General features: G+C 40.4%; 2 protein-coding genes across 2 annotated transcripts; one reads left to right on the forward strand and one right to left on the reverse strand.

Annotated features, from left to right (window-relative positions):
* The first annotated feature begins 4,590 nt into the window (after positions 1-4,590).
* On the forward strand, positions 4,591-89,468 carry LOC128698117 (monocarboxylate transporter 12). Its single transcript, XM_070097656.1, has 8 exons — positions 4,591-4,711; positions 5,661-6,067; positions 7,386-7,763; positions 9,301-9,582; positions 35,718-35,988; positions 40,417-41,073; positions 88,380-88,571; positions 88,762-89,468. The coding sequence occupies exons 1-8, from the start codon at positions 4,591-4,593 to the stop codon at positions 88,905-88,907; spliced, it is 2,454 nt and encodes an 817-aa protein (XP_069953757.1). The 3' UTR covers positions 88,908-89,468.
* An 18,611-nt stretch (positions 89,469-108,079) lies between these two features.
* LOC128698116 (zinc finger protein 271) lies at positions 108,080-110,522 on the reverse strand. Its single transcript, XM_070097639.1, has one exon. The coding sequence runs from the start codon at positions 110,183-110,185 to the stop codon at positions 109,250-109,252; it is 936 nt and encodes a 311-aa protein (XP_069953740.1). The 5' UTR covers positions 110,186-110,522; the 3' UTR covers positions 108,080-109,249.
* Between the last annotated feature and the right edge of the window lie 33,657 nt (positions 110,523-144,179).

Here is a 144,179-nt window from a genome sequence, read left to right on the forward strand (position 1 = left end):
GAGCGGGGAAAGAATACTCGGACAATTTTATGCTCAGGAATTAATAGAAACATCTCTACCTGAATTTTTCCTCACTAAAATATTGAGACGGAGAAGAAAAACTGACGGCAGTAGAGAATATCTGGTGAGCTGGGTGGATTATCCCCGAAGTGCAGATAGCTGGGTGCACGAGAAGGACATGCAAAATGTCAGACCGGGGTAAGCCCCTAGCAGTGCAACACAGAGAGTTATTAATTTTATTAAACAAACTTCCAGCTAAAGCTCGCAATCGTATTATTAAGGAATTAAAAAAAAAAAGAAATTAATTGCATATCTGAGATATTTACTAATTTTCTTAAGAAAAATCTAACAGTAGAACCGACTATTTTGAGCAAATTAAAGAAGTTTAGAGGAGACATTCTCACCGTTGCCCGTAAACGAACTCCACTTTATAAAAAAAAAATATTCTTCTTTCGAAGCATGGAGGAGCCATCTTAACTACACTCTTACCTCTGGTCAGCGTGGAGAAGCCATCTTAACTACACTCTTACCTCTGGTCAGCGTGGAGGAGCCATCTTAACTACACTCTTACCTCTGGTCAGCGTGGAGGAGCCATCTTAACTACACTCTTACCTCTGGTCAGCGTGGAGGAGCCATCTTAACTACACTCTTACCTCTGGTCAGCGTGGAGGAGCCATCTTAACTACACTCTTACCTCTGGTCAGCGTGGAGGAGCCATCTTAACTACACTCTTACCTCTAGTCATCTCGCTGATTAGTAGTTTTATAAAGTAAAAAATAATCGAAATGGTGGTAAAGGAATTTTGTCTCATCCCTCGGCTAACTGCCGAAAAATATATTTTTAAAAATGGAACAAATATCTTACCCACTCCTAAGCGCGAATCTCCTTTTCCCCGCCTTCACAGAAGCACCGCTCCCACCACTATGGTGCGTAGGAAGGAATCTTCCAGCCTCTCGAGAGTGAAAGTGAAGCCAGCCCAAAGCAAGGATGAGAAGGTCAGGACCGGCCCCGGCGTAGCAACTCGCCCTCATAAGGGTAATTGCCGCTTCGAGCCACCACCTCCCACGAGCGGGCACCCGTCCAACCTCTTTGTTCAGACGGGTAAGTCCCCCATAAAAAAAACAAATAAGCTCTCTCGCTGTAATGGCGGCCGTGGCGGTGGCGACTGTGGCGGTGGCGGCCGTGCCGGTGGCGGCGGGGGCGGCTGCGGCTGCAGTGGCGGGTGCGCTCACGGCAGCTGCTGCGACGAGTCTAAGAGTAAAAATAAAATCCGAAACAGAAAATAACAATAGGCAATAATAAACTCCCGCCGGAAATACTTTTATCTTTAATATCAAGAAAAAACAATAGTCTTTCTCTCTCGCCTGAGGACTCTTCCCCAAATTTAAATGAAATAATTGATCTGTATTTCACGAGAGAAGAATTGCCATACGTGAAATCCATGCTGAATCTTTTCAAGAATAATCCTTTTATTCGCTGGGATAAGAGAGGTATTTTATTCCCTCCATACCATAATTTAAACATCTTACAAATCATTAAATCTTTGACAAGCAGTCGAGCGTACATCGATAAAAAACTTTTGCCCGTTGTAAGGGAATTAGTAACCCTTATTAGATTAGAGACAAGATTTGTAAAAAATCACAAGGCGAGAAAACAATTATTAAACGGTTTTTATGTTAAAAAGAGCGTGGAAAAAAAGCCGCTCTGGCTAGCCTATTGAAATTTAAGCTTTCATAGAGTCGAGAGAAGAGCTTTGCCTGCTTTAGTAAATACCGGGACAGGATAGAGGCAAGAAGTTCCTTCTCGAAGTGCTATTCTTAAAAAAAAAAATGTACCAGCCATCAGTTGATTATCCCGAGAGAATTAATCTCCCGTTGAATGAAGAAGGAGAAAAGGACCCCAGTTTGTCGATATTATTACATCAATAAACGTCAAGACGAAAGATTTATCAGCAAGTGTGTTACAAGGCTCGTGTGATACAAAGTTTATGGCAAACCTACGAATCCTTCAAAGTCAATTGCCCCATGACCAGATTTACTAAGACTTTTGATGAAATTGAAAAATTATATGACAATTTTAATCAGAAAGAACTGACGGCTGAAATCAGACGCTTAGAATATGCTATGCATGATTTCCGGGATATGATAGAAGCTTTTGAAGGGGCCCAAACCTTGTATAACCACCTTAGACGAATGTCGACCTAGAGCAGCCCCCAAACCCCTACCAACCCACCCGCAGGAGTGGGAGGCTACAGCGGCACGGTATTTAAACCCCGCTGCCGACATACCGATAAACATTATCCATCTCTCTCCCTCAGCGAAGACTCTAAGGAACCCAACTGTTGAGAAGAATGGAATATAAATTGCCAGTAATTGTCGGGGGAATAACGGACGAAGAATTCCTGGAATATGGGGATTGTATCGTGTATCCCCACAACGCTACTTCTGCTCGTCCCTACAAGCCAGCTCTTTCACTCTGGGGAAAATATCCATTTTCCCAAATTGAGCGAAAATCGCTAATCCTCGTGAACCGTGCCATAGCTGCAGATCGGGGCACACCTGGGGAAATTGTCCAAAAATCACCCCCACCATGCACCAACACCCTCGATGACAGGCCGGAGGATTTTTTAAGACCGCACCTTGCAGTGCTAATATGCCAGTTCTCTGCGGGTCCTTGTCTTGAACAGAATGAAATTGCACAACAGCAATTAGAGCGTAGTCTCGACACGCATTATGTACGCGGTTTGAGCAAGGACACGCAACAGAATCGACGAATTTGGTTTAAATTATGTCTGGTGTCCCTGGGACGGGCGGTGATAGCCAATGGCAACATCAAACAGGTAATTTTACCCCAGTACATTGGCATGAGCAGAAAACAGGCTGATGAATGGCACACTGAATATCTCCCTCTCATTAACATATTTCAAGACATATTACTGAAACGGGAAATTCAGACATGCTTGCTCGTACCGTCAGTGACCCCATATTTGACAGTACCTAAAATCATCCTAGATGAGGTGGAAATTGAACGCGGTGCCTCCCCCGAAACTCTAGAACGGGAAATACTACAGCAGTCTGTGGAGAAGCAAGGCACTAGCAGCAACAGCGGCGGCAGCGGCGGCGGTGGCGGCGGTGGCGGCGGTGGCGGCAGCAGCAGCAGCAGCAGCGGCGGTGCCAATGGTGCTGACATCACTCCAGCCGGTGGGATTGGAACTAAACGAGACAGTGGCATGCGTGAAATGGACATGCCTGATGGGGTCGAGGTCCCTTCACGCGGAAAACGCAAACGACAGCACGATAATGTGGATATTTAATTCCTAAATGCTGTAACTAATAAAAAAATAAAAATGTAAAGTCTTCAAACTAAAGTTTTTTTAACCCTTTAAAAAAATATATATAATGGTCTATATTTTGTATTTGCTTCATACTGTCTCTGTCCCTCAACATGGACAGAGGGGGTCTGGGGAAATATATCTATTTGAGCAGTTTAGAAAATATTGACATTTTCGACAATACCGCTTCAGCCTTTCAAAATATAATTACTGCGATGCCTTTAAATCCATCCTTGAACTACGAAATAGCCTTGCTTAATGTTTTGTATCCCAAAAAATTCAATGTTCTAACAAGAGACGATGCCGAATGCGGCATTGACATTATACAAAATCACATTACTGAAACAGGAATAAGTACAGAAGCAGTAGTCCACCACTTTCTATCAAAAAATGATGTTTTATCGACGGATACCAGCCATATTATTGAAGAAATTAATCGACAGCTAACAGCTGATTTAAAAAAAGCCTTTAGAGATAATTTTTCGGTACATTTCCTAAAAGGTAAAATACTCATTTATGATGCCGGAATTGGGAGGGTTTTAGTTTCGACCAGATCGCGATCCTTTATGGGAAAAAACCATGCTGCCACTTTATTTAGAGCTCAATTTAAACCAAGAATAGCTCGGGTGCTTGGGCTTAGCAGCGCTGAAAAATATTATTTATTTCGTAGTGATGTGCCCGAGGGGGGCTCCCTCCCCAAGCAGATTGCCCCATTCAAACCTGATCCCACAGCCGGAGTTGATTATGTTTTAATATATAGTGATATTGTGGAACCGCAAATATACGGCAGTCAGTTAGTCAATATTCTGGATGCTTTCGCCTTTCAGGAGAGTTATTCAAAAGGCGCTCATCCCATGATGTACAAACCTCTATGCATAACTAAATTAGATAAAATAGCCATCAAAGTGACAGATCAGTTTGGTCGTAATCTGTCTTTTGAAAGCGGTCATTCCACTACCGTAGTGTTACATGTAAGACCGATAAATAAATAGAATCAACTCAGCATAAAATGGTTATTGTTTCTCTAACAGCCAAACATGCGTGTACCCTTTCAAGTGCCCTCTGAGCAGGAATTTCTGAGTTTATTCTCCCTGAAACCCTCCCATGTGGGGGCTGGTCTGGGGGATATACAAACTTTTCACGCGCCATACAGAGTCCGAGGTGGGGGATTTTTTTCGGCTTTAGCGGGTCTAGCTAAAAGAGCTTTACCTTTTCTTTTCAGAGTGGCTGTGCCAAGTGCAGTAGAATTTGGAACTAAAATGCTCGATGATTATCAGTCTGGAAAAACAGACATGAAAGCTGCTCTTAAATCTCACGGGATAGATGCTTTGAAAGGAGTTGCAAAGAAAGTTATTACAGGTGGCAGAGTAAAAAGGGTGGGTAAGCGACGGGTGAATAATAAATGCAGGTTAAATAAACGCCGACGAAGTCAAGTTGGTTACAAAACCGATGTATTCTCTCTCGTATAAACAGTTGCTTATTAGCCATGGCGGGTGTCGGGGCTGAAAACAGTGGACTCAAAGTCCCATTAAATGATTATTCTTCAAGCGTCATTAATCAATTCCCGCGACCGCATAGACTGAGACAAGTTGAGAGTTCCATAGCTCGCACTCAAAGTTTTGATACTCTACCAGTAAACCTTCCTCTCTCTCAGAAACTAGAGTTCCCGGAGCATTTCTAGATTTAGGCAAAATAGTTATAGAATTTAGAGTGACTCTAACAGAGGCTGATGGGCAAAGCCCACTAGGAGACACAAACAACGTCGGTCTGATAAATGGACTGTCCAACACGTTATTTAAAGGTGTCCAGTGTTTTCTGGGCGAGCAAATAACGGAAACAAATTCTAGTTTTAATTACTGGTCATTTATTAAACTCTGCAGCTCAGTAAAATGAAGCCAGTTGTTGAGTATCGCCCGACTGGGGTATCTCTTGCCCGACTTTAAAGGAGGAGAAGGTATAACTTAATTGTTCGATACAGCCTATTTCGCCTGCACATCAGCAAAAGAACCACAGATACTGACAAAGAATGATAAAGAACAGGGCATAACTCTGTGTTTTCCCTTGGCTCTGGACATATCCACTCTGGACCAATATCTGCTTGACAATATCGATTTAAAAATTAGGCTGGAATTATCCCCTCAAGCGTGAACTCTGAAAACAGACGATGATGCCAGCACATACCAGCTCCATATTAATTATGCTAAGCTATGGCTTAATAGGGTATACCCATATACATCAGCTTATATGGCCTTGAACAAGTCTCTAGCCTTAGACGCAAAGCCGATAATGTATACTTTTAATTGCACTCTAAGTAAAAATTATGTGCTAGGTCACAATCAAACGAGCCTCCTAATAGATCAGCCAAGGGGTCATGTAATTCCCGCCAAAATTTTCATGGTAATTTTGCCCATGACAGCCTATGCAGGAAAACATAAGGAGAATGGTCTATATTTTGAGCATGGGGATCTAGCCAGTTTATCCGTATGTATTAATAATAATACAGTTTATCGCATAAGCAGTGATTTCCCCCATCATTATAGTAAATTATATTATGAAGCCATTAACTCTCTGGGCATTGAGGAAGAAAATTTAATTCTCTATGAATCATTTGCCTCTGGGCGAACCATCAATATTTTCAATTTAACAGACAGCCAAGTGGAAGACGCTCTCCCGATTGAAAAATCTGGTAACTTGAGAATTGAATTACAGTTCTCTAAGCCTGCCCCTCATAATAAGGTAGTTTTATTATTTGCTCAGACCACTGGTGTTTTATCCATCGACCAGAATAGATCTGTTCATTGTGATGTGCGTGCATAAATAAAAAAAAAATGAATTGCACAGAAATAAATAATAGTTTAATTCCAGCCCTAGGAAATAAAGTCACATATATTGGCTGTTTCACTATAGATGCTCTAAAGCAAATAAGATTAGATGGCTATCCCTCAGACAGGTCCATAGTGCTTGTAAGCAATATTCTTCCTTTGTACAGTTCAAAAGTAATGGGTCATTTTTTTTCTCTTCTCTTGGACAAGAAAAATAGTCTATCCTTCTTCTTTGACAGTTATGGGAAAAAACCAGAGAATTATGGCATAAATTTAAAAAAATTTCTTAAACTAAATAAAATTAAATATTTATATCGTTTATCCGGCAGAACACAAAGTGATTTTTCACTCACTTGCGGTCTATATGTTATGATGTTTATTCATAAAACAAGCCTTGTGGGATTAGAAAGAGCTTTATATTTTTTTTTTTTAAATTTTCTTGGAAAAAATCGCTTTTTATCAATGACAGATTAGTGATAGCATATGCTAGAGAGAATTTTAAAATGTTGCCTCCCTGTGAAATTACATTTTGCCTAAGTAGTCAAGGTTACATTTGTGCTTCCCTCTCTGAGGAAGGTCACCTCTGATGAGAGTATCCCCCAAATACCCCTCCTGGCTGGTAAGGTCCTCTCTGAGCTGTATATAAGAGCCCGCTGAAGCTGTCTTCCCCACAAAAGATAGAGGCTGACCTCTCCATAGCATTTACTCTCATCATGGTGAAGGAAGCAGATATTCTCGATTCCGGTAAGCGAGAAATTTATTTTGCTAAAACTTCTCCTTGAATATTAACAAAACAAACGAGCGCAAGAGACTTATAATAATTTTTAAAGTTGAGTCTCTTTTTTCAACAGTTTTCATTGGACCAGTCAGAATTTGTAAAGTTTTGATTTTATCGGCTGGTAGATTGGATACTTCTCTTTGAATATTAACGAAGCAAACGAGCGCAAGAGACTTATAATAATTTTAAAGTTGAGTCTCCTTTTTCTTCAACAGTTTTCACTGGGCCAGTCAGAATTTGTAAAGTTTTGATTTTATCGGCTGGTAGATTGGAAGGGAAGGAACACGTCGGCATCAAACTCCTAAACCGGTGTCATTGTGATGATAGCAGGAAACGCAAAAATAGACTTCCTCAGGAAAGGGTATGTCTTCTGTTTCCCTCCTTTGGTAGATTAGAGACGAGTTCCCACTCCTTTATTTGAAAGTGATAAATATGTTCTCTTTATGACTTACAGCCTGTGGAAGATGGGAACAGTTCATCTGATATAGAGGAGCCTATGAAGAAAGAACCAGATCTCGACAACGATGAAACGCAGAGCCTTCCCTCATGTCAGTCTGATGACCCCGTTGTGGACCTCTCTACGCTTGCTACTGCTCAATCTGATGACTCTGTTGAGGTCACTGCCGCAGCAGGTGCTGAACAAACTGGCGACCTTGAAGCAGACCCTGACAAGCAGTCGGAGAAGGAAGGGAAAACAGCCGACGTGGGAGTAAAGGCTGGAGATGGAGTAAAGGCGGGAGATGGAGTAAAGGCGGGAGATGGAGTAAAGGCGGGAGATGGAGTAAAAACGGGAGATGACATACCTGAAAAGGAAATCATTTTCGAGCGGGAGGTTATCAATCTTACAGAAAGTGAACAGGAGGAGCGCAGTCATTCAGTCTAACCACTAAAACTTGCACAGTTTCGCCCCTTTGCTTGCACTAAAAAACTTTGCACAGCTTTTGCCCTTTTGTATGTGAATTAATAAAAATATTGCCAAACTCTGATTTTTATTTTTTCTTTACATATAACTATATATTACTATCTTCTCTAGTCTAAACAAATATACTATATAGATATAGATATATATATATATATATATATATATATATATATATATATATATATATATATATTTAAACAATATCACACCACTTAAGCCTCTCCCCATCTGAGAGCAGATAAGAGGAAAATATATGTCAAAGTACCTATAAGAGCTCTATCAGCACAAAGGTCTTCCCTAGATGACCTTTCTCACTGCTTTAAGCCTCCCCACCTGGAAAGATCTAGCAGCCGCGAGAATAAACGGTACCGTAGTACCCGGAAGAACCTTTTTTGCCGAGGTACGGGCGGACGAGCAACATTCCCTCGGAGACCAGCTGTCCTCCATTACCGCATTCTTTGAACCCAGCAGTGTTGTGAAGTAGCAACAGTTGCGTCAGTGAGTTGCAGACCGGGGGAACTCCCTCGGAGATGGCAAGCTTGTACCCAGTCACCTGAATCCTTTGTACTGCCTCTCCCATCTATCAGGGGAGCAGAGTTTGGGGAGTCAGAAGTGATCATTATCTACCTTTTTCTGCTTAGTAATACACAGAAATAATTCTCTCTATCCCCTTGCGGGATGATTAAACATATTAAACTTGTACCCTGAGAGCCCTGAGGTTATGCTGACCCCCGATTATCACATTCTTTTTCCATGGTCATTATCCTGGAATCCACCACCCAGTCACCTGAATCCTTTGTACTGCTTCTGTTTCTACTTAGTAACACACAGGAATAAGTCTCTCTATCCCCTTGGGGGATGATTAAACATATTAAACTTGTACCCTGACACCCCTGAGGTTATGCCGACCCCCCATTATCACATTCTTTTCCATGGTCATTATCCTGGAATTCGCCAGTGTTTCTAGATCGACAAGAACATACTACTCATATGTACTTCGGGTATACGCAAAATCCTGTCTTGCTGGGTTCTTCTCATTTTCTTTCTTGTCGTGCCTATAACATGCTCCTATAAAAGCTTTCCCTAACTACCATCATGACATTTACGAAATATTTCTGAATGTATATTATTGTTTTCTCGTTGCTGGTGTCTATTTTAACACACTGTTTCCTCGGTTAGGTGTGTCACCTACGTATGTTCATAGGTGATATATGTACGTTTGTCCTGATAGGTGGTCAATTCTTTCTATCAGAACTGAGGAACTATCACCTCAAAATTACCTATCCACTGCTATTGTTTCAAGTGTTATAATTAAATATTCGCCTAAAGAAACAAGCGGTGCAGGCGAAGCTGTTCTATATTAAGGATAACTAAGTGATGCACTTGTCAGTATTGTAGATATTGTTCATTATTTCGAAAATACAGTTTTTTCAATTTTCCATTTCAGGAAATGTCATATGACAGCACCGAGTCACATGGAGTGAAAGATCAAGCACAACAATTTATTAGCATTTGTGTTTCATCTAATTCAGAAATAAATGAGGATGGTCAAACTTTACAAGAGACAGAATCAAAGTTGCAAGACGTCAGTGAGTGTCAAGTTTCAGATGAAGACATAATCAGAAAGAAAACAGAGTTAAGAAGTGATGAGGACGCAGTGAAAAAGAAGAAAGTTGCGCCAGACGGTGGATGGGGATGGATCGTTGTATTCGGCGCCTCATTCATTCTGGTACAGTTTACTTTTCTCTTAGATTTTATTTCAAAATAACGGCTGTGGCGTAAGTCACTCTACTAATAATATTTTTCTCCTCATCCCACAGCTTGGTAATACGGAAAAATTGGTTAAAACTGCAGAGAATGGATTTTTTTTTCTAATCTTTGCTGCAAAAATCAATATACTGAATATACTGAATATACTCAATATACTGAACAACAAACTAATCAACTCACTACTATACCCAGCATATTAAACCACAAACTAGTGAACTCACTGTGGCATTAAATGACAAACCATACCACGGGCGGGGATAGAATCCCCGATCAGACAGTTATGACTCTCTGATCGCGAGTTCTAACCCCGCTCGTGGTATGGTTTGTTTGCAATCATGTCATTACGATTTCGTGAGTCATTAAATGACAAACTAGTTAGCTCGCTACTTTACTTAGCACATTAAACCACAAGTTAGTCAATTTACTGCTGCACTCAACATATTAACCACAAGTTAGTCAATGCACTGCTACACTCAAGATATGAAGGTTGATGAGTCAGCGCAGATATGTACAAAATCAAGATGTAAACCGGTCACTGAATGATCCAAGAAAGATATCCCCATATTGTTTACCCCAAGTCCCTCGTACCTCAATACATACTACTGCAGAGGGAAGGAAGCATAAGTTGGAAATGCAGTTAAGTATCAGAATTAAAGATTTAAAGCGAGTCAGAACAGTCATTTGCAAAGTTCAATATAGAAATAAATATCACAAATCCTCTAATAAAAGTGAAAAAAAATTAGGATATATGCAGCCCAAACCTAATTCAAATTTATAATTAAGAACTAACAGGGAGACCAAGATACTGAAAATAGGATTTCAGTTCTCATGAAATTTAAAAACTCTTTAGGTTTTTTTCATTTATATTCAATTACAAATTTTCTAAGTGTTATAAGAAAAATATTTGATATGTTTTAAAGAAAACCCAGTTTGATGAGATTTGATTTAAAGAAATGGCAGATTGGCGCCCACCCAACTCAAAAATAATACAAAAATACTTCCAAATTGGATACAGTAGAGCCATTCCATGTCAAGTGAACCAGAGCTCCCCACCTCACTATCATGTCAAGTGGACCAGGGCTCCCCACCTCACTATCATGTCAAGTGGACCAGGGCTCCCCACCTCACTATCATGTCAAGTGGACCAGGGCTCCCCACCTCACTATCATGTCAAGTGGACCAGGGCTCCCCACCTCACTATCATGTCAAGTGGACCAGGGCTCCCCACCTCACTATCATGTCAAGTGGACCAGGGCTCCCCACCTCACTATCATGTCAAGTGGACCAGGGCTCCCCACCTCACTATCATGTCAAGTGGACCAGGGCTCCCCACCTACGATATTTTGGCAGTTTCGAATCAAAATAATTGCTCACTGTTCTACTAAAATAAATGAAACCTTGTTATCTTACACAACTTCTAACATTTAATCCAATGGATCTATTACGGATTTTACATTTTTTAAAACTGACATAAAGATTGACCCTAAAAGTGGGGAAAAAAATCAATGCATCAAAAAAATTTAGCCTTCTTTGGTACGTGTAATAATTAAGATATCAAAATGAAAATTCGTTTCCTATTTTGTGGCATAACCTTATTTACAAATATATAGTTTCTACTTGCAATACTAGCTCCTTTTAAATTTAAATGTTCGCATTAAAAAAAAAACTAGAAAAAGGGTAATTTCAATGTGCTTTTGCAAAAAGTGTCATCTTGAAACATTTTCAAACTGCGTCCATTAGAAAGAACATGTTTTAAACAACATAAAAAAAATCAACAGGTTACTGTATGCTGATGTCATATATTGTGTGCTGAGAAATGAAGTTCTTATAACACGTTTCATTATTCGTTTTCTAAAAGGCTTTAGACGACGGTAAATTAAATATATAGACAGTTTGATAGCAAATTTATAGTATAGAAACTATGGAATGGTGGTCCCACAACATGTATCGTTGGAAGAGGAAAACCCTCATTAGCATGAAAATTGCATTTAAATCGGTACAAGACTTATCCACAGACAACAAAGCACTGCTTATTCGACGTTCAAAAGTAAATCTATGGACGATGACCAAATTTGTTTACATCATGAAGCAATGTACCTCGAAAAATATTAAAACAATGCAAAGACATGTTGCAATCCATTTAGATAGCAAAATCATCACACCAAAACAGGACTTTTGAGAGTCGATGTTCAAACGATGTAAGAATTTGAATTAACTGACAAAGAGCAAAATCAAACTCGGATAAAAAAAATTTGTTCTAAATGTAAAGCTGATGCTCGAGTAGCGGAGACTTCAGTTGCCTAGTCTTCATTTTCGGATAATTTTGATATGGGCAAGTCTGTCACAATTAATAGAAGCTTGATCGCCTTGGATGAATCACCCTTGAAATTTTCGAGAGTAGTAGAGATAAAGAGGGCTAAACAAAACGAAAATATGAGCAAGTGCAGAATACTGGGAGAAATTTTTTCATGGGTAGAGGCGTGAATAACAAATAGGCAGCAGAGAGTTTGCATATATGTGGAGAAATCAGACTGGGGGCACATCACAAGCAGTGTTCCACAGGGATCAGTGTTAGGCCCCATGTTGTTCAAAACCTACATAAACGACATAGATAAGGAATAAATAGCGATATAATCAAATTTGCTGATGATACCAAAAGGGCCGTCCAATTCATTCTAATGAGGTCAATAGAGCACTCCAGGATGATTTGAATAGACTGATGCAGTGGTCGGAGAAGTGGCAGATGCAGTTTAATATAGACAAATGCAAAGTTCTAAATGTTGGACAGGAAAATAACCATGTCACATATAAACTAAATAATGTAGATCTTAATATTACGCACTGCGAAAAGAATCTAGGAGTTCTGGTTAGCAGTAATCTGAAACCATGACAACAGTGCATAAGTGTTCGCAATAAAGCTAACAGAATCCATGCTTCATAGAAAGAAGCATAAATAATAGAAGTCCTATGGTTGTTCTTCAACTCTATAAATCTTTGTTTAGGCCTTATTTAGAATATGCTGCAGAGTTTTGGTCACAGTATTACAGAATGGATATAAATGCACTGGGAAACGTACAAAGGAGGAAGACAAACTTGATCCCATGTATCAGACAGCTTCCCTACGAGGATAGACTGAGGGCCCTGAATCTGCACTCTCTAGAAATGCGTAGAATTTGGGGGGACATGATTGAGGTGTATAAATGGAAAACAGGAATTAATAAAGGGAATGTAAATAGCGTGCTAAAAATATCTAACATATACAGGACTCGCAGCAATGGTTTTAAATTGGAAAAAAATAGATTCAGGAAGGGTATAGGAAAACACTGGTTTGGCAATAGAGTCGTGGATGAGTGGAACAAACTCCTGACCACCGTCATAGAAGCTAAGACATTGTGTAGTTTTAAAAATAGATTAGATAAATACATGAGTGGGTGTGGGTGGATGTGAGTGGGTGTGAGTATTACCTGACGAGCTTGTGCTACTAGGTTTGATGCCGTGCTCCTCCCTTAAGTGACGCGCCTGACCTCACTAGATCAAGGCATTGGCTTAAGCCGGTGGGAGAAATGGACCTGCCTCGCATAGGCCAGTAGGCCTGTTTTGCAGTGTTTATTCTTTTTTATGTTCTTAATGATGCATAAAATCACTGCCACTGCCGGACTTGATGTTCAGAACATTTGATCATCTAGTCAGGTGATGAAATGCAGCTTATGTGAAGACTTAATTTCTCTGTTTGGAGTAATGAAGAAGGAAATCGAAATAACCCACAGATCAAAAAAAAAAAAGTGTAAATATTGGCCTTACCTTCAAAAATTTGGTCTATTGAAATTTGGAGTTTCAGAGCATATGGTGAAGGCGGCCAGAAAAATTATGAATGAACAACGTATTTTGGCTTTGCCAGAACCAAAAGTTGGGAAGCAGTTGTCGAAAGAGTTTGTCAATAGAATACAAGAATTTTACGAAGACTGTATTCAGCAGAATGTGTCCTGGCAAGAAAAATTGTGTTCTAGTTCTAATTGAAGGAGAAAAGATACACAATCGCAAGCGGTTTGTGTATCTTTTATATAGGATATGGTATATCATGAAAGGAATGTTGCTGAAATCGAGTTTTCAGAATTTTGTGAGCTCAGGAAAAAGTGGTGCATAACAGATATATTGGATCACTTTTTAGTTGTAGCTACAGTGAGAGTAAAAGGTAGACGGGATACGAGGAAAATGGAAACAGCAAGAAAGAGAGAGGTGAAGGTTTATAAACTACAGGAGGAGGCAGTTTGGGTAAAATATAAAGAACTGTTGGAGGACAGATGGGCTAGTGTGAGTATAGGCAATGGGGTAGAAGATGTATGGAGTAAGTTTAAGAATATAGTGTTAGAGCGTTCAGCAGAAGTTAGTGGTTACAGGAAAGTGGGTGCGGGAGGAAGAAGAGCAGTTGTTGGAATGATGATGTAAAGAGAGTAATAAGAGAGAAAAAGTTAACATATGAGAGGTTTTTACAAAGTAGAAGTGATACAAGGAGGGAGAAGTATATGGAGAGAAAAAGAGAGTTTCAGAGGTTGGTGAAGCAAAGTAAAAAGAGAGCAAATGTGAGAGTGTGTGAGATGCTATCAACGAATTTTGTTGAAAACAAGAAAAAGTTTTGGAGCGAGATTAAAAAGTTGAGAAACCTAAGGAACGAATAAATTTGTTAGTAAAAATAGGAGAGGAAAGCTATTAAATGGAGAGTTAGAGGTATTGGTAAGATGGAGGGAATGTTTTGAGGAATTGTTAAATGTTGATGAAGATAGGGAACCTGTGACTTCGTGTATAGAAGAAGGAGGAATAACATCTTATAGGAGTGAGGAAGGACCAGTTGTGAGTGTGGGGAAAGTGCGTGGGGCAGTGGGTAGAATGAAAGGGGGTAAAGAAGCTGGAGTTGATGGGATAAAGACAGAAATGTTAAAAGCATGTGGGGGTATAGCTTTGGAGTAGTTAGTTCTTTTATTTAATAAAGGTATGGAAAAGGGTAGGGTACCTAAGATTGTCAGAGTGCATGCACGGTTCCTTTGTATAAAGGCAAAGGGGATAAAAGAGAGTGCAAAAATTTAGGGAAATAAGTCTGTTGAGTATACCTGGTAAAGTGTATGGTAGAGTTATTATATAAAGAATTAAGAGTAGATGAACAAGGAGGCTTTAGGAAAGGTAGGGGGTGTGTTGACCAAGTGTCTGCAGTGAAACATGTGGGTGAACAGTATTTAGATAAGGGTAAAGAGGTTTTTGTGGCTTTTATGGGGTTGGAAAAGGTGTATGATACGGTGGATATGGGCAATGTGGCAGATGTTGCAAATGTATGGAATTGGAGGTAGGTTATTGAAAGAAGTGAAGAATCATTATGAGGAAAGAGTATGCAAGCGAGTGGGAGATCGCTTCCTAGTAAAAGTAGAACTTAGACAGAGATGTGTGATGTCAACATGGTTGTTCAGATTTTTAAAGATGGAGTTGTAAGAGAAGTGAATGATTGGGAGTTGGCAAGAGGTGTGGGGTTTAAAGACAAAGAATCTAATTCAAAGTGGGAGTTATCACAGTTGCTCTTTGCTGATAACACTGTGCTTTTGGGAGACTCTGAATAGAAGTTGCAGAGGTTGGTTGATAAGTATGGTAGTGTATGTAAAAGAAGGAAATTACAAGTGAATATAGGAAAGAGGAAGGTGATGAGGATAACAAGAAAATTAGGTAACTGAAGATTGTATATCAGATTAAGGGAAAGAATATGGAGGAGGTAAATGTATTCAGATATTTGGGAGTGGACGTTTCAGCAGATAGGTCTTTGAAAGACGAGGTGAATCATAGAACTGACTAAGGAAAAAATGTGAGTGGTGCACTGAGGAGTGTGTGGAGACAATGAACTGTATCCATGAAAGCAAAGTGGGGAATATGTGAGAGCATAGTTATACCAACGCTCTTGTATGGGTGTGAGGCATGAGTTGTGAATGTTGCAACAAGAAGGCTGGTGGCAGTGTAGATGTCATGTCTGAGGGCAATGTGTGACGTAAATATAATGCAGAGAATCCGTAGTTTGGAGATTAGGTGGAGGTGCGGAATTACCAAAACTATTATCCAGAGGGCTGAGGAGGGGTTACTGAGATGATTTGGACATGTAGAGAGGTGGAACAAAATAGAATGACTTCGAGAGTGTATAAGTCTGTATTGGAGAGAAAGCGGGGTAGTGTTCGGTCTAGGAAAGGTTGGAGGGAGGGAGTAAAGGAGGTTTTGTGTGTGAGGCAAGCGTGTGTGAGCGTGTTAGATTGGAGCAAATGGAGACAAATGGTTTTTAGGACTTGACGTGCTGTTGGAGTGTGAACAAGATAACATTTATGAAAGTATTCAGGGAAACTGGCATGTTATACTTTATTCCTGGAGATGTGAAGTACACTGCCGGCACTCTGAAGGAGGGGCGTTCATGTTGTAGTTTTTTAACTGTAGTGGAAGGACGCCTCTGGCAAGTCAGTGATGGAGTGAATGATGATAAAAATTTTATTTTTTTCGGGCCACCTTGCCTTGGTGGGAAACGGCCGATGTGTTAATAAAAAAAGTCAGAACGTCAAACTCATGTTGCAAGGAGCCAATATTAAAGACGACCACAAAATGCTTATAGAAGACACTGTTTGCAGTTTGAACTCTGGATGAACTTACAGTTTATCTCCAAGAAATATTTATAGACTGGGATCTAGATGAACCAATTGAATTGAAACAGTGGATGCATACCGACCATGGAATGCTAGAAGCGTCCAAACTAACGTTGGATGAATTTACCAGGAAGCCTACGAACATAATTTGGAAGCTGACAAGCCACTATTTTGTGTCAAAGTATCAAAGCAAATATCTGAAATCCTTGAAAGTGAATTTTGATAAAAGTGAAATTATTGTTGTGATGGACTTTGCAGACAATTACTCATGTGTTGTACAAGATGCTGCTCAGGACTGTCACTGGGAAATTTTACAAGTTACATTGTACCCGTTTGTTGCATATTACGTCAACGAAACAGGTATCCTACAAGTTACGACTAAATATCTGTTCATTTGTTCTTTTGCAAAGCTGATCCAGTTTTTGAAGATAAGAACCAAAGTTGCTAGAATCCCCTGTTTTAGTGATGGCTCTGGCGCTCAATGTAACATCTTCAAAAATTATGTAAATTTGTGCAATCACAAGATTGATTTCAATGTTGAAGCACAATGGATGTTTTTTTTTTTGGGGGGGGGAACAAGCCAATAGAGATGGTTATCAAAAACCAATGAACGACCAAATACTGACACCAAAATATCTAATCGAATTTGGATACAAGAATATATATGGAATTAAATATACATTTGTTCCCAAAGAAGAAGTTGATGAACACAAATGGTTTCAAGAAGAAAGATGGCAAGAAAGCAACGCAATAGCTGGAACGACGGAGCATCACCAATTTGTGCCACTTTACAGAAACACCATAGGCGTAAGCAAATTTTCGAATGATGCCATCTACTTCGTTTTCATAACTTCCAATATGGGCACTAAAATGCCAGGCCTACAAATATCATAACTGCTACCCGGTAATTACATTGCTTGCATTTACGATAACAAATGGTGGATTGGAAACGTTGTTGAAGTACCAGTGGAAGAAAGTGACACCTTGATAAAGTTTATGCACATACACGGTCTGGCCAGTTCATTTTACTGACCTGAAAGACACGACGACATTTGTTGGGCGTTGTAGCAGAACCTCATTTCCATGCTTCCCATTCCATCAGTTACATCATCTGGGCGACAATATTAGTTTTCATAATTTTGGGGGGCAAACGTGAGCCACCTATTTAAAGCAATGCAGTGAAGAAATCAAGTAGTCAGAACTTGGGAACCTAGATTAAGGAACCTCGTTGGGTTTGGAACCTCAGCAGAGAAACTGAGACTGTAGGCTTGGGAACCTGAACAAGGAAACCCACTTGTGGCTGAGATTGCATAGCTATAGAGCTTGGCCTGTATGGTAACGGGATTGCTGGATCAAATTGATTGAACCAGTAGTGGATATGCCACCAAGGACCAAAACAGTTAAATACTTCTGTGCTTTTCTCATAAAGAGTGCTGAAAAAATGATCACATGACACGTCCAGCTTAAAAGGTCAACCATACTACAGATTTTCACAGATCACTGAAGCTATAGTAACCTGTTGTATTTTTTTGGACGTTGTATGAGTACAGTGAAAACTGAAGCAACTTTTAAAACATGCTCTTTCTAATGGACGCAGTTCAAAAATGTTTCTAAATTACTTTTTTTTGCCAAAGGACATTGAAAAATACCCTCTTTTCTGACTCAACATGAGTCATGTTGACGGCAGTGAAGGGACTTGAGCTAGAGTTCGTCACGGCCACGCTAGCTGGAGATTCGTCTGTAAAAACTTGCATTTGTGGTCACAGTGGTGCCTGTGCTAACCTTCCTATGGTGTAGAAATATACCTAGTTGGATGAATCTTATTGTGGCTAGCTGGTCTAGTGGCTAACGCGACGGGCTGGAGTTTTGAGACTCTATGACCGCGGGTTCAATCCCGGCCGGGGGTATGGTTTGTTTACCCTCTTTTCTACTTTTTTGAAAAAAAAAGTGAAAATTTTAATTTAAATCAGACAGGAATGAAACATTCTCCCAAGCTGAAACTACATATTTGTAAACAATGTTATATCACAAAAAAAGTAAACGATATTTCACTGGAATAACTTTATTATCACACGAGCCAGAGAAGGCTAAACTTTGACATTTTTTGACGCATTGATTTTTTGTCCCACTTTGAGGCTCAATCAGCATGTCACTTTAATAGAAAATAAATCCATATTAGTACCATTGGATTAAGCATAAGAAGTTGTAAAAGACAGCAAAGTTTCATTTACATATTTTCGTTGAAACACTGAGAAATTATTTTAATTATAAAATACCGAAATTTCATAGGGTTATGGTACACGGTCGCATCATAGTGTCAAACAAAGAGTTTTATCTCAACAACCATTTCACTGATATTTTTAAAACTTTCCCAAACTTAGTTTGAGACATGTAAGATTCAGCACACCAAGTTTCATCATAATCCATAATGGTGAAGTGGGCACTTTTCTAAACTCAGACCACTTGATATGGAATGACCCAATAGATTTTAGTATTTGAGGCAGATCAGAAGCTACATTATATAGCCTTTATATGGAAAATTATTTATTTATTTAAACTGACGAATGGTATTTTACACAACTCAAAGAGAACGCCAAGTTTTCTTTTTATAAAACCACCAACGGTAAAATTTTGAAGTCGATCAGGAAAGACATTCTCAAGTAAATGATCTGATATTAACGTTTCAGAGTTTTTCTAACAATTTCAGTAAAATTTAAAATTTGCACTCACACAGATTAAACTTACGGAGTAACATCATTCTTACAGAATGTGTCATCATTAATATTTTGAAGCCGACCAGAAATAAATAGTTTATTGAATAAATATGGAATATCTGGACTAATGCCACCCGACAACAGCATGAACCTTGTGTTCAATAAACCACACCAGTTGTGAAAATTTCAAGTCTATCAGATGAGTAATTCTCCAGTTATGGCACAGATTCCAACGATTTCAATATTTTTAATTAGTTTATAATATTAACAAATTTGCCAGTACACAAAGAAAACTTAATAGAGAGATACATAATAGCAGTGTCCAGACGAGGGATACATAACACCAGTGTCCAGACGAGGGATACGTACTGGCCATAAGATGCATCAATCATTAAATATTGTTGTTCAGAAGAGCTAATCTGAGAGTTATTTAACATGACAAAATAAGAATAAAATTTCACACTAATTTACTCATAAAATGGGAAAATAAGCATCTACACATTTTAATTTTACTCCCTATCGTCTTCGCATTATGAGGCAACTTTTTTTTTAATGTTTGAATCAACGCTGCTGATGGATTTGCAAGTTAATGAATCCATTTTTTGGATAATTGGAATTGGTTAAACAACTTTAGCTATTTGTCACATGTAAATGAGAATTGTTTCAAGAATCTGACCTTAGTTACTATACTCAAGCTTTGAAATTTTTAGATCTACCGTATGAGGCCTTAAGTTATGAACAAAGGAAAATAAAAAAATGAAGGAAAAAACGGATAAAAGTAAAAGAATCTGGCAATCTCTTAAAAGACCCTCTTCAGTAATGCCTAATAACTATTAGGTATCCACGAAGGGCTACAGTTCATTTATCTTGTTTTTCTTTCTTTAAATTTTCTATTTCATTTTTAGCTCATAACTCGAGAACGATTCATCAAGTCGTCTTCAAATTTTAAATGATTTTGCACTATAACGAGGACCAAATTTAAAAAAAAACGGTTAAGTTATGTGCTCTATGACCAAGGTTGATGGACACATTCCCAGGGCGGCATCAAACGTTCACATAACATTCCTCCTAATTCGAAGATGGTGAGAATGAAATTCAAGTATATAGGTACAGATTTGACTATTTTATGTGTAAAATGTGCAGTTTATAACCCCCTGAAATCATATTAATTTAATTTAATGGCTGATGCAATGTATCAAGAGGATAATATTCATTTAAGTTTTGTTTGAAGATTTCTTGAAGTAAAATTATAACAGGAAATCTTTGAAATCTGAAGAATGGTTCATCTAATCAACTTCAAATTTATATTACTGCTGTGTTTTCTGGAGCACAAGACTCATGTGCTGTTACCGGATGGAGTAAGTCCCAATTTGCCGATATCTTTGACTTAAAGAGTATTATCCATTTATATTCAAAAGCTGAAAATGTTTCTTCTGACCGGCTTCAAAATATTAGTGTCAATATATTCTGTAAGACAGATGACACCTCAGACATATAATTTAAGTTGCTGCATATTTTAAATTTTACGGAATTTTTAAAAAATCTTGAAATTGGTGGAATCAGTTCATTACTGGAGAATGTATTTTTTAATCGGCTTCAAACTTTTCTTTCCTTTGCTTGAATCGATTTTGAATGCATCACATTCCACAGGTGTTGAATGATTTCTTTCCTTTTGATATATGACTGGAAAATATCTCTTTGCCAGTATTAAACTTTCATTATTGACGTGTTTTTTTCTCTTTGGAAGTTATACCTTGCTTTGGGTTGTAAAAGTTTTAGTATAAGATAAGATTTCGTTCGGATTTTTAACCCCGGAGGGTTAGCCACCCAGGATAACCCAAGAAAGTCAGTGCGTCATCGAGGACTGTCTAACTTATTTCCATTGGGGTCCTTAATCTTGTCCCCCAGGATGCGACCCACACCAGTCGACTAACACCCAGGTACCTATTTGCTGCTAGGTGAACAGGACAATAGGTGTAAGGAAACGTGTCGGAATTTCCACCCGCCGGGAATCGAACCCGGGCCCTCCGTGTGTGAAGCGGGAGCTTTAGCCACCAGACCACCGGGCCACCCAAATTATAAAAGACTATTGCTTAGAATGAAAGTCGTTGAAGCAATTTTTACCTTTATGAATATATTTACCTGGCATATGAGAGACAATAGAGCATGTGACTGGATGTTTGTTTGTGCTGCAATGTTTGCAAGTTAATGACTTGGCATTCACTTGATAGTGATATACCATTGCAACATACTTCTCTGTCATCAGGCCTTATTGCATGTTGGTACTGCACTAGAGTAGGTATTTACAAGTTAAACCATTCTAGCTCATCAGACTCTGGTTCAGGCTCGTTATTATCAGAAACAGATATATTTTGATATCTTATGCGAGTTAGTTAGTTTAATATCTTTATTATGCACCCCATACCCATCCTGTGGGCGGTAGTCCAAAGATTACAAAGGTACATAATGGATCCAGGGACTGGACCCCAAAGTTATGATAGCTGAACTAGTTACAAAGGTAATGAACTCCAGGTAGATCTACCTGGAGTTTACCTGGAGAGAGTTTCGGGGGTCAACGCCCCCGCGGCCTGGTCTGTGACCAGGCCTCCTGGTGGATCAGTGCCTGATCAACCAGGCTGTTGCTGCTGGCTGCACGCAAACCAACGTACGAGCCACAGCCCGGCTGATCAGGAACTGACTTTAGGTGCTTGTCCAGTGCCTGCTTGAAGACTGCCAGGGGTCTGTTGGTAATCCCCCTTATGTGTGCTGGGAGGCAGTTGAACAGTCTCGGGCCCCTGACACTTATTGTATGGTCTCTTAACGTGCTAGTGACACCCCTGCTTTTCATTGGGGGGATGGTGCATCGTCTGCCAAGTCTTTTGCTTTCGTAGTGAGTGATTTTCGTGTGCAAGTTCGGTACTAGTCCCTCTAGGATTTTCCAGGTGTATATAATCATGTATCTCTCCCTCCTGCGTTCCAGGGAATACAGGTTTAGAAACCTCAAGCGCTCCCAGTAATTGAGGTGTTTTATCTCCGTTATGCGCGCCGTGAAAGTTCTCTGTACATTTTCTAGGTCGGCAATTTCACCTGCCTTGAAAGGTGCTGTTAGAGTGCAGCAATATTCCAGCCTAGATAGAACAAGTGACCTGAAGAGTGTCATCATGGGCTTGGCCTCCCTAGTTTTGAAGGTTCTCATTATCCATCCTGTCATGGCAAGTTACAGAGGTAATGAATCAGCCTCACTCCTATACATGGTTACAGTCATGAACAAATTACAAAGTAATGAACCACTGATACGTCCACACCTGGTCACAACTGTAATGACTTATAAATACAAATATTAAGTGGGTCATACACCCACACGAGCGCGCGCGCACACACATACACACACGAGGGCGCACGCACAGACACATGCACACGAGCGTACAAATGTATGCATACACACGAGGACGCACACCCACACACACACACACGCACACGCACACACACACACACACACACACACACACACACACACACACACACACACACACACACACACACACACACAGAAACACACACAGAAACACACACACACACACACACACACACACACACACACTTGGTAATGCTTTATTTACAGCTAGCAAAGTCAGAGTATTTCTCCAGAATGGTCTGTAATATACCACTGTGGATGAAATACTTTGCCATTTCTTGAACATTTCTGAGTGAGTTGTTTCTAAATTCATTAATTTGATCACACTCCAGTACATAATGACGCAAGGTGTGACAATAGTCCATCTGGCAAAGTTTACATTTCGTTTGGTCTACATCTGGTGGTGGTGATTTAAAACTGCCATAGATATTTGTAACCCAGCCGGAGCCGGGCAGTAGTGACATCCAAGAGTCTGCTTATCTTGTTGGATGCGCGATAGTCATGTGGTTCCTACTGCATGATGAATGATGATAGATGGGCTGACTTGTGTCAATCTCCCTAAGTCTTAAGTCAATAAAGTTCAATTGAAGTTCTTTTCGTATTATTGTTTTCAAACTGCTAACTGACAACCCAAAACTGTAATCTACCCCCTCTTTGAAAGCATGCAGCTTAACACCATGCAACAACTAGAACTCGTCACCCAAAATCTCCTGAAGTTTACAGTTATTGGGCACGCCGTGAAATTTGTTGTCCTTGTTTTGATAAAAATTATTTCACTTGCATGGTACAGTCAGTATAATGCATCACATTAGATATTTATCTAAACATGCCTAACACCTTCATTTTGGCATTATAAATAAAAGAAAATATTTATCAACACAATGAGGATTCATCCAACAGAAAAACAGACATCACAGATTCGTCCACACCTGGTCACTATTGTAATGAGTTAGAAATACTAATATAGAAAGAATGAGCTGTTGATTTAGGAGGCCTTCTTTATGTTGCCTTCTTTACTCTCCATTAACGTCAACGTGCTCTCTTGTTTCCCACAAGTTTTCTGTAACCTTCTCACTGCCATTGTTTAAGACACAGATCGCCTTAATTCGCAGATTCTTTCTGCTAAACTGTATTACAAACTTCAGTGTTTATCTCAGACATCCATTCGTATAAATTCTCCCTTACTGACAGTTTAGCTGATATGTCTTCTGTCACATTCTCCCAACATGAGCTTGAACTTCTTGGTTTGTTTTTTCCTTTGCTACTTCACCTACCCCTCTCGCTGGCAATAACCTGATAAGATCTTTTGATTCCATTCGTCAGTCTCACTTTCGGAATCTTTCCAACCTGTTCATTTTTTGTGGTGTTTTCCTTCCTGCTCTTGATATTCTGTTGTCTAAGAATAACCACTTTCCTCGATGCTATCAACTTGCCCTTTCTTCTTTTAAATCTAATTCCAATATTGTCATCCTCTCTTCTGACAAAAGTATTCTGTAGTTATCCTTGAACGCGAGGATTACTTTCACAAAGCTGAATATATCCTTGCTCTCTGACTCACGTACCTACACCCTCTCGTTTCCATCCCTCTTGATCGCATCAAGAGAATTTTCAACAATAAACTTCGGACACTCCGGACTCTGTCCTATTAAACTTGATATCCCTCTACGTCACATCTAATCCTCCAGATGTGCTGTCATTTAGTGTCTTGCCTCTTGGCTGGTCAAAACTCTCACTCCTTTTGTTAGTACTTTTTCCCCTGCTCACTTCTATGGCTCCCGAGATTTCATCAAACGTGTTCGCCTTCATAATTTTCTCAGAGTGAAGGCCAGTGCAAGAGTACATCTTCTCCCTGTACCTATTGATGCTTTTATTGATCTTATTCGCCTTTGTGTGGACTCTTAACTCTTTTTCCTTTCAGGGTAAATTATATTCTCAAACCTTCGATGACACCATGGGATCTACTCTATTCCCTGTTCTTGCTAACCTAACTTTGAAACCGTTCTTCTTAATGGGTCCCCTATGTAGATAATATTTTTATCTTTCGCAGAATGAATCTAGTTTCTTCCAATCATTTCTCGATGGCCTTAACAATTTAGCTCCTTTCATCAAGTTTAAACTGGATAAGAATCTACCTCTTTGCTTCCTTTCTTTGATGTACATGTCCATTGCTCACCTTTGTGTTCAGTGACATGTACATTCCCTACTTTTTTACCATGCTCCCACTACCAAGAAAAGTGATCTTATTTCTCTCTTTCCCCGTGCCCTCCGCATTGTGACCGTCATTGAAACGGAAATTTCTTCATAATTCGTTTTCTCGTCTTGGCTACCTTTCCGATTTCATTAACTTTGACTTTTCAAGTACCAAATTCACAACTCCTGTGAAATCTGTTCTCTGCCTTTCTTATATTTCCAGTGTTTTTAAACTCATCAACTCTCCATTCCTTAGACATTAAACATAAATTTTACCTTTCGCAGTATCTAGTCCACACTTCTCCTCCTGCTATAGATGTCCCTGGTGTCTACTCTATATCATGCTCCTCTTGTCCTCTTCAATACTTTGGAGAAACTGAAAGACTCAAGGAACACAAAAGAAGTGTTAAGCTTCTCGACACCAGTAATGCTCTTTTCTGTCATGTTAGAGATCACAGTCATCCTATTGACTGGTCCTATGCTAAAACTGTCTATCCTATTACTAGCCTTTACAGTCGCCGCCATGTTGAAACATCCCTTATACTCAACTTCCCTTGTACGAATCTTTGTCCTGGCTTTGTCTCTGTAGATGCCTTCATTTCTCATTATATTGTCAGGTGCCAGACTCAGAACACTCGTAACTTGACCTCGTCGTTTATCCTCCTCTCCCTAAATCTTCTCCATTCCTTTTTTTTGCTTTCTTTTCTTCTGCCTGTGTTCTGTCCTTCAGATCTCTCTCTCACTGTGTTTTTGGTCCTTCATTATGGGCTCTTAGCTCTCCTGCAGTCCTCCTTTTTCTTGTCCTTAGACTGACCCCAACTTCTACTACGACTATCACTCCATCACTACTAATATTGCTACTGTTATTACTGTTGCGTAACTTCACGTTTTTCTCTCCTTTCTTTCTCTTGTACCACTGAAATTACTCTCCTTACTTTTTACTACCACTAATACTACTACTACTTCCACTACCAGCCTTACCACTACCTATGTTTACTACCACTTATACTACTACTACTTCCACTATCAGCCTTACCACTACCTATGTTTACTACCACTTATACTACTACTACTTCCACTATCAGCCTTACCACTACCTATGTTTACTACCACTTATACTACTACTACTTCCACTATCAGCCTTACCACTACCTATGTTTACTACCACTTATACTACTACAACTTCCACTACCAGCCTTACCACTGCCTATGTTTACTACCACTTATACTACTACTACTTCCACTACCAGCCTTACCACTGCCTATGTTTACTACCACTTATACTACTACTACTTCCACTACCAGCCTTACCACTACCTATGTTTACTACCACTTATACTACTACTACTTCCACTATCAGCCTTACCACTACCTATGTTTACTACCACTTATACTACTACAACTTCCACTACCAGCCTTACCACTGCCTATGTTTACTACCACTTATACTACTACTACTTCCACTACCAGCCTTACCACTGCCTATGTTTACTACCACTTATACTACTACTACTTCCACTACCAGCCTTAGAACTACCTATGTTTACTACCACTTATACTACTACTACTTCCACTACCAGCCTTACCACTGCCTATGTTTACTACCACTTATACTACTACTACTTCCACTACCAGCCTTAGAACTACCTATGTTTACTACCACTTATACTACTACTACTTCCACTACCAGCCTTACCACTACCTATGTTTACTACCACTTATACTACTACTACTTCCACTACCAGCCTTACCACTACCTATGTTTACTACCACTTATACTACTTCAACTTCCACTACCAGCCTTACCACTGCCTATGTTTACTACCACTTATACTACTACTACTTCCACTACCAGCCTTACCACTGCCTATGTTTACTACCACTTATACTACTACTACTTCCACTACCAGCCTTACCACTACCTATGTTTACTACCACTTATACTACTACTACTTCCACTACCAGCCTTACCACTACCTATGTTTACTACCACTTATACTACTACAACTTCCACTACCAGCCTTACCACTGCCTATGTTTACTACCACTTATACTACTACTACTTCCACTACCAGCCTTACCACTGCCTATGTTTACTACCACTTATACTACTACTACTTCCACTACCAGCCTTACCACTACCTATGTTTACTACCACTTATACTACTACTACTTCCACTACCAGCCTTACCACTACCTATGTTTACTACCACTTATACTACTACTACTTCCACTACCAGCCTTACCACTACCTATGTTTACTACCACTAATACTACTACTACTTCCACTACCAGCCTTACCACTACCTATGTTTACTACCACTTATACTACTACTACTTCCACTATCAGCCTTACCACTACCTATGTTTACTACCACTAATACCACTAATATTACCACTAATACTACTACCACTAATACTACTACTACTAATACTACTACCACTAATACTACTAATACTACTACTAATACTACTACCACTAGTACTACTACCACTAGTACTACTAATACTACCACTAATATTACTAATACTACCACTAATACTACTACTACTTCCACTACCAGAATTGCCACTACCACTATTTCTTTTTCTTTCCTCTCTTGGTCCCCCCCTCGCTTATGTATTCTGCCTCCATCTCTTTTTGTATTAGTAAATGGTCCATGTTGGACCGAAACGTCGTCGTAAGTTTCTCTCTCTCTCTCTCTCTCTCTCTCTCTCTCTCTCTCTCTCTCTCTCTCTCTCTCTCTCTCTCTCTCTCTCTCTCTCTCTCTCTCTCTCTCTCTCTCTCTCTCTCTCTCCTATTTGCGGGTTATTTGTGAATTGTTCCAGTAATGGTATTGTACCTTGCAATCACTGACATACATTCCATAACTACAGAATGAGTCTTCTGATAAACAGTACTTTATCCCCCTTGGAGTGCTTTGTTCAATACATTGTTTGTTCATTTCAGTGAATAAATAGTTATATTATCTTATAGTATTAGTAACTAAAGAAAACTTTTTTCTGATCGACTTCAAAATATTTTTGATTATGCATTCCATAAGAAATATGATTTTTCATAAAGTTTTAAATTTTGCACTTAGTCTCACAGTTAAAAAAAATTAAGAATCGTTGAAATCAGAAATATTTCTGAAGCGTGTCTTTTCAGATCGGCTTCAAACTCTCACCATTGGCGGCCTTTATCATAATAAGGCTTTGTGACTCACTTTGAACAGTGTAAATTTCAATTTGCTGTTTTGTTTTAATATTTTTTTTCCATATAATTACTAGAAAATGACTCTTGCGATCAGCTACATAAAAATAAACGCTGGTGAATCCTAATTATATGTATTTTGGTGTTGATTTGATCTGTATTGGTTTCTCAACTTTAAAGCAATTTTTAATAAGTGGATTTTCTTAAAAAATAAAAAATATACAATATTTTCTTCTTATAGGTATGTAGAAAAATTTAAATATAATATAAATACGAAAAGACAATTTAGAATAAACTTCATTTTTAAATTAAAAGAGGAAAAACTTTCCAATTTTCAAGATGCTTTTCTGTATGATATAACAAGACGTACATGGACGTGCATGATTTTCAAGGAGGAACAAAAGTACCAGATAATTATTTAGTTGTAGCTAAATTAAGAGTGAGAGGAACAATATCATCAGTGAGTAACAAAGAAGTGAAAGTTTATAAATTATAGGAAAAGATAGTTAGAGTAAGATACAAGCAACTGCCGGCAGGAAGATTTGCTACTGAGAGTACAGATAATGAAGTGGAAGTTGAAGAGATATTATGCAGATTTAAAAATACCGTGGCAGAGAGTGCAGCAAAAGTTTGTGGATTTACGAGGTGGGTGAGGGAGGAAAGAGGAGCAACTGGTGGAATGATGTTAAAAGAATTTATCGGTAGAGAGAAAAAGTTACCATTTGAGAGGTTTTTACAAAGCTGAAAGGATATAAGAACAGTGAAAGAGAGGTTAAGAGAGTGATTAGGTTAGATAAGGTTGGTTAGGACAAGTGTTTCCTGACGCGGGTCTTAGTGGATGGCCCTTCATTTGGGGCTTTTGGTAATCTAAGAGAAGTTTTCTGCTGGCTTATCGGTCCACCGCTTTAAAAATTATGGTCATAGTTATAACCAACATATTAGTGTCAGAGAGTGGTGAGTGAGTGAAAAAGGAGAGGAAATGAGAGAGCAGTTGAGGTTCTGTCAACAAATTTAGCTGAGAATGAGAAAGTTGTGGAGTGAGATTAATAAGATTAATAACCTAAGAAATCCTATGGAATAATGTATTTATAAGTTAAAAACAGAAGAACATAAGAACATAAGAAAGAAGGAACACTGCAACAGGCCTACTGACCTATGCGGAGCAGGTCCATGTCCCCCCCGGATTAGACCAATGACCCCCCCGGATTAGCCCAATGACCCACCCAGTCTGGTCACCTCCACTCAAGGAAGCAGCACAAGCTAGTCAGGTCCAACTCACACCCACCCACACCCACTCATGTATTTATCTAACCTATTTTTAAAACTACACAACGTTTTAGCCTGAATAACTGTACTCGTGAGTTTGTTCCACTCATCCACAACTCTATTATCAAACCAATGCTTTCTTATATCCTTTCTGAATCTGAATTTTTCCAACTTGAAACCATTGCTGCGAGTCCAGTCTTGGCTGGAAATTTTCAGCACGCTATTTACATCCCCTTTATTTATTCCTGTTTTCCATTAATACACCTCGATCATATCCCCCCTAATTCTACGCCTTTCGAGAGAGTGCAGATTCAGGGCCCTCAGTCTATCCTCATAGGGAAGATTTCTGATACATGGGATCATCTTTGTCATCCTCCTCTGTACGTTTTCCAGAGCATTTATATCCATTCTGTAATACGGTGACCAGAACTGAGCAGCATAGTCTAAATGAGGCCTAACCGAGGATATATAGAGTTGAACAACCTGAGGAATTCTATTATTTATACTTATAGATATGAAGCCAAGAATTCTGTTAGCTTTATTGTGAACACTAATGCACTGTTGTCTTGGTTTTAGATTACTGCTAACCAGAACTCCTAAATTCTTTTCGCAATCAGTAGTATTAAGATCTACATTATTTAGTTTATATGTGGCATGGTTATTTAACTGTCCAGCATTTGGAACTTTGCATTTGTCAATATTAAACTGCGTCTGCCACTTCTCCGACCATTGCATCAGTCTATTCAAATCATCCTGTAGTGTTCTAGTGTCCTCATTAGAATGAATTGGACGGCCTATTTTGGTGTCATCAGCAAATTTACTTATGTCGCTATTTATTCCCTCATCTATGTCGTTTATGTAAATTGTGAACAACAACGGGCCCAACACTGACCCCTGAGGAACAGTGTTTACATTGAAACATGTAAGTGAATGATACTTGGATAAAGGTAAAGTTGTCGCTGCATTTATGAATTTAGAGAAGACATGTGATATGGAGGACAGCAAAGCAATGCGACAGATGTTGCAAGTATATAGAATAGACAGTAGATTACTTAAAGCTGATAAGAGTTTCTGTGAGGATAGTGCGGCTAAAGTTAGTGGACGTAGCAGAGAGAGAGAGAGAGTGAGGGAGAGAGAGAGTGAGGGAGAGAGAGAGAGGGAGAGAAAGAGAGAGAGAGAGAGAATAAGAAAGAGAGAGAGAGAGAGAGAGATGTTGATGTTGATGTTACCACCCCTACACATCTTGAAATGATGTTCTTCAAGCTCTGCATAAACACTAGTACCTCTGTACTAGTATGTGCAATGTACAGACCTCAGTGGCAACATGCAGACCCATCAACTTCCTAATGGAAAATATTGACTCCCTTCTGCTACAACACAACTGTCAACATATCATAATTGTTGGTGACCTCAACCAGCACCTTATACCTTATACTTTGATGACCTTCTTGCAGTATTTGACATGAGAAACTTTGTTGATTTCCCTACTCACATCTCTGGCTCCTCCCTTGACCCAGTGGTGAGTGATCTGGCAGAAGGCATAGTCACTTGTCAACCCTTCGGCTACGTTGGATCGTCTGACCACAAGGCTGTTTTTACGACACTTAAGATCCCAACAGAACGAGGTGAGGAGTCCACACTCACAACCTGGCTAAGGGAAAGAGGTAATTGGCCAGCCCTTTGCTCTGAGCTCGCCACCACCGATTGGAATGCTCTTCTCCAAGGGGATGTTGACAACCAAGTGAAAGCCTTCACTGGACACATCCTTAATCTACAACAAGAACACATTCCTCACCGGCAATATGTGACAAAGCCTACAGATCAGCCTTGGTTTGGCTTTCGTTGTAGAGAGGCTGCTAATGCTAAGTACAAAGCATGGCGAAGGTATAAGAGACATCCTACCACCTATAACAGGAACTTGCACAGGCAAGCCTGTAGGTATATGGGTGATGTTCAAAAGTGGGCCATTGCTAAATGGGAGGTGGACACTAAAAGAAAGCTAGCATCAGGTAGGGTATGCTCCAAAACCTGGTGGTCCCTGGTCAAGGACAGATAAGGTTATCTGCCTGATGAACTCATTCCACCTTTAAATCGACAGGATAGGGCCACCTCTACTAGTAGTCAAGAGAAGGCGGACCTCTTTGCTGAACACTTTGCTACCAAAATGCAAGTTCCTGATCCAGCAAGGGACCCTCTTTGGCTAGCTGCAAGAACTGTGTCAAAACTGTCAGTGGTGACAATAAGGCAGGAGGAGGTGCATTTCCTTCTTAAATCGCTTTAACAAGAAAAGGCTGTGGACCCAGACAAGTTGAGCCCAAGATTGCTGAGATGTGCAGACCAGCTAGCAGCACCTCTAACTCGCATCTTTCAGCACTGCCTAGTACATTGTAAATGGCCCTCTCTATGGAAAGAGGCAAAGGTAGTCCCTGTTCACAAAAAAAAGAGCAGAGCAGAAATCAGCAACTACAGACCAGTGATACTCCTGTCAATCACTGGTAAGATCCTTGAGACAATAATCTCAAGGCAAATGACAGCGTTTTTTGACTACCACTCACTACTTTGTGATCGTCATTATGGCTTCAGGAAAGGTTACTCTGCTCCTGATCTGTTGTTAAACCTCTTCACTAAGTGGCACCAGTCACTGGATGAATCCAAAGTCAGCTGTGTGGTAGTACTGGACTTTGCTGGCGCTTTCGACCGGGTGTGGCACCAGGGCCTCTTAGCAAAACTTCAAGCACTGGGAATTGCAGGCTCTACGCTATGTCTCCTCAGTGATTACCTTCATGGTAGATCTCTAAGTGTAGTTCTCAATGGAACGGAATCAGCAAAACATCTTATTGAGGCAAGTGTTCCACAAGGAATCGTACTGGGACCATTGTTATGGAATGTCTACTTCAACGACCTTCTTCATCTCATCCCAGAATCACATGCATATGAAGACGACTGTACACTGACATTCACTTATCCAAGAGAAGAAATGCCAGCTGCTCTAAGCTACATCAATCACCAGCTGAGAGCTATATCAGCTTGGGGAAATAGATGGCAAGTAACATTTGCACCTGAGAAAACGCAAATGACGATCGTCTCTAGGCACCATGATGGTAATGCTGGTGCAGTAGTAAGGATGAATGGGAGGGTGTTGGCACCTGGAGAAGAAGTTGATATCCTTGGGGTGAAATTTGACTCCAAACTAACCATGAAGAACCATGCTGTAAATCTTGCAAATAAGGCAGCCAGGAAGCTTACAGCACTTCGCCGTATCTCGCATCTGCTTGACAGTAGGGGTTGCAAGATTCTGTACGAGGCACCAGTATGCTCACACCTTGAGTATGCTCCACTTTCTTGGCTTGCCTTCCCCCCTCTCATCTGCGACTGCTTGACAGAGTAGAGAACAGAGCAAGACGTCTCATCTCTCGCCTGGACCAATCCTGGATAGATCTGTCATTTCAGCAGAGTCTTCAACGTAGGAGGGATGTGGGTAGCCTTACTGTTATGTATAAGGCCAATATTGTCAATGTACCACACTTGGATCCACTTCGAAGACAGCGTGAAACAAGCTTTTATGCCACAAGACGGGCAGAAAGCAGCCACTTCACTCTGGCTGTACCCTTCTCCAGAACTTCACTCCATCTGAGATCATATATACCCAGGATGACTCGAGTATGGAACACATTCGTACAGCATAATGATGTCAACGAGATAAATTCAGTTGATCAAATGAAAATGCTGGCCCACAGATGGCTCCACCTTCATCCTGTTCCCTACTTGTATATCTCATGACAATACAAATGCTTTCAAATGAGCTGATGTAGGTAACAGCTCTTAGCTTGCCAATAAAGTTAGGAATCCTTAACCTGTAAATAGCTTGTCAATAAAGCTAGGGATCCTTAACCTTGTCAAACCCTGTGTAAAAGAAAAAAAAAGAGGGAGAGAGAGAGAGAGAGAGAGAAAGTGAATGTCTGCAGATACTGAGAATGGACTTGTCATTGGATGGGTCTGTGGTACATAAAGTGAATCATAGTAATAATGAGGGGAAAAAAGTGGTTAGTGTTTTGATGCATAAATGGAGACAAAGAACATTATCCATGGAAACAAAAAGGAAATCTATGAAACATGTCATGAAACATGGATTTTAAACATTGCAGCGAAGAGTGGGCTGGAGGCAGTGGAGATGTGATGTACCATGGTAATGTGTGAAGTGAATTTTATGCAGAAAATTCGTAGTTTAAATATTTGAAAGGGGTGCGTGGTTACTAATAGTAGACTTACTGTTCAGAGTGGTTAGAGGTGGTTTGGAATTTTAGAGAAAATAGAGCGAAACAAGGATGGCCTGCAGAGTGTGTACATTTGTAGTGGAGGTTAGGACGGGAATGGAACCTCCTAGGAAAGGTTTAAGGGAAAGAGTAAAGGAGGAACACTATGCGAGAGGCTTGAACATCCAACAGTGTATGTGAGGGTGCGGAGTGGATCTAGGTGCGACCGTTTCTTCGATGCAGTCGTGCAGAAAGGAAGAACGGTTCTTGAAGCTGTGTGCCCTCAGCAGGAAAGAAAGGTAGTCTCTCCTTCTGAAAGCACACAGCTTCAAGAACCGTTCTTCCTTTCTGCACGACTACATCGAAGAAATGGTCGCACCTAGATCCACTCTACACCATCTCCCGGATACTAAACAGTGTGTGTGAGCGTGATAGAATGGAGAGAATGGAGGCAGTCAGTTTTATGGCTTGATGTGCTGTTGGACTGAGAGCAAAGTAGCATTTATGAAGGGATTCACAGAAACCGATGAGCCAAAAGGATTGATACAGTCCCTGCCTAGATACAGTCCCTACACTCGGAAGGTGGGGTTGGAATCTTGCAGTTTGCAGGGAAATCTGAGTTATAGTGCTTTCACATCTTGTGAAAGGTGAAATTGATTCTTCTTTTCCGGGTCATCCTTCCTCGATGGGAGTAGATTAGAGTGTTAGTAAAACCTCAGAAAGAGAATAAATTATGCATGATCAAAGTCACTAGTGGCTTGTTCGTCCACGAACAACTAGACATATTGTACGCAAACAGTTTACTAGGCCTTAAAAATGTGTTTTCAAGAATTGTAAAGGAATGTAAGAAGGAACCAAACAAACAATTATCAAGCCTCTCTAGAAGATCATTACATATGAGCACCTTGCTGGACGAATAGAAAAAGGTAAAATTGATAACAGTTTAAAAAGTGGAAAATAAGTTCCTAGCTTCAGTTTACAGAATAAGTAGCCTAACATCAGTTGTGGGAAAAGTAATGAAAAAAATAGTTGGTGCATTTTGAAGCCTCTTCGACAGATATAATTTAATCATTGAATATCTGAGCGGTTTTAAAAGGGAGTTTTCTGGTTATTAAGGATTTACTGAAAATTTTGTTAGGTTACAAGAGTCGAAATTTTCCCCTGGGTCGATGCAACACATCAAGGCGGCTCATCTTTGTCAGGTCAGAAAGCTGGACAATAATTTAAATATTGATTCAATTCTAAGCAATATTTCACAAAACAGCGCAACTAATAACTGGAATAGCTTTGTAATTTGGGGCAACAGTGATGTATAATATATGGATACTAAATGGCGGCCTATATTCATACATTTCTTTTTGATGAATCCTGTTTATTTGTTTCCAATGTTTCCTTAAAGAACAGTTTTCAATATTAATGACCACTTGGTTATACCAAAATTTGAAATAATACGATATATTTATCAAATGTTCAGTGTTTAACTGAACATTTGAAAAGAATAAAAAATGATGCAACTTAAAATAACGTTTGATTAACTAAGTGAGAAAAAGTGATCCACCAATGATCTGGCCTCACTTTTGTACTCCCATTAATGCTGTCTTCTGATCCTAGTTGTGACCCTGGGTTCCAGCCAAGAATGGCAATGCCAATCTCAATTTCTTGGATCAAGAGCCCTTCATTGGAATTGAGGAACCTCTCTTGAAATGAGTTTCGTGAGTAACTCACACCTTTTCTGCAGAATAAAACTAAATTTTGTTTTTATTCTGCTCTGTCTCATTCCAGTCCTCATCCTTCACATTTATGTCATCCGGTTTTAATGATTTAACTGTCACTGTGAGATATGTGGAAAAACAACGCTTTCGTGTTCTCATAAGCACAGCTTTAAAGGTATTAACAAGAAAGACTTTCAGTGACGGTGCCTCGATGTCAGTGACAGGCTGACGATTTAAAGAAATGGAGCTACCCTCCCTTTTATTGCATCGAATATTATTCAGTACAATTTCCCTTCGGGATTAGAGCTCCCTCTCATGAAATAAATTAATATATAACGCAGCAACAAAAAAAAATTTAAATTTGTCAGAAGAAAATCACTTAACACAGGAGTTTGTCATAAGCTGTAGTGATGATGACCAAGGTCTCTCGATCTCAGGAATTGAATTTATCCTCCTTAATTATTTTTTATTTCTCCATGGGCTATTGGAGCTTTATTATACTTCATATACTTGCACATTATTTCATGATCACAGCCTTAGTCCTATCTTCCAGAGATAAATAATAATATTATTTCTGTAGGAAAACATTTTTGCCAGAAGAGCAAAATAACGCGATACAATACATTTATTTCCATTGTTAACAAATTTCTATAACACTGTACAGTTCATTTACATTTCTTTTTTACCCTTAGGTAATGGAGGATACAGTATCGCAGTGTTTCGGGATTATGTTCTCCAATTTTTTGAATGAGTTACGGACGTCCTCCATTGTCACTGCTTTGATCTACAACACGTCAAGCTTCTCACGGTGTATGACTGGGCTTTTCGTGGGACCGCTGGTGTCTGAGTTTGGCTGGAGGAAGGTGGCTTTTGTGGGATCCATCACGCTCTCCTTCTCCACCGTCGCCTCTGCCTTTGTCGCCTCTCCTTGGGTACTCCTCTTCACTTATTCTATTCTAGGAGGTGAGAATATGCACACATGCTAGAATGATATTTTATATTTTAGTGCATCTGACCATACTGTACATTGGGAAAGGTCACTGATCTAGTGACAGAAGGGGACATAAGTCTGAACACAAGCATTTGATCTTTGTTGTAGTCCAAGACATAACCACACCAGTGAACCACCATTTAAACATTCGACTTGTGTTACAGTTCCAAGAAGACATTATTAATGGAAATTCAGAATCAAGGTTTTAAGAAAAGCACAGTAGCAACATAACAAATTAGACTCAGGACAAGGAGGCTCCATAGTTCTTGACCATCGATTATAGGTCACACATGAAACAGGTTTTTACAATAATGGCTTCGGAATATTGGATAACTTCCTGAAGGTAAATCAGTGTTTTTCTGCCAAGGTGCTGTGGTACCCTGGCTTAAGAAGCCAGCTACTTAGTAGCAGAATTATTCGCAAGAAATATGAAGCCCAATAAAGAAGCAGACATTCTCCCTGCTTGCTAAACCATGTTTAGCAGTAAAGCAGGAAAACAAGCAGGCGGATATATGATATGACAGCAGACGTAGAAGAAGCTGTGTGCGCCTCTTTCAAGGAAAGTGAATTTTTTACACTCCAAGTAGATGAATCTACAGATAATGGAGGGAAGGTTCAACTATTAGCATTCATTCACTACATTAGTAACGGTAAACTAGTAAACCAGTTGTTTGTTGTAAAGCGCTTGAAGAAACAACAGCGAACCAAGATATATTCAGTACATTAAGTAGATGGAAGCTGATGATTTGTCCTGGAAAACCTGTGTAGTAATTTGTACAGACGGCATTTCGTCAGTGGTTTAATGAAAGGATTCGTATCATTAGTGAAGAAAGAAAATAGTCATGTCATAACAACACATTGTTTTCTCTACCGTGAGGTGCTGGTTGGAAGAACAACCGGTAATAAGTTGAAGGCTGTACTAAACAAAGTTGTAAAACTGGTGAACTGCATTAAAAATTCGCCACTTAAATAACTACTGTTTGGCAAACTATGTGAAGAAGTTTGGGCGAAGTATATGAATCTTCTGCACACAAAGACAAGATGGCTATGGATAGGCAAAGAGTTGTTACGAGTGTATGAACTCAAGGATGAGTTAGTTTTTATTACCATTGAGCAACAAGAAGAACTGACTCAAGAAATCGTAATGACACGATTGCAAATAAACCATACCCCCGGCCGGGATTGAACCCGCGGTCATAGAGTCTCAAAACTCCAGCCCGTCGCGTTAGCCACTAGACCAGCTAGCCACAATAAGATTCATCCAACTAGGTATATTTCTACACCATAGGAAAGTTAGCACAGGCACCTCTGTGACCACAAATGCAAGTTTTTACAGACGAATCTCCAGCTAGCGTGGCCGTGACGAACTCTAGCTCAAGTCCCTTCACTGCCGTCAACATGACTCAAGAAATCGTAATGACACGATTGCAAATAAACCATACCCCCGGCCGGGATTGAACCCGCGGTCATAGAGTCTCAAAACTCCAGCCCGTCGCGTTAGCCACTAGACCAGCTAGCCACAATAAGATTCATCCAACTAGGTATATTTCTACATATTAGGAAAGTTAGCACAGGCACCTCTGTGACCACAAATGCAAGTTTTTACAGACGAATCTCCAGCTAGCGTGGCCGTGACGAACTCTAGCTCAAGTCCCTTCACTGCCGTCAACATGACTCAAGAAATCGTAATGACACGATTGCAAATAAACCATACCCCCGGCCGGGATTGAACCCGCGGTCATAGAGTCTCAAAACTCCAGCCCGTCGCGTTAGCCACTAGACCAGCTAGCCACAATAAGATTCATCCAACTAGGTATATTTCTACACCATAGGAAAGTTAGCACAGGCACCTCTGTGACCACAAATGCAAGTTTTTACAGACGAATCTCCAGCTAGCGTGGCCGTGACGAACTCTAGCTCAAGTCCCTTCACTGCCGTCAACATGACTCAAGAAATCGTAATGACACGATTGCAAATAAACCATACCCCCGGCCGGGATTGAACCCGCGGTCATAGAGTCTCAAAACTCCAGCCCGTCGCGTTAGCCACTAGACCAGCTAGCCACAATAAGATTCATCCAACTAGATATATTTCTACACCATAGGAAAGTTAGCACAGGCACCTCTGTGACCACAAATGCAAGTTTTTACAGACGAATCTCCAGCTAGCGTGGCCGTGACGAACTCTAGCTCAAGTCCCTTCACTGCCGTCAACATGACTCAAGAAATCGTAATGACACGATTGCAAATAAACCATACCCCCGGCCGGGATTGAACCCGCGGTCATAGAGTCTCAAAACTCCAGCCCGTCGCGTTAGCCACTAGACCAGCTAGCCACAATAAGATTCATCCAACTAGATATATTTCTACACCATAGGAAAGTTAGCACAGGCACCTCTGTGACCACAAATGCAAGTTTTTACAGACGAATCTCCAGCTAGCGTGGCCGTGACGAACTCTAGCTCAAGTCCCTTCACTGCCGTCAACATGACTCAAGAAATCGTAATGACACGATTGCAAATAAACCATACCCCCGGCCGGGATTGAACCCGCGGTCATAGAGTCTCAAAACTCCAGCCCGTCGCGTTAGCCACTAGACCAGCTAGCCACAATAAGATTCATCCAACTAGGTATATTTCTACACCATAGGAAAGTTAGCACAGGCACCTCTGTGACCACAAATGCAAACGCGACGGGCTGGAGTTTTGAGACTCTATGACAGCGGGTCCAATCCCGGCCGGGGGTATGGTTTATTTGCAATCGTGTCATTACGATTTCTTGAGTCATGTTGACGGCAGTGAAGGGACTTGAGCTAGAGTTCGTCACGGCCACGCTAGCTGGAGATTCGTCTGTAAAAACTTGCATTTGTGGTCACAGAGGTGCCTGTGCTAACTTTCCTATGGTGTAGAAATATACCTAGTTGGATGAATCTTATTGTGGCTAGCTGGTCTAGTGGCTAACGCGACGGGCTGGAGTTTTGAGACTCTATGACCGCGGGTTCAATCCCGGCCGGGGGTATGGTCAACAAGAAGAATTTTGAGTGACGCTAGCAGATGACTCTTGATCTTCAAAATTATTCTACTTAGTGGATATCTTTGTGCATTTAAACAAGGTAATTTCCAACATTCAAGACAACACTGAAAATATCCTATCTTTCGCTGACAAAATTAATGCACTGAGAAATAAATTAAGATTCTCGGTTGTCAAAATTAAAAAAGGCAACATGGAAAAGACCCCACATGTTACAGCAAAAATTAATAAAAAGATCATGTCATTTATTTTTGAGCATCTTAAAGTAATTGCAAAGAAAAAAATCAGTACAATATTTTCGAAACTCGTATAAGAATATGACTGGCTGAGAAACCCATTTATTGCATCAGTATTAAGCTCGTCGAAACTGAGTCTCACAGTAGAAGAATTTAAGGAAATTTGTAATGATGGCAGTCTGGACGAATTCTGGATAGAGATTAAGAATGAATATCTTCGAGCTGCGATAAAAGTTAGCAGTTTTCATGCTGGGTTGGGATTTTCTGTGCTCACAAACATAAAAATTAAGAAGAGGGAAAAGCTGCAGTCGGTCCAGGAAGAAAGAAGGGAATGTCTGTCCAATATTCCACCTAATGCCAAAAGGATCTACCAGTCACAACAAGCCCAAATATCTCATCATGAAAGTTACAGAAGACAAGTTAGTTTCTTTCTTTTGTTTATTTGATTGCGACCTATAATGTTTATGTATTACTTACAGCAACAGACTTGCATATTTTATATTTCGCATTTGTGTTTTATGGGAAGTTGATCAAATAGTAAATTGACTATGGGTGCCACAGAAGATGTTTGAGTTGAGTGACATTACTGACAAAAGGTTGAAAACCACTGTTTTAAATTATAAAAGGCTAATTTCTTAATCAATTATATTTCTTATATTATTCTCATTTACTGAAAAATTGAAGCAAAGTACATCTCATGGAGGTGGCCCGTGACCTGAGGGTCAGGGGTCAATTCCCGGCAAGGGTGAAAACATTGGGCGTGTTTCCTTATACCTGTTATCTATGTTCACCCATTAGTAAAATGGGTACCTGGGTGTTAGTCGACTGGTGTGGGTCGCTCCTGGGACAAAACTGACCGGACATGGTCCTCATAACAAGCAGATTTCCATATAGTAGTATATCAGTGATGCTAGCTAGGCCCGCATACCTTGTACATGTAGCGGTAGAAATTAAGATATTATTTTTTATTATCATTATAAATGGAAATGGATTTGTTCAGGTTTCTGTTTATGTACTAATTACACGATTTAAACATTTTTTATCAGTCTGTATAATGCCTTATTGAAAAAAGTAAATAAGTCTTAATTCATTTACATTCAACCAATCAGGATTTGGCTTTATTTATTATTTGCAGGAACCAGCGTCGGCATATTATTAGGCATCGGCTACACGATTGTGCCTTTCTACTTTAGAAAGCGGAGAGGCTTAGCCAATGACATCATAATGGCAAGTAACTGCGGAGGCCAACTGCTGGGATCTCCAATAATTTATTATTTACAATCTGAGTACACCTTCTCAGGCTCCATCCTCATTCTTGGCGGCATACTCCTCAACTGTTGCGTTGGCGCAACAGTCTTCCATCCCATTGAATGGCACTTGAAAACTACAACTACTAAACCAGAACACAATGAAAAGGTTAATGAAAGCGTTACTGAGAGTTCCTACAGTTCAGTTCGTAAGCCAATGTCTTCAAAAAGCAAGTGGGACATTATGACATGTGTGATATATTCCAGTGTTGCTAACTTGCGCATCCTTAGGTCGGCAAGGGCGGTCATCATAGCCATCAGTGCTGCTCTTATGTTTAATGGATACCATAATTTTCTGGCCTTCGTCCCTTTTGCTATGCAAGATTCTGGCTTTACTTTAGAAAATGCTGCTTGGAGTGTGTCTGTGTCTGCTATATGCAACATGTTAACAAGGATTATTGTGTCTTCATTCACCGACACTCGCTTTTTCAATTTTCGAATCTGCTACCTCATAGGCAGTTTTACAATCGCCACTTCTATGATCAGTAAGTAAATATAAAATGTCTTACATTACATATACAGGTCCTGCCGATTACACAAATAACCTGCACATAGAAGAGAGGAGCTTACGACGACGTTTCGGTCCGACTTGGACCATTTACAAAGTCACACTAACCAGAAGTGGAGCAGGACGGCTATATATTGGGAGGAAGAGGTAGTGGTGGTAGTAGTAATAGTAGTAGTAGTGGTAGTAGTAGTAGTAGTGGTAGTAGTAGTAGTAGTGGTAGTAGTGGGGAACTAAGGAGGAGGAGCCAGTCAAATATAAAGAAAGGGGTGCACTGCAAGGGAGCTAGGTGCCCATAGAGGGAGAGCAAGTGCACAGAGGTGAGGGGAAGGGGAAGTGATGAAATAAATAATGAAGGAACAGAAACACGCGACAGAAAAAAGACAAAAAAGGAAAGAGGAAAGGGGAAGAGGGAGAAGAAGAAAAAAAAATGAGGAATCAGGTTAAGTCACGGGTGTTCTTCCCCCCACCTCTGTGCACTTGCTCTCCCTCTATGGGCACCTAGCTCCCTTGCAGTGCTCCCCTTTCTTTATATTTGACTGGCTCCTCCTCCTTAGTTCCCCACTACTACCACTACTACTACTACTGCTACTACTACTACTATTACTACTACTGTTACTACTACCACCACTACCTCTTCCTGCCTATATATAGCCGTCCTGCTCCACTTCTGGTTAGTGTGACTTTGTAAATGGTCCAAGTCGGACCGAAACGTCGTCGTAAGCTCCTCTCTTCTATGTGTGGGTTATTTGTGTATCGTTCCAGTCACGGTATTGTGTCTTTTTTTGTTATTCCTGCCGATTAAGCCGAATATCAGAGTTTGGCCTATTCGACAAGTGTTGTTTGCTGAATTAGCAGAATGAAAAATTATTTTTGCCATAAATCAATGGAAATAAGTTTGAACATTTCGATGAAATAATATATAATTGATCTGAAGCAATATTAAATAAATTTAGGCTGACCTATGCGATACATTACAGAATATACCTAAAATAACCGACAGTTGAAGAAATGTTAGATAAGGATTTAAGATTAGTTTCAGAATGAAAAATATTTTTTCTTTGTGAGTAATATAAAGATTTAAAGTTTTGGACCAAACCTAACCTAAATTAATTTAAAAATTTTCTTTGACAAATTCAGATATATATATATATATATATATATATATATATATATATATATATATATATATATATATATATATATATACACTGATCTCTGGCTGAAGGAGACTCGAACCTACGAACCTTGGAACAAGGTACGCAGTGCTTTACCAATCTACCCACACCGGACCAATACCTTGGAGTCCAGCTTACGCTAGACTTTGATCCAAGGCAGCCAGCTTTCAGGGAGAAGGCTTACAGCTTTTCATCTCATCCCCTGCATGCATCAGCCTTCCTAGAGATATTAACAATGCAAGGAATTCGCAAGAGCAGGCAAAATATACACAAACACTGATCTCTGGCTGAAGGAGACTCGAACCTACGAACCTTGGAACAAGGTATGCAGTGCTTTACCAATCTACCCACACTGGGTAAATTGGTAAAGCACTGCGTACCTTGTTCCAAGATTCGTTGATTCGAGTCTCCTTCAGCCAGAGATCAGTGTTTGTGTATATTTCGCCTGCTCTTGCGAATTCCTTGTATATATATATATATATATATATATATATATATATATATATATATATATATATATATATATATATATATATATATATATATATATATATATATATATATATATATATATATATATATATATATATATATATATATATATATATATGCAATAAGATCACAGTAAACAGGTGATTTCAGAACATGCAAAACAACCGCTGTGAAAGAATAATGAAATTCGTGACTACTCACGTTATCAAGGAACAATAAAAGTAATGCATAAGAGGAAGGCATATAAAGGGTCTAGTCCACACCTCACCATCACATCCCACAACAAAGCAATACCTGACGCGCGACTCATATGAAAGAGAACACTGCAGCAGGCCCGCTGGCCCAACTAGACAGATCCTTCATGGCAACCCACAAACAAACTATTCTACCCAAGAATTAAGATTTATTATTTGTCCAAGATTTTTAAATACAACTTTGATATTAAAAGTCTTAAGAAGAGAAGGCATATCAACCAAGTTTTCATGGTGGTGACATGTACTTAGCTCGGTGGTGACGTGTACTTAGCTCAGTGGTGACGTGCACTTAGCTCAGTGAGGACGTTAGTGTACTCTCCTTAGACTGAACCAAGATGCCCTCCATCGAGCAACTTTACCAGCAGCTTAAGGAAGAATTGAGGGTAACGAAGCTGGGATGGAGGATATTGTTAGCCGGCTTGACAACATCATGAATGGTAATGGGATCAATCCTATTATCTGCCTCAGTGCTGGAGGCAATGATGTAGGCAAGCGTAGAAGTGAGGATTTACTTAGAAGGTTCAGGACAGCAATAGACTAATTAGGAAGAAGGGGGGGCGCCCTGTTATATGTGGCATTTTGCCAAGAGGGGGTGTTGAAAACGAATGGTTGTCTAGAGCAATTGGTATTATTTGTTGGCCTGACAAACACTGTAAGGATAATGCAGTACCATTCATTGACAAATGGGACCACTTCTATGGCCGAAATGACATGTATGCCAGGGATGGGGTTCACTTATCCAGGGCAGGTGTGGGTTTTCTTGCTAGCTTAGTTGAGGGGGTTGTTAGGACTTCAAACTAAAATTAGTTAGAGATATGGGTTTAGAAATGATAAATAATGAGTATGGATATATTGACTTATGCTCTGATATTAAGAATTATAATAGTAATTGTCATGTAATGCGAAGGGGAAAGGAGTTGCATTATATGTTCGAGAAAATATTAATTGTTGCATAAAACAGGTTTAAAAATAGATGGAACAGTAACAGAATGTGTTTGTGTAGAGTTTGTAGAAGGTCAAGAAAAACTAATTCTTGGTGTATTATACCGACCTCAAGGCTTGGATCGCGATAGAGGGAGACTTCTTCGGGACGAAATTGTTAGGGCTTCTAGACACAATAACATAGTGATAGTAGAGGATTTTAACTTTAGTTAAATTGACTGGAATTCTTTGACCGGTAATCTGGAGTTCAGTGACTTTATGGAAACAGTTCAGGACTGTTTTCTGAAGCAGTGTGTAACAGAGTCTACTAGAGGTTATAATTTGCTAGACCTAGTCTTGTCAAATAAAGAAACACTCGTAAATAATCTAGAGATCACTGAAGAGCTTGGCGCAAGTGATCACAAATCCATCACTTTTAGCATTAGCTTGGAATACAAGAATAATGATAATATTAACGATGATCATACTTATGATTACGAAGGGATCTCCATTTATGAGTTTTTTCTTAATAATGTACACCGTGCTCAGAGTAAATACATTCCCCAGAGAGAAATTAGATCTAATAATAACGATCATAAATCGGTTAACAGGGCTGAAGCATCTATTAGGGAAGATAAGGGGAATTTTTAAGCGCATCAGAAGAGGGGAGGTTAACGTTGCTAACCAATATGTTCAGATTAAAAGAGAAGTGATAAGGGGGATTAGAAAGGCTGAACGTGACTATGACATTTGAGTTGCTAATGAATCAAAGACCAATCCAAAGGGGTTCTTTCAAGTGTACAGAACAAAGGTGAAGGAAAAAGTAGGACCACTGAAAATTGGGAATGGACAGCTGACGGATATCGAACTGGAAATGTGTTCCATATTTAATGACTATTTTTTGTCAGGTTTTACACGGGAAGAGACAAATGAGATTCCAGAAATTAACAATTATTCAGTTCCTGACGAATTCAAATTGATTAATGTTACTGTCACGACGGACATGGTTATCAAACAGATAGACAAAGTGAAGCGAAATAAGTCCTCGCGGCCCGACGAGTTGTTTTCCAGGGTACTTAAGGAATGCAAGATGGAACTTAGTCAGCCATTAACGAGTGTATTTAATGATTCCATTCTTATTGGTTTTATGCCAGAGTTGTGAAAACTGGCTAATGTGGTTCCTATATTCAAATCAGGGGATAAGTCCGTTCCTTCAAATTACCGTCAAATAAGTTCCGTTCCAAAGTCTGGAACAGACTTGTTTCAGACTTTGGAACAGAACTTCTCAAGGCTGAAGGACTGATAACCTCAAATCTACGACTTCAAGGGTGATGGACTGATTACATCGTCTTCACATCTCTACTGCTTCTGCCTACTTCCTGTACTCGACTGAAGAAGCCTACTGTGTAGGCGAAACGTTTTGGAAGAAAGTTGCCTAAATGTTGCCTATGTGTCTTACCTACCAACCTGTCGGTATTGTATACCATTTTGATATTCACTCATGGTGAGGATGACTCTTGAGCCAGCGATCCTACAAGAATCACGCATGCAGCTGAGCTGAGCTATATGTTTCGTGATTTCATTGTTATATAGAATTGAGGTGGGTACTCAAAGAGGAGGAGGCTGAAATTAATCCTCGAGGTACCACTGCCACGAGTGTCCTCGGATCACGAAAAAAACATGTAGCTCAGCTACATGCGTGATTCTTGTAGGACCGCTGGCTCAAGTGGTGAGGCGATGGATTAAGGTGTGCAGAGCTTTAGCTCACCATGAGGCAGGATAAAACAGCATAGGTTCGAGTCCTTGGCTAGTAGCAGTGTTGTTATTGATCAATACCACTCATTCGTGGGCACAACAATGTAAAATACTGCTCGTTGTACTAGTACACCAAACAGGAACTAGAATGAAATTAGCCTAGAGTCATCCACACCATCGTATGTCCTTGGGTAGCGAGTACAACATCCAGTTCCGCTGGATGTGCTGGTCTTAAGGGTTGTATGGTCCAGTGGATTAAGGCGTCATGAGTTTTCGTTCGCCATGAGGCAAGCCAAAGCAGCATGGGTTCGAGTCCTTGGCTAATTGCAGTGTTGCCATTGACTGGTACCACTCGTTCGAGGGCACAGTAATATCAAATTCAGCTCGTAGTACTAGTACATCAAACAGGGACTAGAATGAAATCAGCCTAGAGTCATCCACACCATCGTATATCCTTGGGTAGTTAAGGACTGTTTGGTCCCGCGAGTAAAGGCGTCATGAGATTTCGCCCACCCTGACGCAAGCCAAAGCAGCATTGGTTCGAGTCCTTGGTTAGTCGCAGTGTTGATATATATATGTATATACATATATATATATATATACATATATATATATATATATATATATATATATATATATATATATATATATATATATATATATATATACATATATATATATATATATATATATATATATATATATATATGCAAAACAACCACTGTGAAAGAGTAGTGAAATTGCAAGCGCTTTCGTGACTACTCATATTGTCAGGGAACTATGAAAGTAATATATCAAAGGAAGGCAATTAAAGGGCTTAGACCACACCTCACAGTCAACTCCCACAAAGAAACACCTGACGCGCGACAATACCGGACTCATAAGAAAAGGGGAACACTGCAGTAGGTCCGCTGGTCCAACTAGACAGGTCCTCACGACATCCCACTAACAAATTATTCTACCCAAGAAATAAGGTTTATTATTTGTCCAATGTATTATTAAACTCTAACCAAATTTTATTAATTATAAATGAATCTAATTTATATAAACCTAAGGAAATATTCATATTATTTTCAAAACTGCTTTTTATGAAACAAGATTCAACTATATTTCTGTCGACCATGGACTTGCTTGATACAACTTTCTCAACTTTTTGAAAATCAATTGGATGGTTAAAATCTCTCACATGATTAAATAGAGCATTGGAATCTTGTCCAGTTCTAATGCTATATTTATGTTGTTTTAATCTAAGTTCGAGAATTTTACCAGTTTGACCGTAATAAACTTTATCGCAAATTTTACAAGGAATCTTATAGACACATCCATCAGCATTTTGGGGGGAATTCTTTATCAAAAGTTTTTTTTATTGTATCAAGACTTTTGAATACAACTTTAATATTAAAAGTCTTAAGAAGAGAAGGCATATCAACCAAGTTTTCATGGTAAGGGAGAACCAACATATTTTTAGTTGAATAAGGTTGGTTGTCCCTTTTTGGGTTGTAAAAAGTATTTTTAGTAATTTTAAATGATTTATCAATTACATTTCTCGGGTATTTCAGATCAATGGCTATTTCATAAATTTTGGATATTTCTTCATCTATGAACTCTATGAACTCTATGAACGTAAAGCTCTCAAAAACATTGATGAGAAAACAGACAGTTTAACTTTACCATGATGTGAAGAATAATAGTGTACATAGGAACAGTTATTTGTAGGTTTTCTGTAAATTTTAAATTTGAATTCATTATTACTCTTAATAATTAAAACATCTAGAAAAGGCAATGAGTTATTTTCCTCAAACTCAACAGTAAAATTTATAGATTGGGCTAAGCTATTTAATTTGCCAAGGAAATGGTGTATATCTACATTCTTGGGCATAAGACATAAAATATCATCAACATATCTGAACCATTTTGCTCTATTAGGGAGGATTGTGTTAAACAATCTTGTTTCAAAAAAATCCATGTACAGATAACTAAGAACAGGTGAAAGAGGATATCCCATTGCCACACCAAATTTCTGAGTGTAAAACTTATCATTAAATACAAATTTTGCATCAACAATGCAAAGTTTAATAAGTTTAATGATGGTAGGAACTGGTAATGGTAAATCATAATTAACGAGTTCTTCAGATAAGAAACTTAATAAATCATCAACAGGAACTTTCATAAACAAGGAAGTAACATCAAAACTAACTCCCACTTTATGTGTGATACTTTATCTTTTAACGCCACGCCTCTTGCCCCATCTATAAATATATTAAACAACCACGGTGGCATCACACATCCTAGTCTAAGGCCTACTTTTACTGGGAAATAATCTCCCTCTTTCCTATATATATATATATATATATATATATATATATATATATATATATATATATATATATATATGCAAGGAATTCGCAAGAGCAGGCGAAATACACACAAGCACTGATCTCTGGCTGAAGGAGACTCGAACCTACGAACCTTGGAAGAAGGTACGCAGTGCTTTACCAATCTACCCACACTGGACCAATACCTTGGAGTCCAGCTTGCGCTAGACTTTGATCCAAGGCAGCCAGCTTTCAGGGAGAAGGCTTACAGCTTTTCATCTCATCCCCTGCATGCATCAGCCTTACGAGAGATATTAACAACTGCATTGTTAATATCTCTAGTAAGGCTGATGAATGCAGGGGATGAGATGAAAAGCTGTAAGCCTTCTCCCTGAAAGCTGGCTGTCTTGGATCAAAGTCTAGTGCAAGCTGGACTCCAAGGTATTGGTCCAGTGTGGGTATATATATATATATATATATATATATATATATATATATATATATATATATATATATATATATATATATGTATATATATATATATATATATATATATATATATATATATATATTTATATATATATATATATATATATATATATATATATATATATATATATATATATATATATATATATATATATATATATATATATATATATATATATATATATATTTATATATATATAATATATATATATATATATATATATATATATATATATATATATATATATATATATATATATATATATATATATATATATATATATATATATATATATATATATATATATATATATATATATATATATATATATATATATATATATATATATATATATATATATATATATATATATATATATATATATATATATATATATATATACCCACACTGGACCAATACCTTGGAGTCCAGCTTGCACTAGACTTTGATCCAAGACAGCCAGCTTTCAGGGAGAAGGCTTACAGCTTTTCATCTCATCCCCTGCATTCATCAGCCTTACTAGAGATATTAACAATGCAGTTGTTAATATCTCTAGTAAGGCTGATGCATGCAGGGGATGAGATGAAAAGCTGTAAGCCTTCTCCCTGAAAGCTGGCTGCCTTGGATCAAAGTCTAGCGCAAGCTGGACTCCAAGGTATTGGTCCAGTGTGGGTATATATATATATATATATATATATATATATATATATATATATATATATATATATATATATATATATATATATTTATATATATATCAATAACAACACTGCGACTAGCCAAGGACTCGAACCCATGCTGCTTTGGCCTGCCTCGTGGCGGGCGAAAACTCATGACACCTTAACCCATTGGAGCATACAATCTTTAAGAATAGAGCATCCAGCGGAACTGGATGTTGTACTCGCTACCCAAAGACATTCGATTGTGTCGATGACTCTAGGCTAATTTCATTCTAGTGACTGTTTGGTGTACTAATAAAACGAGCAGTATTTTATATTATTGTTCCCTTGAACGAGTGGTATTGATCAATAACAACACTTTGACTAGCCAAGGACTCGAACACATGCTGCTTTGGCCTGCCTCATGGTAGGCAAAATCTCATGATGTCTTAATCCACTGTACCATACAATAGTAGTGCATCCAGCGGAACTAGATGTTGTACTCGCTACCCAAGGACATAAGATTGCAAGGATGACTCTATACTAATTTCATTCTAGTCCCTCTTTGGTGTACTAGTACAACGATCAGTATTTTTTATTATTGAGCCCACGAACGAAAGGTATTGATCAATAACAACAGTGCGACTAGCCTAGGACTCGAATCCATGCTGCTCTGGCCTGCCTCATGGTGGGAAAAAAACTCACGACGCATTAATCCACTAGTCCATTCAATCCTTGAGAGTAGCGCCTCCAGCGGGACTGGATGTTGTACTCGCTTCCCAAAGACATAGGATGGTGTGGATGACTCTTGAGCCAGCGATACTACAAGAATCACGCATGCAGCTGAGCTGAGCTACATGTTTCAAGATTTCATTGTTATATAGACTGCTTGTTGAGGTGGGTACTCAAACAGGAGGAGGCTGAAATTAATCCTCGAGATACCACTGCCACGACTGTCCTCGGATCACAAGAAAAACATGTAGCTCATCTGTATGCGTGATTCTTGTAGGTTCACTGGCTCAAGTGGTAAGGCGATGCGTACATTGTGCTGTCTCTGGAGGTGGTATAAGGTATGTAGGGTCGAGTCCTGGCCTGCCACAGTTTGGTAAATGATTTAAAATCACTTGTTTCGTGATTTCATATATATATATATATATATATATATATATATATATATATATATATATATATATATATATATTATTAATATATCGGCCGATTCCCACCAAGGCAGGGTGGCCCGAAAAGAAAAATTTTCATCATCATTCACTCCATCACTGTCTTGGCAGAGGGGTTCTTTACACTTCAGTTATAAAACAGCAACTTTAACACCCCTCCTTCAGAGTGTAGTCACTGTACTTCCCATCTCCAGGATTCAAGTCTGGACTGCCGGTTTCCCTGAATCCCTTCATAAATATTACTTTGCTTACACTCCAACAGCACGTTAAGTATTAAAAACCATTTGTCTCCATTCTCTCCTATCAAATGCGCTCACGCACGCTTGCTGGAAGCCCAAGCCCCTCGCACACAAAACCTTCTTTACTCCCTTCCTCCAACCCTCCTAAGCCGACCCCTACCCTGCCTTCCCTCCACTACAGATTTATACACTCTCGAAGTCATTCTGTTTTGTTCCATTCTCTCTACATGTTCGAACTACCTCAACAACCCCTCCTCAGTCCTCTGGATAATAGCTTTGAAAATTCCGCACCTTTTCCTAATTTCCGAACTACGAATTCTCTGCATTATATTCACACTACACACTGCCCTCAGACATGGCATCACTGCCTCCAGCCTTCTTCTCGTTGCAACATTCATCACCCACGCTTCAAACCTATGCAAGAGTGTTGGTACAACTATACTCTCATACATTCCCCTTTTTGCTTCCACGGACAAAGTTCTTTGTCTCCACAGACTCCTAAGTGCACCACTCACCTCTTTCTCCTCATCATTTGTGTGATTCACCTCATCCTTCATAGACCCATCTGCTGAAACGTCCACTTCTAAATATCTGAATACATTTACCTTGTGAAGGCTTACTCAGCGCTGTAACAACTTCAGACAGTATTACCAAGGCTGGCTCCTCCTCAGGAAAATTAATGAATAGAAAAAGAAATAATAATTCATAAAGATAAACACTTTATTATTTATTAATGCAAAGATAAAACAGTGAAACATGAAGGTGTATCCTATTTGAAAGAAAAATGAAAAATGAAATGAAAAAAATGACATTTGAATTCAACTCTAATATGTACAGTTATACTGGAGTGTCTGGTTGAGGTTGACACCGTCTTGTAGAAATTGTAGCCGTTACTGATGATGTGAGGGGGAGGGCCACAGGTGTTGGTGACAACCCAACGGCTAGTTCTTCACAGAGTCTATAGCCTTGAATAGACAATTCAGATGACAGGAAAGCAGGTTCTTTACCACTACAAAAATGAAGGGTTGTTGCCCGCTGTCGCCTACAGTTAATCAGGTAGGTAGATCCAACAAGTGACGTCTCTGGACTTTTGCAAAATTCCTTCTCCTTCAACACTTCTCGTTGGTTGGCAGGTGACCAGATCTGTCATTCCAAGCTGGAAAGAGAGACAGGTTACCCACTGCTTAAGAAATCACTCTCCATGATAAGAACAATACCTAAAGGACGTGGTGATTATCAAAACATCTAACATGGAGATCAAGGCTGAAAGGACTATGTTTATTATTGGTCAAAAGTGAAGCTTTCAACCAATAAGTCCACTAGAATAGGAGCAGAGGCTTTTACTTACAGTTGTGCTGGGAGCTGTGAGTCGAGTGATTACTGCTTGGCTGGAGCCCCACACGTCACCTTTCGGGGTGGGGAGAAAGGGGGGGATAGCTGGAGCTAGACTTACCCTACCTTAACAAGCAGCCGGCAATCAAACTATTGTTACCATATACTCGCTCGTTACTCCTATCTGTTGAACTTTTCCCTCACATACCTCCTCCATACTCTTTCCCTCCAATCTGATATCCAGTTTTTCGTCACCTAATCTTTTTTGTTATTTTTGTAACCTTACTCTTTCCTATATTCACTTTTAATTTTCTTCTTTTACATACTATACCAAATTAATCCACCAACCTCTGCAACTTCTCTTCAGAATCTCCCAAAAGCACCGAGTCATCTGCAAAGAGCAACTGTGACAACTCCCACTTTGTGTTTGATTCTTTATCTTTTAACCCCACACCTCTTGCCAAAACCCTAGCATTCACTTCTCTTACATCCTCATCTATAAATATATTAAACAACCACGGCGACATCACACATCCTTTTCTAAGGCCTACTTTTACTCGGAAATAATCTCCCTCTCTCCTACATACTCTAACCTGAGCCTCACTATCCTCTTAAAAACTCTTCACTGCTTTCAGTAACTTACCACCTATACCTTACACCTGGAACATTTGCCACATTGCCCCCCTATCCACCCTGTCATATGAAATTTCTAAATCCATAAATGCCACAAAAACCGCTTTTCCCTTCACCTATATGTTTCACTGTAAACACTTGGTCTACACACCCCCTACCTTTCCCAAAGCCTCCTAGTTCATCTGCTATCCTACTCTCCGTCTTACTCTTCATTCTTTCAGTAATAACTCTACCATACACTTTACCAGGTATACTCAACAGATGTATCCCCCTATAATTTTTGCTCTGTCTTTTATGCCCTTTGCCTTTATAAAAAGCAGCTATGCATGCTCTCCGTCAGTCCCTAGGTACCTTACCCTCTTCCATACATTTATTAAATAATAGCACCAGCGACTCCAAAACTATATCTTCATCCCATCAATCCCAGCTGCCTTACTCCCGTTCATTCTATCCATTGCCTCACGAACTACCCCCACACTCACTCCTTCAATATGTTAATCCTCGTTGCCCTATACACGAAATCACGGCTTCCCTATCTTCATCAACATTTAACAATACCTCAAAATATTGCCTCCATCTTCCCGATACCTCTAACTCTTCATTTAATAACTCTCCTCTACTATTTTTAACTGACAAATCCATTTGTTCCCTAAGCTTCCTCAGCTTATTAATCTCACCCCATAACTTTTTCTTATTTTCAACAAAATTTGTTAATAACATCTCACCCACTATCTCATTTGCTCTCTTTATACATTGCTTCACCACTCTCTTAACCTCTCTTTTATCTCCATATACTCTTCCCTCCTTGTATCACTTCTACTTTGTAAAAACCTCTCATATGCTAACTTTTTCTCCCTTACTACTCTCTTTACATCATCATTCCACCAATCGCTCTTCTTCCCTCCCATACCCACTTTCCTGTAACTACAAACTTCTGCTGAACACTCTAACACTACATTCTTAAACCTACCCCATATATCTTCGACCCTATTGCATATACTCTCACGCTGAGGTCAGTGGTCAGTACGCTGAGGTCAGTGGTCATCTGGGGCCATACCTGCCTAAGCTCTTGGGAGTTAGCGTGGGCTGTTACCAAGCACAATTGCTTGTTGTAGTGTTTTAGAATCTCAGGTTCAAGTGTTGAAGAAGGAGATTCTACTTCGTCAGGAAGAAAATAGGAGGCTGAAGCTTCGCATAGATGAGTTTGGGAGCAAGTGTGAGAAGGATTTAGCTGGTAAGGAGGAAATGGTCACCAGCAGTGATAGTGGCAGCCGCTTTAAGTGGCAAGTGGTTCACAGTTCAGGAAGAAGGAAGATGAGGACATGTGAAGGTAGGAAATCGATTCTCTGTTTTCCAAGACGAGTGTACTTCCCCTGCTAATCAAGGTAAGAATATTTTAATATTAGGCAATTCTCAGGTAAGATATATGGACTGTGCATTTTGTAACAGAAACAGAAAGGTCAGACAGAGAGTGTGCCTTCCTGGAGCTGGTGTTGGTGACATAGCCAGCAGGTTAGATAATATTATGGCAGGTAATGGGAACAAGCTCATTATCTGTCTTAGTGCTGGGTGTAATGCCATTGGGAAGGACAGGAGAGAGGAGCTGCTGGATAGGTACAGGTTAGCCAGAGAAGTAGTTAGGTCTAGGGGAGGGATCCCAGTCATATGTAGCATCTTGCCTAGAAAGGGAGTGGGCAATGAATGGATGTCTAGGGCAATTGGTATAAATTGCTGGCTAGACAGGTACTGCAAGGAACTTGCAATCCCATTCATTGATAACTGGGACCTATTCTTTGGCAAACGTGATATGTATGCAAGGGATGGGGTTTATCTCTCTGGGGATGGAGTGGTTGCATTAGCCAATTCAACTGAGAGGGTAATTGATGACTTGTCTAGGAATTTAAACTGATAGATTATAGAGATATGGGTTTTTGTGGGAAACAATCAGGCTGCAGAATTAGGGTTAAAAACAGCAGTTATTACTGGGATACCTCAGGGATATGTTTAAAAGACAATATTCAAAATAAAGTTGCTAGTAATGGCAAATCAAATGATGAACAAACAGAGATAGTAGAGGGCAACGAGTGACTAGCTCTCTTAAGGTTTACTATACAAATAGTAAGAGTCTAAGAAATAAGATAGATGAGCTAAGATTACTTGCAAGTGTAGGTAATATAGATATTATTGGTATAACAGAGACCTGGTTCAACCTGAAAGATAAAGAAATGCCTTCTGAATGCAACATACAGAGTTATAAACTATTCCACACTGACAGGGTCAACAGGAAGGGTGGTGGAGTGGCGATGAGTGTCAGAGAAAATTTGAATTGTTGTCTTAGACATCATATAAGATTAGAAACATCGAACACAGAATCTGTTTGGCTACAGTTTCTCGAGGGACGTGACAAATTAATTTTGGGTGTGATTTAAAGGTCCCCAAACCTTGATAGGGAGTGCAGTAAGCTGTTATGGGACGAAATTCATAAGACATCTAGATGTGAAAATGTTGTGATAATGGGAGATTTTAACTTTAGACAAATTGATTGGAACAATATCCCAGGAAATCTTGAGTCTAGTGACTTTCTTGATACGGTTCAGGATTGCTTTTTAGAACAGGTTGTGACAGAACTTACTAGAGGAAACAATCTGCTTGACTTGGTCCTTGCCAACAAAGGTTCACTAATTAATAATCTTGAGGTTAATGATGAGCTTGGGGAAAGTAATCACAAATCACTTAGTTTCAATATATCATGGAATTACCCAGATAACTGCAATCAAATCTCTGTCCCAAATTTTCGCTTGGCCGACTTCATGGGACTGAAAAATTACCTGTGTGGGCGAAATTGGGATGTCCTGACAATGGGTCAGGTAGGTGATCTTGGTTGCCAATATGACGTTTTTCCGAGCATAGTTCTAGCTGCCCAGACAACTTTTGTTCCAAGTAGGGAAATTTGATCTAAAAAAATGATCCCAAATGGATGAACAGTAGATTAAAACATCTCACTGGTCAAAAGAGAGGCATATATAGGCGTATCAAAAGAGGGGATGGGCAGTTAAGAAATCAATATATTCAATTAAAGAGAGAAATAAAGAAAGGGATAAGAAAATCAAAAAGGGATTATGAGGCTAAGGTCGCAAGGGATTCAAAGACTAACCAAAAAGGGTTCTTTCAGGTATACAGAAGTAAGATTGAGACACTTATGCAGCATATGGGAATCTTTATTCAGGAAACGTTTCGCCACACAGTGGCTTCATCAGTCCAATACAAAGAGGAAGGCGTAAGGAGAGGAGGAGTATGAGGTAATCAGTCCCTCAGCCTGGAGTCGATGTGTTCAGTCCAAGATTGATGGACTGAACACATCGACTCCAGGCTGAGGGACTGATTACCTCATACTCCTCCTCTCCTTACGCCTTCCTCTTTGTATTGGACTGATGAAGCCACTGTGTGGCGAAACGTTTCCTGAATAAAGATTCCCATATGCTGCATAAGTGTCTCAATCTACAACTTGTCGGTTTTTCAAACCATTCATTACAACTGTCAGACACTGCAGCATCATGGGATCTTGTTACAAAGAAATCTTCAACACTTGTTCAACCTTTGGACAAAGACCTTCTTCGACTAGTGGATGGTACCACTATGACCCCGCCTCCGCCTGCTTCACCTCACCTCACTACAGTATATAAGCCACGTCTACGGCCCTATGCTGTACATTCTGCAAGATTGATGGACTGAACACATCGACTCCAGGCTGAGGGACTGATTACCTCATACTCCTCCTCTCCTTACGCCTTCCTCTTTGTATTGGACTGATGAAGCCACTGTGTGGCGAAACGTTTCCTGAATAAAGATTCCCATATGCTGCATAAGTGTCTCAATCTTCAACTTGTCGGTTTTTCAAACCATTCATTATATACAGAAGTAAGATTAGGGACAAGATTGGCCCACTTAAGAGTAACTCTGGTCAGATCATTGACAGTAATAAGGATATATGTGAAATTCTCAATACCTACTTCCTCTCAATTTTCACCCAGGAAAATACTAGCGATATTCCTCAAATAATAGATTATGTAGAACAGGATAATAAACTATGTACGATTGCGGTAACTAGTGACATGGTCCTCAGACAAACAGAGAAACTAAAACCTAACAAATCCCCAGGCCCTGACGAACTGCTTGCAAGGGTGTTAAAGGAATGTAAAGAGTAACTTAGCATGCCTTTAACTTGACTCAAGAAATCGTAATGACACGATTGCAAACAAACCATACCCCCGGCCGGGATTGAACCCGCGGTCATAGAGTCTCAAAACTCCAGCCCGTCGCGTTAGCCACTAGACCAGCTAGACACAATAAGATTCATCCAACTAGGTATATTTCTACACCATAGGAAGGTTAGCACAGGCACCACTGTGACCACAAATGCAAGTTTTTACAGACGAATCTCCAGCTAGCGTGGCCGTGACGAACTCTAGCTCAAGTCCCTTCACTGCCGACAACATGACTCAAGAAATCGTAATGACACGATTGCAAACAAACCATACCCCCGGCCGGGATTGAACCCGCGGTCATAGAGTCTCAAAACTCCAGCCCGTCGCGTTAGCCACTAGACCAGCTAGCCACAATAAGATTCATCCAACTAGGTATATTTCTACACCATAGGAAGGTTAGCACAGGCACCACTGTGACCACAAATGCAAGTTTTTACAGACGAATCTCCAGCTAGCGTGGCCGTGACGAACTCTAGCTCAAGTCCCTTCACTGCTCAAGTCCCTTCACCTAAATTTGAAACTACCCAAAGTCCTAGCCTCAATAACCCAACTAGGTAGACTGTTCCACTCATCAACTACCCTATTTCCAAACCAATACTTTCCTATGTCCTTTCCAAATCTAAACTTATCTAATTTCAGGGAGAAGACTGCCTTGGATCAACGTGTAGTGCAAGCTGCACGCCAAGGTACTGTCCAGTGTGGGTAGATTGGTATAGCACTGTGTACCTTGTTCCAAGGCATTTGATAGAGTTCCTCACCAAAGACTGTTGAAGAAAGTAGCAGCTCATGGCATTGGGGGAAGGGTGCTCTCGTGGATCGAATCATGGCTCACAGACAGGAAGCAGAGAGTGTCCATAAATGGGGTTAAATCCGAGTGGGGATCAGTAACAAGTGGCGTTCCACAGGGATCAGTCTTGGGCCCGTTGTTGTTTATAATATATATCAATGATCTTGATGAAGGAATTACTAGTGATATGAGCAAATTCGCCGATGACACGAAGATAGGTAGGATAATTGATTCAAACGTAGATGTTAGGGAACTTCAGGAGGATTTAGACAAACTCTACTCTTGGTCAGAAAAGTGGCAGATGCAGTTCAATGTAGATAAATGCAAGGTTCTGAAGCTCGGGAGTGTCCATAACCCTAGCACTTATAAGTTAAATAATGTAGAACTTAGCCATACAGATTGCGAAAAGGACTTGGGGGTTATGGTAAGCAGCAGCCTTAAACCAAGACAGCAGTGCCTAAGCGTACGTAATAAGGCAAATAGATTACTGGGATTTATATCAAGAAGTGTAAGCAACAGAAGTCCAGAGGTCATACTTCAGCTTTATACATCATTGGTGAGGCCTCACCTAGATTATGCAGCTCAGTTCTGGTCTCCATATTACAGAATGGACATAAATTCGTTAGGAAACATTCAGCGTAGGATGACTAAATTAATACATAGCATTAGAAATCTTCCTTATGAAGAAAGATTGAAGACTCTTAAGTTACATTCACTTGTTAGACGAAGAATGAGGGGAGACCTGATCGAAGTGAATAAGTGGAAGAGAGGTATTAATAAAGGGGATATTAACAAGGTCTTGAGGATATCTCTCCAAGAGAGAACACGCAGTAATGGATTTAAATTAGATAAGTTTAGATTTAGAAAGGACATAGGAAAGTATTGGTTTGGAAATAGGGTAGCTGATGAGTGGAACAGTCTACCTAGTTGGGTTATTGAGGCTGGGACTTTGGGTAGTTTCAAATTAGGTTGGATAAGTACATGAGTGGGAGGGGTTGGATTTGAGTGGGACTTGCACATCAGAGCTTATTTCTTGGGTAGCATTGAAAATTGGGTTGGTCAAATGTTTGTTGGTGGGATGAATTGTAAAGGACCTGCCTAGTATGGGCCAACAGGCCTGCTGCAGTGTTCCTCCTTTCTTATGTTCTTATGTAAGTTCGAGTCTCCTTCAGCCAGAGATCAGTGTTTGTATATATTTCGCCTGCTCTTGCGAATTCCTTGCATTGTTAAAATTTCCAGTAATGCTGATGCATGCAGGGGATGAGATGAAAAGCTGTAAGCCTTCTCCCTGAAAGCTGGCTGCCTTGGATCAACGTGTAGCGCAAGCTGCACGCCAAGGTATTGTCCAGTGTGGGTAGATTGGTATAGCACTGTGTACCTTGTTCCAAGTCTCCTTCAGCCAGAGATCAGTGTTTGTATATATATATATATATATATATATATATATATATATATATATATATATATATATATATATATATATATATATATATATATATATATATATATATATATATATATATATATATATATATATATATATATATATATATATATATATATATATATATATATATATATATATATATATATATATATATATATAGGGAAGTACCACCTCTAGAACTGTCCTAGGGACCCTCATCCTCGTAGAAAAGAATAAACTTGCTTCAGGGGACACTCAAGGTTCTCCCTGAAGCTGTTTGAGAATTTTCTCGTACCACCCCTATATTTCAAGTATGTTTTATTTAAAGACAAAATACATTGGCCAAACATTCACAAAAATACAACAGAAAGTAAAACAACATAGGTAACTCAGAGCTACATCTCGAATACTTCTACTTCTTTCAACGTACCAGCTGTATCCCACCGAGGTGGGGTGGCCCAAATGAAAAAACTGAAGTTTCTCCTTTTTAATTTAGTAATATGTACAGGAGAAGGGTTTTCTAGACCATTGCTCCCGGCATTTTAGTCGCCTCTTACGACACGCATGGCTTACAGAGGAAGAATTCTGTTCCACTTCCCCATGGAGATAAGAGGAAATGAAGAAGAACGAGAATTAGAAAGAAAATAGAAGAAAACCCAGAGAGGTGTGTATATATATGCTTGTACATGTATGTGTAGTGTGACCTAAGTGTAAGTAGAAGTGGCAAGATATACCTGTTATCTAGCGTGTTTATGAGACAGAGAAGAAGCACCAGCTATCCTACCATCATGTAAAACAGTTACAGGTTACTGTTTCACAGTCACCTAGCAGGACGGTATTACCTCCCTGGGGGTTGCTGTCTACCAACCTACTACCTATATACATATATATATATATATATATATATATATATATATATATATATATATATATATATATATATATATATATATATATATATATATATATATATATATATATATATATATATATATATATATATATATATATATATATATATATATATATATATATATATATATATATATATATATATATATATATATATATATATATATATATATATATATATATATATATATATATATATATATATATATATATATATATATATATATATATATATATATATATATATATATATATATATATATATATATATATATATATATATATATATATATGTATATATATATATATATATATATATATATGTATATATATATATATGTATGTATATATATATATATGTATATATATATATATATGTGTATGTATATATATATATATATATATATGTATATATATATATATATATGTATGTATATATATATATATATATATATGTATATATATATATATATATATATATATATATATATATATATATATATATATGTTGTGCCGAATAAGTGAAACTGGTCAGTTAGTAAAAACTCATTTAAAATTACGTCCTTTCTAAAATATTCTCTTATACGTTTAAAGATTTATTTTTTCATTAATGTTAATGTGTAGACAGCCTGTACTGTCAGAGCACACAGCCTAGCCGTCTGCTCTGACTAGTTCATATTTCGCGGCATTCAGTGCTGCCCTCTGTAGGCCTACCTAGGTCGGTGGGAAGCACAGACCACCCTCTCTCACTCCTCGACCGACCGACGTGATAGTCACAGGTGCTCCCCCTCCACGGACTGGCTTGCGGTCACTCCCTCACACTGCCCGTTGTGTACTCACTCCTACCCAATTAAAGCCAATCTAGTCCACGGCCGTATCATTGCTACCTACGCTACCTTCATCGGCACTAAACCGCTGTTCAGCAGTAAGAACAGCAATAACAGTGGTGACAGCGGAGTCAGTGGCATTGTGAGCCTCTTCAGGGTGGAGGGGTCAACACCATCGGTCGACGCCAGTCAACATCATCCGTCGTCATCCAACGCACCTGCTGGCCTAAAGAGTTATCTGTTACTCCCAGCGGCTTGACGGGACCTGAGATAGATCTTCGTCCTAGATTTTTCCCACAAAATCTGGACATAGGCGTCACGGCGTCATCTCCAGCCTTAGCAGTCACGTGTTCACCTCATCACCCTCTCTACAGCCCTTCAACACTCTCCAGCACCATTCTCCTGCCTCCTACAGCGTCCCTACGCCCTTCTCAGCTACAAGAAGTAGAGGTGAGGCCGTTTAGTGTGTTGGCTTCGTGTGGCACCACACGTGACCACGAGGCAGCTCTGGGGTTGGTTTATACCCTAATCAGCGCGTAAACACACCAGCCTCCTCTACAGCCTTCTCTGCTACGTAACGACGTCCATCTCGCCGTCCATGTGTGTTGTGTTCTTCCAAGTTTCCTCCAAGAAGTTCTACCTGGCTTAACCACGTGGGAACCCAGTCGGCTTAGCCCCTAAGCCAGCTCAGTTCAGCGTCTACAGCAGCTCGTGACTCATCATAGTGTCTACAACTACTCAGCGTCTACGTATCTCCAGCCAGTGCAGTTTTTTTTTGTGTTGCCCAGTTTAAATTTTTTTTTTTCCCTTTCCCTTGCTGTTTTATTCCCAGTTCATCACCAGTTCTGTTTTCCCCAGTGATTTGTTACAGTAAAACTTACTCGTCCCAGTTCAAAGTTTCACTTAAGCTTGTTTTTAGCACGTTCGAGTAGTGCAGTAAATGTTTTGTTCTCCGTGTGCTGAAGCCACAGTCAGTGAGCGCGCCCAGACACGCTTGCCAGTGTAAACAACCAACACACAGCTGTGGTTCACGCCGGGTATCCACGTCTTCTAATATCTTATACCTCCACAGAGTTACCCCGGTCCTTCCTGTTCTTCCCAAGTCCTTTCTGATAATTTTTTCTACGACATTGAAGCCCCATAGCAGTATACAAATGCTACGAGGCGTGTAGTGTTACTAGAGCATCACTGAAAGTTCCAGGACCTGCAGCACCCGTACCTTCGTCCATCTGCACTCAAAGTTAAGTAAACAGTGACTTACCTAGCATTTCCTAATATTTTGTGACATTATTTAACTGTCCTGCACCAATACAGTTAGTTACTGAAGCCATACTTCAGTAAATTGTTCAGTGTCATCAGTGCACATTTTGCCACTTACCTACAGCTTCTTAAATTTTGTAAATTTATTTTTGCACTCCTACATTTTAAATTCCAGTATTTTATTCTGCTTCTTGCACCTCAGTTATTGATTTAAATTGTTCAGTGTTAACCATTTATACAATTTACCTCTCACATACAGTTTTCATGTAATTCCTGTGTGCTGTTATTTTGTTAGTTGCACCTGCAAGTTAGCCACAGATTGTTGACACCCTTGCACTGTTTTGTTTGTTAGTGTTTTTTTTTCCTTTTAATAAGTGTAATCTTCAAGTACTTAAGTATTAGTTTATTCTACCTGCAGTGATACAATCTGTGCCTAGCCCATTCAACTTTTCTTCTGTTTCCCCATTTATTTGCTCTACATATATTCTATGTTTTATCAGTGAATATTCACCTATGTGCATTGCATTTTGCTATTTTGTATACCCAAGTCATTGAGTGTATTTTTGGGAACCTGCTTATTTACCATTAATTACCAAAATTCCTTGTGAAGTTAATTAATTTTGACCTTGAGATTGTGCAAATTTTTTCTTTTTGCCAGTGTACACCCTGCTAACACCAGTTAACCTTTGCCATATTCTTGAATTTAATAATTTGCATTTTTATTAATTTTATTTTGTGTGCAATATAGCAATTCTGGATACAGTGTATTTTTTTTTCTGTGATTTTTGGCACTATTCCATACTCTGATATCTTTTCTGTGCCAACTTCCCTTGTGCAAGTGAATTACCCTTTTTTTTTGCGTTTCAATTTGCAACTGCTAGCACCCGCAATCTTTTTAAACTGTGCTTGCAGCACAGTTTAGTGTTGTGTAGTACCTGATTTATTTTAATTTTTGTGCAATTTTTGCTACCAGTGTTTACAGTTCAACTCCTTTTCATAAATTTTGTTGCCAGATTCCTGGTGAAATTATTGACTATCCTTAGCTTCATTTTGTGCACTTCCCTGTAGTACATTCACTTGCATACATCTCTTATTTTGTGTTCAGAGTGTATCACTATTTCCCTTTTTATTGTTGTTTTGCTCAAATTATTTCTATCACTAAGCAGTTTACCTAGTACTGTGGTGCTGAGTTCTCTTTGACTCTGTTTTGAATTGTAGCCAGTGCATACCATTTCTTGCTCTGACCTGTTTACCCTCTTCGTGACCTACTTGCATTTGAACAATTGACGTCATGACTAAGACACGCAGTGGCCATGCCGTTAGCCCAGATTCTGCTGGTGCCAGCAATGGTGCCTCAGCCAGCGTGAACACGCGGCAGGGCATCGAAGCCCCAGCGACAGTTGGTCAACTTGTGGCTCAAGCCTCGACCACCAGTGGGCCGGCTCATCGTCCATACCTGACCCTTATTTTTGACGGTCGTGCAAATAGTTTAGAGCCATGGCTGCAGTCAGTCGAGACGACTGTTCAGGCTCTATTTGATAGTCCAACGGATACACAGTACATTCGTGCTGCTGTTGCAGCAGTGGATCTCGCCCAGGGTGATATAGGTGCCTTTGTGCAGCTCAAGCGCGTTTGTAAGATTCAGTCTTGGGATGAACTTAAGGAGGAATTTAGGCATTATTTTCGGCGTAGTCGCCAACGCCATTACATTGACATCGTTACCAGCGTCTTGGCCGAATGTCAATACCGGCACGAAAGCCCCCTGGCTTGCGTTTGCCGGTTCGAGCAAGCCGCCACGGACTTTACTGATGCCATCAACTCCACTAAGTGGGTGGATGGTGATGGCCGTATTGCTGCTAAAGACATCATCCCCATGCTGGCTGTCGGCATCATGCGGAGGGATGCCGCCCCTAACCTCTGGGCTGCCATTGATGCGCTAGGACTCGGCCCTCAGCACGACGTCCTGGGTGCATATGACGCCATCGACTCGCTCAAGCCGCCTTCCGAGCAAGGCAAGGTTTGCCGCTTTGCGGATGATCCCCTACCCATCCTTCCGGCGCCGTCCACAGTGACCCCGCGGTCGCAGCCGGAAGTCACTTTTGCTGCTGCTGTCAGACAGCCAGCCCACAAAGTTTCTAACCCCAGTCCCACTAACACGCGCCTAAGTAAAAATATTGACCACAGTAACAACAGTCGGTCTCATACAAAAAGGCAGTCATCGACTTCCTGGACCAGGGCGAAACGTCGCCAGCAGACACCACCCCCAACCTCACCCGCTAAGCGTGTAGTGACTTGTTTCAACTGTGGCAAACGAGGGCACTACCGATCGGAGTGTTACAAACCTAAGTCCCCGCAAAGTAACCATCACAGTCCCCATGCTCAGTATCCCAGTAACCATAACAGCCCCCATGCTCAGTATCCCAGTAACCATAACCGTCCCCATGCTCAGTATCAAGGTAACCGTCACCGTCCCCATGCTCAGCTTCGCGAGGGAGTCTGTGTTTACCACAATACTTCCAGTCATACCTCCCATGAGTGTAACAAGCTGCGAAGTATACTGTCAGCTGAGTGGAGCAAGCAGTCGTCGCGCAATGCACGTCCTCGTAGAAGCCCTTCCACTAGTTCGGGGGAAGAGGCGCGTCCGCAAAACCAGCGAAAGACATAGTAACCCTGTCAGAGTCGCTGTATTCCGTCCCTGTCTGCAATGCATTCGCCGCCCTGGGCAGTGATACGCTTGCCGACAGTGAGGAAACCGAGTGTCTTGACGTTGTTGCCGAGACTCGTACCGTACCTTCCAGGTCGAGCCTCGTCAACAAGTGTCGAGCCTCGAGCAGCTGTGACTCCGGGGATCTCGTCGGCATGTCATGCCTTCATGTTCGGTATGACAACCCATGTGGACCGCTCATCGAGTCCACTGTCCACAATAAGCCTGTTCAGCTTTTCCTAGATACAGGTTCGGTGGTTAACATTGTCCGCTCCACTTTTTTCCGAGACATTGGCCTTCACGCGGCCATGTTGACAGAGCCGTCTGCCATTCAGACCTTGAGAGGAGTCTCAGGTAAACCGCTGACGGTTCGCGGTCGCACAACGCTAGAATTTGTGGTCCAGGGTCACAAGCTGTCCGCAAAATTCTTAGTCGTAGATGGTATTGTTTTCCATGGTGACCTGCTCATAGGGTTCAAAACCATGGCAGATCTTAGGATCCGTTTAGATCCAGCTGAGTGGAAAGCGGAATTCAACGGAGTGGATGTGCCCTTCTGGGGCGTGCGCTTAGGATCCACTACGTGCTACTCTGTCTCAGAGTATGCACAGTGCCTAGAATCATTGGAAACCGGTGGTTTCCATAGCACATTCTCCCCAGGGTTGGTCTCTTGTCCTGATCGACCTCGTAGTAGAGCTCGTTGCCCATCACCTCCTGGCCATCAGCGCGTAGTTACCAGTGAAACCCAGTCTGGGGACGCCCAGTCTAACCTTCACTCTAACTCTGACGCTGTTGTAGAGACCAGCAGTTGTCAAGCCGCAGTATCCCTGTCGGCAGGCGACTGTCTGACTCGTGTCATGGCATCAGCGAGCAGAGTTACTGCTTGTACAAAGTATGACGTCACTTTGTCAGCTAACTCGCTCACTCCTGTTACGGTGTACGTGAGCAGAGCTTTTGAAGGAGACCATGTGCTGGTTGACAGCGACACATGCTGAGTCAAGGGCCTCTCCCTTGAACCATCCTTGCACACAGTGCAACGTGGTAAGTTGCAAGTCCTTGTTGTCAACATGCATAGTCGAGAATTTCCCCTGCGGAAGAATACCTCACTTGTCGATCTTGTCAGATTCCCTCTCCCGGTGAGAGTGGAGGGTGAAGCCCCAGCTGACTTCCTTGTGAGTGCAGTTCTCCCAGGCGAGTCTGCTGCTGACTCTTCCAACACCCGGCCAGTGCAGGAAGATGATCTAGCTTTGACAGACTATTCTGAAGAGGTCCCAAAACTTCTCCAGGTTCTCAATCGTGCACGTTCTGCAGTTGCACTAGATGGTGAGTCGATGGGTTTGACCCCACTGATCTCTCACCGTATTCCACTTGACAAAGGTACTAAACCCATTTATGTACCTGCGTATCGCCTGCCACATGCGCAAAGAGTCTTCGCCGAAGAACTCATTACATGGATGCTCCGTGATGGAGTTATTGAGGAGTCCACTTCCCCGTGGAATGCTCCCCTTATTCTGGTTCCCAAGAAAGACGGAACCTGGCGCCCTGTTATCGATTACAGGAAACTGAATGCATGTACCATCCCAGACCGCTTTCCATTGCCAGTTCTGAACGACCTGTTGCAGAACATCGGCGATAATAAGGTCTTTTCAACTCTTGATCTTCTTCAAGGGTTCTGGCAGATCCCCCTCGATGATGAGAGCAGAGAGTTGACAGCTTTCTCTACGCCAACTGGTCATTACCAGTTCAGGAGGATGCCCTTCGGCTTGCGCGGAAGCCCAATCACGTTTAGTCGTTTGATGACGACAATTTTCCGTACCCTCCTAGGTGGCACGCTCATGGTCTACCTGGATGATCTCATAGTCATGTCGCAAGATGTCCCGTCACATCTTGAGAAACTTGACAGGGTATTGGACAGGCTAGCTCAGGCAAATCTTAAGGTAAAGCTCTCCAAATGTCATTTCCTCCGGAAGGAAATAAAATTTCTGGGTCACGTAGTAACTCAGAATGGCATAAAGACGGACGAGTCTAAAATCTCGGCCGTGCAGAAATTCCCCAGACCCATGACGGCGGATGCAGTCCGGTCCTTCATAGGCCTGGCGGGTTTCTACCGCACCTTTATCGCAGGTTTCTCCACCATTGCTGCACCCCTGACACGCTTACTCAAGAAGGATGCCCCTTTTGAGTGGACGTGCGATCAGGAACGAGCTTTTGTCATTCTTAAGAACAAGTTAACATCAGCCCCAACCCTTAGATTCCCTGATTTCACCAAGGCATTTACCTTGACGACTGATGCCAGCAAAGTTGGCATTGGTGCAGTCTTGTCACAGGAATCTAATGGTAAACAACAGCCTATTGCCTATGCTAGCCGTGTTCTTACTAAAGCGGAAGTCAATTATTCAGTGACAGAGCTAGAAGCTTTAGCCATTGTATGGGCCCTGAGTCATTTTCGGGATATCATCTATCATTATCCTATCTAAGATTTATACAGATCATTTACCCTTATTGGCCCTTTTTGCGAATAAGAACCTCTCGGGAAAGCATGCTCGGTGGTCGCTCACGTTCAATGACTACAACCCTGAAATTTGCTATGTCCCAGGTAAGCAAAATGTTGTAGCTGATGCCCTGTCGAGACATATAGCATTCGTGAGTGTCGGCAATTCGTTCTCTGTTGAGGATCTCGAGAGAGCCCAACGACAGGACCCTGTGTGGTCTCCAGTCCTTCGTTTCCTGACCAAGGAGGACGTTGACTTACAGGTCAAGTCTCCCGTTCCACTGAAGGATTTAGTGGTCAACCAAGGAGTACTGTGCCGTGTTGCACAGCTGGTGGACCCCGGCAGAACCGTATACCAACTGGTGATACCAGAGTCCATGATACCAGCTACTCTTAGGTTGATCCACAATGTCCCAGGTGTAGCGCACCCCGGGAAGGACCGCAGTATCAAACAGGCACGAATGAAATATTTCTGGCCTAAGATGGCATCGGACATTGCCAAGCATGTACACCAGTGTGTTGTTTGCCTACAGCACAAGGGTACCATTACAGGTCCTAACCCCATTCTAAAGTATCCCATTACAAAGGAGCCCTGGGAGACAACTTCTGTCGACCTGTTGACGAACTTCTCGACCTCGGAGAAGGGAAATAAGCACCTGCTTGTAATGGTAGATAACTTGACGTGGTACAGTGAATTAGTACCCATTCCTGATAAAACCGCGGAAACGGTCGCTAGTGCTTTCCGTGAGCATGTTGTTCTTCGTCATACTTGCCCACGTGTCCTTCTGTCAGACAATGGGTCTGAGTTTATAAATGGCATAATGCAGGATCTTTGCTCCAGATTCAACATTCATCAAGCGCCAGTAGCTCCACGCCACCCTGCGAGTAATGGTCTTGCTGAACGTACAAATCGCAAAGTCCTGGAGGTGCTCAGAGTAACCGTTAACCCAAGTTGTACTACATGGGATGAGGCTATCCCAGATGTTCAGTGTACATTAAATTCCTCCCTCAACAGCTCGATCGGTGAGACACCTCATTTTGCTTTGTATGGCTATGACAAGCGCTTACCATATGAAATTCTGTTTACTCCACCTAGACCTACTTACGATACTGATAACCCCAGTGTAGTAAAGATGAGGACAACGCAGCTTGTCTTCCAGCGGGTACGAGAGAACCTTATGAAAGCTACTGATAGGTTCACGTCTGAGCGCAATGCCCGCGCCAAGGAAAGCAAAGTGGAACCAGGTTGCAAAGTTATGTTGCTCAACCCAGTGCAGACCCCAGGTATGCACAAACTTGTCCCAAAGTTTGTGGGTCCTTACCGTGTCCTACGACAGCTCCGTGGCAATAAGTTCGAGGTGAGGGAGATTGCTACGGGAACTATCAAGGAAGCCCACCTTGATCACATGAAGTATGTGGACCATATGCAGGCCGAAGCAGAGCTGGAGGCGCGTGCGTTGCAACGCCACGATCAGACTAATGTTAGGGACAAACCGTCTATCCCTTCTCCCACTACTACTGGTACGGAAGACGGCCCAGTAAGGCTCCATACTTATGGCCTGCGACCCAGGACAACAGTACATTTCTGTGACATTGACGTACCTACTGACTTGTCTGACTCCTACGCTAGTTATGCTAATTGTTTGCTTGCAGAAATGGGTATAAATGCACACACATTGTATAGCTAGTCGATAATAGAGTCAGGGTGGACAACATCATGTAATTATGTAAATACTTTTAGAAGGGTACCCAGAGTGTAATGAATTCCATGGATATAGTATTATTGTACGTATGTGCACCAGTGTTTTATAACTAAAGGAAAAAAGCCTGTATTACGGTCAGGGCAGTGCTGCCCTCTGAGTTACATGTCACACCTTAGGAAATGCTACTGTCAGTCATTGTTTGCAGATGTGAGCGTGCAACAACGTTAGTAGACGAGTGGTCAACTGATGTTCAGCCCTGCGGACAACCTGTATATAGAAGATTTTAGTTCCAGTGCTGACGTCTCCGGGCTCTCTACTCGATGAAACAGCGCGGGCAAACCAGTTTTCTCTTCCCCTGGATGGGAGAGTTTTTTTTTTGCCTGTTGCATTTTTTTTGTCCATTTTTTATTTACTAGTGAGCGAAAGCCAGTCCCTCTCTGGGGTAGCTAGTGTAATTCCTTTATACCTATGGGCCCACCAGTATTGTCGCGTCGGGACGACGCGAGGTGCGTGGCCGAGCAAATGTAGACAGCCTGTACTGTCAGAGCACACAGCCTAGCCGTCTGCTCTGACTAGTTCATATTTCGCGGCATTCAGTGCTGCCCTCTGTAGGCCTACCTAGGTCGGTGGGAAGCACAGACCACCCTCTCTCACTCCTTGACCGACCGACGTGATAGTCACAGGTGCTCCCCCTCCACGGACTGGCTTGCGGTCACTCCCTCACACTGCCCGTTGTGTACTCACTCCTACCCAATTAAACGCTTCAACTAAACCACTAGTCAGCAATAACGGCCTTGTATCATTGCTACGCTTACAATAATTTAGCTACAGAATGATTTTGGCGAAATTATTTCATCGGCAAGATGAGCGTTGCTAAAGCCTGCTGTGTGACCAGAACGATTGGTAAGACTGCACAGCAATAATGCTGCTTTGGCCTGCCTCATGGCTCCGTGGTCACAATAATATAAAATACTGCTCGTTGAACTAGTACACCAAACAGAGACTAGAATAAAATTAGCCTAGAGTCATCCACACTATCGAGTGTCCTTGGGTAACGAGTACAACATTGTTCCCCTGGATGCGCGCTACTTTTAAGGATCGTATGGTCCAGTGGATAAGAGCGTCATGTGTTTTCGCCCACCATGAGGCAGGCCAAAACAGCATGGGTTCGAGTCCTTGGCTAGTGCAGTTTTGTTATTGATCAACACCACTCGTTTGTGGTCACAATAATATATAATACTTCACGTTGAACTAGTACACCAAACAGGGACTAGAATGAAATTTGCCTAGTCATCCACACCATCGTGTGTCCTTGGGTAGCGAGTACAACTCCTAATGATCGTGTGGTCCAGTGGATAAGGCGTCATGTGTTTTCGCCCACCATGAGGCAGGCCAAAGCAGCATTGGTTCTAGTCCTTATCTAGTGCAGTGTTGTTGATATATATATATTGTGAGGGAAAAGTTCAATAGATAGGAGTAGCGAGCGAGTATGTGGTAACGATAGTTTTATTGCTGGCTGCTTGTTAAGGTAGGGTCAGTCTAGCTCCCGCTATCCCCCCCCCTTTTCTCCCCACCCCGAAAGGTGACGTGTTGGGCTCCAGCCAGACAGTAATCACTCGACTCACAGCTCCCAGTATAACTGTAAGTAAAAGCCTCTGCTCCTATTCTAGTGGATATTGGTTGAAAGCTTCACTTTTGACCAATAATAAACTTGGTCCTTTCAGTTTTAAGCTACCCATGAGATTTTTAGATAATCACCACCTTTTTTAAGTATCTTGCACTTATCATGGAGAGTGATTTCTTAAGCAGTGGGTAACCTGTCTATCTTTCCAGCTGGGAATGACAGATCGGGTCACCTGCCAACCAACGAGAAGTGTTGAAGGAGACGGACTGAAACCGGTCTTTGGACGTCACCTTATGTGACCTCTGTGAAGAACTAGTCATTGGGTTGTCACTAAACATCTGTGACACCCCCGCCCCCACATCAGCAGCGGCTACAATTTCTACAACACGGTGTCAACCTCAACCAGACACCCCAGTATTACTGTATATGTTAGCGTTGAATTCAAATGTCATTTTTCCATTTCATTTTTCTTTCAAGTAGGATACACCTTCATTTTTTTGATGTTTTATCTTTGCATTACTAAATAATAAAGTGTTTATCTTTGTGAATTATTATTTCTTTTTCTATTCATTAATTTTCCTGAGGAAGAGCCAGCCTTGGTAATATTGTCTGAAGTTGTTACAGGACTGAGTAAGCCTTCACAAGTGGCGACCCTGCCAGGATCAACTCTACTGAATAAGATTCGACTCCATCTCGAATCTACCATTGGAACTTCAACGTCGCATACCACAGACGGTTACCACCAGCCATGAGTAATCATTCTCTATGGTAGGACTACAGTACAGGTATTTAAAAGATTTGGTGATTGTTATAGTCTCAATTTATTGTAAGTCAAGTCAATCAGGATATACTAGTTAATTCTGTCACTTTTATTTTTGAGCTTGAAACGACTTGGAGGAATAGACTCTAGGGACCCGAGATTTTCCAGTGACAAGTTGTTTCATTGAGCTCTTTATTATATCAAGGGAACTGTTGTAGGACACTCTTGATTTTTTGTTGGTGAGAAGATTGGATGGTCAAGGGACCCTGGCATAGAACCCTCCGTTTTCATTCACACATACTGTTTAATCAAAGTGGGGATAGAACCCTTCGATTTATTTACAGTTTGAGCGGAGCAGGAATTGAACCCTCCGTTTTCTTTGATATATCCGTTTCATTTTTCCCTGGTAGTTTAAGTTATTCTTGCAAGTATTGAGGAATAGCAGTTTTGGATGAACACTGGGAATAAGTTAGGAATAACGGGGAAGAATTTAGAAGCTTTCATTAGCGCTAAGATACAGGAAAGAGAAAGAAAGGAGAGAGAGAGAACCTTGAAAGAGAGGAGAAAAAGGAGAGAGATAGAATTGAAAGAGAAAACCAAGATAGACAGTTAGAAGGAGTCAGAGAAGACAAAAAGGAGCGTGATAGACTTGATCGTGAGGAGAGAGCTAGAGTACGTGAGAAACAAGCTAAAATACGTGAGGAACAAGTTAGGTTAAGAGAACTTGAGGAAAGAGCAAAAGATAGAGAAGTTGAGGATAAAGCTCGAGAGAATGAACTGCGAGAGAGACAAAAAGATCGCGAGCACGAAAAATCTCGCCTTGAATTAGAGAATAAAAAGTTAACATTTACACAACAACAATTAGAGGAAGGAGTAATTGAACATAATGCATCTAGTGCACATATTCCAACACCTAATTTACCTCCCTTCACAGAGGGTGAAGACATTACTTCATACATTATCAGGTTTGAAAATACTGCTACCCTCTGTGAATGGCCTGCTGACACCTGGGCTACCAGGTTAGGTATGTTATTTTCTGGTACAGCTTTGAATATCTATGCAACTTTGTTGCAGGATATCATATGTAATTATAACCACTGAAGAAGGCAATCCTTAAAGCATATCAAAAAACCACAAGTTCTTATAGGAAAGATTTCAGGTATGCCACCTTACAGCCTGGCCAAAACTTTCAGCAGTTACAGGTAACACTTTTTCGTTTGTTCGATTTTTGGATAGAGAGTTCAGGAATTGATCACAGTTATGAATCACTTAGAGACTTCATGGTTGCTGACCAGTTCCTGACAGCTCTTCCTCACCAGATACGAACATTCATTAGAGAACGTAACCTGATTAAAGCTGATGAAGTTGCTGAGGCTCACAATTCCTATAAAGACCAAAAGGGATCGAACCCTAAGGGCAAGGGTTCACCAGAACAAAAGAAAACAAAGCCTCTAATAGAAAGCAAACTAACTTCTTTTATTCCTGTTTGTCATTTATGTGGTGTTAAGTGACATAAACGTCCCGATTGTCCTAAGAAGGTCCAAAAAGTTGGAAGATGTTTTAAAGACTGTAATGACCAAGCACCCTTCTGTTCAGGAACAGTTAATGGACTTAATGCATCTACCATTTTACGAGACACTGGATGCACGTGTATAGTCATTTCTAATAAGCTGTTCCCTAACCTTAAAGAAACTCATTCCTCTGCTATACTTTCAGACTACTTGGGCCGTACAGACACTTTTCCTACCATCCGTTGTTACATTAGGTCTAAATGGTTCACAGGTTGGTCTGAAGCCGTACTAGCTCCCATCACTTCTTGCTCCATACTAATAGGTAATGTAAAAGGTGCCATTCTTCCTTCTGAGGTTGACCTTTCATCGCCGAAGATGGACATCAGTTTTTCAGTTCCTCTTCCTGCAGAGTCAGAGAATCCCCTCGAAAGTTCAGATGAGGCAATGTCTCGGGATATTCATGTGGGGTTAGAAACCAGTGATACTACTCTCGAAAGCGAGATAGTAGAATCACCGGTTCACTTGTTAGATGAAAGTGAGGATATCACCTCCGATACTATAAATGTCTTGACTAGGGCTCAGACCAAACCCCAGGCTTCTCCTACTGTCCATCCTTTGATTTTCCCTGCCTTTAGCCTTAAGATATATCGAAGGACTCCTTTGTCAATTTACAACGTAATTGCCCTTCTCTTCAGAATTGCCATAATGCAGCTAGACAAAATCAAGTTATCCAAAGGAAAAACTTTTCATATAAATTTGAATATATAAAAGATATCTTATACAAGTCAGTATTCAAATTAAATTCAGATGAGATAGACTATTCCATCTTAGTTGTTCCAAGTCAATGCAGAGAGACTGTTCTTAAAATGGCTCATGACCTGCCAGTGGCCGGACATTTCTCGCACCGTAAAACCGTAAATAAAATTAGGGAAACCTATTTTTGGCCCAAAATGTCCTCAGATATCACTAACTATTGTAGATCGTGTAAAGTTTGCCAACTGTCATCCTCCCGAGGTACCAGGCGAGTACCTATGGTCAAAATGCCAGTCTTTAAGGTACCGTTTGAAAGAGTAGCTATTGGCATCGTTGGTCCTTTATCACCACTTTCATCTGGGGGATATAGATAAATATTAACATTAATTGATTATGCTTAGAGTTTCCCTGAAGCCGTACCCTTGAAGACCATAACTACTACAGAGGTGGCTGAAGCCCTTTTGTCCATCTTCTCCAGAGTGGGCAATTCTGTCTGACCGTGGGACACAATTCACATCTGACTTAATGCAACATCTCTACCAACTTCTGAGAGTGAAGCCGCTGTTCACAACACCATATCATCCCAGCTGTAATGGGAGGACTGAGCGCCAGCATTCGGTTCTCAAGTCCATTTTAAGGAAACCTTGCTCCCTTAAACCTAAGGAGTGGCATCGTTACCTACCCTGTGCTTTGTTTGCCATGAGGGAAGTTCCCAGTGATTCTTTGGGGTTTTCACCCCTATGGTAGACAGGCCAGAGGTCCATTGTCTATCCTTCATGACTTATGGACTAATGAGGAGGTGAATGCTGAGGTTCAGTCTCCTTATCAGTTTCTCCTTGACCTTAGATCCAATCTTGAGGAGACCTCTGACATAGTTTTGAAAAACTTAAGCTTGTCAATGGACCAGTACAAAACCTATTTTGATTCCAAAAGTCAGAGGAGAAGTTTTAAAGTAGGGGATGAAGTTCTGGTACTTTTGCCTATCAAGTCAAATAAATTATTAGTAGCATGGAAAGGTTCATACAAGGTATTAAAAATTTGTGGGAAGGTTGATTACCTCATAGAAGACAAGGGGAAACCTAAGCTTTATTACATTAACATCCTTAAGAAATATTACCGAAGAAATTCGGTGAACTGCCTGAATAACTTTGATTTAGTTTTTCCACACAAACTTGATAAGACAACTGAAGAGTGTAAGGTGTGCGTAATTGACACCTCTAACGTAGATTATGACAGAGAACTACAGGACTTGGTGACTCTTGACCACTCTGGCGCAACAAACATTAATATTAATGAGTCTTTGGATGACCATAAGAAACATGAACTACTCCAATGTGTGAGTAACTTCTCAGACGTTTTTTTCTGATATTCCAAGTGTCATCTCCACAGTAGTCCATAAGATTGACTTAGTCACGGACAATCCTATCAAACGTAAATTATACCCAGTTCCAGTTCACCTTAGGGATGCATTTGACCGAGAGGTAGACAAATTATTAAAACTAAAGATCATTGAACCTTTAGTATCTGCATATTGCACACCAGTAGTCATGGTTAAGAAGGAGGATAATTCATATAGACTTGCTATTGACTTCAGAGGCCTTAATGCTATAACTCGCTGGGATGCTGAGCCTATGCCCTTAATAGATAGCAATCTACACAAATTTTTTTACTCTTCCTTCTTTTCAGTGATTGATATTGCACAGGCATATCATCAAGTAATGTTAGATCCTTCTTCTAAGCAGTACACCGCTTTTCCTACCCACCAAGGACTGATAACTGCCTGTGCTACCTACGTGAGACTGATGAGAAAGGTCTTGGGTAATATGCCAAATGTTTCAATTTATTTTGATAACATCTATGTAATGACATCGACGTGGAGCAAGCATATCCAAACATTAACATCAGTTTTATGTAGGTTATGCTCACATGGCCTCACTGCCAAGCCAAAGAAATGCTTCCTTGGGTATAACAAGATTAGATATCTCGGACTGATTCTTTCTAATAACTCTTTGCAGCCTCTCCCCAGTAAGATCGAAGCTTTATTAGAGTTTAAATTCCCCAAAACCAAGAAGCTCATGTGTAGCTTTCTTGGTTCTGTAATTTTTTATGCACGGTTTATCCCGAACCTCACTGATCTTACAGGCATCTTATCTGACTACCTTAAAAAGTCTGTGAAGGAATCTCTTGAACTTTTGTTTTGTTTAAGGACTGATGCCTCCAATACTGGCCTAGGTGCAGTGTTACTACAGTACCATGATGATACTCCCTTCCCTGTATGCTTCCTAAGCCAGAAACTTCTTCCTGCAGAAACGAGATACTCCACCATAGAAAAGGAATGTTTGGCCCTTGTGTGGGGTATCTCCAAACTTAAATTTTATTTACTGGGAAAAGAATTTATTTTAGAAATGGATCACAAACCTTTAATATACCTAGAAACTTTTAAGGGAACCAACAGATGCCTCGTAAGGTGGACATTGGCACTCCAAGCTTTTAAGTTTCATATTGTGTATATCAATGGTTCATCCAATTATTTCTCTGACTGGTTAAGTCGTGACAGTCAGTAGATTTGTTGCCTTACGCGACCTCGTGTTAGAACTTTTTCCTCGCCTATTCATCTTATACTCCTTGACTATAAGTCTTGGTATGGGGGAGTGTGAGGGAAAAGTTAAACAGATAGGAGTAGCGAGCGAGTATATGGTAACGATAGTTTTATTGCCGGCTGCTTGTTAAGGTAGGGTCAGTCTAGCTTCAGCTATCCCCTCCCCCCCTTTCTCTGAGGGAAAAGTTAAACAGATAGGAGTAGCGAGCGAGTATATGGTAACGATAGTTTTATTGCCGGCTGCTTGTTAAGGTAGGGTCAGTCTAGCTTCAGCTATCCCCTCCCCCCCTTTCTCCCCACCCCAAAAGGTGATGTGTGGGGCTCTGGCCAAAGAGTAATCACTCGACTCACAGCTCCCAGCACAACTGTAAGTAAAAGCCTCTTCTAGTGGATATTGGTTGAAAGCTTCACTTTTGACCAATAATAAACTTGGTCCTTTCAGTTTTAAGCTCCCAATGAGATTTTAAGATAATCACCACCTTTTTTAAGTATCTTGCACTTATCATGGAGAGTGATTTCTTAAGCAGTGGGTAACCTGTCTCTCTTTCCAGCTTGGAATGACAGATCGGGTCACCTGCCAGCCAACAAGAAGTGTTGAAGGAGATAGACTGAAACCGGTCTTGGGACGTCACCTCATGATCTACCTACCTGATTAATTGTACAGGACACTACCCCTCATCTTTGTAGTCGTTAAGAACCTGCGTTCCTCTCACAGGGACTGACTATTCAAGGCTATAGACTCTGTGAAGAACTAGTCGTTGGGTTGTCACTAAACACCTGTGACCCCCTCCCCCTCATCAGCAACGGCTACAATTTCTACAAGACAGTGTCAACCTCAACCAGACACCCCAGTATCACTGTACATATTAGCGTTGAATTCAAATGTCATTTTTCCATTTCATTTTTCATTTTTCTTTCAAGTAGGATACACCTTCATTTTTTAATGTTTTATCTTTGCATTACTAAATGATAAAGTGTTTATCTTTGTGAATTATTATTTCTTTTTCTATTCATTAATTTTCCTGAGGAGGAGCCAGCCTTGGTAATACTGTCTGAAGTTGTTACAGGGCTGAGTAAGCCTTCACATATATATATGTATACTTTGATTTATTTTTGAAGAGTTTCGGGGATTTCTCTGTTCTCTGAGCCCGGCCATGGGCCAGGCTCCTCAAGTGGTTGCCTTGTCAACCACTCTGTTGCTGCTGGAGGCCCACTGCCCCACATATCAATCACAGCCTAGCTGATGTGGCACTTGGTGAAGGTACTTGTTCGATTTCCTCTTGAAGGCTTCTACACTTATTCAAGCCGTGTTTCTGATATCTTCTGGTAAGATATTGAATAGTCTGGGACCCCGGATGTTGATACAGTGTTTGCTTATTGTCTCCACCGCGCCTCGACTCCTCACTGGGTTTATTTTACACTTCCTCCCATATCTCTCACTCCAATATCTTGTTATGGCAGTGTGCAGATTTGGGACCAGGCCGTCGATACTTTCCAGATATATATTATCATGCATCTCTCTCTCCTCCGCTCCACTGGGTACATGTTCAAGACTTGAAGGCGTTCCCAGTAATTTAGGTGCTTTACTAGCTCAGTGTGAGTCGTAAACGATCTTTGTATTAGTTTTATCTCTAATATTTCTCCTGCTTTGAACGTGGCCGTCAGCACTGAGCAATATTCTAAGTGGGGGAGCACTAGTGATTTGAAGAGTGTCACCCCCCAGTACCAACAATACCACCAGTCCGATTACATTCTTCTTTGCAAATATACAGGGTCTAAAGCCAGCAACAAACAACAAAATACCTTTCATCCGTGGACTGCTTGCAGAGGCAAAGGCAATGTTCGCGGCTTTCACTGAGACCCACATAAAGGATCACTTGGACAACGAAATATGGATCCCAGGTTTCAACCTATACAGATGTGACAGAGTGAACAGGCAAAAAGGGGGGGGGTTGGCCTGTACATTGCAGAGTTACTTGTTTGCACAGAACTGCTTAATGCCTCAAATGATGTAGTGGAAGTTTTAGCAGTAAAGGTCGAGAACCAAAACCTAGTCATTGTGGTAGTCTACAAGCCTCCAGATGCAACATCCCAGCAATTCCAGGAACAGCTGTTAAAACTTGACCACTGTCTGGAAAATCTTCCAGCTCCTGCACCCAACATCTTGCTCCTGGGGGATTTCAACTTAAGGCACCTAAAATGGAGGAATATAGCAAATAATATTGTTGCAGTAATAACACCAGGAGGCAGCTCTGATGAAAACTCACACTCACACTAGCTTTTAAATCTCTGCACAAAATTCAATTTAAACCAGCAAATAATAGAGCCTACTAGACTGGAGAATACACTAGACCTCATCTTCACTAACAATGATAATCTGATAAGAAATGTCACCATATCAAAAACAATATACTCATATCACAACATAATTGAGGTTCAGACATGTATGCGTGGAGCCCCAGACCGACATAATGAGACTAGTCACGAGGGAGCATTCACCAAATTCAACTTCAATAACAAAAACATAAAGTGGGACCAAGTAAACCAAGTCCTAACCGATATAAGCTGGGAAGATATACTAAGCAACACAGACCCCAACTTATGCCTAGAACAGATTAACTTGGTGGCACTCGATGTATGCACAAGGCTTATTCCTCTAACAAAAAGGAGGAGTAGATGTAAAACAGAAAGAGACAGGCGCTCCCTTTACAGGCGACGGAAAATAATAACAGAGCGGCTAAAAGAGGTCAACATATCTGAAATGCGTAGGGAGACACTGGTCAGAGAAATAGCAAGCATCGAACTTAAGCTAAAGGAATCTTATAGGAGTCAGGAATCGCGGGAAGAACTAAAAGTCATAAATGAAATCGAAAGAAACCCTAAGTATTTCTTCTCCTATGCCAAATCGAAGTCGAGAACAACGTCCAGTATTTGGCCCCTACTTAAACAAGATGGGTCCTACACAGATGACAGCAAGGAAATGAGTGAGCTACTCAAGTCCCAATATGACTCAGCTTTTAGCAAGCCGCTAACCAGACTGAGAGTCGAAGATCAAAATGAATTTTTTATGAGAGAGCCACAAAATTTGATTAACACAAGCCTATCCGATGTTATCCTGACGCCAAATGACATCGAACAGGCCCATGCACTCTGCCCCAGGGCCAGACTCATGGAACTCCTTGTTAATCAAGAACTGCAAGAAGCCCCTATCACGAGCCTTTACCATCCTATGGAGAGGGAGCATGGACACAGGGGTCGTCCCACAGTTACTAAAAACAACAGACATAGCCCCACTCCACAAAGGGGGCAGTAAAGCAACAGCAAAGAACTACAGACCAATAGCACTAACATTCCATATCATAAAAATCTTTGAAAGGGTCCTAAGAAGCAAGATCACCACCCATCTAGAAACCCATCAGTTACACAACCCAGGGCAACATGGGTTTAGAACAGGTCGCTCCTGTCTGTCTCAACTATTGGATCACTACGACAAGGTCCTAAATGCACTAGAAGACAAAAAAGAATGCAGATGTAATGTATACAGACTTTGCAAAAGCCTTCGACAAGTGTGACCATGGCGTAAAAGCGCACAAAATAGGTGCTAAAGGAATAACAGGAAAAGTCGGTCGATGGATCTATAATTTCCTCACTAACAGAACACAGAGAGTAATCGTCAACAGAGTAAAGTCCGAGGCAGCTACGGTGAAAAGCTCTGTTCCACAAGGCACAGTACTCGCTCCCATCTTGTTCCTCATCCTCATATCCAACATTGACAAGGATGTCAGCCACAGCACCGTGTCTTCCTTTGCAGATGACACCCGAATCTGCCTGACAGTGTCTTCCATTGCAGACACTGCAAGGCTCCAGGCAGACATCAACCAAATCTTTCAGTGGGCTGCAGAAAACAATATGAAGTTCAACGATGAGAAATTTCAATTACTCAGATATGGTAAACACGAGGAAATTAAATCTTCATCAGAGTACAAAACAAATTCTGGCCACAAAATAGAGCGAAACACCAACGTCAAAGACCTGGGAGTGATCATGTCGGAGGATCTCACCTTCAAGGACCATAACATTGTATCAATCACATCTGCTAGAAAAATGACAGGATGGATAATGAGAACCTTCAAAACTAGGGAGGCCAAGCCCATGATGACACTCTTCAGGTCACTTGTTCTATCTAGGCTGGAATATTGCTGCACACTAACAGCACCTTTCAAGGCAGGTGAAATTGCTGACCTAGAAAATGTACAGAGAACCTTCACGGCATGCATAACGGAGATAAAACACCTCAATTACTGGGAGCACTTGAGGTTCCTAAACCTGTATTCCCTGGAATGCAGGCGGGAGAGATACATGATTATATACACCTGGAAAATCCTAGAGGGACTAGTACCTAGACTCCTAGAGGAACTAGTACTACGAAAGCAAAAGACTTGGCAGACGATGCACCATCCCCCCAATGAAAAGCAGGGGTGTCACTAGCACGTTAAGAGACCATACAATAAGTGTCAGGGGCCCGAGACTGTTCAACTGCCTCCCAGCATACATAAGGGGGATTACCAACAGACCCCTGGCAGTCTTCAAGCTGGCACTGGACAAGCACCTAAAGTCGGTTCCTGACCAGCCGGGCTGTGGCTCGTACGTTGGTTTGCGTGCAGCCAGCAGCAACAGCCTGGTTGATCAGGCTCTGATCCACCAGGAGGCCTGGTCACAGACCGGGCCGCGGGGGCGTTGACCCCCAGAACTCTCTCCAGGTAAACTCCAGGTAAACCATTGGCGTTATTTCTCTTGTTTTGAAAGTTCTCAATACGTTCCCAGTAGACAACCCACATTCGTCGGCTAGCATAGAAAATGGATTCAAAGTTTCCGAAGTAGTCGTCTTGTTCTTCATTGTTTCTGCTACTTCCGTCTTCTTGATCCTCAACTTCATCCTGTGTTGCCCTGCCACTATCCAGTTTTCCTTCTTGGCCTGAAGACTCATAATTGGAGGATTACTCTGAATCCTCTTGCTTTCCTCCATCAATCACCGCATTTCAAGCTTAGCCACCCTAAGCTCCTCCTTAAGCTGTTGGTAAACTTGTTCAATAGGAGACATCTTGGTTCAGAGTCACACACAGAGATTCAGATTCATAGACAATTTGACTGTAATAAACTTTATCAAATATTTTACATGGAATCTTGTAGACACAACCATCAGTATTTCTGGGGGAATTTTTTTATCAAAAGTTATTTTAACTGTATCAAGATTTTTAAAATCAACTTTGATATTAAAATTCTTAAGTAGAGAAGGCATATCAACCAAGTTTTCCAGGTAAAGGAGGACCAACATATTTTTAGTTGAATAAGATTGGTTGCTCCTTTTCATATAGTAGAAGGTATTTCTAGCAAATTTAAAAGATTTATCAGTTAAGTTTCTTGGGTATTTTGGAACATTAGCTATTTCATAAATATTTGAGATTTCTTTATCTATGAATTCGGGGCTGCAAATACGTATAGCTCTCAAAAACATTGATGAGAATACAGACAGTATAGCTTTAAATAACAAAAAAAAAAGGCACAATACCGTGACTGGAACGATACACAAATAACCCGCACATAAAAGAGAGAAGCTTACGACGACGTTTCGGTCCGACTTGGACCATTTATCTTGATGTAAAGAACAATAGTGTACATAGGAACAGTTATTTGCTGGTTTTCTGTAAATTCTAAGTTTAAAATCATGATTCCCCTTAATAATTAAAACATCTAGAAAAGGCAATAAGTTATTATATTCAAATTCAACAGTAAATTTTATGAACTGAACTAGACTCTTTATTATGAGATAGATTATTGCTTCATGTATCACTGATTACCTATCTAAATCATCATAAAAAGTCAGGTGTTGTGAGGTGGTTACGAGATGTGGTTTCGTCCTTTTATGCTGTCCTGTTAACTTTATAGTTCCTTTATAATGTGAAAAATCACGATACCACTTGGTATTCAACTATTTTTTTCACATTTGTTATCCTGTGATCTTTTTTGCATATATATATATATATATATATATATATATATATATATATATATATATATATATATATATATATATATATATATATATATATATATACAGACAATAAAATCACAGTAAAGAGATGATATCACAATATGCAGAACAACCACTGTGAAAAAATAGTGAAATTCCAAGTGCTTTCGTGAATACTCACATTATCAAGGAAATTTAAAAAAACAAAACATCAACAGGGCAAGACTACACCTCACAGTCACGTCACAACAACAAGACTACACCTCACAGTCACGTCACAACAACAAGACTACACCTCAGAGTCACGTCACAACAACAAGACTACACCTAACAGTCATGTCACAACAAGACTACACCTCACAGTCACGTCACAACAACAAGACTACACCTAACAGTCATGTCACAACAAGACCACACCTCACAGTCACGTCACAACAACAAGACTACACCTCACAGTCGGATGACGACACCCAACTCTGTGAAACATAACTGATACTCTACCCAACGGGAAGCCCTCTGCAACCGATTAATGCCATTGGTTGAAGGTCCACTGTAATCTTCTTGACTTGGTTCTGGCAAACAATGAAACCCTTGTTAATAATTTAAAAATTACAGAGGAACTCGGCACAAGTGACCACAAATCAATTACCTTTAGCATAGAATGGAATTATGACAGTAGGGATAATTCAATAATGGTCCCAGATTTTCGCTTAGCAGATTACAATGGGCTTAGAGAACACTTATCATCGGTGGACTGGGGTAACGAAGAGAGCTATCAGTATGACAGCTTTCTGAACACTATACATGCTGTCCAAATATAAAGAAATTAGATCGAATTAAAATGACCCAAAATTGATGAATAAAAGGCGCGAATATCTTTTAGGGCAGAAGAAAAGTATTTAAAGGCGTATCAAAAGAGATGAGGGTCATCTTATGAATCAGTATATTGACATTAAGAGGGACGTTAAAAAGGGGATAAGAAAAGCTATACGGGAGTATGAAATTAAAGTTGCTAGGGATTTAAAAACTATCCAAAAAAGTTTTTTTTTTTCCTGGTGCATAGAACAAAAGCTAGAGATAAGATAGGTCTCCTTAAAAATAATTATGGGCATCTTACTGACAAAGAGAATGAAATGTACACAATTTTAAATAATTATTTTCTCTCGGGTTTCACACAAGAAGAAACTAACAATATCCCAATAATTAATTTTTATAGTGTGCTTCAAGAAGATAAATTATGAAACATCACAGTCACTAGTGAAATGGTTATGAAACAAATAGATCCACTGAAACAAAATAAATCGCCGGATCCTGATGAGCTTTATTTAAAGGGTTCTTAAGGAATGCAAAATGGAACTCTGTGAACCATTAACTAATATTTTTAATCTCTTCAAACAGGTGTAGTGTCTGATATGTGGAAGATGGCTAATGTAATTCGTATTTTTAAAGCAGGGGACAAGTCGTTACTGTCAAATTACCGCCCAATAAGCCTGACCTCAATTGTAGGCAAATTACTAGAGTCAGTTATAGCTGAGATTAAAATAAGACATCTGGATAAGCATAATCTGATTAATGATACTCACCATGGATTCACGAGAGGCCGTTCTCGTCTAACTAATTTATAAACTTTCTTCATTAAAGATTTTGAGGCTGTTGATAGCGATAAAGAATTTGATATTGTTTATTTAGATTTTAATAAGGCTTTTAATAGAGTACAGCACCAAAGACTGTTAAAGAAAGTGGTAGTTCATGGCAGCTCAAGTGCTCTCATGGATCGAATCATGGCTCACAGACAGGAACATAAGAACATAAGAAAGGAGGAACACTGCAGCAGGCCTGTTGGCCCATACATCTGCCGCTTTTCTGACCAGGAACTGAGTTTGTCTAAATCCTCCTGAAGTTCTGTGACATCTTCATTTGAATCAATTATCCTACCTATCTTTGTGTCATCGACGAATTTGCTCATATCACTAGTAATTCCCTCATCAAGGTCATTGATATATATTATAAACAACAACGGGCCCAAGACTGTTCCCTGTAGAACGCCACTTGTTTCAGATCCCCACTCGGATTTAACCCCATTTAAGCATACTCTCTGTTTGCTATTGGCAAACTATGACTCAATCCATGACAGCACTTTTCCCCCAATTCCATGAGCTGCCACTTTCTTTAACAGTCTCTGGTGCGGTACTCTATCAAAAGCCTTACTAAAATCTTCATAAACAATATCGAATTCTTTATCATGATCAACGGCCTCAAAAGCTTTACTGAAGAAGGTTAATAAATTTGTTAGGCAGGAATGGCCCCTCGTGAATCCATGCTGAGTATCATTAAACATATTATGTTTATCCGGATAGCTTCATATAATATCTGCTATAAATGACTAGTAATTTGCCTACAATTTAGGACAGGCTTACTGGGCGGTAATTTGACGGTAGCGACTTGTCCCCCTGCTTTAAAAATAGGAATTACATTAGCCATCTTCCACATATCAGGAGGCCTGGTCACAGACCGGGCCGCGGGGGCGTTGACCCCCGGAACTCTCTCCAGGTAAACTCCAGGTATCAGACACTACCCTGTTTCAAGAGAAAATTAAAAATATTAGTCAATGGTTCACAAAGTTCCATTTTGCACTCTTTAAGTACCCTTGAAAAAAGTTCATCAGGGCCCGGGGATTTATTTTGCTTCGATCAGTCTGTCTGATAACTATTTTGCTAGCGACTGTGATATTACAAGTGACTGTGATATTTATCGTCTTCGGGCCCACTATAAAAATTATTTACTGGGATATTATTAGTGTCTTCCTGTGTAAAAACCGAGAGAAAATAATTATTAAAAATAGAGCACATTTCATTCTCCTTGTCAGTAAGGTCCCCAGAGTTATTTTCTAGGGGACCTATCTAATCTCTAATTTTTGTTCTATAAACCTGGAAAAAACTTTTTGGGTTAGTTTTCGAATCCCTAGCAACTTTAATTTCGTTGTCCCGTTTAGCTTTTCTTATCCCCTTGTTAGCGTCCCTAATGCCAATATACTGATTAATAAGATGACCCTCACTTCTTTTGATGCGCCTATAAATTCCTTTTTTCTGTCCAAAAAGATATTTGAGCCTATTATTCATCAATTTTGGGTCATTTCTATTAGATCTAATTTCTTATATGGGATAAATGTTCTTTGGGCAGCATGTATAGTGTTCAGTAACCTGTCATATTGATAGCTTTCTTCGTTACCCAAGTCAACAGATGATAAATGTTCTCTAAGCCCATTGTAATCTGCTAAGCGAAAATCTGGGACCATTACTGAATTATCCCTACTATCGTACTTCCATTCAGTGCTAAAGGTAATTGATTTGTGGTCGGTTGTGCCGAGTTTCTCTGTAATTTCTAAATTATTAACAAGAGTTTCCTTGTTTGCCAGAACCAAGTCAAGCAGGTTATTACGCTTGCAGGTTCTGCCACATACTGTTTCCAGAAACATTCCTGAACTACTTCTAAGAAGTCGTTAGATTCTAAATTCCCTGTCAAGAAATTCCTATCAATCTGATTAAAGTTAAAGTCCCCTAGAATTATTACGCTATCGTGTATAGTGGCCTTAACAGTTTCCTCCCATAGTAGACTCCCATTGTCCCTATGGAAAATTTTCTAGGGTGCTTACCTGTATGTACCTCAACATTATATACATACCAGTAATCTCATTGGGAGACAATCATATTGTTTACCGTAGTCACCCCGTGTAGACATGTGAGAAAACTTAACCACCCCTGGTCGAACCAAGTGGTCCCCTCGACCTCACAATCTTATCCATATCTATCCGAGACCAGTATGGATTGGGTAGCACCCACAAGTACGGTGCTACTAATTAATTGTGGACTGTATAGATTATATTAGTTTAGCTGAATGAAGGGGAGGGGGGTAGGATACACCTGGATACATCCATCAAGGAAAACATTTATACATAATCCCACCACTTACCAGATGTTCTCTGGTGGTCACTTGATGTAGTTGGATCACTCATAACCTATCTAATTAAAACATAACACCACTGGCCAGCATAGGTTTGTTATAACTAGAAGGGTTACTTAACTGTGGGTGATTGATACTCCTTATTTCTTCCATTCACCATCTCAGTTTCGATGTCCTGCTACACCGACACGGTTCTCATTCCGGCAGGACGAGGTATCCGTCGGTTTGTCCCGGTTAGAAGTCGTGATTCCATAAATCTCCATTATCCCCGGTACGAGAGTCACACGTTCACTCGGAGCAAGGCGCTCTATTTCACATCCCGCATTCTCTTAACTCAATGTTATTATCACTGATTACATTACCATTCACAAGACGATTTAACGTCTCATAACTATTATACAAATTAGAGGTCACTCCATTAAGATCTGAGGCCGATGAGCAAGGATTAACACACGGGTATGTCCCCTGGACACACCCTGGCCGTGCACCTGCCACCCCGTCCTACTCTTATCACACTTTTTACCACTCTATTACCATGGTCCCGTAAATCACGTTCCCTCACTCTCCACCAGGGACAGTTACGACACTTCTTATTATGAAATGAGGCCTATATTAATCCTTAGGCCGCCGTGAATGTCAATTTCGTGGTTCCATGCTTTCTCAGCTTCTTCACCACATTCAAAACAATCCGCGCCTCTCCCCCCCGCACATCCGCGCATGCGCAAAGGGAACTCTTGGTTCTACTCTTATTTTCAAATACATTTTTGACCCATATAAACACATTAAACACCTATTAGGCACTATAGTTTCGGAAAATTAAAAAATTTTCCACAGTCCCTATCTAAGTTTGGGGGACGGCATATCACTCCTAGAATAAATTTTTTCATTCCCTTCTGAAAATTCTATCTAGACAGACTCTCCATGTGTTACTTCAGACTTAATACCCGTTTTTGTGCAATAGTTCAAGCGATCTCGGATATACAGTACCACCCCACCCCCCTTCCCGATACTTCTATCTACTTGGAACAATTTAAAACCCTGAATGTGACATTCTGCAGGCATGTCTCGTCTTTTTGAATTAAACCACGTCTCAGTTATGGCAAACACATCAATGTTGCCTGCCATATCTTGGCAATATCTTACGTGGATGGTTAATTCTAATTTCAAATTCAGTTTCAGCATGCTAATAATAACCTAAAAGGCTTTCAGTTATGAAAGTAGCAATTTTATTCTACGCTTGTGTTAAGCTTTTTTTTTTTTTTTTTTTTGACTGCGTAACGTAAATAAAAAGTCCTGGCTCCTAAACGGTAAAGGAACTGCCGTATCTAGGGGCATTTACATTATTTAAAATAGAAAAAGAAACCACTCCAGGGCAGCAAGTACCTTCATACAAATTATTTAAATGGTCAGTGTATTATAAGGAAGGACACAAATTCTCACCTATATAAAAATGTAATATATTAATATTAGTGTAACATATACAACCTACAATCTACTCTACTACAACCAACATCACCACACTCCAGTTCAACTTTACCCAGTACTTACATTAACTCAGTAGCACACTGCTACTAGTAAGCAAAACAAAATTTATAAACCGGGAGGCTCCATGATATACCCTTCCTTCCTGCCGGCCTGTCTACCAGTAGACAAAATCACCATAGGAGTTCTCTCCCCCTTGCATGGAAGTGAGTTAAGTTAGCAACAAATTTCGTCTGGAGTGGTGCACATCGTAATGTTAAGTCACATTTCCATAGTCGGGGCAGGCTGAGTGCAAATTCCTGTAGAAATAACTGTAAAAATCCGTCTATATATGACGAAGTTAATAAACCGAGTTGATGTTATAATAAAATAATGTTTTATAATTGTACTCCCCGGCCCTAGAATTAAATGTGGGATATTTTGGTTTTGAGCTGAGGCCTTTATACACCAGCTTACCTTTGTGCAACTCCCATTGTTAGGTTATTATTTTATGCAAAACAAAATATTTAATTTAATCAATTGCTGTTGAAACTTTTAAGAAAAAATCATTTCCTAGGGTGTATCGATGCCGGTGAGTAAGGGGAGGGGTTACCTATGTATCAGAATTGATTACTTCCCGTTTTATGAGTCCTGCATGGCCCGTACGGTTCTGGTGCTTCTTCAGTATATAATTTAAGCATATGGTTTGAAAAAACTACATGCCAGTGTCATACTAGTAATCATTTCATATATTCACTTATTCTCTTAGCCTTCGTTTTTGCTCGGAACATTGTGTGGGTGATGGTGGTGATGGGCATGTGGGGCTGCGGTGTGGGCGCCTTCATGAGTATTTTCAACTTAGTTAGTGTTCACTACATGGGCCTTGAAAACTTAATGCCAATGTACGGGGTCATTATGTTTTGTACTGCTGTAGGATACATCACATTTGGCCCTTTCGCAGGTAAGTCAATATTTTTTTTTTTCACTTTTTCTGATACAGAACTGAAAGCTATTATCCCATCTTAATTCCTTTCTGAATACTATTGTATTATTTTGAATTATGAAGTACAGAGCATTTTCTCAACATTTTGGTTATTCCTGTTCTATAGTCAACCACTTATTCAAATAACTCGTTTTGGTCTTTCACACAGGATATGTCGGCGACGTCACCGAGAGCTACGAAATTTCTATATTTGTGTTAGCCTCCTTGATCTTCTGCAGCTTCCTCCTCTGGTTATTCATGCCTGCCGCTGCCAATTTTGATACCAGGAGGAGTATTGTGAATAACATGGCCTAGTCCCCATGAAAACTAAGTTATAGCAGACTTCGTTGATAAGTAGCTAATGTACGTGAAATATAGATTTGAGATAATAAGAGATACTGGTTTCCATATAATATTAATAAGTAACATCCCTCGTAGCCATATCTACTAATTTCTTCTAATATGAGGGATTCACCATAATAGCAAGAAGGCGAAGTAAACAAATTTATGGGAACAACATCAAGGAAACTGGAAGCCATATCAAGAGCACTGGAAGTCACATAAAGAAAACTGAAAGTCACCGAAAGGGTTCCTGAAGCCACATCAAGCACACTGAAAGCCACATAAAGGGGACGGGAAGCCACATCAAAAGCACTGGAAGCCACGTAAAGGGGACGGGAAGACTATCAAGTTCACTGGAAGCCTCATAGAGAACAATGGAAATTACTTTCACAGTTGCTTCTCACGTCTCTTATCTGCTTCTCACGTCCCCACGTTGCTTCTCAAGTCTCTTTGTTGCTTCTCACGTCTCGTTGCTTCTAACATCTCCTCGTTGCTTCTCACGTCTCCTCATTGCTTCTCATGGCTCCTCGTTGCTTCCCACATTTCCTCGTTGCTTTTCATGACCCTTATTTACTTGTAACGTCTCCTCATTGCTTCTCACGTATCCTCGTTGCTTCTCACGTCCCCTCGTTACTTTTCAAGTAAAAAATAACATTTTTAATCTTACAAAGGATGATGAAGACCACAGAGAGCACTGGAAGTCAGAGAGCACTGTAAATCAGAGGGCACCAGAAGTTAGAAAGTATTGGAAGTCAGAGGTCATTGAAAACCACACAAAGAACACTGAAATCCTTATACAGGGCGCTGGAAGATATGTCAGGAACTTTAGAATTCACATTAACAAAATTAGAAGCCACATTTTGAAAATTGGAGGCGAAACTACAAAACTGGAAGCCAAGTTACAAAAAGGGAACTGACAGACACGTAAAATGCAATGGAGAACTAAAAAGTTATTCTTGAAGCAATATAGGGCACCATAAATTACAAAAAGTATGGAAGCAACAACAAAGGATGCTGGCGGCCACAGAGAGCACTAGAACCCACAAAAGACATTAGGTACCACAAAGGGCAGTGGATGTAACGATGGGCATTGAAAGTTACACAGGTTAATGAGAGTCAGAGAGGTCATACGGCTTCTGGGAAATAGGAGGCAATGGTAGAAGCTACACTAAAGGCAACTGGAAGAATCAAGTACGCTACAAGCTACAGCATGGGCACTGGAAGCCATATCAGTATTAGTGAAAACTCCATAAAGTGACTTAGCATTCAGTGTCACGAACAGGGAACGGTTGATTCATTATGAAGATTAGGGACATCATATTGTATGGGTAAACCCTTTGCTAATTCCTTATTAAATCTGAGATGCTTCGTTATGCTTCTGATAGTATAAAGACAATTCAATGATGCTTTATTGGTAAAACGTTTCACTCAAGGGGGATGCCTTCATAAGTATTATATGTCTTCTATATGTATTCATATTAAAAATGTGCCTTTAGGACACAACATTATCTATTGTACTTAAATCTACTGTACAGAACACCATCGAGCTCATTTACAAGCCGTTGAAGTGGAAAATTAGTTATTATATATTTTTGTGCCCACGAACGAGTGGTATTGATCAATAACAACACTGTGACTAGCCAAGGACTCGAACCCATGCTGCTTTGGCCTACCTCTTGGTGGGCGAAAACTCATGACGCCTTAATCCACTGGACCATCGCTCGTTGTACTAGTACACCAAACAGGGACTAGAATGACAATAGCCTAGAGTCCACACCATCGTATGTCCTTGGGTAGCGAGTACAACATCCAGTTCCGCTGGATGCGCTACTCTTAAAACCTCTCAAATAGGAGCCGAAATTGTTGGATTTACCATCCTGCATAACATGAGCATTAAGCAGATGGACAGGACAGCTTCGGAACCCCAGCTTAGCCATGTTTATTTTGTGTTCAAATTCTGGCCAGTATTTTCTCATAATTTTGGCAAGGAGGTTTGTATGACACACCATAATCTCCAGACTAATTGGCGAGTCTTATTATAAATTCTCCTTCAATGTATACGTATTCACATTTTAAATTTAATATACAGTCCACATATTTATATTCATGCTTTACTAGAATTCCTGGTGATGTATATTTCATTTGAAATTAATATAGGTCCAGAGTGACTTGTGGAGAGATAGATTATCGTAGGTATTGAAGGAGACATTTTTTGTCTCTGTAACCTTGATAAAGAATAATTATCTTTGTTACCATTTACTGGTATGTGTCTTATGAGTTACATCCAGGAAAATTTAATTTTCCAAATTAGTTGCCTGTTGGTCCTTGATCGAACTGGATGTAATTAGAGAAGTCATTAATTAGTGAATTAATAATTATATGTGAAATGACAGGAGGTAGATGTTAGGTCCACAGATTTACTTAATGTGTAGTGGATTATAATTATTACAATACTAAATTTGCTAAGCCAAAGTCTGGCTAGTGTATTTGTATAATATTAATTTTGCTAAGCCAAGTCTGGCAAGGATAGGCCAAGTCTGGCTAATTTTTATATTAATATGTATTTAAAATTTATATTATAATTTCCTTACATGAGTAATTGCTAAGCTCAAGTGTAGCTAAGATTATTAATATATATTTAAAGTTTACATTATAATTTTCTTACATGTAATTGCTAAGCTCAAGTGTAGCTAAGATTATTAATGTATATTTAAAGTTTATATTATAATTTAATTACATGTAATTGCTAAGCTCAAGTAGCTAGGATTTATTCAAGGTAAGTTGTAAAATTTACCTTCATAAAGTGCATAATTAAGTACATAATCAGTGTTATTAATCAAGATGAATTTAATACATTGCATCATGGGTGAAAATGAGGAAATTAATGTAGAGGACAAACACATGGAATTTAGAGCATTATTATTATTATTATAATCAAGGGGGAAGCGCTAAACCCAGAGGATTATACAGTGCCTGGGGGGGATGTGGAAGGCATTCAGGCTTAATTCGGGGAACTGGAGCACAGATCCAATTTCCTAAATCAAGAGCCCCTCACCAGGAAGGTGAGGGGCTCTTGATTTAGGTGAAGGGCTCCCCCTCAAGGAAGGTTCGTTGAGGGGGGAATTTAGAGCAAAAAAATCATCATTGCAGGCTAGAAAGGGTCATGTAACAAAGGCACACAATAAATGTTTGGAATTAATAAATCAAGAAACTGTGAATACTGATGATTTAAAATTGTATTTAGATGCTTTAGAGAATAGATATGATTCATACAAATTATATTATAAAAAATATGAAGGCAATTTGTTAGTAAATTGTGGAGATGAGACAGAAATAAATCTTATGATTATTAACCAGTATTATGAATTAGAAAAGATTCTTTCTTGTAAAAGTCAGGCTTTGAATAAATTAAAAGGTGTAAACCAGGCAGTTAATCAATCTATTCCAACAAAAAAGATGTCTTTGCCAAAACTCCCAGAATTATGTTTACCTGTATTTAATCCTGGGGAAAATTGGGAGAAATTTTGGTCTATTTTTAAAGCAGCTGTGCATGATAGGAGTGACCTAGCATGTGTAACTAAATTATTTTACCTCAAAGGACAGATAAGAGGAGATGCTCACATACTCATACAAGGAAGCAGTTGACTTGTTGAAGGTCACTTATGGTAATATAGAACAAAGTAGGTTGGATCTAGTGAATATCATTGTTATTTTAAAAACTCCAGATCATACTTACAAAGGTTTACAGCAGTTTAGAGTTAAACTGGAGAACACTCCCAAAACTTTAAGTAACAAATATAATCTGAAGGAATCAGACTGGTTATTGAGTGCTATTGTACAGAATAAATTAAGCTGTAAAACACTTGAATGAGTGTCTAACAAGTATCACAAAGGTTATTTTGGTCTGGAGGAAATATGACTTGGTCTATAAGAATTAATTGTTCAGTTGCAGACCAGCCAACCAATTATTTATATTTATTATCACACTGGCCGATTCCCACCGAGGCAGGGTGGCCCGAAAAAGAAAAACTTTCACCATCATTCACTCCATCACTGTCTTGCCAGAAGGGTGCTTTACACTACAGTTTTTAAACTGCAACATTAACACCCCTCCTTCAGAGTGCAGGCACTGTACTTCCCATCTCCAGGACTCAAGTCCAGCCTGCCGGTTTCCCTGAACCCCTTCATAAATGTTACTTTGCTCACACTCCAACAGCACGTCAAGTATTAAAAACCATTTGTCTCCATTCACTCCTATCAAACATGCTCATGCATACCTGCTGGAAGTCCAAGCCCCTCGCACACAAAACCTCCTTTACCCCCTCTCTCCAACCTTTCCTAGGCCGACCCCTACCCCGCCTTCCTTCCACTACAGACTGATACACTCTTGAAGTCATTCTGTTTCGCTCCATTCTCTCTACATGTCCGAACCACCTCAACAACCCTTCCTCAGCCCTCTGGACAACAGTTTTGGTAATCCCGCACCTCCTCCTAACTTCCAAACTACGAATTCTCTGCATTATATTCACACCACACATTGCCCTCAGACATGACATCTCCACTGCCTCCAGCCTTCTCCTCGCTGCAACATTCATTACCCATGCTTCACACCCATATAAGAGCGTTGGTAAAACTATACTCTCATACATTCCCCTCTTTGCCTCCAAGGACAAAGTTCTTTGTCTCCACAGACTCCTAAGTGCACCACTCACTCTTTTCCCCTCATCAATTCTATGATTCACCTCATCTTTCATAGACCCATCCGCTGACACGTCCACTCCCAAATATCTGAATACATTCACCTCCTCCATACTCTCTCCCTCCAATCTGATATTCAATCTTTCATCACCCAATCTTTTTGTTATCCTCATAACCTTACTCTTTCCTGTATTCACCTTTAATTTTCTTCTTTTGCACACCCTACCAAATTCATCCACCAATCTCTGCAACTTCTCTTCAGAATCTCCCAAGAGCACAGTGTCATCAGCAAAGAGCAGCTGTGACAACTCCCACTTTGTGTGTGATTCTTTATCTTTTAACTCCACGCCTCTTGCCAAGACCCTCGCATTTACTTCTCTTACAACCCCATCTATAAATATATTAAACAACCACGGTGACATCACACATCCCTGTCTAAGGCCTACTTTTACTGGGAAATAATTTCCCTCTTTCCTACATACTCTAACTTGAGCCTCACTATCCTCGTAAAAACTCTTCACTGCTTTCAGTAACCTACCTACTACACCATACACTTGCAACATCTGCCACATTGCCCCCCTATCCACCCTGTCATATGCCTTTTCCGAATCCATAAATGCCACAAAGACCTCTTTAGCCTTATCTAAATACTGTTCACTTATATGTTTCACTGTAAACACCTGGTCCACACACCCCCTACCTTTCCTAAAGCCTCCTTGTTCATCTGCTATCCTATTCTCCGTCTTACTCTTAATTCTTTCAATAATAACTCTACCATACACTTTACCAGGTATACTCAGCAGACTTATCCCCCAATAATTTTTGCACTCTCTTTTATCCCCTTTGCCTTTATACAAAGGAACTATGCATGCTCTCTGCCAATCCCTAGGTACCTTACCCTCTTCCATACATTTATTAAATAATTACACCAACCACTCCAAAACTATATCCCCACCTGCTTTTAACATTTCTATCTTTATCCCATCAATCCCGGCTGCCTTACCCCCTTTCATTTTACCTACTGCCTCACGAACTTCCCCCACACTCACAACTGGCTCTTCCTCACTCCTACAAGATGTTATTCCTCCTTGTCCTATACACGAAATCACAGCTTCCCTATCTTCATCAACATTTAACAATTCCTCAAAATATTCCCTCCATCTTCCCAATACCTCTAACTCTCCATTTAATAACTCTCCTCTCCTATTTTTAACTGACAAATCCATTTGTTCTCTAGGCTTTCTTAACTTGTTAATCTCACTCCAAAACTTTTTCTTATTTTCAACAGCCAACCAACTCATTTTAAAAATGAAACACATAATAACTGAGGTATCTGTCAAGTTTCACAAAGGGAAAAATTATCCCAATGTTAATAATCAGAATTCAACTACTAATAAGAGTTGCATAGGTACATATCAAGTAGCAGGAATCAGAAATAATGATTCTCCACAAGGTAAGAATAATAAGTACCCTCCTAAAAGTAGCCCAGTTAATAAGAAACCAGCCAAAGAAAAGAGAGATTGTCTTTTCTGCAAGGGTACTCATTTTTCTAAGAATTGCAATGCATACAATTCATGGAATGATATAGTTGAAAGATTGGAGGAACTTGACAGATGTATCAGATGTCTAGATAATCACAATGTAAAGGATTGTCATGCCAAATTAAACCACTGTTATCAATGTCACAAAGGAAGACACCATATAGTCATGTGTAAGGGTCTATATGATAATGTTGATAATAATGATAATGTTGACAATCCTGACACAACAGTGGCTAATGTAGAAATTGCTGCTAATGTTAATAATGATGGTTTTGCTGAAATAGCCTTACCTGTGTTACAGGTAAAAATTGATGATAAAAGGCATAAATCAAAAAATGTAACTGCATTATTAGACCAGGGATCACAGCGTACTTTCATAAAACGTAAATGTCTTAATGGGACGAAAGTACAGGTGGGAGATCCTACAACTCTAAAATTATCTGGTTTTCTCTCAGATAAAAGGGCTCAATTGTATGACACTGTTTATGTAACTGTCAGTTTGGGCAATGAGAACACTGTTTATGTAACTGTCAGTTTGGACAATGAGAACAAACGTGTTAATGCAGTAATTGTAGATAGACTCCCAGAGAAAATATCAACAGTAGGGCTTAGTAAAGCTACAGAAAGACTTTCACATAATGTAAATTTAGCACCTTCTGGTGTAAATGATGATTCTGTAGGCCCAATAAATATTTTGATAGGAAGTGACTATTATGCCTCCTTTGTAAAGGGTATGGTAAAGAAATGTTGTGTCACCCTTTTAAAGACTGCAGGAGGTCATGTAATGTATGGTAGGATTCCTCGTAATAATAATGCATGATTAGAGGAAACTACAAATACTATAACTATGTGTCTTACTCATGAAATCGTACCCCAATATAATTCGTCCATAGAGGATGGTGTTGAGCCAGTACATAAATTGTGGGAATTAGACAACATTGGAATAAATGTAAATGAAATAAGTCCAGACGATTCTTTTATTCAGGAACAGTACCTGAGAGATGGAAAATTTGAATCTGGACAATACTGGGTACAACTTCCGTGGAGACTGAACCATCCAGAATTGCCCACTAATTAAAAAATGGCATATGGACAATTAAAGGCTCTGCGAACTGAGTAAGACACCAGAATTGTTGACTGTCTATAATGATATAATTACTGAACAATTAATTAATAAATTTATAGAATTATTATTATTATAATCAAAAAGAAGCGCTAAGCCACAAGGGCTATACAGCACTGCAGGGCAGGAAAGAAGCGAGGGTATCAGGTGGCAAAAGGGAGATGGATGAGTAATAGGTTACGGAGAACAGCAGGACAGTGGATGGTGAAAGGGTAGAGGGCAGCAAGAGATTGAGCTAGAAAGGGCCGAGGGGTTTGTGGAGTTTGAGAGTTTGTGGAGTAAATCAGTCGTTGTCAAGAAGTCAATGAGAGAGCCAGGATTAAAGGAGGGTCCATCAGCAAGAAGGGAAGGTAAAGAGAGAGTAGTAGAGCGGAGACGACGTTGGAGGTAAATTCTGCATGCTCGTTGATAGAGAGGGCAGTCTAACAGAATGTGGCTAATCGATACTGGAACTTGATACTGCTCACAGAGAGGAACAGGGTGCCTCTCCATGAAATACCCACGAGTAAGACGAGTGTGGTCAATGCGAAGGCGGGAGAGAGTGGTCTCCCAACCTCGGCACTGATGACAAGACGACGACCAGTAACCTATGCTCAGTTTAATAGAACAAAGTTTGTTACTGAGAAGATTTGACCAACGTTGCTGCCAACGGGTGTGAAGGTCTGTAGCTATTACAGCAAAATAGCCCGGAAATGGAACACCTCTATATGAAATTGGTAGGTCATGTACTGCTAACCGCGCAGCAGTGTCTGCCTGTTCATTGCCCTGTACGTCGACATGACCAGGGACCCAACAAAAAACAATATCTTTATGCATGGTAGAGATACAGCATAGCCAAAGTTGGATACAGAGAACTAGGGGGTGAGGTGTATCAAATTTTCCTATAGCCTGTAGAGCACTAAGGGAGTCTGAGACTACCACAAATGATGACACAGGCATAGATGCGATACGAATAAGTGCTGGAAGAATGGCATACAATTCAGCGGTAAAAATGCTAGCCAAAGATAGTAAATGCCCCCCGCACGACGCTGTCTGGAAACACTGCTGTGAATCCGACGCTGTCTGAAGACTTAGAGCCATCTGTGTACACAGCGATGGCATACGAATGAGAGTGGAAGTGATCAAGAAAAAGAGAGCCAGAAGCCACCGTAGGAAGTTGGGCTTTCGAGCAAGGGAGTGAGAAAGAACAGACTCGAACAGCTGGAACTTCCCAGGGGGGTAGGGAAAAGTGAGATGCTACATGAACATATAAAGGCGGTAACTGAAAGGAAGACAAGAGTGAATGTAGGCTAAGGCAGAAGGGACGGAGCAAACAGGGGCGGCGAACAAATAAAGAATGTCTACTAATATCCGTGACCATTCTATAAATGGAAGGATTGAGGAGATCGTGAGAGCGTACATAGTAGCGAACGCAATGGGCATCACGGCAATCAGACAAGGACGGAACATTCGCTTCTGCATAGAGGCTCTCAACAGGGGAAGAGCGAAAAGCACCAAGGCATAAACGTAATCCTTGGTGATGGATGGGGTTAAGGCTAGAGAGAGTAGCAGGAGAGGCCGCTGAATAAATCTGGTCACCATAATCGAGTTTCGATAAAATGAGGGCTGAATGTAGGCGAAGCAGAGTTTGACGATCAGCTCCCCAGGAAAGATGAGCAAAGGTTTTAAGGTTCAGCTGGCTGTGACAAGTTGCCTTCAGAGAGGTAATGTGAGGTTTCCAGGATAACCTACGGTCAAAGAGAAACCTGAATGTATCACGTTCGGGGATACGGGAGCCATAGAGGCACAAAGGATGATCGGAGATGACAGAGCGTCTAGTGAAAGTAATTTGGTAAGTTTTGGTACTGGAAAATTTAAACCCATGCGTGGTGGCCCAATTGGAAACACTGTCGACCGCATGCTGGAGAAAAACTGTAATGAGATGACAGTCAGTGCCTGCACAAGCAATAGCAAAGTCATCAACATAGAGTGATGACCAAATATTAGGTGGAGAACAGAGGCCAAATCATTTAGAGCAAAGAGAAAAAGTGTTGTGCTCAGAACACATCCCTGAGGGACACCTTCAGCTTGGACGAAGTCTGGGGAAAGCACATTATTGACTCGAACACGGAAATGTCTGTCAGTTAAAAAGTTCTTAAGGAAGGATGGTAGATTGCCTCGGAGGCCTAAGGAGTGGGCTTGGGCCAAAATATTATACCTCCAAGTTGTGTCATATGCCTTCTCAAGGTTAAAAAATATGGAAATAACTGAGTGATTATTCGCAAAGGCATTACGAACATACGTATCCAAGCGTAGTAAGGGGTCTATGGTAGAATGGCCCTTACGAAAGCCATATTGACTAGTGGAGACTGTTGTGTGTCTCTAAATACCACATTAAACGTTGATTTACCAGACGTTCCATCACTAAGTAAGGGGTCTATGGTAGAATGGCCCTTACGAAAGCCATATTGACTAGTGGAGACTGTTGTGTGTCTCTAAATACCACATTAAACGTCGATTTACCAGACGTTCCATCACTTTGTAAACTGCACTAGTAACAGCGATGGGACGATAGTGAGAGGCATCATGTCCCGTAGTACCCGGCTTGCAGAAAGGGAGAACAATGGCAGATTTCCACAGCTGGGGAAGAACTCCTTGTGCACAAATAAGATTGAAGAGGTGTAAGAGGACTACAAGAGCTGACTGATGTAAATGTTGTAACATACAAATATGAATGTCGTCAGGCCCAGCTGCCGATGATCGGCAAGCTGAGAGCATTGCCTCCAGTTCCTGAAGTGTAAAAGGCACATTATACTGTTCTTCTCTGAGAGAAGAAAAGACGAAGGGTACTAATTCTCTGGCAGACTTTGAGGAAAGACACGAGGGGCACAGATGGAGACCCCGGGAAATACAGACCTGATGAGTGCCAATTTCAATGGCAATGTCAAGAGTGTTTGCTACATCAATACCAGCGACCCGTAGAACAGGAGCTGGGTTAGGAGAGTATTTACCACTCAATTTCCTCACTTTTTTCCAGACTGCACTCATAGAGGAGGCAGAGGTGATGGTGGAAATATAGTCTCGCCAGCAAGTGCGTTTAGTGTCACGGATGACACGGCGAGCGATTGCACGCTTCTGCTTAAAATCAAGAAGTCTCTCATCGGTTCTATTGTACCGGTACCTGCCCCATGCAGCGCGTTTCAAACGTACTGCACGAGCACAAGCAGGAGACCACCAAGGCACGCACTTCTGAGAATGCCTGCCTGAGGTTTGGGGTATAGAATGAGAAGCTGCAGTATACACTGACATCGAGAAGAGGTGTAGGAGCTCATCAATGGAGGATGAAGAAGGAACCTCACTAAAAGCAATGAGTTGCGAGTAAAGGTCCCAATTTGCCTGATCAAATTGCCAGCGAGGGCTACGGAAAGGTGGTGAATATGAAGGAGAAGTAAGAATGATTGGAAAATGATCACTGTCATCTAAGTCCGGTAGAACAGACCAGGTGAAGTCTAGTGCAGTGGAGGAAGAGCAGACTGATAGATCGATGCAAGAGAGAGTATGAGTACAAGGATCAAAATGGGGGTGGGAGTACCCATATTTAAAACATGGAGGGGGTGAGAGGCAAGAAAAGCCTCCAACTGGATGCCATGTGAGTCACAATGAGACCCCCCCCCAGAGGAAATGGTGGGTGATAAAATCACCAAGTAATAGAAGTGGTGGTGGTAAGGATGAAACGAGAAAGGCAAAATCTGGGATAGAAAATGCTCGAGAAGGAGTGAGATATAAAGAACATATTGTAAACCACTTATTCAAGTGGATATGGGCTGCAGTGTAATGCAGCGAGGTATGGACAAATAGTTGACAGTACTGAATATCATTGCGTAGAAGAAGGGCACTTTCATTAAAGATCCCATCTGAGAAAGGATCCGAAGAATACAATAAATTATAGCCTGAGATAGGTTGGAAAACAGCTGAGTGTAATTTTGGTTCTTGTAAGCAAGCACCAACAGGGGAAAACCTGGAAAGCAACATCTGAAGCTCACCCTGATTACCCCTGAGGCCACGGATATTGCACTGTAAATAGGCCATGATTGGCAATGAAGAAAATACCAGGAATCCGTATGGAAGGGCACCTACGGACTAGAGGGGTTAGAAAAGTCAACGTGTGGTGGCAGTGGAAGACGTTCAAGCAGCGAAGGAATGGAGCGTTGCGAAGAATGGAGTTGTGGAGATGGAGGAGAGGGAAGAGAAGGAACAGGAGGTGGATCAGTGTCCACTGAAGGTTTAGTCTCTGCAATATATTCTGAAATGACTTCAAGTGTTTCTGAATTCAAAGCTGTATAGGAGACAATATTGGAGGTAGAAGGAGGAGGGTGAGTAAAGATTGGGACAGTAATGGACTGTACCAAAGTAGAGGGGGACAAAAGAGTGTAGGAGACTGGAGAAGAAGTGTGGGAGGGGACAGAAGAGGCAGAAACCTGGGAGGTGGCAGAAGAGGGAGAAACTTGGGAGGGGACAGGGGAGGAAGGCATAGTACGAGGAGGGTGAACCTCCACACTTGTAATAGAGCCAGAGAGAGGGGAAGAACTAGGCACAGAGACTGGAAAGGTAAAATGTGGAGGTGAAAGAAGGGAAGGAAGGGGCAAAGAAGATTTGAGCAATAGGGATTTTTTGGACTTCTGAGAAGTAGAGGGGCGATTGGTATAAGGTGTCGTACGAGGTCTTGTTGATACCGGGGCTTGTGAGGAAGGACGCGAAGATGTGGGATCAGACTTGAGTTGTAGTCAGGACATCAGAGCCAAGGACAGCAAAAGAATTAGATGCCGGAGTGGCTATGGGAGGGGTAACAACAGAGGAGGCTGCAGAAGATGGGACCCCAGAAGTGGGGGGACATTTTGAAACACGAGAATAAGAAACACGGGGTAGTCTCCCTTGGAGGCGGAGATGAGTAACTGCCATAGCATAAGGGAGACCTTCTGCCTCTTTGAGGCAACGGATTTCACGCTCATTTAAGTAGACCTGGCAACGGCGAGAGTACAAAGGGTGAGCCTCATTACAATTAAGGCAAGATGGAGGTTGACTACAAGATGTATTAGAATGGTCGTCGGCACCACAGACTGGGCACTTGGCTATAGATGTGCAATATGTTGCTGGGTGACCAAAACACCAGCAATTTCTACACTGTTGCAGTGTAGGGATCACCTTTCGAACTTGTAACCGATGTCCCGCGACATAAACAGAGGACGGGAGTTCACGGCTGTCGAAAGTTAATCAAGCCACATTGCAAGGGTAACGTCTCCACCCGCACGGGCAGTAAGGACATAAGTGTCTACTTTGAAGATTGGGAGATCCTGGAGTTCCAGCTGTTCAAAAATGTCATTGCCACATGACTGGAAATTCTGTTGGACTATGGTATGGGGCAGAATGACAGTACCACTACAAGAATTGAGAGAAAGATGTTTTTCAATAGTGATGGGAGTAGTATTGATATGCAAAAGGAGAGAAAGATCATGAGCTCAGGTAGCATTCTGGACAGTGACAATGCGCATACCACTCAAGAGCATGAAATGAAATATCTCTACCAACATGGCGCAGGAGCGCTTTGCCAATACTATGGTCAGAAAGACAGGCAAAAGAAGAAGTCGGTCTTTAAGAATTTAATCCATTGTGTGGTCCGAAACTGAGCATGGAGAGGGAGTGCATGACGTGTCGGTCTTTTCCGAGTAGAATGGGAAGGTAACGAAGGAATATCATCAGGAGATTGTCCTTGGCGTTTAGGAGTAGGACCGAAGTTGGTCCGTCGTAAAATGGGCTGGCAATTCGAAAATTGCCATACTGTAGAGGGAGAGGCTGGAAGCATAGTCAAAGAAGAGCGGAGGTCAGACAAATCGAAGGAGTCAGTCAAAGCCCCGGTACCTGAAGCGGGTGAGGAAACAGCACCAGCAAGAGGTACAGGGGCATCAGGAGTATCCGAAGAGTGGTCAAAAAACAAGGCAGGGTCAGAATGGGGTGCGGTATCAAGAAGGGGCCCAGGGGTAGTGGGTTCATGGACTGGGTACTCCATGGTTAGGTTACTCATTTGCTTTTCGTTTTTAAGAAAAAAAAAGAAAGAAAATAAAATAAAAATAAAAAAAATAAAAAAAAGGGGGGAGCGGGGAGGAATAGTTCCCAGGAGGAATGAAAGGGCCGGAAATCTCCCTCCACGCCCAAGAGGACCTCCACCTCTAGTAGCGCAGATGCAGCATGGAACCCGTGCCATACCCTACCCCTCATGCCAGTAAACCAGCAATCCGGGAGAGCAACCTCACATCTGCCGAGCTACCTCGGTGGACAAAAGAGAGGGCGGCCGGATATCTGCCACAAAGCATACCTCCTTCGGCCACCACCCCCGGAATCCGAAAGGTGGCTTCCAGAGATACACCCGTCGCCCGAAAGACACCCAAAGCCACTCTCCGGGATACCGGAGAGGGATCGGAACATCCCCAGGCGATCCAGATTCCACGGCAAACTACGCCACCACCAAGAACCTCAATGGAATGGGATGGACCCCAGTACCCTTTCCCCTACCTAGGAACTAGCGTGCCTGTGGGAAAAATCCCAAAGGCCATAAAGAGGAAGGGCAAAAGGGAGGGGTGGGGAGGAGGAGGAAAGGGAAAAGGGGAGGATGGGATAGAGAAGGGGGGATTGGGGGGTAATTAGGTTCGGTCTGAGGAAGGAGACCGACAGGTCTAATTCCTCAGACCAAGAGCCTCTTCACCACACCAAGGAGCCCCCCCTTGAAGAGGTAAATTTATAGAAGAGGTACCTCCTGAGCAAGCCAAAATTTATGGTCACTATTTGCCACATCACAGAGTGAAGAAGGATTCTAAGACCACTCATCTGAGGATTGTGTTTAATTGTAGTGCCAGGAGTAACAAAAATGTACCTAGTTTAAATGACTGATGACAGGTCTGTCGTTGACGGAATTATTATTATTATTATAATCAAGGGGGAAGCGCTAAACCCGGAGGATTATACAGCGCCTGGGGGGGGGATGTGGAAGGCATTCAGGCTTAATTCGGGGAACTGGAGCACAGATCCAATTCCCTAAATCAAGAGCCCCTCACCAACATCAAGGAACCTTCCTTGAGGGGACCAGTCGTTGACGGAAAAATTAGGAGATATCTAATTAAATTTCATTGTGAAGAATTATGCCTTTACAGCTGACATAAGTAAAGCTTTCCTAAGAGTGGGTTTACAAGAGGCTGACCGGAACTGTACCCGCTTCTTATGGCCTGAGAATCCTAGTGATCCACTTAGCCCTCTGAAAACCTTTCACTTTAGGAGCGTATTATTTGGTGCTACATCCAGTCCGTTCCTACTTCAAGCGATGATAAATGCACACCTTAAATGTACGGGAAGTCCACTGAGTAAAGTAATGACCACACAATTTTATGTGGACAATTTCCTGGGTGTGACATCAACTGACGAGGAACTGTTAATGACTTATGGAGAGGCTAATAAAATAATGCAAAGTGCAAATATGCCTCTGAGGGAATGGAATAGTAATTTGTCCAAATTAAAGGACAAAACAAGTAAAGATTACCCTGGAAATGAAGTACCAAAATGTAGTAATGTATTGGGATTAACTTGGGATACCGAGAGAGATTTGTTAATGTTAAAACCTAATAATTACAGTATGCCCAATAAATTAACTGAGAGAGTTTTGCTTGCTGAAGTTTCCAAATGTTTTGATCCACTAGGCTTAGTGTCACCCCTTACTATAAGAGGGAAATTATTAATGCAAGAGGCATGGAAGCTTAAATGTGCTTGGGATGAAACACTACCTGAAGAATTCATAAGCACGTGGGATGAATTAAATGGTGATTATGAAAAAATTCCAGTGTTGGAGTTCCCACACCAGGTGGCCAATCCAGATGGGAAAAATATACTCCACAGTTTTTGTGATGCTTCAAAATTGGTGTATGGAGCAGTTGCTTACCTTCAATGTAATAATGTCATTTCTCTTGTTATGTCTAAAGCAAAAGGGTCTCCAATTAAATCACGTACATTACCTCAGTTGGAATTAACAGCCATTTATGTAGGCGTGAAATTAGCTAATTATATAAGAAATAAGTTGCAGGAGATAAAAATTAATGACACTGTAATTTGGTCTAATAATGAGGTATCCTTACAATGGATTCATAATGGAAATAGTAAAATTGTGTACGTACAAAACAGTCACTGAAATTAATCAGATGCAAGAGAAGTATAACAGTTTGGGTCAGCATATGTTAACATTTAATCATATACCTGGTGAGGAGAATCCAACTGATTTCTTGTCTCGAGGTTTACCTTATTCTAAATTCGTAAATACTGTATCATGGTTTATAGGACCAAGCTGGTTGGTAAATAAAGCTAATTGGCCTGTACAAAAGGCGTATATTACTCCTGTTGAAATTACTGTGACCACCGCTCCAATAGTTTGTCCTTCCTTAGCCAGTGATATAAATAGGTATTCTTCTTTACCCAAACTAATCAGTGTAACTAAGTTTGTGTTTAAATTTCTAAACAAGTTGAATATCTCATATAAGTTTTCATATCCTCTTGAATATTGGATACAGACAGGACAAGAAGAAATCTATGGAAATGAGATTAAATTGATGATGGAAAGAAAAATTGTGAAAGGTTCCATAACAGAGAAATTGGGAACAGTGTAATTAGGTGCAGAGGTAGGTTACAAAATAATGAATTGAGTGATTATGCTAAACACTATCTTACTGCCCAAAACTCATCATCTAACAAATCTAATTGTTTTAAATGCCCATAAAAATGTAATGCATGGTGGGGTACAAGATACCTTAAATTGTATTAGGGAAACTTTCTAGATTCCACAAGGATGGCAAAGTGTTAAAAGGGTGATATAATCTTGTGTAATATGTTGCTGTGTGGATGCCAGATCCTGTATGTACCCAGGTCCTCCACCATTGCCAAAGGAGCGTGTACAATTAGTGAAATCATTTGATGTAACAAGTGTAGACTATAGTGGTCCAATCATTTTAACAGGTACCTCAGATGGTGTTCCACTGGAAGTGTATGTATGCTTGTTCACTTGTACTGCTACTAGGGCAGTTCATTTAGAAGTGGCTCAGGACTTGTCTGCAGAATAGTTTATACAGCTGTTTCGAAAATTTGCAGCTAGGAGATCCTGTCCGAGATTGATGATTTCGGATAATGCCACAAATTTTGTAGCGGGTGCTCAACACTTGATAGAATTAAATAAGAGTACCGATGTTCAATCTCTGTTAACCCAATGAGGGTGTACCTGGAAATTTATTACTCCTAGAGCCCCTTGGCAGGGGGGCTGTATGAAAGACTGATAGGCACAGTGAAGAGGTGTCTCCGTAATGTACTACACTGGAAGAGGAATGGAGGAATTTCGTGCGGTGTTGGTGGAGGTGGAGAATCAGATAAATAATAGGCCTCTCTTGTACATGAATGATACACCTGATACAGATGTATCAACACCTTTTCACCTAATATGTGGAAGGAAATTGGAAGCTGCCCCTGTGTATAGAGATAATCCTGAAGAAAGTGATGAGGATTACAATGATGAGGCAGTGTTGTGTGATAAATTTAAAATGTTAAATTGGTCTAATGTGTGGCATAAGGAATATCTTCTTACACTACGTGAACACTTTTATGGTGCAACAGAGGCAGTAAATCGACAGAACATTCAACCAGGTGACATTGTGTTCATTGATACTGAACAACATCGAACATTGTGGCCTCTGGGCAAAGTATTGACATTGTACCCAGATGCACAAGGTGTTGTCAGGAATGTCAAAGTGTTGTGTCGTGGCCAGGAAAGTTTACGCACAATTAATAAATTGATTCCCTTGGAATTAAATGATATTCAATCAAATGTAAATGAAAATCTAAGGGATAGTGACACGAGTGATACTGAAGGTAACGCTGACCAAGTGATGCAGGAAGATAAAATTGTAGTAAGGCCTACTATGAGAACAGCCACTCAAGCCAGAACCGGCTGGAATCATCTCCTAAAGGAAGGAGTAATTTGAGTCGTTTAGCAACGAACTCCGCCTGGCCGCAGTGTGGAAAATACTGTATATTCTCCAAAAATACAGTGTATTTTGTATGTAAATTAGTGTAATATATTGTAGGTAATAAAAATTAATTTGTAAATAAATAAAGAACCAGTGATAGGTGAGCATCGCTGGGGAGAGACACCATTGTTTTGAATGGGGTAAAGGCACGCTATTGAAATGTGCGTAAATTTTCGTCGCTCTAGGGGTTATATTGGGCTTAAAACCTCTCAAATAGGAGCTGAAATTGTTGGATTTGCAGTCCTGCATAACGTGAGCATTAAGCAGATTGGCAGGATAGCTTCGGAACCCCAGTTAAGTCATGACTATTTTGTGTTGAAATTCTGGCCAGTATTTTCTTCATAATTTAGGCAAGGGGGTTTGTATGACACACCGTAATCTCCAGACTAATTGGCGAGTCTTATTATTATAAATTCTCCTTCAATGTATATGTATTCACATTTTAAATTTAATATAGAGTCCACATATTTATATTAATGTTTTACCAGAATTCCTGGTGATGTATATTTCATTTGAAATTAATATAGGTCCAGAGTGACTTGTGGATAGATAAATTATCGTAGGTATCGAAGGAGGACATTTTTTGCGACCTAGGTGTCCTAAAATTCCTACTTGTCTCTGTAACCTTGATAAAGAATAATTATCTTTGTTATCATTTACTGGTATGTATCTTATGTGTTACATCCAGGTAAATTTAATTTTCCACAGTGCCAGCAATTTCTACATTGTTGTAGTTAAGGGTTTAGTTTTTGTACTTGTAAGTACTGTCCCACTATATATACAGAGGGTTGAAGTTTATGGCAGTCAAAAGTTTATTTAGCTATATTACAAGGATAATGTCACTGCCTGAGGGCAAGAAGGACATAAGTGTCTACCCAAAATGTTCTAGCATTTTATTGGCTTTCTTTGTACCTAACAACACTTATTAAATGTAAACACATATTGTAACCTTTGCAAAGAAATAAATTTTGTCTGTCTTAAGAATTGGAAGGTCCTAAAGTTCAAGTGGCCCCATAATGACAGCATCACAATTACAAAGTTTCTCTTAGCGATGGTATGTGGAAAAACAGTTTTGCATCAAAAAATGAGGGAGTCAGGCAATGAGGTGTTACCCCGAAGGTAGTACCAGGTTCTTTGAAAGGTCAAAAGAAAGGACTGTTCATGCACTAGGGTTGTGCGAGAATGCCGCTGAGAAAGGGAGTTCATAAACCATACCCCCGGCCGGGATTGAACCCGCGGTCATAGAGTCTCAAAACTCCAGCCCGTCGCGTTAGCCACTAGACCAGCTAGCCACAATAAGATTCATCCAACTAGGTATATTTCTACACCATAGGAAGGTTAGCACAGGCACCACTGTGACCACAAATGCAAGTTTTTACAGACGAATCTCCAGCTAGTGTGGCTGTGACGAACTCTAGCTCAAGTCCCTTCACTGCCGTCTGGTGGCTAACGCGACAGGCTGGAGTTTTGAGACTCTATGACCGCGGGTTCAATCCCGGCCGGGGGTATGGTTTGTTTGCAATCGTGTCATTACGATTTCTTAAGTCATGTTGACGGCAGTGAAGGGACTTGAGCTAGAGTTCGTCACGGCCACGCTAGCTGGAGATTCGTCTACAAAAACTTGCATTTGTGGTCACAGTGGTGCCTGTGCTAACCTTCCTATGGTGTAGAAATATACCTAGTTGGATAAATCTTATTGTGGCTAGCTGGTCTAGTGGCTAACGCGACGGGCTGGAGTTTTGAGACTCTATGACCGCGGGTTCAATCCCGGCCGGGGGTATGGTTTGTTTGCAATCGTGTCATTACGATTTCTTGAGTCAAAGGGAGTTCATGTATGTATCTCTTCACAATAAGGTTCTTCTTTTGTTTTTCTCTTTAAAAAAAAAATGAGTGAGGGGGAAAATATGGGAGATAGCTCCAAGGAGAAACAGAGATCATATATCCATCAGCAGAGCTGGTAGTGCAGATGCTGTATGGAACCCTACTCTACCCTTCATATCATACCAGTAAACTGGCAAGCCAGGGTAGCAATATCACATCCACTGAGACACTTCAGAAGACAAATGAAAGGGAAGTTGTAAACTTACCACAAGGCATACCCCTTTCGGCCACCACCTCCCAGAACCAACAGACAGCCTCCAGAGATATGCCTGTCACCTTGAGGACATTTAAAGCCACCTTCTGAAATTCCGGAGGGCAGACCTAGAGTCCATGGCAAACACCACCACCCCAAGGGCCTCAACAGAATGGAACAATGATTCTCTTTTCTCAACCCAGGAGCTACAATTACTGAAGAGAAACCCCCAAAGGCCAAACACAGGAAAGGAAGGAAAGGGGAGGTATTAGGAAAGGTGGGATGGGAAAAATGGGGTGGGGAAGAGAAGATTATTATTATTATAATCAAAAAGAAGCGCTAAGCCACAAGGGCTATACAGCGCTGCAGGGTAGGGAAGGAAGCGAGGGTATTGGATGGCAGAAGGGAGGAGGGATGATCAGTAGGTTACAGAAAACAGCGGGGGGGGGGGGGGGGTAAGAGAAGAATGGGGGCAGTGAGGCATGGTCTGAAAAAGGCCAAATTTCTTAGGTCAAGAACTTCTTCACCATTTCAAGGACCCCTTACCCTTAAAGAGGTCATGAAGGACACACTTTTTTTCAGCAGATCTGTGAAAGTGACCTAAAACTGAAAATTTTGAAATTTCAATACTGACTAGATCCCAGTACTGCATATACTTAAATATATTATTAAGTTTCATTTTAAAAATATTTTCTAAATAGTTGATGTGTGTTATGAACTTGAATTATGTAAAAAGCCTTTCAGACACTGAACGAATAATAAATTTTTATCATTAATCAGTATAATTAATTTCATTAGATCATATTTATTTTTTTAAAGTCTCTTAGACACTCTGAACTTTTATATGGTTTATCTTCTGTGTGAAACCTCATGTGATTACTTAAATTTGATTCTCTTGAGAAGCCTTTAAGACACACTGAACACTGATATGGTTTCATTCTTCTATGAACTCTCATGTGTTTTACTAGATCTGACTTGTTTCTAGAAAGTTTTAAACACTCTGAACACTTGTATGGTTTCTCTCCGGTATGTATTCTCATATGACTTATTAGATAAGATTTTCTTTTAAAGTCTTTCAGACACTCTGAGCACTGATATGGCTTCTCCCCAGTATGAACTCTCATATGATTAATGAGATGGGATTTTCTTGCAAAATCTTTTAAGCACTCTGAACACTGATATGGTTTCTGCCCTGTATGAACTTTCATGTGTTTTATTAGATCTGACTTGTTTCTAAAGTCTTTTAAACACTCTGGACACTGATATGGTTTTTCTCCTCTGTGAATTCTCATGTGATTTACTAAATTTGATTTTGTTGTGAAGTCTTTTAGACACTCTGAACACTGGTATTGTTTTTCTCCAGTATGTACTCTCATATGATTTAATAAATTAGATTTCCTAGAAAAGAAATTTAGACACTCTGAACACTGATATGGTTTCTCCCCTCTATGACTTCTAATGTGTTTTACCAGGCTTGATTTTTGTGAAAAATCTTTTAGACACTCTGAACACTGATATGGTTTTTCTCCTGTATGAACTCTCATGTGTTTTATTAGATCTGACTTCTGTGAAAAGTTTTTAACACATTCAGAACACTGGTGGGGTTTTTCTCCAGTATGAATTCTCATATGATCTGTTAGATTTGATTTCCTTTTAAAGTCTTTTAAACACTCTGAACAATGAAAGAGTTTCTCTTCTGAATAAACTCGCATTTTTCTCATTGGATTCATTAAAAATTTAATTAAAATTCTTATCTTATTATATTTATGCTATTTATATATTGCTAATACATGAATTTTTAAACATCAAGTTAATTCTGCAGTATCTGGTAATGTTACACAATATTTCACTGAGTAGTTATATTCACAAAATTTAATGATGTGTGTACAGCAGGAAGTTGTTGTTAGCATTAAGATGCTAACACCTGACACTTAAGTGTTTCTCAACATGTGGTGTTATTATGTTGATTGCTGAAATTATATAATTGCCATACTCCTCCCTCCTGCATTAGTTTTACTCCACTTGATGCTGGCACAGCAAATTAATCTTTTCTTTTGAAGAGATGAACTGCAAGCAAAAAGAATAAGTAATTATCAAAGAATAAATTTATTTGATGTGCAACATGCTACTTCTAAATGCTACTATAACTTTTATTATTCTTACAGAAACCTGGCTCAAACAGGAGGCACTGCCATCTACTACTCTGATAAACTGAAATGTATGAAATTTACTTGCACACAAGGGACAACAATGGTGAATATATAATGGCCAAATTCACATCAAAACACCTTGAAAAACCTATAGCAGTTGGAGAAGTCTACAGACTACTGCACACAAGTACTTACGCTTTTAGTGGTAACATTAGAAACACGGTAACTGAGTCAGAGTTGAATAAACACCACCTGATGCTCACAGGAGACTTCAACATAAACCTCATCCAAGTAACTGACCCCCCAGTAGCTGATTTCACAAACACTGTGAACAACTGCTTGCTGCTACCTTCTGTAACTAAGCCAACAAGAATCTGAGACAAGTGCCTCATTATTTGACCATATCTGGACCAACACGATATCTCCACTACAAGCAGGTATAATCACAGACAACACTACAGACCACTATCCCACCTTTCTCATAACCAACTTATGTAAATTGCCTCGAGACTTGAGAAAGATCTCATTTCGCCTGCATGACGAGACATTGGTAAATAATTTAATATTACTACTAGGTGACATTGAATGGCAGAGAGAGCTAGCCGACAGCAATAATACTGACAAAGATGTCAAAACTGTTTTACATAAAACCCTAAACCTCTATAACATGCATTGTCCAAATCCAAATGAAGCATCAGAGAAAAGAGAATAAATAGCCCATGGCTAACAAATAGCATCCTTAAATCTATTGATAAAAAGCACTAACTTGAAAAATTCTTCAGATTAGGCCTGATTACTAAAAAACTGGCTAAACGATACACATCAAAACTCACAAAACTAATACAAAAATCAAAGAAAATGTATTACATAAATAGATTCATTGAAATAAAAGGCAAAATGAAATGTACCTGGCAAACTCTCTTCAATATTTTGGGCTCTAGAAAACCATCTGGAAACATTGAGATAAACTTAACTAAACCAGATGAATTTCGCATACAGCCTACAGACGAGGCCATCAAATTTAATGTCGTCTCCTCTACTGCAGGATCAAAGTTAGCAAGTAAAATTCCTAGCTGAAATACCCAGCCGAAAGATTACCTCACTGACAACTACCCAAATACTCTATATCTAGCTCCAACTAATTCTACTGAAGTCTCACCCATCATTTAACCCTTTCAGGGTCCGTCCCGTAGATCTATGGCTTTACGTTCAGGGTCCAAACCGTAGATCTACGCCAAAATTCTAGGGGCATCAAATTTAGCGCGAGAAGGCTGGTAGGCCTACATCTGAGAGAATGGGTCTGGGTGGTCAGTGTGCACACTATAGAAAAAATCTGGACGCCCGCATGGTATTGTGGGAACGCCGCCAAAGTAGCTTTGTTCATCGTGCCTGGCGGCAAGAAAGCTCTCACTCCCCACTCACTCTCCTGGCGAATTCTGACTCTCCTCTTCACAACTTACAGTTCTAAGACTGATGGAAGTGAAGCTGAAGAGGAATTCTATGGTTTTAAACCATATGGTACCATTGTGTCATATGGTATATCATACCATATAGTACAGGGTACAGGGAACCTAATGGAAATAAGTCTGACTTTTTTGGGTTATCCTAGGTTCTCCAAACATATGCTGCTAAGTATGATATTCTATGTAACTTTATTTGTGTATACCTAAATAAGATAAGATAAGAGATAAGATTTCGTTCGGATTTTTAACCCCGGAGGGTTAGCCACCCAGGATAACCCAAGAAAGTCAGTGCGTCATCGAGGACTGTCTAACTTATTTCCATTGGGGTCCTTAATCTTGTCCCCCAGGATGCTACCCACACCAGTCGACTAACACCCAGGTACCTATTTGCTGCTAGGTGAACAGGACAATAGGTGTAAGGAAACGTGTCGGAATTTCCACCCGCCGGGAATCGAACCCGGGCCCTCCGTGTGTGAAGCGGGAGCTTTAACCACCAGACCACAGGGCCACTTATTATGCCACATGCGCTTGAGTGAGTTTATACAGGTGTACAGAAATACAATTACGTACATGGATTATTATACATAGCAGCATATGTATAAAATCCTAGGATAACCCAAAAAAGTCAGGGTGACTTATTTCCATAGGGATCCTTGTATCTGTACAATATGGTGTCCTGTACTGTATGGTACCCTGTACCATATGGTACCCTGTGCCATATGGTATCCTGTGCCATATGGTATCCTGTGCCATATGGTGCCCTGTGCCATATGGTATCCTGTACCATATGGTACCCTGCACAATATGGTACCCTGCACTATATGTTATCCTGTACTGCAAGGTACTCTATACTATATAGTGCAATGTACCATATGGTACCCTGTAACATATGATACCGTGTACCATATGGTCAATAGGTGTTGGTGGCACAAGACACCAGCCAAGACTGAGTGAGTGGCGACGCAAGTTAGCTACTGACTCAGCAGTTTCCAAGACAAAGACCATTGTCATCCACCTCAAAGAACATGTCGAGTTCCTTTACATTTGTAAATATATAATAGAACATGATGGGGGTAAGGCAGCCGGGATTGATGGGATAAAGATAGAAATGTTAAAAGCAGGTGGGGATATAGTTTTGGAGTGGTTGGTGCAATTATTTAATAAATGTATGGAAGAGGGTAAGGTACCTAGGGATTGGCAGAGAGCATGCATAGTTCCTTTGTATAAAGGCAAAGGGGACAAAAGAGAGTGCAAAAATTATAGGGGGATAAGTCTGTTGAGTATACCTGGTAAAGTGTATGGTAGAGTTATTATTGAAAGAATTAAGAGTAAGACGGAGAATAGGATAGTAGATGAACAAGGAGGCTTTAGGAAAGGTAGAGGGTGTGTGGACCAGGTGTTTACAGTGAAACATATAAGTGAACAGTATTTAGATAAGGCTAAAGAGGTCTTTGTGGCATTTATGGATTTGGAAAAGGCGTATGACAGGGTGGATAGGGGGGCAATGTGGCAGATGTTGCAGGTGTATGGTGTAGGAGGTAGGTTACTGAAAGCAGTGAAGAGTTTTTACGAGGATAGTGAGGCTCAAGTTAGAGTATGTAGGAAAGAGGGAAATTATTTCCCAGTAAAAGTAGGCCTTAGACAAGGATGTGTGATGTCACCGTGGTTGTTTAATATATTTATAGATGGGGTTGTAAGAGAAGTAAATGCAAGGGTCTTGGCAAGAGGCGTGGAGTTAAAAGATAAAGAATCACACATAAAGTGGGAGTTGTCACAGTTGCTCTTTGCTGATGATGCTGTACCCTTGAGAGATTCTGAAGAGAAGTTGCAGAGATTGGTGGATGAATTTGGTAGGGTGTGCAAAAGAAGAAAATTAAAAGTGAATACAGGAAAGAGTAAGGTTATGGGGATAACAAAAAGATTAGGTGATGAAAGATTGGATATCAGATTGAAGGGAGAGAGTATGGAGGAGGTGAATGTATTCAGATATTTGGGAGTGGATGTGTCAGCGGATGGGTCTATGAAGGATGAGGTGAATTATAGAATTGATGAGGGGAAAAGGGTGAGTGGTGCACTTAGGAGTCTGTGGAGACAAAGAACTTTGTCCTTGGAGGCAAAGAGGGGAATGTATGAGAGTATAGTTATTACCAACACTCTTATATGGGTGTGAAGCATGGGTGATGAATGTTGCAGTGAGGAGAAGGCTGGAGGCAGTGGAGATGTCATGTCTGAGGGCAATGTGTGGTGTGAATATAATGCAGAGAATTCGTAGTTTGGAAGTTAGGAGGAGGTGTGGGATTACCAAAACTGTTGTCCAGAGGGCTGAGGAAGGGTTGTTGAGGTGGTTCGGACATGTAGAGAGAATGGAGCGAAACAGAATGACTTCAAGAGTGTATCAGTCTGTAGTGGAAGGAAGGCAGGGTAGGGGTCGGCCTAGGAAAGGTTGGAGGGAGGGGGTAAAGGAGGTTTTGTGTGCGAGAGGCTTGGACTTCCAGCAGGCGTGCGTGAGCGTGTTTGATAGGAGTGAATGGAGACAAATGGTTTTTAATACTTGACGTGCTGTTGGAGTGTGAGCAAAGTAACATTTATGAAGGGGTTCAGGGAAACCGGCAGGCCGGACTTGAGTTCTGGAGATGGGAAGTACAGTGCCTGCACTCTGAAGGAGGGGTGTTTATGTTGCGGTTTAAAAACTTAAGTGTAAAGCACCCTTCTGGCAAGACAGTGATGGAGTGAATGATGGTGAAAGTTTTTCTTTTTCGGGCCACCCTGCCTTGGTGGGAATCGGCCAGTGTGATAATAAAAAAAAATAAATAAAAAATATAATAGAACATTACTAATATACATTTTTGCATATTTTTGTTGTAAACAATTATTGTACACAAAATAATGATGAAAATATAAGTGTGTTTATTGTGTTGAATACAACAGTACCATATAGTACCATATGGTACAATGAACCATATGGTATCATTGTACTGTATGGCACAATGTACCATATGGTACCATTGCACCAAATGGTACCATTGTATCACATGGTACCATTGTATCATATGGTACCATTGTATCATGTGCCATTGTACCATATTGTACCATTATACCATATGGTACAATTGTACTATATGGTACCATTGCACCCTATGGCACCATTGTACCATATGGAACTACATGGTGCCGTTGTATTCAACACAATAACCGCACTAATATTTTCATCATTTTGTTTACAATAAACTTGTAAACAAGTTTTGTAAGTAATATACAGTGGAACCTCTACTTGCGAGCGTGTCCACGTGCGAGTTTTTCCAAATACGAGTAGTCGATGGGTCGATTTTTTGCTTCCATACGCGAGCAAAATTTCCACAAGCGAGCAGACCTCAAGGCAGATTCCTTGACACTGAGGGGCTCTTGCTCTTGATCTCGGGAATTGTATCTCATTTGTTTGTCGGACTATCTTATTGAAACTTGGGCAATGTATGATGGAAAGGTGCTTGTTAATGTACACCAAAAATGAAAGAAATCTAAGCATAAATAATGGAGTTCAATTCTCAGCAATTAGCCACCCCTTAGTGGTAATTTCGAATGGTTTTTATGGATGTGTTCTTGTCTTTTGGGTCTCATTTGATAGAATGGAAGATAAATTACAGAAATATGTATGATTTAGTTTGCTTTCACGACAAAAAGTGCCTTGAAATAGAGCTCAACCTAGGAGAAATGGTCCATTGCTTTGCTGTTTCTGTGTAAACAAATGAAGTCACAGTAAATCTTATATTTTTTGTGTGAATAAAAATTACAAAAAATAATAATGATAATAATAATGATAATAATAATGATAATAATAATGATAATAATAATAATAATAATAATAATAATAATAATAATAATAATAATAATAATGAAAGAAATCTAAGCATAAATAATGGAGCTCACATCTCAGCAATTAGCCACCCCTTAGTGGTATTTTCGTATGGTTTTTATGGTTGTACAGTGGACCCCCGCTTTACGATCACCTCCCAATGCGACCAATTATGTAAGTGTATTTATGTAAGTGCGTTTGTACGTGTATGTTTGGGGGTCTGAAATGGACTAATCTAATTCACAATATTCCTTATGGGAACAAATTCGTTCAGTACTGGCACCAGAACATACTTCTGGAATGAAATAATATCATAAGCCGGGGGTCCACTGTTTTCTCGTTTTTTGGTCTCATTTGATAGAATGGAAGATATATTACAGAAATAGATATGATTTTGATTGCTTTCATGACGAAAAGTGCCTTGAAATTGAACTCAACCTAGGAGAAATGGTCCATTGCTTGGCTGTTTCAGTGTAAACAAATGACGTCACTGTCCATTCCAATATGCAGTCGTGAATGGGTTGACATATTTATACAATTATTGCAATAAGGAATAACAGTAAATCTTATATTTTTTGCGTGAATAAAAATTACAAATAATTTATAAAATAATAATAATAATAATAATAATAATAATAATAATAATAATAATAATAATAATAATACTAATAATAATAACAACAATAATAATATGTATAATAATAATATGAATAATAACAACACGTATAATAATAATAATAATAATAATAATAATAATAATAATAATAGTATAATACAATAATAATAATAATAATAATAATATGTATAATAATAATACATATACAGTGGACCCCCGCATACCGATTTTAATCCGTGCAAGAGGGCTCATTGGTATGCGAAATAATCGGTATGCGAATGAATTTTCCCCATAAGAAATAATGGAAATCAAATTAATCCGTGCAAGACACCCAAAAGTATGAAAAAAATTTTTTTACCACGTGAAATATACATTTTCCTACACACAAAGAGAAGGATACATGCACAATAGTAGAGTAGTACATGCACAGTATATATTGTGCATGTACTAGTCTACTAAATGAAGAATAAATGACACTTACCTTTATTGAAGATGCAGCAATGACTGATGAGACACTGTGTCCTGGGAGTGCCTTTTCCTCCTGAGTACTGTAGGTCCTGTTTGGTATTTTCTTCCAGAACATGCCTTATCACACTGTGTATGTCACTATGATTCTTAAATCTCTCAAACCAACCTTTGCTGGCTTTAAATTCACCAATATGAGCACTAGTTCCAGGCATTTTTCCCTGTTCAACTGGGTGTTAGTCGACTGGTGTGGGTTGCATCCTGGGAGACAAGATTAAGGACCCCAATGGAAATAAGTTAGACAGTCTTCGATGACACTGACTTTTTTGGGTTATCCTGGGTGGCAAATCCTCTGGGGTTAATTGTTTCTTGGTATATTCTCAATAAGCCACACCAACAACAGTGCTACAGCAGCAGCAGACGATGCTACAGCAGCAGCAGACGATGCTACAGCAGCAGCAGACGATGCTACAGCAGCAGCAGACGATGCTACAGCAGCAGCAGACGAAGCTACAGCAGCAGCAGACGATGCTACAGCAGCAGCAGACGATGCTACAGCAGCAGCAGATGATGCTACAGCAGCAGCAGCAGCAGACGATGCTACAGCAGCAGCAGCAGCTGACAGTGCAGCAGCAGCAGCTGTACCACCAATAGTAGCGATGGTTGATTGGGGTTTCTTGTACAACCTGGCCAGGTCGGCGATACGCACTCCACTTTCATACTTATCAATGATCTCTTTCTTCATCTCTATTGGAATTCTCACCCTTATTGCTGTAGGGTTGACACTAGAAGCTTTCTTGGGGCCCATGGTCACTTATTTTCCAGAAAAAGCACCGAAAACACTGTAATAATACGAAATATTCCGATTGTATGCTTGGATGCTACCGCGGAGGCTGGCTGGTAAACAATGCCACCGGCGGCACATGTGAGGCTGGCTGAGGGCGCACACTGGACGCGTCTCGGACGAACATCGCTGAGCGGGTTTTTAAGCGGTATGCGAGGCAAAATTTTTGCGATTAAAGCAAGCGGTATGCGGATTAATCGTTATGTGATGCCATCGGTATGCGGGGGTCCACTGTATAATAATAATGTACTACATATAATACTTATAATAAATGATGGCTTCAAAAGGCCATCACTAGATGGCAGTGTTTACCACAACAAAGAGGGAGCGGTTGTGGCTGCCTCCACCTGTTACATAATGACATATTTTATTCATTCTAGAGTATATATCGTGTTTCTATGCTATTTATATTGTCTGTTACGTCATATTAGATGAACTGTGATATATAAATAAGCCGTATAGATGATAGCAAAATTATTCATGAAGAATTTTGCCCAGTGTCCAGACAAACTCTTGTCCACTGCCAACACTGCCCATGCCACTACATGAATGACATATTTTATTCATTCTAGAGTATATATCATGTTTCTATGTTTTTCATATTGTTTGTTATTCATACTAGATGAACTGTGATAGATAAATAAGCAGCATAGATGATATTAGCGAAATTATTCATGAAGAATTTTGCCCGGTCTCCAGACAAACTCTCGTCCACCGCCGACACCTCCCATACCACTACATGAATGACATATTTTATTCATTCTAGAGAATATATCATGTTTCTGTTATTCATATTGTTTATTATGTCATTGGTATTTCTAGTATCAGTGATAGGACTGTTGAGATTAACACTGTACTCGGTATTAGAATGTTGAGAAATGAACCAGACTCTGTCACAATGAATCTTACCAAGTGTCTAGAGGTAAATACACACAGATCTAAATGGATTGTGAAAACGTGCAATTGCATTAAGTTTTATAACCTGCATGAACTGTATCACTGTAGGCAACAAGAGCATTTCACCCCTCCATGGAAGATGTGTTCATTTAATATCACATACCTGCAAGTCCCTCCCAAGAAGCTCATTGCTAGTAATCCCTTCCTTAAATCACTTGTTAGAGCAACTGCTCAAGAAGAAATTTCTCACCTAGCTGGTAGTAATAAGTTATCACAAATTATATACACTGATGGATCTAAACAGGAGTCTTCTGGCAGGGCTGCATCTGCTCTTGTTGCCACCTCCCTAGTTAAGAACGATAATAAATTTGTTGAGTTAGGCATAAGAATTAATGACGCTAAAGCTAACCTATGACACTGAGCTTGACTCTATCATCATTACTGATTCTGTCATCACTGAAGGCTCTCGACTCATATAATGACTCCAACAACATGCTAATTGGAGAAGCCAGGTATAGATACTCAAAAATTAGGGACAAAGGAATTAATGTACAATTGCAAAGGATCTCACCACACATTGGACTATTCCTTCATGATAAAGTTGATATGTTAGTCAAGAAGAGTACCCAGAAGGAGAATGTAGAAAATAACTTTGGTATAACTGTGTCTAGCATTAGGAATAATATTAGGAGAGAAGTAAATAATGAAAATGATTGTTAACCCTTTGACTGTCGCAACCTCCAATCCTGAGGTGTCTCCTGATGTCGCAAAATTTAAAAAAAAAAAAATTATTTTTTCTTATGAAATGATAGAGAATCTTTTCCCGATTGTAATGACACCGAAAAAAACGAAATTTGATGGAAAACTGACGGAATTATGCTCTTGCGAAGTTAGCGACCTCGGCGCTGTTTACAAATCGGCGATTTCGCCCACTTTGAGCCCTATTTTCGGCTAATTCCATTGTTCCAGTCGCCCAAACTCATAGCTATTTCTTTAGAACTCCATTTTTTCTATTGATTGAGTACAAGAAACTGCCCATTTACCGATTTCAACTACCTAATAATGTGGTCAGAAATTTGCAATTTGGCCAATTTCACGAAAACTAAAAAATATGACAATTTCAAAATAAAGTCCAGAATGAACAATGCAGACATTCCTGGCTCTAAAATAACATTTTCTTTGTTCATCAGTCATGTCTCCAGGCCCCTCTTTCTATTCTGAATTTTTATTCAAACAAAAAATAAAGACTTACTATTATGCAGACTACTGCAATACTGTAATAATTGTATAAATAACATCAACCCATTCATGACTGCATATTAGAGTGGCTAGTTGGACATTTATTGGACAATGGCATCATTTGTTTACTTTTGAACATTGGCAAAAATCAAACATTTCCCCTACTTTGAGCTCCATTTCTAGGTTCTTTTTATAGTAAAATCAATCAAAATCACCTCTATTTCTATAATATGTTTTCCATTCTATCAAATGAGACCAAGAAAACGAGAATACAATCATAAATACTATACGAAAATAGACCACAAAGTCGGCATTTTAATTAAAAAAATCGGTCGGAGTTTCTTTTTCTCATTATGCACTGCGTGCTCCAGGATTTTTTTTATATGGTGCACACTGGCACACTGGCACACTGATCACACAGACCCATTCTCTCACATGTGGGCCTACCAGCTTTCTCCTGCTTGATTTGAAGCCGCTAGAATTTATGAGTATATATACGTCAAACACGGTACCTCGTAAGACGTATATATACGGCCGCGACAGTCAAAGGGTTATAGGAATGCAGTTAGAAGCCTGAGTAGATCTATAACCCACTATGATAACATGAACTTAGATAAGTATGTATATGTATAACGGGTTTGTTTGGTAGGGCTGAAAGTGGGTGGTTAATGATACGTGTCTTCTTCGGAGGCTTCTTACTTTATTGTTAAGTCGTGGTGGGTACACAGGCTTGTGTGTTGTGCCCATGGCCCGGGCAGGGCCATCCCACGAGAGAGAGCTGCTAGTAGGCCTTGTGTCTTGCTGCTAGGCCGCTGTGTGAGTGAGGGTGAGGCAAGGGCAGACAGGCTGGCATGCCTACCGAGAGGCCTGGCTACAGAGGGCAGCATCTGAGTGGCGCGAAATATGAACTAAGCTGGCAGACAGCATGGGCTCTCTGTGTAGACAGTACAGGCTGTCTACATACGCTCGGCCACCTACCGCACGTCGTCCCGAGACGACAATACTGGTAGTGAAAGAAACTTGGTCTCTCTCTCGTAGGAACAGGGCACAGAACACAAAATAAAAACATATATACTATACATATGGACATGGAAAAAAAACTTCCTACAGGGAGGGAAGAAAAAAACATGTGGGGTGTGCTAAACATCGTGGTCATAGGCAGTGAGCGTCGAAGGGCATCACTGCACTCATTCCTGCGTCTGGACAGATACTGCAACACAGGAGACATCGCTGTGGCTGAGCTGTGACGTAACAGGGTACGGTCTCTTCTAGAACGGTGAAGCAGTCATCGTAGGAGTCGCTGCAGGCTTTCACTCAACCTGGGGCACGACATGCTGGTGCCCTCGAGTGAGGCGTCGACAAAACTCGGCAACTGGGCAGGACTTCTGGCAAGCGACTCAGGAGGACACTTCTCGACTGGTACTGTCGCTGGGCTGTCACTGCTGGCGAGCGTGGAGCGAGTCGTGGCAGAGACGACTGGGCGAAACATCTGGGAGTCGTAACATCATACACCAAACAGCAGTGAAAGAGCTAGCAGTCAAAGTGACATCTTCTTTGTGCAGGCTGCTCACTGAAGCTTGTGACACGAGGCTGACACAGCGCCTGCCGACAGGGCTAACTGCGGCTTGGCGAGTATCATTCTCTCAGCAGTTGGAGTTATAGCAGAGGTTAGTCTAAGCATCCCCAGACTGGTTTCTCTACATATAACTGCATTCTGACGGTCTGGAGGTGAAGTGAAACAAATCTCGATGGGAATCGTAGCAGGTACGATTCTGCAGAACATCACGAGCGACGAGCATAAAAGCTTTCTGTACAAGAGAGCTCAAGACAGCAAGGGCTACCTCGATCCTTAATAGAGGTGATCCAACTTACTTGAACAACTATAAACCTATATCAAACTTGCCCTTACCTTCTAAAATATTCAAAAAAATTGTACATAAACTACCTTTCTCATACCTTATATCCGACAACATATTTAACCCCTGCCAGTTGGGGTTTACACCAAACGAAAAATATGAATGATGCTATTATACAAATGCTTGAACTAATATATACAGCCTTCAGTAAAAATAAATATCCTCTGGGGCTCTTCATTGACCTAACAAAAGCATTTAATACTGTGGCCCACAATCTCCTGCACCTAAAACTAAATCATTATGGCATCTAAGCACATTCCCTCAATTACCTAAAATCTTATCTTAACGATAGACACCAGTATGTATATGCAAATGGAGACAACTCCACTATCCAGCCTGTAGCTGTCAGAGTGCCCCAGAGTAGTGTCCTAGGCCCACTCCTCTTGCTCATCTACATCAATGATCTCCCCAATGCATCTCAACTCCTTAAACCAGTTTTATTCACAGATGACACTACTTATGTCTACTCCCACTCAGACCCAGCTATACTTAGAAGCACTGTAAACAACAAGCTGCTAAAAATATATACAGGTCAGCCATCACTAATCCGGCCTCATTGGGACCTGTAGTGTGCTGGATTAGTGAGTTTGCCAGATTACAGAGTGGTTAGGTTAGAATACACTTAACCCATTGGGGGTCACCAGGCCCTCTCAGAGACTTGTTCTCAGGGTCGCCAAAATTTCAAAAAAAAAAAAAAATTATTTTTTCTTGTGAAAAGATAGAGAATCTTTTTCCCGATCACAATAACGCCAAAAATTTTATGAAAAACTTACGGAATTATGCTCTCGCGAAGTTAGTGGTCTCGATGATGTTTACGCAGCGGCGATTTTGCCCACTTTGAGCCCTATTTTCGGCCAATTCCAGTGTACTAGTCGACAAAAATCATAACTATTTCACTAGAACTCCGTTTTTTCTATTGAATGAGTACAAGAAACCACCCATTTACTGATTTCAACTATCCAATAAAGTGGTCAGAATTTAGCAATTTTGCCAATTTCACACATATTTCAAAAGATGCCAATTTCCAAATAGGGTCCAGAATAAACAAGAAAGACATTCCTGGCACTAAAATAACATTTCCTCTGTTCATTAGTCACGTCTCCAGGCCCCTCTTACATTTCTTTTGCCTTCCACTTTGATTTTTTCTCACAAAAATAATAACATTTACTGTTATGCAGGCTACTGCATTAGCGTAGAAATGGTATAAATAATATCGGCGCACTTGTGAAAGAATATTAGACTCACCAGTTGACGTGTATTGGATGCTTAGCATGATTTGTTTACTTTTGAACTTTGGTAAAAATCGAACATTTCTGCTACTTTGAGCTCAATTTCAAGGTACTTTTCATTGTAAAACCAGTCAAAATCATCTCAATTTCTGTAATATGTCTTCCATTCTATACAATGAGACCAGGAAAACTAGAATACAACAATAAATACCATACGAAAATACAGTGCAAAGTCGCTATTTTAAACCAAAAACACTGTCACAGTTCTTTTTTTCTCATTACGCACTGTGTGCTGCAGGATTTGTTTTTATACTGCGCACACTGACCACATAGACACATTCTTTCATATGTAGGCCTACCAGCTTTCTCTTGCTAGATTTCAGGGTGCTAGAATTTATGTGTACTAGGGCGTCAAAAACCCTGGCACGTAAACCGCACTAGTACGGCCGAAACGCCGAAAGGATTAATTCTCCCTTTGACTGTTTCGGTCATATGTATATGTCTTATGAGCCAATGTGTTTGATGTATATATGTATATTAAAAAATTCTAGTGGCTTCAAATCAAGTGGGAGAAAGCTGGTAGGCCTACATGTGAGAGAATGGGTCTGTGTGGTCAGTGTGCACCATATAAAAAAAATCCTGCAGCAAGCAGTGCATAATGAGAAAAAAAAACTCCGACCATGTTTTTGGATTAAAACGCCGACTTTGAGGTGTATTTTTGTATAGCTTTTATGGTTATAGTCTCGTTTTCGTAGCCTCATTTGATAGAACGGAAAACATATTATAGAAATGGAGGTGACTTTGATCGGTTTTACTATGAAAAGAACCTTGAAATGGAGCTCAGAGTAGGGGAAATGTTGATTTTTGCCGATGTTCAAGAGTAAACAAATGATGACATTGTCCAATAAATGTCCAACTAGCCATTTTAACATGCAGTCACGAATGGGTTGACATTATTTATACAATTATTACAATATTGCAGTGGTCTGCATAACAGTAAATCTTCTATTTTTTGTTTGAATAAAAATTCAAAATGGAAAGGAAGAGTAATATCAGAGGGGCCTGGAGACATGACTGATGAACAAAGAAAATGTTATTTTAGAGCCAGGAATGTCTGCACTGTTCATTCTGGACCCTATTTTGAAATTGGCATATTTTTTAATTTGTGTGAAATTGGCCAAATTGCCAATTTCTAACCACTTTATTGGGTAGTTGAAATCAGTAAATGGGCAGTTTCTTGTACTCAGTCGATAGAACAAATGGAGTTCTAAAGAAATAGCTATGAGTTTGGTCGACTGGAACAATGGAATTAGCAGAAAATAGGGCTCAGAATGGGCGAAATTGCCAATTCGTAAATATCGCTGAGGTCGCTAACTTCGCAAGAGCGTAATTCCGTACGTTTTCCATCAAATTTAGTACTTTTGGTGTCATTACCATCAGGAAACTATTCTCTATTATTTCATAAGAAAAAATAATTTTTTTTTTCAAATACTTTGCAGCACCAGGAGACACCTCAAGTTTTGGGTTTGCGACAGTCAAAGAGTCAACCTATCAACAGAGACTGCTACATCTTCCTCATTTTCATCACTGCTTTCTTCCCCACAGGCTTCTACTGTAGATTTACAACCATTTGCACAATTTCTGAGTCAGTATAATGATGAAATTTGAGTCAGTATAATGATTTGAGTCAGTGTAATGATGAAATGTGAAATTATGCTAGCTGAAATTAGTGCCGGATTACTGATGGAACCGGATAACTGATTGCCAGATTAGTGATGGCAAACCTGTACTTGGATGATGACTAACAAACTCACTCTCAACAGAGACAAAGCATACTTCATGCTGTTTGAAAATAGAGCCTTAAATATCCAACTTAATACAGTGGTACCCCGAGTTTCATACAGCTCCGAACTCGGACAATAAGTAAGTACTTTTGTAAGTGCATTTTTGAGAGTCTGAAACAGACTAATCTAATTTACATTATTCCTCGAGCAGCCTTCTGGAACAAATTATGGCCAAAACTCAGGGTACCACTGTACATCGATAAATGGTTCCCCTATTTGAAGACACACTGAGGGAAAATTTCTAGGTCTTCTCCCTGACTGTAATCTTAAATTTCATTCCCACATCCAACAAATATCCAAGAAAATTTCCAAAACAATAGACATCCTTTCCAAGATACAATACTACATACCCCAAATGACACTCGTTACTCTATACCACTCTATACCATTGTTTTGACAGGCAGTAGGAGTGAGTACATAAGAGCAAAAGAAAGAAGGAACACTACTGACCCATGCTACTGACCATGCGGAGCAGGTCCATGTCGTCCCCCAGGATTAGCCCAATGACCCCCCTCCCTCTGGATTAGCCCAATGACCCACCCAGTCTGGTCACCTCCACTCAAGAATGGAGCACAACACCAGACCCAGCAGCACAAGCTAGTCAGGTCCAACTCACACCCACTCACATCCACTCATGTATTTATCTAACCTATTTTTAAAACTACACAACGTTTTAGCCTGAATAACTGTACTTGGGAGTTTGTTCCATTCATCCACAACTCTATTACCAAACCAGTGCTTTCCTATATCCTTCCTGAATCTGAATTTTTCCAACTTGAAACCATTGCTGCAAGTCCTGTCTTGGCTGGAAATTTTCAGCATGCTATTTACATCCCCTTTATTTATTCCTGTTTTCCATTTATACACCTTGATCATATCCCCCCTAATTCTAAGCCTTTCAAGAGAGTGCAGATTCAGGGCCCTCAGTCTATCCTCATTGGTAAGATTTCTGTCATCCTCCTCTGTACGTTTTCCAGAGCATTTATATCCATTCTGTAATACGGTGACCAGAACCGAGCAGCATAATCTAAATGAGGCCTAACCAAGGATATATAGAGTTGAAGAACATCCTGAGGACTTCTATTATTTATACTTCTAGATATGAAGCCAAGAATTCTGTTAGCTTTATTGCAAACACTAATGCACTGTTGTCTTGGTCTTAGATTACTGCTAACCAGAACTCCTAAATCCTTTTCGCAATCAGTAGTATTAAGATCTACATTATTTAGTTTATATGTGGCATGGTTATTTAACTGTCCAACATTTAGAACTTTGCATTTGTCAATGTTAAACTGCATCTGTCACTTCTCTGGCCATTGCATCAGTCTATTCAAATCATCCAGGAGTGCTCTAGTGTCCTCATTAGAATGAATTGGACGGCCTATTTTGGTGTCATCAGCAAATTTGCTTATGTCGCTATTTATTCCCTCATCTGTGTCGTTTATGTAAATTGTGAACAACAACAGGCCCAACACTGACCCCTGAGGAACACCACTTGTGACGTGCCCCCATTCTGATTTCTCCCCATTTATGCAAACACTCTGCTGCCTATTTGCCAGTCATGCCTCTACCCAGGAAAAAATTTCTCCTCCTATTCCGTGTGCCTTAAGTTCAAATTCAAATTCAAATTCAAAGTTTATTCTCTATAAAGATTACAATGTTGAATTTACAGAATTTGGTTGTTGTGTGGTTTACATGTAGTTAAATAATGATTACAGAGTGTACCACTAGAATGCCTAGCATGGCTAGGCATTTCGGGCAGACTTAGTTTAATTCTTTATTTTAAAATATTACAAATTATGAGGTAAGTTGGTATTATGGCTAAGTTTCCTCAATAGCTTCTGATGTGGAACTCTATCAAAAGCCTTACTGAAGTCAATATACACAATATCATATGTATGAAGAATGAAGGAGAATGAAGGAAAAGGAAGAATGAAGGAGAAGGAAGAATGAAGGATAAGGAAGAATGAAGGAGAAAGAGAGAATGAGGGAGAAAGATAATTAGATAGGATGGAGGTGAAGCGAGCATTCCGACCCCATCATTTTGACAGGCAGTAGGGGGAATAAGTATGAGACAATATGTCATTTTGACAGCTGCGGACCCTGACTCAAAACAATTAGAAGAAAAGAATGAAGGAGAATGAAGAATGAAGGAGAACGAAGAATGAAGGAGAAGGAAGGATGAAGGAGAGAGAGAATGAGGGAGAAAGATAATTAGACAGGATGGAGGGGAAGGGAGCATCTGACCCCATTGTTCTGACAGGCAGTAGGGGGAGTGAGTAATGAGACACTATGTCATTTTGACAGCTGACTCAAAACAATTAGAAGCCACACACTCACACACAAGACAGGCTTGCTGAATGAAGATAATAGCAGTTATATGAAAGCATCCAGTGACCATATATGTGTATATTTATTACAGAAAGAAGGAAGAAGGGAAGGCAGGAACGAAGGAAGGACGAGATGAAAGGAAGGAAGGAAAAAAGTAAGGAAGGAAGGAAGGAAGGTAGGAAAAGAATGCAGGAAGGTAGGAAGGAAGGAATGATGACATGTCCAGTGACTGTACATTTGTATATATATTATAAAACAATAGTAATAAACAATTTTTTGTATTGTTTGTTTGTGTAAACAAGTTTTGTAAACAATATATTGATAACTATGTTTGTGCATTTATTGTGTTGTATACAATGAGTGTATATACAGTGGACCCCTGAGTTTCAGCAGCATCAACTTTTGTGAAATTCGACTTTCGGCAAGTTTTTTCAGCAAAATTTGGCCTCAAGTTTCGTGATTAGATTCGTGATTCGGTGACCGTCCGGTACCCATCCGCCCGTCACAGCACACACAAAGCCAGTCTCCCACACCATTCACACTCAGTGTGCCATTGTTTACCAATATGTGACCATCACCCCGCGGGTTCATACGTAATAATCCATTGTTTTTTGTGATTGCAACTGCTAAATAAGTCACCATGGGCCCAAGGAAAGCTAGTGCAAGCCATTTGGTAAAGAAAGCGACGAACACTCTCCAGAGGGATTTTGAAGGGTTTGAGGCAGACCCTGACCCTGCCAACCCTCTGCCTGTTGTGAAAGGTGTTGTGGCATTGGGCATGTCCATGGGGTTGGAGGTGAGTGATGGGGATGTGGAAGAGTTGGTGGAACCACAGGGAAGAGCTAACCACTGACGAACTGCAAGAGCTTCAACTGGAACAGCATCAAACCACAGCTGAGGAACTTGCTTCAGAAGAGGAGGAAAAGAGAGTGAAGGAGGTACCTTCTTCAGTGATTAAGGACATGTGTTCAAGGTGGAATGAGTTGCAAAGTTTTATTGAAAAGTATCACCCTGACCAAGCTGAAACAAGCCATATCTGCAACATTTTCAGTGACAAAACCTTGTCTCACTTCAGGCAAATCATAAAGAAATGCCAGAAACAGACCTCTCTGGACAGATATTTTGTGCGACAAGGGTCCAGTGACTCTCAAATTGTTCCCAGTGGCATTAAAAGAAGAAGGGAAGTAACCCCAGAAAAGGGCTTGCTACCTGAAGTCCTAATGGAAGGAGATTCTCCTTCCAAACAATAGTGTACACCTTCCTCCTATCCCCTCCTCCCGTCTTCCATCCACCCAGAAGTCTTCAGTAAAGGTAAGTGTAATGTTGTTATTATTTTTAATATGCATGTACTTGATTTCTGATTGTTTTCAGTATCTAAATCTTTATTTAATTTGAAAAAAATATTTTATTTTAATATTTTTGGGTGTCTGGAATGGATTAATTTTATTTCCATTATTTCTTAAAGGGAAAATGGTTTCGAGTTTCGTGAATTTCGACTTTCGGCAGGCTCTCTGGAACGGACTAATCACAAAACTCGGGGGTCCACTGTATGTACATTGCCCCTTACTTTGGACTCATAGGCCACACAAGTTATGTGAAAATAGTGAAAAAACAAGAAACCTTCGAATACAAGTAAACCAAAGTTTACCAGGTGAGCGGTAGTCGCCGCTGTTGCCATACACGGCTCTTTTCCTACCAACTTCACGCCTCTATATCTCGGTAAGTACTGATGGCAAAAAAATTTTTTTTTGGACTAAAACAATCAGAAAAATAATTTTAACATTTTCATAAGAAATTTTTTTTTTTCGAACATTTCTCGACACCAGGAGACACTTCAGGATTGGGGCTTGCGACAGTCAAAGGGTTAATGTGTACCTGCACATCAGCACAGTGTGTAAGTATATTTAGGTACAGGTACACATAAGCATAATTATCAGAGTACATATAAAATACACAGTAACTTTAAAACACTTGAAATTTTGGAAAGTTTCCAGACAACAGATGTGCTCACGGTGAATGTAAACAAACCGGGTGGGGGCTCGCCGTATTTGAAAGACCACTTGCCGTATGGCAAATTTTTGTCATATGAAACCGCCATATTAGCAGAATGCCGTAAGGCAAAACACCATAAAGCGGGGCCCTGCTGTATAGTTTACAAAACTTGTTTACACAAAAATACAAAAATTTTTTTATTACTATTGTTCTATAATACACCTACCATCCGACTTATGACCAAGCTTGGTTCCGACCAACCGGTCATAAGTCAAAATGGATGTAAGTCGAACCTTTGAAAATTGCCGACATACTGGGTAGGGCATAATGTCAAACCTTTCCTATATAAACTACCTACATAGTACTGCAATGTAATGTACAATCATTATTTCATTCTTTTTACAATAATTTACTTCTATTGTTATATTTTAATTATTTATGTACTGTATATAATGTACAGGTGTCCCTCAACATTCGTGAGGGTTAGGGGATCAAGAGCCTCGCGAATGTTGAAAAACCGTGAATGTTTGGTGCCCCAATATATTGTAGGGAAATATAATACAATACTGCTTAACTTGTTGAACCATGAACAATCATAAAATACATGAAAACGTCATAAGTTGTACTAAATATATACATGTTATGCTTTAATAACATGTATGTTATTAAATACCACAGACTCCACCACTGCCTCCACAACTTCCTCAACCAATGCGAGTCCCTACTACCCTCCCTCCGACCCCCGCAACTGGCAGCCAGCCCTCCCACCACTCAGTGTGGTGAGTGTTTTGTTTGTTCATTATTTGCTATTAAACTACAGTGTAAATAATGACTGCATATTGGAATGGCTATTTGAACAGGTATTGGACGGTGACATCATGTGTTTACTCTTGAACACAGCAAAGAATCAAACATTTCTGCTACTGCTAATAATAACAATAGTAATAATAATAATAATAATAATAATAATAATAATAATAATAATAATAATAATAATAATAATACGATATAATTGAAGAAGGAAATTGTACAAAAATACGAGGGAGTGGTTGACACATGGTCAGTGTGGCTTTGTTTATGGTGGAGTGAACATCAGTCTCCCTGCTCTTCCAAACATTTCACAATAATTCAGCGGTTGAGGCAGTGGTAGAGGCAGTGATAGAGACAGTGATAGAAGCAGTGATAGAGGCAGTGATAGAGGCAGTGGGTGAGGCAGTGGTATTTACTAACATATTTATTTATTTATTTATTTAGTAATTTAAGCATACAAACAGAGGTACAAAAAATACAGGTAAGAGCAGCATGCCAAAGCCACTTATATGCATAGCATTACGGGCTGGCTTAAAATTAACTTAAGATTAACTAAGCAATGATGAAATCAGTGATAAAACATTACTGTAAACAGATAACTATAAAGCACAAATGAGTATTACAAAGACAGGTCATATGGTTGATTGCATTGCTGTACATTCAGTCGAATGGAGTATTCTGTTAGGTAGTGTATTTAAAAAAATAAAAAAGTTAGATTGGGTCCTAGGTTTAACATTTGTGTGATATAATTGTGAGTAACATATAGGATATACAATTTATAAGGTTCAGTTATTCAGTATTTATTTGGTTTTGAGTGAGTAAGTGATCTTTGAGAAGAGACTTGAATTTATAAATAGGTAGTGTTTCTTTTATATTTACAGGTAATGAATTCCAGATTTTAGGGCCTTTTATGTGCATTGAGTTTTTGCATAGCGTGAGATGGACACGAGGAACATCAAAGAGTGATCTGTGCCTTGTGTTATGGTCATGTGTTCTGTTGAGGTTGGCAAGGAGATGTTTGAGGGGAGGGTTAATGTAATAGGTGCAATAATAAGTATGGATGTTTTGTATGGTGAGTAGGTTGAGTGTTTTGAATATTGGTGGAGTGTGTTGCCTGTAGTGAGAATTTGTTATCATTCTAACTGCAGCCTTTTGTTGGGTAATTAGTGGTCTGAGATGGTTAATTGTTGTTGAGCCCCATGCACAAATTCCATAGGTGAGATAGGGGTACATAAGAGAGTGATAAAGGGCCAGGAGGGCTGACTGTGGAACATAGTACCGTATCTTCGATAGTATGCCTACAGTCTTGGAGATTTTCTTAAAAATTTGTTGTATATGTGTATGAAATTTGAGTCTATTATCGAGGTGGATTCCTAGGAATTTTCCCTCTGTTAGCTTTGTGATAGGTGATCTGTTTATTGTTATGTTAAGAGGTACATCTGTAGCTCTGTTACCAAACTGAATGAAGTAGGTTTTGTCAATGTTTAGTGTAAGTTTGTTAGTCCTCATTCAGGTAGATATTTTCTGTAATTCGGTGTTTACAGTAGTATTGGCTAGCGTGACTGGGCTCGGGTGAGAGAAGACGTATGTAGTGTCATCTGCAAAAAGTGTGGGTTTGAGTAATTGCGAAGCATTTGGTAGGTCATTTATGTATAGGAGAAAGAGAAGAGGGCCAAGGACACTTCCCTGTGGGACACCAACTGTAATTGGTTGTGCGGAAGAGCTTGCCCCATTTGCGTACACATATTGGCTTCTGTTGCTGAGGTAAGACTTGAGGTAGTTGAGGGAGTGCCCTCTAATACCATAGTGTGACAATTTTACATGGAGCAAGTCATGGTCAACTGTATCAAAAGCTTTACGTAAGTCAATGAAGATCCCCAGTGGGACTTCTTTTTTCTCTATTGCAGTGTATATATGTTCTAGCATGTGTATAATAGCATCATTAGTATTTTTATTAGGCCTGAATCCAAATTGGCAGGGGTTGAGAATGTTTTGGGAGATGAGGTAGGAGTAGATTCGTTTATGAATTAATTTTTCGAAGATTTTTGAGAGAGGGTGTAAATTGGATATTGGCCTATAGTTATTCAACTCTGTTTGGTCTCCTCCTTTATGGATAGGGGTGACCCTTGCTATTTTGAGAACTGTAGGGAAGGTGGAGGATTCAATGGATTTGTTAAAGAGTGTTGCAATGATTGGTGATAGTACTTGTGACGCTTTTTTGTATATACAGTGGACCCCCGCATACCGTCGCCATCACATAACGTACAATCCGCATACCGCTCGCTTTTATCGGAAAAATTTTGCCTCGCATACCGCTCAAAAACCCGCTCACCGCTCTTCGTCCGAGACGCGTCCAATGTGTGCCCTTAGCCAGCCTCACATGTGCCGCTGGTGGCATTGTTTACCAGCCTGCCTCCGCGGTAACATCCAAGCATACAATCGGAACATTTCATATTATTACAGTGTTTTTGGTGATTTTATCAGCCAAATAAGTGACCATGGGCCCCAAGAAAGCTTCTAGTGCCAACCCTACAGCAATAAGGGTGAGAATTACAATAGAGATGAAGAGATCATTGATAAGTATGAAAGTGGAGTGCGTGTCGCCGACCTGGCCAGGTTGTACAAGAAACCCAAATCAACCATCGCTACTATTGTGGGCAACAGAAAGGCAATCAAGGAAGCTGTTCTTGCCAAAGGTTTAACTGTGTTTTCGAAACAGAGATCGCAAGTGATGGAAGATGTTGAGAGACTCTTATTGGTGTGGATAAATGAAAAACAGCTAGCAGGAGATAGCGTTTCTCAAGCGATCATAAGCGAAAAGGCTAGGAAGTTGCATGAGGATTTAATTAAAAAAATGCCTGCAACTAGTGATGATGTGAGTGAATTTAAGGCCAGCAAAGGTTGGTTTGAGAGATTTAAGAAGCGTAGTGGCATACATAGTGTGATAAGGCATGGTGAGGCTGCCAGTTCGGACCACAAAGCAGCTGAAAAATATGTGCAGGAATTCAAGGAGTACATAGACAGTGAAGGACTGAAACCTGAACAAGTGTTTAATTGTGATGAAACAGGCCTGTTTTGGAAGAAAATGCCAAGCAGGACCTACATTACTCAGGAGGAAAAGGCACTCCCAGGACATAAGCCTATGAAAGACAGGCTTACTTTGTTGATGTGTTCCAATGCTACTGGTGATTGCAAAGTGAAGCCTTTATTAGTGTATCACTCTGAAACTCCCAGACCGTTCAGGCAAAAGAATGTCCTCAAGGAGAATTTGTGTGTGCTGTGGAGGGCAAACAGTAAGGCATGGGTCACTAGGGACTTTTTCTATGACTGGTTACACCATGCATTTGCCCCCAATGTGAAAGATTACCTAACTGAAAAGAAATTAGAACTTAAGTGCCTCCTGGTGTTAGACAATGCCCCTGGTCATCCTACAGATGTGGCAGAGCAACTTTATGGGGACATGAAATTCATTAAGGTGAAGTTTTTGCCTCCTAATACCACTCCTCTCCTGCAGCCCATGGACCAGCAGGTTATTGCAAACTTCAAAAAACTGTACACAAAAGCTCTGTTTGAAAGGTGCTTTGTAGTGACCTCAGAAACTCAACTGACTCTAAGAGAGTTTTGGAGAGAGCACTTTAATATCCTCAACTGTGTAAACCTTATAGGTAAGGCTTGGGAGGGAGTGACTAAGAAGACCTTGAACTCTGCTTGGAAGAAACTGTGGCCAGAATGTGTAGACAAAAGGGATTTTGAAGGGTTTGAGGCTAACCCTGAGAGGATTATGCCAGTTGAGGAATCCATTGTGGCACTGGGAAAGTCCTTGGGTTTGGAGGTTAGTGGGGAGGATGTGGAAGAGTTGGTGGAGGAGGACAATGAAGAACTAACCACTGATGAGCTGATAGATCAACTTCAACAGCAAGAGGCCAGACCTGAGGAAACTGGTTCAGAGGAGGGGAGAGAGAAACTGAAGAAGTTGCCTACTACAAAGATTAAGGAAATCTGTGCAAAGTGGCTTGAAGTGCAAACCTTCATGGATGAAAATCACCCTCACACAGCTATTGCAAGCCGTGTTGGCAACCTGTACACTGACAATGTTGTGAAACACTTTAGGGAAGTCATAAAGGAACGAGAGGTACAGGCCACTATGGACAGATATGTTGTGCGAAAGAAGTCCAGTGACTCTGAAGCTGGTCCTAGTGACATTAAAAGAAGAAGGGAAGTAACCCCAGAAAAGGACTCGACACCTCAAGTCTTAATGGAAGGGGATTCCCCTTCTAAACACTAACACACTCTCTCCCCTCCTCCCATCCCATCAATCATCACCAGATCTTCAATAAAAGTAAGTGTCATGTAATTGTGCATGCCTTTTTCAGTTTGTGTGTATTAAAATTAACATTTCATGTGGTAAAATTTTTTTTTTTCATACTTTTGGGTGTCTTGCATGGATTAATTTGATTTCCATTATTTCTTATGGGGAAAATTCATTCGCATACCGACCATTTCGCATAACAAAGAGCCCTCTTGCACGGATTAAAGTCGCTATGCGGGGGTCCACTGTAAAGGGTGGTAAGGTATTTAAATCTCCTGCCTTGTTTTTCAGTGCGTTGATAATAAGGGAGACTTCGTATGGGTTAGTCGGAGCTAGGAACAGTGTGTTCGGGTAGTTGCCAGTGAGGTAGTCATTTGGTGGGGTATCTGAGCTTGGGATTTTATTGGCAAGGTTTTGACCTATAGTGGAGAAGAAATCATTGAGTCTGTTTGCTGTTTCTGTTGGTGGGAGTTGGGGTTCATCTGATTTTGCTAATTTTATTTCGCAATGTTGTGATATCTTTTTTGTTCCCAGAATTTCTGATAGGGTCTTCCAGGTCTTTTTTATATCACCTCGTAAGTTGGATAATCTGTTCTCATAATACAATTTTTTTGCCCTTCTTATCAGGCTGGTTAGGATTGACGAGTAACGTTTTGTTTGGTCTCTGGTTATGTGACCCATTCTGTACTGTTTTTCATATCGGTGTTTTGTATTTATGGATTTGAGAATGCTGGGTGTTAGCCAGGGACTGTTCAGTCTCTTAGCTGTCATCTGTTTAGTTTTTTTAGGGCAGTGCTTGTTATAAAGGTACTGGGTCTTTTTTAGAAAATTATTAAAACATTCGTCAATATCTGTATAGATTTCTAGCTCAGTGTGCCAGTCAATGTTTGTTACTGCTGTTGTGAAGTTATTAATGGCTGCCTCATTGTGAAGTCTGAAGGTGACTTTAGTAGTGTCTTGGGGTATTTTACCAAGAGTTGTTATGAGGAAAGTAGGGTAGTGGTCTGTGGTATTATCTGTAATTATGCCTGATTTTAAAGGGGATATGGTGTTGGTCCAGATGTGGTCAAGTGGGGAAACACTAGTCTCTGTAACTCTTGTAGGTTTTGTTACTGTTGGTAGCAACATGCAGTTACTCATTGTGTTTGTGAATTCAGTAACGTGTGGGTCCTGGTCTTGCAGGAGATTTATATTGAAGTCACGTATGTTATAAATAATAATAGTACATGTTAATATTAATAACATTTATAATAATAATAATAATAAATGTTATTCATAATGTACTATTATTATTTATAACATATATGTTAGTAAATATCACTGCCTCTATCGCTGCCTCTACCACTGCCTCTATCACTGCCTCTACCACTGCCTCTACCACTGCCTCTATCACTGCCTCTACCACTGCCTCTACCACTGCCTCTACCACTGCCTCTACCACTGACTCTATCACTGCCTCTATCACTGCCTCTACCACTGCCTCTATCACTGCCTCTACCACTGCCTCTATCACCTCTACCACTGCCTCAACCACTCCAGTCACACTCAATCTACAAGCACCAAACAATGAATTATTGTGAAATGTTTGGAAGAGCAGGGAGACTAATGTTCACTCCAGCATAAACAAAGCCACACTGACCATGTGTCAACCACTCCCTCGTATTTTTGTACAATTTCCTTCTTCAATTATATCGTATTATTATTATTATTATTATTATTATTATTATTATTATTATTATTATTATTATTACTATTGTTATTATTAGCAGTAGCAGAAATGTTTGATTCTTTGCTGTGTTCAAGAGTAAACACATGATGTCACCGTCCAATACCTGTCCAAATAGCCATTCCAATATGCAGTCATGAATGTGTTTACATTATTTATACTGTAGTTTAATAGCAAATAATGAACAAACAAAACACTCACCACACTGAGTGGTGGGAGGGCTGGCTGCCAGTTGCGGGGGTCGGAGGGAGGGTAGTAGGGACTCGCAGGTGGCGGGAAACTTGAATATGATTTGGCGGCTGGGAATTTGGTGGCTGGGAATTTGGCGGTTGGGAATTCGCGAATGTGTGAAGCCCACGAAAGCTGAAAACGTGAATGTTGAGGGAGATCTGTATACATGGTATGAACTGTATTGTAAATTTTACACTGTATACAGTACCATATGTTACTGTTTTCTTTATGACACAGTGGAATGGGAGAATACCACTGGCAGTGTCATCCTACCAGAATGTAGTAACCTATACCCTAAGTACAGTGGTCCCTTGTTTTTCGTAGTTAATCCGTTCCTGGAGTTGCTACTATTATCGAAATCTACAATTTTCGAATCAATTTTCCCCATAAGAAATAATGTAAATACAATTAATCCGTTCCTGACACCCAGAAGTATTAAAGCAAAAAATTTTTTTACATGAAATATACATGTAGTACATAAACAATACAATGGGAAATGATGAATGAAACATTAACAGCATAACACTTACCTTTATGGAGATTCTTCTTAGTGCATGGGAGACTGGAGGAGGAGAGAGATTGGATTGTTTACAGTTTGGAAGGGGAATCCCCTTCCAGCAACACCTCAGGTACCAATTGATTTTCTGGGGTTGCTTCTCTTCTCTGTTTCTTAATGCCACTAGGACCACCTTGAGAGTCACTGGAGTCCTGTCTCGCAAAATAACTGTGGAAAGAGCTCTGTTTCTGGCGTCTCTTTAACACTTCCCTAAAATGGCCCAAGACTTTGTCACTGTACATGTTGCCAACATTGCCTGCAACAACCTTGTCAGGGTGATGTTTCTCCAAAAATCTTTCCACTTGTGCCACTTCATATTGTTCAATGATGTTTTTCTTAAATTCAATCGTATTTCTCACCTTCTTTACCACAGGCTTGGCATTAGGAGCTTTCTTTGGAGCTATGGTAGCTTATTTAATACTTGCAAGCACTACAATGAGTGGAATATTATGATATATTTCATTGGAGCACGTGAGGGGACCTTTGCTCACTGGTAAACAATGCCAGACTGGCTGGGTAGGGAGGCCGCCCCGGCTCACACCGTGCGTACGCATCCCGGACGAACTACTATTCGCGAGTCAACCTATGATTAGCGAGCCCACGTTTATATGAAAATATCCCTATGATTTCCGAAATCTATGATTCCCGAGAACTACAAAAAACGAGGGACCACTGTAAAGAGAAACAACTCTAGAACGTGTAATATGTATCCGGCTGGTTGGCTGGCCGGGTGGGTGGGTGGCCGGGTGGGTGGGTGGCCGGGTGGGTGGGTGGCCGGGTGGGTGGGTGGCCGGGTGGGTGGGTGGTTGGGTGGCCGGGTGGTTGGGTGGCCGGGTGGTTGGGTGGTCGGGTGGCCGGGTGGGTGGGTGGTTGGTTGGCTGACTGGCTGACTGAATGTGGCTCTCTCTCTGTATCTCTCTCTCTCTCTCTCACACGCAAGTACACGTAAGTAAAGTTATCATACATAGTATAAATTACCTAGGACAACCCAAAAAATCCAGACAAAGTGCTATACAGTGGATCTGTGCTCCAGTGCCCTAAATTAATAATAATATTAATAATAATTATTATTATTATTATTACAATAATACATATGTACTAATATTAATAATATTATTATTATTAAATTATATAATATAATAATCGTGTCCACTCAATACTTACCTTAAAATAACTGTAGCCTTAATGTAGAGTGAGAGGTGAGTAAACAAGATTAAATGAATAAACGAGAGAGAGGGTAGAAGGTTCACGAGTTATGTAAACAAACGCTGTTGTTGTTGTTGTTACCAGCCTGGACACGAATGGTTTCTGTTCACTCTGTCACGCCAACCAGAAAAACATCTCATATTTGTTAATTTATACGTTATGCAGCATGTTTATTATATAATTTAAAAAAAAAATCATAGATGGATTAAGCAAAATGTCTATACTATTAACGTTTTATACACATTTAATGCGCCTCAGTGATTATTATTGTGTTATTATCATTATTAATATGGCGTCTTCAAGATCAATTACACTCTTAACGAGTGGCTCTGAGACAGACAAGCAGACAGAAAGACAGACACAGGTAGGCAGAAAGACACACAGGTAGACAGAAAGACAGATACACAGATAGACAGACACACAGAGATACAGACAGACACAGATATATAGGCAGACAGATACAGACAGGTTTACGTGCAACACTGAAAACAAATACATGTAGAGAGTTGGAGAGTAAGAGCCTTTCTTGCCACAATCTCCAGTACAAGATTCAGACTTCATCTTAGGGGCCAGGGTGAAATTTACTGTCCAGTTAGTACAGTTAATACAGTATGATGCTGCTGATAGTGCAGGGTTACTCAAACTGATGCTGCCTGCATGATGCATTGCCGCCGCGAGTATTGTCATATATTGTACAGCGGTGTGCATCAGCCAGCCCAACCCAGCTGCCAGATGCACGGTCGTAAATTGAGTGGACATATCTTGAGCAGGTTGTAAGTCGGATGGCAGGTGTATATACAGTGGCCCCTCGTTTTTCGTAGTTAATCCGTTCCTGGAGCTGCTACTATTAACGAAATCTACAATTTGCGAATCAATTTTCCCCATAAGAAATAATATAAATACAATTAATCCGTTCCTGACACCCAGAAGTATTAAAACAAAAAAATTTTTTACATGAAATATACATGTAGTACATAAACAATACAATGGGAAATGATGAATGAAACATTAACAGCATAACACTTACCTTTATTGAAGATTCTTCTTAGTGTATGGGAGACTGGAGGAGGAGAGAAATTGGACTGTTTATAGTTTGGAAGGGGAATCCCCTTCCAGCAAAACCTCAGGTACCAATTGCTTTTCTGGGGTTGCTTCTCTTTTCTGTTTCTTAATGCCACTAGGACCACCGTGAGAGTCACTGGAGTCCTGTCTCGCAAAATAACTGTCCAGAGAGCTCTGTTTCTGGCGTCTCTTTAAAACTTCCCTAAAATGGGCCAAGACTTTGTCACTGTACATGTTGCCAACATGGCTTGCAACAACCTTGTCAGGGTGATGTTTCTCCATAAGGCTTTCCATCTTACCCCACATAGCAAAACTCTCTTTAATTTCTGAAGAAGGCACCATCTTCCATCTCTCTTCCTCCTCTTCTGCAGCAAGATTCTGAGCTGCGATCTGTTGCTGTTCCTGCTGAAGTTCTTGCAGCTCCTCAGTGGTGAGCTCTTCGTTGTGGTCTTCCACCAATTCTTCCACATCCTCCAAACTCACATCCAACCCCAACAGACAAAGGCTCATCAGGGTCATTCCCAAACCCTTCAAAATCCCTCTTGTCGACACAATCTGGCCACAATTTTCTCCAGGCAGAAGTCAAAGTCCTGGTAGTCACTCCCTCCCAAGCCATACCTATAAGGGTTATGCAATGGAGGATGCTGAAGTGTTCTCTCCAAAATTCCCTTAGGGTCAAGTGAGTGTCTGTGGTCACAGTCAAGCACCTGTGAAACATTGCTTTGGCGTAGAGTTTTTTAAAGTTTGCAATGACCTGCTGGTCCATGAGCTGGAGGAGAGGAGTGGTATTCGGGGGCAAGAACTTTACTGTGATGAACCCAAACTCCTCGAAAATTAGGTCATCCAAGTTTGGAGGATGAGCAGGTGCATTGTCCATTACTAGCAGGCACTTGAGATCCAATTTCTTTTCCAGGAGGTAATTCTTCACACTAGGGCCAAACACTTCATTGAACCACTCGATGAAAATTTCCCTCGTGACCCATGCCAAAACTCACACAATTTACTCTTTATAACATTGTTTTTCTTGAACACTCTGGGATTTTCAGAATGGTACACTAGTAACGGCTTCACTTTGAAATGCCCACTAGCATTAGCACAGAACATTAGCATCAGCCTGCCTTTCATAGGCTGTCATTGCCTTTTCCTCCTGTGTAATGAAGGTCCTCTTTGGCATTTTCTTCCAAAAGAGGCCTGTTTCGTCACAATTGAACACTTGTTCAGGTTTCAGTCCTTCAGCCTCTATGTACTCCTGGAATTCATACACATATTTTTCAGCCACCTTGTGGTCCGAACTGGCAGCCTCACCATGCCTTACCACACTGTGTATGCCAGTACGGTTCTTAAATCTCTCAAACCAACCTTTGCTAGCCTTAAATTCACTCACATCACCACTATTTTCAGGCAATTTCTTTACCAGATCGTTATGCAACTGCCTAGTCTTTTCACAAATAATCAAAGTCATAAGAGTATCTCCTGCTAGTTGTTTCTCATTTATCCACACCAATAATAACTTCTCAACCTCTTCGAGTACTGCTGATCTCATTTTTGTCAGCATAGTTACCCCCTTTGCAACAACAGCATCCTTGATTTCCTTTTTCTTGGCCACTATGGAACATATGGTTGTGTAGGGTTTCTTATACGTCCTGGCCAGTTCGGCCGCACTTGTACCACTTTCATATTGTTCAATGATGTTTTTCTTAAATTCAATCGTATTTCTCACCTTCTTTACTACAGGCTTGGCACTAGGAGCTTTCTTTGGAGCCATGGTAGCCTATTTAGTACTTTTTTTTATTATTTTTTTTTATTATCACACCGGCCGATTCCCACCAAGGCAGGGTGGCCCGAAAAAGAAAAACTTTCACCATCATTCACTCCATCACTGTCTTGCCAGAAGGGTGCTTTACACTACAGTTTTTAAACTGCAACATTAACACCCCTCCTTCAGAGTGCAGGCACTGTACTTCCCATCTCCAGGACTCAAGTCCGGCCTGCCGGTTTCCCTGAATCCCTTCATAAATGTTACTTTGCTCACACTCCAACAGCACGTCAAGTATTAAAAACCATTTGTCTCCATTCACTCCTATCAAACACGCTCACGCATGCCTGCTGGAAGTCCAAGCCCCTCGCACACAAAACCTCCTTTACCCCCTCCCTCCAACCCTTCCTAGGCCGACCCCTACCCCGCCTTCCTTCCACTACAGACTGATACACTCTTGAAGTCATTCTGTTTCGCTCCATTCTCTCTACATGTCCGAACCACCTCAACAACCCTTCCTCAGCCCTCTGGACAACAGTTTTGGTAATCCCGCACCTCCTCCTAACTTCCAAACTACGAATTCTCTGCATTATATTCACACCACACATTGCCCTCAGACATGACATCTCCACTGCCTCCAGCCTTCTCCTCGCTGCAACATTCATCACCCACGCTTCACACCCATATAAGAGCGTTGGTAAAACTATACTCTCATACATTCCCCTCTTTGCCTCCAAGGACAAAGTTCTTTGTCTCCACAGACTCCTAAGTGCACCACTCACTCTTTTTCCCTCATCAATTCTATGATTCACCTCATCTTTCATAGACCCATCCGCTGACACGTCCACTCCCAAATATCTGAATACGTTCACCTCCTCCATACTCTCTCCCTCCAATCTGATATTCAATCTTTCATCACCTAATCTTTTTGTTATCCTCATAACCTTACTCTTTCCTGTATTCACCTTTAATTTTCTTCTTTTGCACACCCTACCAAATTCATCCACCAATCTCTGCAACTTCTCTTCAGAATCTCCCAAGAGCACAGTGTCATCAGCAAAGAGCAGCTGTGACAACTCCCACTTTGTGTGTGATTCTTTATCTTTTAACTCCACGCCTCTTGCCAAGACCCTCGCATTTACTTCTCTTACAACCCCATCTATAAATATATTAAACAACCACGGTGACATCACACATCCTTGTCTAAGGCCTACTTTTACTGGGAAAAAATTTCCCTCTTTCCTACATACTCTAACTTGAGCCTCACTATCCTCGTAAAAACTCTTCACTGCTTTCAGTAACCTACCTCCTACACCATACACTTGCAACATCTGCCACATTGCCCCCCTATCCACCCTGTCATACGCCTTTTCCAAATCCATAAATGCCACAAAGACCTCTTTAGCCTTATCTAAATACTGTTCACTTATATGTTTCACTGTAAACACCTGGTCCACACACCCCCTACCTTTCCTAAAGCCTCCTTGTTCATCTGCTATCCTATTCTCCGTCTTACTCTTAATTCTTTCAATTATAACTCTACCATACACTTTACCAGGTACACTCAACAGACTTATCCCCCTATAATTTTTGCACTCTCTTTTATCCCCTTTGCCTTTATACAAAGGAACTATGCATGCTCTCTGCCAATCCCTAGGTACCTTACCCTCTTCCATACATTTATTAAATAATTGCACCAACCACTCCAAAACTATATCCCCACCTGCTTTTAACATTTCTATCTTTATCCCATCAATCCCGGCTGCCTTACCCCCTTTCATTTTACCTACTGCCTCACGAACTTCCCCCACACTCACAACTGGCTCTTCCTCACTCCTACAAGATGTTATTCCTCCTTGCCCTATACACGAAATCACAGCTTCCCTATCTTCATCAACATTTAACAATTCCTCAAAATATTCCTTCCATCTTCCCAATACCTCTAACTCTCCATTTAATAACTCTCCTCTCCTATTTTTAACTGACAAATCCATTTGTTCTCTAGGCTTTCTTAACTTGTTAATCTCACTCCAAAACTTTTTCTTATTTTCAACAAAATTTGTTGATAACATCTCACCCACTCTCTCATTTGCTCTCTTTTTACATTGCTTCACCACTCTCTTAACTTCTCTCTTTTTCTCCATATACTCTTCCCTCCTTGCATCACTTCTACTTTGTAAAAACTTCTCATATGCTAACTTTTTCTCCCTTACTACTCTCTTTACATCATCATTCCACCAATCGCTCCTCTTCCCTCCTGCACCCACTTTCCTGTAACCACAAACTTCTGCTGAACACTCTAACACTACATTTTTAAACCTACCCCATACCTCTTCGACCCCATTGCCTATGCTCTCATTAGCCCATCTATCCTCCAATAGCTGTTTATATCTTACCCTAACTGCCTCCTCTTTTAGTTTATAAACCTTCACCTCTCTCTTCCCTGATGCTTCTATTCTCCTTGTATCCCATCTACCTTTTACTCTCAGTGTAGCTACAACTATTTAGTACTTGCAAGCACTAAAATAAATGGAATATTATGAAATATTTCGCTGGAGCACGTGAGGGGACCTTCGCTCACTGGTAAACAATGCCAGACTGGCTGTCGCCCCGGCTCATGCCGTGGGTACGCGCCCCGGATGAACTACTACTCTCAAGTCAACCTATGAAAAGCGAGCCCATGTTTATACGAAAATGCCCCAATGATTTCCGAAATCTACGATTGCCGAGAACTACGAAAAGCGAGGGACCACTGTATAGACATATATAGTCACTGGACACTTTCATATAACTGTTACAGGTCCTCCATCACAAATCCGGCATCATTGGGACCTGTAGTGTACCGGATTACTGAGTTTGCCAGATTACAGAGTGGTTAGGTTAATAAAATTAACCAACTTACACAAAGTTCATTGAACATCGGCAAAAATCGAACATTTCCGCTACTTTGAGCTCAATTTCAAGGTACTTTTTGTCATGAAAACAATCAAAATCATGTCTATTTCTGTAATATATCTTTCATTCTATCAAATGAGTCCAAAAAAATGAGAATACAATCATAAAAACCATACAAAAATATACTGCAAAGAGGCGGCTAATGACTGAGAAGTGAACTCCCTTATTTATCGTCCGACTTTTTTATTTTTGTTGTACGTTAAGAAGAATATTTCCATCATACATTGCCCAAGTTTCAATGAGATAGACCAACAAACAACCGAGAGAAAAAAATATT

The sequence above is a fragment of the Cherax quadricarinatus genome, chromosome 58 (genome assembly GCF_038502225.1).
Source record: "Cherax quadricarinatus isolate ZL_2023a chromosome 58, ASM3850222v1, whole genome shotgun sequence".
NCBI classification, from domain to species: Eukaryota; Metazoa; Arthropoda; class Malacostraca; order Decapoda; family Parastacidae; genus Cherax; species Cherax quadricarinatus.

Coding starts and splice junctions, on each gene's coding strand:
- LOC128698117 (XM_070097656.1), top strand. CDS start 4,591: ATGCTCGATGATTATCAGTCTGGAAAAACAGACATGAAAGCTGCTCTT. Junction 6,068..7,385: donor AGCCTGCCCCTCATAATAAG/GTAGTTTTATTA, acceptor TATGACTTACAG/CCTGTGGAAGATGGGAACAG. Junction 7,764..9,300: donor AAATCATTTTCGAGCGGGAG/GTTATCAATCTT, acceptor TTTCCATTTCAG/GAAATGTCATATGACAGCAC.
- LOC128698116 (XM_070097639.1), bottom strand. CDS start 110,185: ATGAATCCAATGAGAAAAATGCGAGTTTATTCAGAAGAGAAACTCTTT.